Genomic DNA, 144,179 nt, shown 5'->3' with positions numbered 1-144,179 from the left:
TATAAGGTTAAAAGGTAGTTATGATTAAATTAACAATAAAGTGACTAAAATTAACCTTATGAAAATAAAAAACATAAACTTACATTTAAGGCATTCATATTTATAAAAACAATATGGTTTTAAATATGTTGGTGTAATTGAATATATGAAACTTTTATGTTCTCAACTTGTAAAATACAGCTTTTTCTTTCATAAGAAATTTTAATTCTATTGCCGGGGATTTTTTTTTTATTCTACTGCGGGGATTTTGTGCACTGCGATTTAACATCTCTGATCGCTACACAAAGCACAAGTACAGCTTCAAACACGAAAAACATAAAAATACGACAACTTTATCGCAGTACATTTGGAAACTAAAAAATAACGAAGTTAATTTTAAAATTCAGTGGGAAATATTAACAAGAACAAAAAATAAATACAGTTTAAAAAACGGATGTAAATTGTGCAATGTGGAAAAAATCGAAATTTTAAAAGTTAAAAAATCTGAATCTCTAAACAAAAGAAACGAATTACAAACTGGCTGCATACATTATCGAAAGCAATTTATCTAAAAACTCTGTTAATAATTTTGTCTAAAATCAACTATCTATTATTACGTAATACCTAATTTTGTATAATTTTATTGCTGTACTTACAAGTTTGCTTTTCATTGAATAAAACTTGGCTGAGGACGCGTATTAAACGCAGAAACAGCTGTACCAAGCAAAAGTTTATTTTGTGTATGTTATTTCTGTATATATATAGATAACTTTAGATAGGGTTTTTGTATTACAATTAATATTATTAATTTTGACACTAAAACATTTTTTAAATGTGAAGAAAGTGTCAGCTTTTTAGTTTTGGAATTCTTTACTTTTCGTTGCATTATAGTAGAATGTTGATATTTTTAATTAGCTGCTTTTTTTTGTTTGTGTATGTTTAAGTGTATTAAGAAGATTTTTATTTATTGTTTTATTAGGTCGTTGAAAATTATTTTACTTTTGAACAAAGAAGTAGGTTTTTGGTGTTTTTTTTTATGGTCATGTTTATAAAAGATCAAACATAACAAAAAATTCTACTGTAGTAGTTAACTTTTACAGAGTTTTATGTTGAAGGGGTGAAACGTGAAAGTGTCAATCGACAATTCCTTCTTGTGTTATTTTTTTCAATTTTTGATGTCATTTGTTACTTCTGAAAACAAATTAAGTGTCTTAAAATAAAAGTTACTGTTTAAAACAGTTTTTTATCAATTGCTTTAAAAGTTTTTTTACATTTTAAGTCAATTTTATATGTACAAAAAATTATTACTGATGTTTATTTTTCTCTTTATTTTCACTAAACTATAGCTACTTAAATTTTGTTTATTTTAAAATTCATTGATTTTTAAATGCTCAACTTTGATTGATTTTATTAGTTCAGTAAAACAAAACAATTTCCAACTAATTTATAGTTAATAAAATGCTTTTAAGAGCTTAGTTTTTCAATTAATTATGAAGCCGGATGGTAGTAAACTATTTGTAATAGTAACTATTTTTTATAGTGTAAAAGTTAATAGAGTATATTTTTGTAATTTTTTTTTTTCAAACAAACTCAAAAGTTTATAATATTTTACCAGTTTTTTATTATATTTTTACTGTTTCTGATTTGGTTTATTTTCTATATATTTTGATGAAAATATGTTCGTACTTTTGTTATAATTAAATACTTTTGTGCAAAAATAAAGTTTTAATTTAATAAATATTTATTTATCTGTTCTATAGTATTAATTATAAAACAAAAAATTAATAATTTATTAGTGTTTGTTTTTTACAACAAAATTGTGTGAAAATTATTGAACTAAAAGTAATATACTTTAAGATAAAATACATCTTTGATTATAGATCATAAATATTTTATTCTATAGAAATGGTAAATGAGCACATTAAAAAATGTACAACTGGCTAGCTTTGAACCCAGGTACCCTGGATCTTAAAACAAAAGGTCTGATTCATTAATCCACTACACTATGGTTCGCTTTTCTGGACTGCGGGTTTTGCATTTATATATCTTAAACCTTTTTAAACTTCACAATTTCGCATTTTTGATCGTGTTACTATGTGTTTTACAAACACATATAAATAAAAAGTTTTACTTAATATATTTTTAATCCTAAAATATAATAGCTTTGTATTTAAAAAAATTAATAGATAATTAGGCCAAAAAAAAACTGTAATTTGAAAACTTAAAAAAAAAACCTGGAATTTTGAACAAAAATCAATAAAAAAAAAGAAAAACTGCGGTTTAAAACTTTTATATGTGAAGTACTAAAATTTAAATTTGACACAAAAAATCTATTGTATAGATAAAAAAAAATTTCATCATAAAATAAAAAAAAATGTTAAACAAAAGCATTTAAAAAAGACTTAACATATCTTTTCAGTTTAATAGTACTATTTAACACATTTTTTTACCATAAACTTAATTTTAAACCAAAAATAGACCTTTGAACGTGTAGCTATTTAAAACCTGGAAGATATTTTGCTACCGACATTGTCAATTTAAAAAGTAGCTTAAAACTGTTAAAAGCTAATTACTATAACAAAATGTATTCCGGTATACAAGTTACTTTTACAAAACTCATTAACTGAAATTTTTTACAATTGTTACTACTAACTATACTAGAGCTTGTTAACATTATCCAAAAACTAGCTTTTAAAAAGGAAACTATTTATTTATCTTTACCAATGTTAATAATTTAAATACAGTTGATCTAGATGTGAAACGTTATAAAAATAACTAGTTATTCAAATATCGCGGCTAAAAAGAATTCTATTTAGTTTAATTTCTAATTTTATTAACTAATGTACAAAACTTAATAAACAGCTATCATATACCATTTACATATAAACTAATTTTGCCCTTGCAAAGTTGCGTTTGCAAACGAAAATATGCTTTGGTTGAATATATAGTGGGTGAGACCAGAGATGTTAAATCGCAGTGCACAAAATCCCCGCAGTAGAATAAAAAAAAATCCCCGGCAATAGAATTAATAATTTTTTGTACATATAAAATTGACTTAAAATGTAAAAAAACTTTTAAAGCAATTGATAAAAAACTGTTTTAAACAGTAACTTTTATTTTAAGACACTTAATTTGTTTTCAGAAGTAACAAATGACATCAAAAATTGAAAAAAATAACACAAGAAGGAATTGTCGATTGACACTTTCACGTTTCACCCCTTCAACATAAAACTCTGTAAAAGTTAACTACTACAGTAGAATTTTTTGTTATGTTTGATCTTTTATAAACATGACCATAAAAAAAAACACCAAAAACCTACTTCTTTGTTCAAAAGTAAAATAATTTTCAACGACCTAATAAAACAATAAATAAAAATCTTCTTAATACACTTAAACATACACAAACAAAAAAAAGCAGCTAATTAAAAATATCAACATTCTACTATAATGCAACGAAAAGTAAAGAATTCCAAAACTAAAAAGCTGACACTTTCTTCACATTTAAAAAATGTTTTAGTGTCAAAATTAATAATATTAATTGTAATACAAAAACCCTATCTAAAGTTATCTATATATATACAGAAATAACATACACAAAATAAACTTTTGCTTGGTACAGCTGTTTCTGCGTTTAATACGCGTCCTCAGCCAAGTTTTATTCAATGAAAAGCAAACTTGTAAGTACAGCAATAAAATTATACAAAATTAGGTATTACGTAATAATAGATAGTTGATTTTAGACAAAATTATTAACAGAGTTTTTAGATAAATTGCTTTCGATAATGTATGCAGCCAGTTTGTAATTCGTTTCTTTTGTTTAGAGATTCAGATTTTTTAACTTTTAAAATTTCGATTTTTTCCACATTGCACAATTTACATCCGTTTTTTAAACTGTATTTATTTTTTGTTCTTGTTAATATTTCCCACTGAATTTTAAAATTAACTTCGTTATTTTTTAGTTTCCAAATGTACTGCGATAAAGTTGTCGTATTTTTATGTTTTTCGTGTTTGAAGCTGTACTTGTGCTTTGTGTAGCGAAGCGATTCTTGAACGATAGTCCAGTCGAGCCTACATAAAACTTGGTCTGGTTATCAGTTATGACTGTCGCTTTATATATAATATTTTCTATTAGGCAACTTCCATTTACCGGGCATTCTTGTTTTTTGCATTACATATTCGCCTCTCTTTGTACTGCGTGTCTAACATCTTTCGATTGTGTGCCATTATAAGTTGTTTCATGTTTGGCATGCAGGAGTAGGACACTTTTAGTGTCTTCCTGTTAAAAACTTTACAATATGGATGGTTTTCAGTAAAGTTATTGTCCACAATCTCTAGGAAGCGCTTCCCAACCCGTGTTGCCACACTTTTGCAGAATGGAGCGTTGAAATATAAAATATTTCTTCTCCTTCTTTTCTTGTTGTTACCCTTCTCGTTTTTGTGGCTATAGGCTAACTCGTGATCGTATCCACTTTCTCTTATAGCTTCCTGGTATTGTTGGGTTGTTTCCTTAAAAATGCTTTGACTGCTAGAAATCTTCTGGAGGCGGTTGTTCACTGCAACCGGTATGTGTTTTAACACATGCTCTGGATGGTTTGACTTGCTATTCACATAAACCGTATGCGCATTTCGTTTTCTATACGGCTTATGGCTTTCATTTTGAAGATCTAATGTTACATCTAAGAAGTCTGTTACAAACAGATTGGCTTCGATGGTGACATCAAAACCAATGTATTTAAAGACTTTTCTTAGATGTTTGACTTTTCTCTCCATATCTGGTCCCGGTAGGATGTCCACCACTGCTAAACCATCGTCACGGTATATACCAAAATTATATCTCTAAAGATCTTTTCCTTCTTCAATTTATCTAAAATACATAGGCCAACCAGTTCGCAAATTTCTGCGCCATGAAAGCTTCCCATTGGTACATCAAAGCTGTTCTTTTTATGCTTTTTCGACCATGGTTCACCCTCGTTGAACAGTACTGATTTACAGCAATGTCTGATTAACTCTTTTTCATTTTCCGTGATTTTAGTTAGGCCTGCAGCAAAATTGAAGGAGTTTTCCAAAATTGTTGCTGAGATGGCAGGATAAAAGCTCACTATATCAAATTTGATAAACCTTGAAGTTGGTTTATTACTTAAGCTATTGAACCAGTTCAATACCTCGTAAGTGTTTTTCCATTGTATTAAATTACTTTTTGATCTTATAAAATTGTTGATTCTATCTAAATTAGATTTTGCAGGTTTGGTATATATATATCAATGTAAATAAACTATCACACTAATTAAAAAACAAGGCACTCTTGTTTACATTTTAAATAATGAAAAGCAATCTTCATTAAAAAATATCTACACTTGCCATCTGGTAGTTGCGGTGTGTTAACAACATTTTCTAAATTCCATTGTGGTAAATGGTTTTTAGTGGAGTTGAAGATGAAACTTGATTCTAAAAACTCAAACAAAAAATTTTTAAAACAAAAAATTTATAATTAACACATAAAAAAGTTAAAATATACTATTCTTGATTTAGAAATTTTTTACAAAATTTTGTTGCAGAAAATAAACACTAAAAAATCATTTATTTCATAACTAATATTGTAGTATAAATAGACATATAATGATCAAAATGAAGTTTTATTTTTTTGCACTAAAAATAACTTAAGTATCACGTGTGTTCATCAAAACATATAAATAGAATCAGAAACAGTAAAAATATAATAAAAAAACTTTAATGTAAAAAATTTAATTTTTCTAATATATATCATGTTTACACTCATTGTTCTTTATTATATAAAATTCAGAAACAGTAAAAGTATGATCACCAACTTAGATAAAAATTGTTTATATATGATTTTTCTGACTGCTACAAAAATTAATATAGCAACTTTTAGTTGTTAAAACAAAGATTAAAAAAATGGTTAAATTCGAGTTGGAAACATACCAACAATTGTATGCAAACCTATCTTGTCAATTCCTCTAACTGCTACAGAAATCTATTTCTTCCAAATCTTACATACATTGTTTGACTTGCCTACCCCTGATTCAAAGGCATAGAATTGGGGGTGCACGACTGTTCAAATTCCATCTAAAAATAAAATAGGCTCTTATATGCTTATATGAAAGCTTCAAGTATAAACTACAAGCCAGTTTTTATATATCAAAAATTTATTTAAGTTTTGAGATATTGTAATTTTTGTAGAAAGTTTCCAATACAAACGTATGTACCTAAAACTTTCTGGAAACGTTCCTTTAATAGTTTAAAAGTTTTTGAATTTTACTATTTTGAAATATTTAAAAATAAACAAAAAATTTAATTACTGCAAGGAATGTTTATACAACAATCAATAATATAGAATATTTTTTTAATATAATATAAATAGAAACTAACATAAATGTATAGTATGATGTCCTTTTTCAAAGATTGAGCACTGTCATCCTATTTCTCTCTCTTGTATGAAGCCATTATTTACTTTAATAAATTATATATAAATTTATTTAATTTGTATATAGAAAATTATAAATCTGTAAATAAACAAAAGTTAAATAATATTCTGTAGTTAATGATCTTAATAATGTTACAATTTGTGAATAATAAACTTTTAATTATTATTTATATATATTTTTAATACATACAATTATTTTTTTTGGTAGAAAAACATCAGTCTCACTCAATCTTCTACAACGATAAACGCTCATTTACAACACTAATACAAAAACAATTAATTGGTTTGTGACTAATAAAGTTTATAATTTTAAATTCTTTAGTAAAAAAAACCTGCATATAGAAGTTAGACCCACACTTGGGCTTAAACAGTATACTAAATAGTGTTATTGTATTTGGATATATACCGACTAAAACTTTTTTCTTAACAAGTTTTGTCACATATTTTTTTATCATTTAGATCAAAATATTTTTCAAATAAATATTTTTTTATTGTCTTTTTTAAATTGTGACCAGTTACAAAAATAATGAGTATGATCATAATTATTATATGTTATAATTTTTTTAATTAAATATGTCATTGTTTATAATGTCAGTAATACAAAGAAAATTTGAACAATTAAAAATTAATTCCATAGCTTTTTTAGGTTCTAGTTTGTTGGTTAATAAGCTATTTGTAAAAACTTGGTCACCTCAAGTCAACAATGTTAAAGGATTTTAAGAAGGTGAAGAATAAGAAGGTGAAGAAGAAAAAGGTGAAAAAGAAAAAGGTGAAGAAGAATAAGATGGAGAAGTAGAAGAAAGGAAAGAATTAAAAAGGATTGAACCTGAAGGATTAGAAAATTGTTCAACACAAAGGGGTTTTTGTGTTTTTTTAGATAAAATAGTTGGTGAAGTCAACAAAGTCATTTTTTTTAGAAGGTGATGAAAGGGAAGAGTTTAAAAGGATTGAACCCGAAGGTTCAGAAAATTGTTTAATACCAAGGGTTTTGGTGGGAAAATTTTTGGATGTAGAAGTTGGTTGTACGGGAACAAATAACGGATCAGAAAAATTTAATAAATTAATAGGTTGTTTTACTATTAGAAAGGGGTTTGAGGAAGTCTTATCGTTTTTATTTGTATAATTTTCCCTGGTTTTACAAAATTCCAGAAATTTATTAACTTGTGCCGCTTACGCGGTAATTGTCTCGTTTTTTATTTTCTTCTTTTCTCTCAAGCGAGTATAAATTAAGAATATCGCGCGTAATTTAGACTTTTTAGTTTCTGCTTCGTTGCAGCGGACTGAAGTCAGTGCAGCTCTTTGCTGCACTTAAGTTTTAATGGTTTCAATCTTGTTGTCGAGTTTATTTCGATTTTAGAAAACTTTTTGAGTTTGGTTTAAACGTTTAGTTTTTAGTTTCTTTGATTCGAGTATTGTCGTCTTTTAAAAGAATTGATAATTTGATTTATTAGTGTAATGTTGTGCAGTATTTTATCATCTTTTCGTTTCGCAAACTCATTGTAAATATAATCATTATCACAGATTCGAACTAAGTTTAAATTAGTATAAGTAACTGATTTATTATACCTTTAGTAAATAGTAAGTAAGTCATATTAGTTTATTTAAGTCAACTATAATTTAAGCGTTATCTTGGGGACTTCTATTATACAAGTTAAAGCGCACGTTGCGTTATAAACCAGGACAATAATAGTGTATAAGTAGAACCCTCGATAGCGACAAACTTCTAATAAGTTAGTGTTAGTTTTTTCTAACAAAAATACCTGGTCTGAAGGGCTTATACCATTTAATACAACTTCTATCTTCTCTGTTGCTTGTAGAAAACATAAGCTAAAATTATTTTACGTTTTAAAAGCCTTTCAAACATAACACTGATAATTCATTCTAACTTAAAATTTAGTCTACAAAAAATACACTTACCATTTTTTGTAAATTACAACTCATTCTAATTAAATGCTACAAAAGAATAATGATAAGAAGTACCTCAACGAATTTAAATATTATTAAACCAAAAAAAAAAAGATATATTTTTAACCTTAATACAAAACTTAATATATAAATTTTTTTAAATTTTATTAGGACATTACTAGCTAATTTATAACTATCACTATATATTCCTAGGAAAATGAATTAATTTCTTTATCTATCATAATATACATTTTTCATTGAATTCTTCTTTTATTATTTATTTTATTACTTATTTCAATAAATGGTTTTACATTTCTCAGCTTAGCATCAGTTGTTGTTAAGCTACTGTTACTACTGTTAAAACAGCCTCTGATTGGCTTTAAAAAGCTTGCTCTAATTGGCTAATCTAGTAGTGGAAATCTCAAGCGACCCCTTTATTATGGATAAAAATAGTGTTGTACAAAAATTTTAGAGACTTAAACCTTTGATGAATAAAGGATTAAACTAAATTCTAAAATATTCCTTCCTACTTAAAAATAATAATATGTCTAAACTTTAAAATTACAGTAACCTCTCGCATCTTTACGCACTCGTGACGTTACGCACTCTCGTTTAGTTACCCATTTTAGAGTTCTTAAAAAATCAAAAATAAAAATTTTAATTTTTTAATATCGCACAAAATACGTGTATTGTATATTTTTAATTTAAAATGTGTTTTTAAATACTAATTCACCTCTCTATGTATTTAGACTTTGTTAACTTATGTTCCTTGACTAAATGATAAACATTTAGTTATACCTCAGTATATTAGAAATTTTGTTAACAATAAGAGATTAAATTAAAGTTCTAAAAGTAATATATGACTGTGTTAAATATTGAAATAATAAGAGTTTAAATAAAACAAATAATGCAGCACTATTGCCCTAAATATGAATAAACAGCGTTTCTTAATTGTAAACAAATGCCTAGTTATAAATTGTATTTGCTAAGTAGAATTGAATATAAATGTTAAGTATCAAATAAGTCAAATATAAATAAAGATAAAATCTACTTATTACTAAAGTTAGTAAAATTTTTCTATTAGTATTATTATTTTATATAATTTTTAATCCTTTTTTAATATATGTATAGTTTTATCATTTGTTTTCATATTTATAAATAAAGTAAAAAAGTTGTTAAAGTTGAAAAGTCCCCAGTCTGCTTATAACTAAAGGCAATATCAAAAAACAGCCATTGTAGTAAGTATATTTGCTACCTCCCGTATCTTTACGATCTCTCGTATCTTTACGCACTTTTTCTGTGGACACAACGTGCGTAAATAAGCGAGAGGTTACTGTACCTATTTAATTATTTAGAGATACTTAAAACGACAAAATTTAGTTACCCTAAACTCTGTTAATAAAAACGTAATAAGTTATCAAGTAACAGTTGTTTTTTTTAACATAAACAATAATTCGACTAATACTGATTCGTAAATTTTTTTATAACGAAAGTAAAACTTTTAGATTAAGTAATTGAATTAAATTGATATTATTATAAGCATAACCACTATAAAAAAGTACTAAAAAAAGTATTCCCAGCAGTTTGTAAACATTTAATTTTGTAAGAAAAAATTATAGTTATTAAATATAATGTTTACAAATTTATTTTCAGGACTTTATTTTGCAAACTGATTTTCCTTCAAAGACCTCGTCAGTTCTTAAATAAAAATCTAAAAAAGATATGTAAAAGTCATGGAAAATAGTATTTAAACATTTAAATAAAAACAAATTTTTACCTAATTTTTTTTTACTTAAAAACAAAACAAATTAAATTTTTATATTAAGATTTAATTTATGGTATAGTTTAAATTTTAGTTAAATTTAAAAATCAATATTAGAACAAAATAATAATAAGAAACTATATGTAGCATTCTTTTTTCTTTTACTTAGTTTTCAAAGTTAACACTGCTTAAATAAAAATGTAGTTAATACTAGTAAGTGAGATTTAAGTTGAGATACATTTTAATGTAGCTAATTTTAATCGTGAAGTAAATATCGAAAATTTAAACAATTTTATACTTGTTATAACTTATAACTATGAAATTTTGCTTGAATGCTTTTTGTAAAAACTTTTAGTTTGAAGAAAACAGTAGCTACATAAAAACTTTTTAAGAGCATGCATTAAACCTTTATTACTAACTACTTAAGAATTAAGTTTTGAAGTGGAGGTTTTTGAAATGCGGGCAGGAATAAAAGAGTTCGTACCGTTTATTTGGGTGCACGATCATATGAATTCCGACAATTTAAATTCGCACAATTCAGATTCCGACAATTCAAACTCGACAACTCAAATTCCGACAATTCAAATTTCAACTACTCAAGTTCGGAAAATTTGCATTCCGACAACTCAAATTCAGACAATTTGAATTCCGACAACTCAAATTTGGACAATTCAAACTACAAAAATTGAATTTTTTAAATAAAACGATTGCATATATGTTACACTAAATAATAAAATGAGAATTATAGTTTTTATCAAATGTCACTTTTTATATATGAGACATTAAAGTTTTTATAGAATTATTTGTGTAGTTATCTTAAAAAAAAAAGATTTTCTAAAAAAAAAGAATTATTAGAATTAAAATTATCTTACAGAAGTAAACGCCTATTAAGATATTTTTTAAATATACTTAATCATTTTATACATAAAAATTAAGTAATATTAAAAATATTTATTATGATTTTTTAAGTATATAAATTATTATGTCGTTACCTTAAGACTTTATGTAACGATATAAACTAATTTTACTAGTTGTAAAGCGTAGTTCTATAAATTAATTTTTTTAGAATCAATATCATTAAAAATAAAACTAGTTATCACTGTTTTATATTAAGCTAGTTTTTTAAAATTATATTGAACATAATTAAGGCATTACTTAACAAAAAACTGCTTAATAAAATCTCTTTTCCATTACATATATAATATAAATAAGAAATAAACTGATAACAAATAATAATTCGATAGTCTAACTAGACTTATGCAATGTAGCCACTAACAAGAAGTTGAGGACCGAGTCACGGTTACAAGACTAAGACCTGAGTTCTAATTGCAAAAACTAAAACGAGTATTACAATACAGTATTTTGATGTCTTATAGCTGAAATTGATAAAACTTTTTTACCATATTATTATTATTTTCTGGCTAACATTATTAGAAAATAAAACTTAAATAAGTATTTTTATCAACATTATAAACTGAAAATTTTTGTATTCTTTTAATGACATAAAAATTTTCTTAAAGTCAACATTATAATATATGTTTTGATTTTAGTAAACAAATAAAGAGATCTCAACTACTAGAGGAAAAAAAAGGAGTTTATTCTTTTCAATTATCAAATTCTTTTCAATTTTAAAAATTACAACAAAACGGCATAGAAATATCGAAATACATCTGGAAGTTAAAAATAACAACATTGATTATAAAATAGACTGGGAAATAATCCATATTGGTAAAGCCAAAGACCCTCAAAGTATTTGCCGTACTTGCACACTAGAAAAGGTCGCGATCGCCAAAGCCTACAGAAGGGATAACTTAAATAACGGTACGAACTCTTTTATTCCTACCCGCACTTTAAAAAACTTCACTTCAAAACTTAAGTCTTAAGTTGTTCGAAATATACGTTTTATGCATGCTGTTAAAAAGTTTATATGTAGCTACTATTTTCTTGAAACTAAAAGTTTTTACAAAAAAATTCAAGCAAAATTTAAAATTTTTATAGTTATTACAAGTATAACATTGTTTATATTTTCGACAGTTTCACACTTAAAATTAGCTAAATTAAAAATTATCTCAACTTGAAGCTCACTTATTACTACTAACTACATATTTAGTAGTTATATTTAGCTTAATTTGTTTAAGCAGTGTTTACTTTGAAAATTAACTAGAAGAAAAAAGAAAGCTATATATAGCTTCTTCTTATTATTTTTGCTGTAATATTGATTTTGAAACTTAACTAAAATTTAAACTTTACTATAAATTCAATCTTAATATAAAAAAAAATTGTTTTGTTTCAAGTAATTTTTTTTTTTATTTAATTGTTTAACTACTATTTTCTATGACTGTTTCTTTTTAGGTTTTTGTTTAAGCACTGACGAGGTCTATGACCGAAAATTAATTTGCAAAATAAAGTCTTGAAAGAATAAATTTGTAAACATTATACTTTATATTTATAACTTTTTATTACAAAATTTAATGTTTACAAACTGCTGGGAATACTTTTTTTTAGTACTTTTTTATAGTGGTTATGCTTCTAATAATATCAATTTAATCCAATTATGCTATTAAAAAGTATTACTTTTGTTATAAAAATTATACAAATTAGTATCAGTCGAACAATTATTCTTTATATTATAAAAAAACAACAGTTACTTGATAACTTATTGCGTTTTTGTTAGCACAATTTTAGGAATATTAAATTTTGTCAAAAACCTAGTTCTATCAAAAAACTAAGTTTCTAACAATCTTTTAAACCTACTTCAGCAAATAACAATTTAAGTAAACTAACTATTACAATAAACAACAGTTTAGGTTCAATCAAGACTTATAATCTGTTAGAATAATAGTATAAGTCGTCAATCTACAAACGGTTTATGATGCTTTCACATGAAGTAACCATTTGCTGGCAATGATCAGTGACGTCAGCATTGTCGTTTGAAGTGCAACGTTTAAAACATTGTCCACTAGGCAAGACATCTGGTACGCTCATTATAGTACGATCAACAAAAAACATCGGCGAAAGTCAGCTGACCAGAAGCCTGGACTTTCGTTTGCCGTGAGACAAGCTCAAGTTTAACAAAAGGGTTGATCATGCAAATTCGTTCATCAGGTCTGATAAACATGATAAGCATGATAAACCGTTTGCAGATTGACGACTGCAAGTTTTTCGGTTGTGACTGACTGATGAGTCCTAATAAGGACGAAACCGGTCTCAGTCTACCGAAACTTGTGGTCTGATGGTGGAATTGGCATGATCAACCCTTTTGTTAAACTTAAGCTTGTCTCAAGTCAAACTCTCACAGTTTTTTTTTTGTAAAATTATGATACAAAGTTTTATAAAAATTTTGTAAAATTGATCTTAGCGTGCCGGTCATTTCACTCTGAGGCCCGGATCCGGCCCGCGTGCCGTACGTTGCCAAACCCTACTCTATAAAAAAAAGATCAAAAGCCTATACAACATCTTAAAGACTTTGGAACAAAACTTAACAAATTTAAAAACACATGGCTGAAAAACGACAAGCATGGAGATATACAATTAAAAATTACGATAAAAATAAATTGTTATTGTTAAACTTTTTATTAAACATCATTTTATTTTGATTATATTTTATATTTATTCTAAAATTATAGTTTGTTATTTAAGATAATAATAAATAAAACAATTAATGCAGTCAAAGCTTTAATAGAAAAAACTGAAAAGAGGTTACTTCCTATAAAAATAAATAACTCTTGAAATTTTATTTTATGTTGTTGGTTTTACTTATCGGAGTTTTAGTTGTAGGCATTTGTATTATCAAAAATAAAATTGTCGGGTTTGAATGTCGGAGCTTAAGTTGCTGGAATTTAAATTATTCGAATTTGAGGTGTTCGAATTTGAATTATCGAAATTGAGTATCAAATTTAAAATGTTGGAATTTGGATGGTCAGAATTCGAATTGTCGGAATTTAAAACGTCCGAATTTGAGTTGTCGTAGTTTGAATTGTCCGAATTTGAGTTGTCGGAATTTGGATTGTTGTATTTGAATTGTCCGAATTTGAAATGTCGGAATTTGAAATGTCGGAAATTGAATTGTCAGAGTTTAAACAGTCATGTAACCAATTAGTTCCGTCCCAAAAAGTAAGGAGCCCAAATATTTTTACTACACCTTTAAAAAAATATCTTGCCATTGTTTCATTAAGGTCTGGTGTTCACAATGGGCAAAACAAGGGAAACCAATAGCCATGTGGAAAACTGGTTCAGTCTAATTAAAAATTGTGCAAGGTTCTGAGTGGTTAAACGACGAGGTAATAAATACTTATTTCCAATGTTTTTCTGACAGTAGTATTTATTTTTTTGTAGATTCTCAAAATTTTCAAACACTTAAAATCTACCATAAATTAAAGGTGGTTTACAATCTTAAAAATAACAATATGTCTTTCGAAGGACTACTTAATAATTTTGTTTACCATCAACTTAAAAAAAAGGTTAAGATTTGGGCCACTGGGGCTTTGCAGTAGTACATGTTAGAGATAAGGTAATAAAATTTTACGATTCTATCAAAAACTGTGGTGTTGATTTCAATGGTCATTGCGTTTGCGATGATGTTAGGAGGTTTCTCAGGACACCTAATTTTATTTTAAATATACCAGCATGTGAATGGCAGCTAGAATATCCAGAGACACCTCAGCAATAGACTGTAACAGCTGTGGTGTCTTTGGTGTTAACTTGCCAAACAAATTTCCAGAATACAGCAGTTGAACTTAGTTACAAAAGATATTCTTTATAAGTAAAAATAAATGACCTGTGAACTTTTCTTAGGTGTTTTATTTAATTGAGGATGAAATTTACAGTTTTATTTTGTAGTTTATTTATTATTGAATATTTATTAATATTTTTTGTAGTGTTTTTTAGATAAACTTGAGAACTTAGCAGAAGTTGACGACATCGGACCATCCAGTTTAATATTTTTGTATACACTGTAAAAAAAACTGGTGGGTTTTTTTATTTTGTTAAATAAATTAAGATTAATATTAGTTGATGTTATTCAGTTGGTTTTAGAGTTATTTTTTTGTTACTGTAAGTTGGAGTTTTTATAAAAATAGAAATAAAAATAAAACATAAAAGGTATAAAACAGTTTAGAGTTATTGGTTTTGTTTTTTTAATTAGTGTGCGTTGTCAGTTGGCATTTTTTGAAAAAAATAAACTATAAAAAAAAATTTTTGTTTGAGTTAATTTTTATTGAAAAAAATGCATGTGTTTTTTGTTTCTGCATCAACAAAGTTATGTTGCTAAAACCTCTATGTTGGTGACGTTGAATAGTAGGTTGAATAATAACAATGCTATTTTTCACCTGAAGCTAATAAGCATCGCTTTTATTTCATTGTTTATACATTTGTCAACAAAGTTTGTAGCATGCCCATGACTAAGCGGTCTAACTGGTGATAAAACACCATTAGAGTCTTATTCAGGATTAAGCTAACAAAAATATCAAGCTTGACATATTTTTGTAAAAAAACTGACTAAAAAAATTTAAAATCAAATAAAAAATTACAGTAACTTCTCACTTATTTACGCACATTGTGTCCACAGAAAAAGTGCGTAAAGATACGAGAGATCGTAAAGATACGAGAGGTAGCAAATATACTTACTATAATGGCTGTTTTTTGATTTTGCCTCTAGTTCAGGGGTCGGCAAACTGCGGCACGCGGGCAAAATGCGGCCCGCAAAGGATAAATCTGCGGCCCGCAAGCACGTTTATTTTTTGAAATGGCCCGCGAGCATTTAAATATGGCCCGCTGAGCAAAAATAAATTTTAAGTAAAATTAATTTGATTAATATCATTTTAAGTCCCTGTATAACATTTTAAAGCAACTGAACGACTAAACTGCTTTAGCTTAAATATGTGAAAAAGACAGATAAGCATTCCACTAGGCCAGGGGTCGGCAAACTGCGGCCCGCGAAGGGTAAATCTGCGGCCCGCGAGCATGTAAATGTAGCCCGCTGAGCAAAATATATTTTAAATTAAATTCGTTTGATTAATTTATTTTTAATTCCCTGTATAAAATTTTAAAACAATTAAAAGATTTTACTTAGAGTTTAAAACTATGAAAAAGAAAGGTTAGCAATCCACTAGTTTTTTTTTTATCACTTTCATAATAACTTTCTTCTTACAACAGCAAATTATTTTCTAAAAAAAGAGTATAAAAAGTTCTTTAAATTAGTAAGATAGTTATATGATACCTATTTTGTAAACAAGCTAAATATAAATGTTTTTCGTTTTGTACAAAAGTAATGCACAGTAATTAACTAAAATGTCATTTCTTTACAGTTTAGTTTTTTTTACACATTTTTATACCAAAGTTTCTATTACAGAAGTTTTATTACTAAATGTTATATTTTAGTGCGCACAAAAACATTTAAAATAACATAATAATAAAAAAAAAGGTCAATTTTATTTAGGATTGGACACCTTTAATTTTTTAGAAGTTTTCTTTGCATTTTAATTTAATTCCTATGCAAACCTATGTATAAAGATGCTCACATTTTAAACCACTTTTTATTTAATACTTAACGAGATAAACTTTAGTTTATTCATAATTTTCTAACTTAATTGTTTTTACATGTAATTATCTAAGTGTGTACTGACACATTTAAAACAATATATATGACATAAATTAAAAAGGTTTTTGTTAGGTATACTTTTTGAATTTTCAAACAATGTTTTTTGGCAAAAAAAGTTAGTTTTTATGCGTTGCATACTAACATAAACATTTGCTGTTTTTTGAAACTACATATTTAATTCAAACTAGACTGAGAGATACTAATTTATTAAGTTTTAACATTTTTTATCAAAATAGTTCAAATTCGATCAAACAAACAAATAAAAATTGCCACACACTCAGACTATGACTATTTGAAGACTTCAAATCTCAGTCCAATTTAGTCATTTTTTAGTTTTTGGCTTGAATTGCTTTTTACATGTCAAAATATCAGGCTAGTTTTGATCACTCGGACAGACCTTTTTGCTTTAAAGAGTGGTAAATTAAGTTTATGATGTATGTTTTGTTCAATGCACAGTGTTTGTTTGAATTAAAATATATTTTATATTTTAATTCTTGCAGCTGATTAATTTGAATTGTTATTTATTTTAATTGTATACATATAACTGTGAACAATTAGTGTTGCTAAAAAATCCTTGAAAAGCTTGGAATCTAACAATTTATACTTAAAAAATCTGAAAATCCTTAAATTTGAGAATTATCGAAAAAACCTTGAATTTTAAACATTTTTTACATGTAAAATAATGAAAATTCTATTTGACACAAAAAATCTACCATATAATTATGTTTTATTATAAAAAAAATTAGAGCAACTTAACAGAATCTTTTAAATTTTTCTTTATTATTTAAGACAGCTTTTTTATACCTTTAATTTAATTTTATACTAAAATAGAAGCAAAAATTTGAACTTTTAAAAATGTTATATTGGTTCATTTAACCTTTGCTTTTAAATGGTTTTACCTATTTTTGTGCTTTGTTTTGAAACTAAACCTAGAAATTCTACTAAAATGTCAAAGTTAATAAAGCCACTTGAAATAAAAAATTTAGAATGAGCAATATCTGTTGTATCAGTTCCTCATCTTAACAGATTAATTTAAATCTTAATTTGGTTTATGCCGCTTTATAATCTTTACACATTTCCTAAACACGACTTCTTGTTGATATTGAAGAAATAAACAAAAATGTTTTACTAACGCCAACACAATTTATTTAAATGAGTTTTTAACTCTGAACGCTATCGTTTTTTAGTAATAAATTTTGCTACTTTATAAATTGCCTTAAAAGTTTTTTTCTTATCAGTCTGTAGTTACTATAAATAATCATGTTGAAACTGACTTAAGCGATTTTTTTTTGTTTCTCGAAATAACTCAAAAATAACGTATTATAGTTTTAATAGCTCGTCTTATAATTCACATGTGCTCTTTTTAAATGCAATATTTTTATTGCAGATAAAGAATTGCTATAATGCACAATAAAAAATACGCTTTTATTATTCGTTAATATCTTAATAAACTTCTATAAATGTGTTAAAAATGTTTAAAAACTTAGTTGTCTATTCAAGATGAATTATAATAACGTTTTTGTTATTTAATAAACTCACCATTAATAAACTTCGATATTTCTTTATTTTGTAAATTTTATTTTAAACAGGGTTGCCAAAAAAAACAGGCTAGTTCAAAAAATTTAAAAAACTCAAACTAGTTAAAGCTGTTTAAGAAGTTTTTTTTCTAAAATCAGAGTCAGGTGTATACCAAACTTTTTTTCCAAACTCTTTGAATAAATTTTCGAATTCTCAGAATAGTTTTTATGACTGTAGTGTAGTTTACTAATTGTATTTTGTTTTTGTCTATTTATATTTTGTGCATTTTTTTAATAATGATATTTTATTTATGTATATAAGCTTGATTAACAAAAACTTTTTAGCTATTTTATATTTATTAAACTTTTATCATAATTCAGACATATTTGCTTTTGAAGTGGCAACCGTGTAAAAGACTAATTAAATACAAATAAAGTATTTTATTAAAGTATTCCAGCATTAATTATGTTGAAAAAATTATTTAGCTTATCTACAGTATAAAAAGGTATTAATATTATTTAATTAACTAATTACTAAGTTTTCAAAAGAGTGCAAACTATTAAGACGCAAAAACTATTTTCAAAAGTTAAAATTATTTTAAATATGAAAATGTGGTTCATAATATATAAAAATGTATAAAAGTGACCCATAAATGTTTTTTCAAGCTTGGTTTATAGAGAATTGGGTTGTAAGTAAAGCCATAAAATAACTTATTAAGTTTAACTCATTAGGTGTTTAAGAAATGTTTAATAAAGTATATTTAACAATGTAAATTATTATCCAATAGATTTTTATATATTAAATAGGCACTCATTTTGTAGCTAAAAGTCATTTAGAGTAATAAAGTGAATAAAAGTAAAACTATCTTTAGTGTGACCAAAACTAAAGCCAAAAGATTATTCAAATATCACTAAAACTAAAACTGTGGCCCGCGAAGATTATGAAAACTTGAAACTTGGCCCGCGAGCACTAACTACCTGCCGACCCCTGCACTAGGGTTTTTTATCAATTTCATAATAACTTTCTTCTTACAACAGCAAGTTATTATCTAAAAAAGAGTGTAAAGAAAGCTTAGATTTAGTAAGTAAGTTATATAATACCTGATTAGTAAATAAACTAAATGCAAATATTTACCATTTTGTACAAAAGTAATGCACAGTAATTAACTAAAATGTCATTTCTTTACAGTTTAGCTTTCTCACATGTTTTTTATACTAGATGTGTGCACAAAAACATTTAAGCTAATATAATAATAAAAAATAAGGTTTACTTTGTTTTGGTTTTGATTTTTTAGAAGTTTCCTTTGTACTTTAAATTAATTCCTCTGCACACCAATGTATAAAGATGCTCACATTTTAAACCACTTTTTATACAATACTTGAGTTAGGTTAAGTTTAGTTTATGCATAATTTTATAAAGTTATTGTTTCTACATGTGATATCTCATTGTGTACAGACACACTTAAAACAGTATATATGACATAAATTAAGATAGTTTTTGTTAGGTATACTTTTCACTTTTCAAACAATGTTTTTTGGCAAGTTAAGTTAATTTTTATGCATAGCATACTCATATACACAGTTGCTGTTTTTTGGAACTAGCTATTTAATACAAACTAGATTACGGATGGTAAATTTATTAAGTTTGTACAAAATAGTTCAAATTCAATCAAATAATTAACTAAAAATTGCCACGAACACAGGCTATGACTATTTGAAAATTTCAAATCTCAGGTCAGTTTAGTTATTTTTTAGTTTTTGGCTTGAATTGCTTTTTATATACTAAAATATCAGGCTAGTTTTTGGTCACTCAGACTGGCTTTTTTGCTTCAAATAGTGGCAAATTAAATTAATGATGTATGTTTTGTTAAATTCACAGTGTTGGTTTGAATTATAGTATAATTTAAATTTTAAGTCTTGCAGCTGATATAATTTGAAATATTATTTATATTAATTGTATACATATAAGTGTGAACAACTAGTGTTGCCAAAAAACTTGAATCCCGGAATAGCTGGAAATTTGACAATATATGCTAAAAAACTGAAAAAGTCTTGAATTTGAGAATTATTGAAAAAACCTAGAATTTTCAACAATTTCTACATGTAAAGTAATTAAATTTGGATTTGACACAAAAAATCTACCATATAAATATTGTTTATTAAAAAACACATTTAAAGTAGCTTTTCAGAATATTTTTTATTTTTGCTATAATATTTAAAGTAGTTTTTTTACCTTTAACATAATTTTATATTAAAAATAGAAGCAAAAAGTTGTACTTTTAAAATCTTTATAATGGTGCATTGCACTGTTGCTTTTAAAACGTTTTTACCTACTGTTGTGCTTTGTATTGGAACTAAACCTAGAAATTATTCTTAAATGTTAAAACTCAGATGAGCAATATCTCATGTATCAATGCCCTCGTCCTAACCGATTTAATAAAGTCCTAATTTAATTTAAGCAGCTTTATAACCTTCAGAAATTTCATAAACACAAATTCTCGTTGTCATTGAAGAAATAAACAAAAATGTTTTACAACCGCCAACACAAATTATTTTAATAAGTTTTCAATTCTAAACGGTATCTTTTTTTGTAATTACTTTTGCTACTTTATAACTTGACTTAACAGCTTTTTTCTGATCAGTCTGTAGTTACTGAAAATAATTATGTTGAAACTAACTTAAGCAATTTTTTTTTCATTTCTCGCAATAACTCCAAACTTAAAGTTTTTTAATTCCTATAGCTCGTCTTATATTTGTATTTACTGTTTTTAATTGCAATATTTTAATGCAGATAAAAAATTGCCACAATGCTCAATAGAAAATAAGTTTTTCTATTTAATTAGAAAATTGTTTTTTTTTGTCTTCTTACATATTGTACTTTCTTATAATGAAGATATTTTAGGTAAAAACAAATTGTACAGTAATCTTCCTTTATTGCACCAACATATGTTTCTGTGTGTTAACGACCAACACACTTCAACTGGGTTCTGTAAAAATAATTACTGTAATGAAAGAATAGAAGCATAGAATAAAGTGGATGTATGCATGTTTTTCATTAAGATAAAATAATTTCTACAGATAATAGTTAATAATAGGTAAAATACTTGATATTAAATCCGACTGTTATAAAACTATATAATATTTGTAATTATTAAGTCTAAAACAAGTAAAGTAAACTAAAATACACGAAGAAACAACAAATCATAATAAAAACAAAGCACTCACGTTTAATGAGAAAGATAACTAATTTAAATTTACTGTTGTTAATCAATGAACGAAATACATTCATTACATCTAATAATTACGTCACAATATAAATGGGGCTATTTCAACTGTTTAACTTTTATTGCAAAGTTTGTTAATTTAGTTTTTATTTTTGTAATCTATGATATTTTAAGAAAGTATTTAAGCTTGATTAAAAGAAAGTTTTTAGCATTTTCAACTTTCAATAAAATGAGACCGGTTTGATATAACTCAGACGATTTTGCTTTTAAATTGGCAACAATGTAAAAGACTAATTAATTACTATTAAGGTATTCTATAAAAATATTGCAGCATTAATTGTGTTAAAAAATTTGATTTATCTTATTTACAATACAAATAGGTATTAACTTTATAAAGTTGACTAATTACTGAATTTTCTAAAGAGTGCAAACTATTTATGACGCAAAAAAAATATTTTCAAAAGTTAATATTATAAAAGTATGAAAAGGTGGTTCATAATATAAAAATATATAAAAGTGACCTATAGATGTTTTTCAAGCTCGGTTTTTATAGAGAAATAGGTTGTAAGTAAAAAAAAAATGAAGTTTTAAGCTTAACTTATTAAGTGTTTAAGAAAGTAAATATCTTATGAAGACTTAAGTATACAAGTCAATGCAAACTTTATTCCAATAAAAACTTATAATTTAAATAGGCATTCTATGTGTAGCTAAAAGTACATTAAAGTAATAAAGTAAATGAAAAGAAAAACTTTTTCTGGTATGACTAAACCTGAAACTAAAAGATTATTCGAATTTCACTAAAACTAAAACTGCGGCCTGCGAAGATTTTGGAAACTTGAAATTTGGCCCGCGAGCACCACACCAACCCGCCTGCTGACCCCTGCTCTAGAAACTAATGGTATTTTATTTATGCATAAAAATACCCCAAACTTGAAACTTTTATTTAAGCTAGTCTAGGGTATTTCATGTTTTAAAGTAAATATTTTTTTTAAAAATTTTTTTATGGTAGCAAAACATCAGACTTCCTCTTCCTTCTACAACAATAAACGTTTTTGGAAGGTTAAGTAGGCAAGTTGTCTTCACACGTAATTCTACCTGCCCCTTTAAAATTAACATTCAACTAATTAAAAAATAAAAAAGCTAACTATTTAATTGAAAAAAAAAGCTTTTGGTGACACATTATTTAGCTAAAACTCACAAGGTTAAAATCTCAACACTAAAAACTACTAAGTGTGCAAAATCATAAAGCTCAAATCTTCAAGCAAGTATCTGCCACTGCAACAAAAATATATCAAAAATCTAATTGTGTGGTCACAGCTAATTTAAGTAGACAAATGGTTAACAAAACTTTTAAGTTATATTGACCACAGTTGTTTTACTCCAGTAAGTATGGTTCATACACACTATACAAGACATTCAAAAAATAATAATTCTGTTATTGAAAGACCTAGAACACAACTTGGCCTAAACTCCTTTGAGTAAATGGGCCCTAAGTTGTGGTCTAGTGTTCCAGAAATTTTTAAAAACCCTAAAAAAGATCAGTTTAAATATAGTTACAAAAAATTCTTGTTGAGCCAGTATACTGAGTAGGTTTAGAGTGCTGTGGTTGAGTATTTTGTGTTGCATGCAGATTTTGATTAATTGCTTTTGGTTGTTATTTTTATCTGTTTCTCTTAATATATGTATGGTCAATTTTGTTTGTGTCTACTCTGGTCATGATTGGGACTGGTTTTGGTCTGTTGATGGGGAAATATATTGTTTGGTTGTGCATGATTGTTTATTTGCTACTATCCAGTTTTTATTATATTTTTGTTATATTTATTTGTTAGCTGTATATATTGATCATTATTGCATAAATATAATTTTTTTTTTCTTCTTACTTTTATTAGACTAAAATTAATTCCACCAATACAAGTTTCAGAAACTAGGTTTTTCTTAATAGTTTTTATATTTTTTTAATATTTTAATTTTATTTTCATTTTTTTTCTAATTTAGCTTAATTTTTAGATTTTTTTTCTGAGTAACATTTCAGTAAATTAGTTAGTTATCAAGCTTTAAGATAGTTATTTAATGCTAATGTATTCATTATAATACTAGTTTTATGGATTTGCTCAACAACTGATTGTGAGTTCACTATGGTGGCGGTGATCACATGATTGGATTGTTGGTGTGATTTTTTTTGTTGTAGCGCCGGGAACACTTACTTGGGGATTTGAGCTTCATTAGTTTCCCACACTTTGTGGTTTTTAGTATTAATAGGGTTTTTTTTTATTTGTTTAAAATATAGTTTTTTGTTTATTTTATTTTTGGATAGTTAAAGTTAAACATTAATGGGGCAGGTAAAATTACATATGATGTAACACACTCACTTTTAACCAGAAAACGTAAGTCAAATCTTCTCATTTTTCCTAGCTTTTCATTCTAGAGTTAAAATTTTTCATTTGGTGTTGGCTCAATGATGGATAGGTCTTTTTGTGAACCCAGATCTTTGGACCAAAGTAGTTTTTGAGCATCTTTTCTTTTTTCTTAACATAACAAATTTTCGAGATATAGCCTGTCAAAGTTGAGTACAATAGGCACTTTATTGGATGAGAAAACTAAAATGATAAACAAATAAAGATTAGTAAATGTATATTTCCTTGTGATTTTTTTAGATAAATACCTTAAAGTTTCAGGAAATGTTCCTTGCAAGATTTGGAAAAATATGCAGTAAAGTTTGAAAAAAAAAATGTTTAGAAAGTGGAAAAGAACTTTCTAGCTACTTATGAAAACAAAAAAAAATTGAAAGTTTTAGAATTTTTTACTACAGATTTTATCAAATAATGCAAGTTAATATTCTAAAGATTAGGTTATTTATTTCAAAAAATGTAGAGAAGATAGATTTTTATGTTTAGTTATTTGCCGTTTAAGCTTTCTCCTTATCTTATTATTTTAGTTATCTGATTTTAATGGTCTCTATTTCAAATATTAGTTTTAATAAAATTCTGTAAAAGCAACTTTTAGATTAGTTAAAACTCTCCAAAAAAGATCAAACTGTAAAAAAAAGATTTACCTTCCCCTTAAGTCATTTTGTTATTATTATGATATATGTTTTTTATTTTAAATACTTTTCTGTCTTCTCATAATGATCAGGATAGTTTTTAGTCTCTCACTCAGGCTGACTTTTTTGCTTCAAGTAGGTGCAACCCTGATTAAAGTTATTTTATTAAACTACTTATTTCTTTTGAATTTAGAAATTTTAATAGTACCGACATCTACAGTTTTAGTTTCTATAGCTTTGTGTAATATTAATGTAATAAAAATGTCAGATCAAAAAATTCAGAGGCGCGGAATTCGTATTGAGAAGTCAGACTTGATGTGTAAAAATGGATGTGGGTTTTATGGAAATAGAAGTTGGCAAGTAAGTCAGTTTTTTTAAAGCTGCTTACAAAAACAATTTTTTATGCTTAAAAGTTATCTAAAATGCAGAACAAGGCTATTTTGTAGTTTGAAACAAAATAGTATGTAATTAAGATATTAATTCAAAATATTAAATTAATTTTTTTTAAATAGAATAGTTTTGCCTTTTGAAACATTATAGTATCTTTGTAGGCATTAGGGGGTAGTTCTAGTCCACGATTTGTCACTTTTGCACAATATAAAGTTAGGGTTAGAGTTATGGTTAAAGTCAGCGTTAGGACTAATGTTAGAGTTTAATTTTAGAGACTTTAAGTTATTGTTTGGTTCAGGGTAACCTAAAGGATGCTAGTTTTTTTTTTATTGTTATTTTATTTTACTGTGCTACTACATAATTTTCATTTTTAAGATGCACCAGAAGCACCCTAACGCTTATTTTTAATTAAATAAAATTTCTTGAAGTTTTAAATAGAAAATAGCTATACATAAGCTTGTGCTAGAGGAACTAATTTTTTATAGTTTTTAATTAAACTCAAAATGACCAAAGCTATTTTTTAGTGACTTTAGATAGTTTTTGGTTACTCAGGATAGTTATTTGACTGATTAAGTTGCAAACCTTAAATTTACTTATACTTAGGAATTTGATTATTTATTTAAAAATAAGAATATAATAACTACAAAGTCTAAGAGCATGCAATATTTACTTATATCTATGTTTAAAGTATGATAAAATTTAAATTGATATTAAATTTTGAAATTTCTTTAAATAATTGATAACAATAAAGAATTAATTTGTAATGGAATTTATGACAATTTATTAATTTTATACAATAGTTGATGCTTTAAATTTAAGGGATTTTGCTCGAAATGTTGGAGAAAAATGTATGAAGAACAACTGCTAGTACAGCAAAAGCAAGTGCAACTTCAAATAGAAGCGGACCATGAATTAGCTATGCAATTACAAAAAGAAGTAAATAAAACGTCCATGAATACCTTTCAAACTAAAGCAGAAAAAAGAAATAGATCATCTACATCGCAAACTCGAAAAAGTATGGATGATAGGTATATATGTGTTAAATAGTGTACTGTTCTTACAATAAATTTTTTTATTATAAAGTTAATGAATATATAGAATATCATGATAACGTACTAAAAAAAAAATATAATGCACATTCTTTTTTATGGTTTGTATAACAATTTTTACAGTAAATGAAGATTATTATTTTTTGTTTAATAAAAAATGTTTGGAGTTTAAAAATTGCAAATATTTTATTGCCTTACAATGTTTTGCTGCTTTTGAAATGTGAAGTGCTCTACAAAGTTTATAAAAAGTCTATGTACATTAAAAATGTATGCAGAAAAAGCTATTGTTTTAAATACATTAGCTATAATTTTTTTTTCTGACTGAAAAACAGTCTGTAAGGTTTTATCAGGGTTGCCATACACTCAAGATAACTTAGGACAACTCAAGACATTTTGAAGTTTTTGAAAATCTCAGGATGACTCAGGATAGCTCAGGATAACTCAGAATATTTAATTATTTTTTTTAACTCAAGCTGACTAAAGATAGTTTTTTTTATAATAAAGTTTCGCTATAGTTTTATAAACATTTAAAAATATAAAAGCAGTTTTTTTCTACATTTTGAATGAGAGTTACTTGATTTAGTTATATATTGTAACTTTATAACTAACTCTGTTGAATAACTATATTTTTAACAATTAGAAAATAAAATCTTTTTTTCAAAATAAAAAAAATCAGGGTGACTTGGGCCAGTTTAAGGTGACTAAGAATAGTTTTTAGTCACTTATGAAAGTTTCTTATAGTTATAAAACTACATAAAAATTATTAACAAAAACTTATTAAATTTTATAAATAATATGTATACTTACAATTCCCACCCGAATCAATTACCACCTAAATCAATTCCCACCCCTTTAAAGTTTTATTAAAGTCTTTGTTCGCAACATCTTTGTAAGCTTATTACATATTATATATCTATTGGTATTGATAATTAATTTCAGCATGATTTAAAATGTTTTGAATGAAAAAAATATATCTTTTTATGAGTCTTGTCTAGAGTTGAGCTTTTTTTTTATATACCATAAATAGTATTGTTTAATAGTTTTTTATTATAAAGACATAATAGCCAACTGTATCAATCATTCTTAGTACTTTATTGCTTCTTTTTACATGTTTGTGGCCAAGTTAATTGTTAGTTTTCAAATAAAAGACATTTAGGTTTGAAATAAGTTTTAATCTCTTTTTATCCAGCTACAAAATTACTTTGTGAGATTTCTAATCTACTATTCCATTATAATTTTTGTATTTTACAGATTTTTTTTTGCTGTTCAATCACTGTCTGTTGTAATGGAATTGATTAATTAATCATACACATATTTTATGTTTGAACTACATGTATACAAATAATTAAAAGTTAAAATTAAATTCCGCAAATATTAGACAAAAAAATAAAAAATTTTTTTTAATACATTACTAATTATATATAACATTTTACAGGTCATTCTCTAGTTTTTCTGAGAAAAAAAAACAAGCTAAAGTTTTTCGATCGAATACTTTAAAAAAGTTTTTTTCTCCAACACAAGAAAATGACAATAGTGAAAATCATAATACAGGTGTAAAGCACAATGAAACATTTTTTGGTTTGCTAAATTTTCTCACGCCTTCTCGTTCTACTTGTTAGTAATGATTCAAAAAATTTATTTCTTTAAAGACTGGTTAGACCTAATTGTTGCATTTGTATATATATAAACCTTGCTATATTTTGTTGTTTTAATCAAATATTGAGTAGAACATACAGTAGAAAGACATATATTTATCGTAAACAAAATACTACTTAGAATTATATGTTTGATTTAAATTTTCATATCAACATATTAAAAAAACTGTTAAACGTAGATAAAAAATTACTTTGGATAAAAATTCTAGTACTTTTACTTTCAAAATATCAAACAGTAATGATAAACTTATAAAACCAACTAAGTTCTGTACTCTAAAAATAATATTATCAAATAATTCATCTAAAATACTTTTATCAAAGTACTAACATAAAATAACGGAATACTAAAATAAAAAAGAGATTAATTTATAATTAAACATGATAACCCTATCAATTTAATAGACTTTTAGATTAAGATCAGTTTCACTAAAGAAAATAGTACTAAACGAAAAACTAACATATAAAACTGTCATATTATATTTTAAATGTAAAGTTTAAAGAGTTTAGCAAGAATAATTACACTAAAAAGAAGTCAATGAGACATTTGTGGATCATCAAAGTTTTTAACAACTTGTTTAAAATCTGAAAGTATATTCGAAGTAGATATTCTCAGTAATGACTGAAGATTGGTATCAGTAAGATTTGAACGCAGCTAACTTTTGTTTATATACATGGTTGAGAATGTTTGTTCGCAAATATATGTAGACCCAAACAGAACAAGTAACTTCATTGCCATCTTTTTTAAATTAGCAAACTATGACTTGTTAAGTAGGGCATGAAATCTGTCAAACTTTTGAGGTTTGAACTTTTTTTTTAGTGTACTATCATATTGAAGTTTATCAGTTCTAACTGTATATTACTAGGTGCATTTTTGGTGTCAAACGTCAACTATATTGACACAATATCAAATTCGTCTACTAGTTCTTGAAAGTCTGCAAAACGACAACCAAGCTCATTATCAAGTAAAGCTGTTGTCACCAATTGGTCATCACTAAACTTAACCATATAATTAATCAAAAAGTCATTAAAAAAATTTATTAATAGCAGAAAAGAGTGCAAATTGTAGTCTCAACTTAAAATATTTTACTAAAATTTAATGTTGAGCAGTGTGACTTAGAATAATTGTCAATGTTTAAAAACATTTTTTTTTACTTTTCTAAACAGGTATAAAAACAACTTACTAAACATCTTGGAAAGACAGTAATTTTTAACACGTCCATTTTTTATGAAAGTCATTATGGTAGGTAAGATCATCAAAGTTAGTTCTGCAAACAATCGTTTTTGGATAATTTGAGGAGAAAGGATTACTTCAACTGACTCGAATCAGAAAAAGATACTTTAACAAAAGAGTGTTTTTATCACAACAAAAATAAAAAGCCAATTTTACAAACGTTTCAGGGTTAAAGTGTTACATTTTTGTTTTGTTAAAATAGTTCTAAAAAAGTTTTGTACAAACTTTGTAATGTTTACATTGGTTGGCCGCATTTCATGTAAATTTTGAAAATGCTTAGCGGGCCGGATCATCTACTTGCTGGCCGGATCAATTTTGTCCGCGGGCTGGATTCTATTTAAATCTCTATTTCGGTTTGGGGGCCGGTCATTTTCACTTCGCGGGCCGGATCCGGCCCGCGGGCCGTACGTTGTTCACCCCTACTTTAGACCAATAAATTGCAACAAAAAATTATTATTAAAATAACTTAATATTCAAAGAATCATACTCAGTTAATTTAATTCAAAAAAAATTACAAAAAAACAAAGCATTACTACCTTATAACCAATAAAATATCACTCTTCAACTAATATTTTACTTCGAATAGTTTTTTATTAAGATAATTCTTTTAAAAAATTTGTTACAGATTTTTTTTTATTTATGTTTCATCGATAATAGTATCCCTTTTAGACCAATAAATTACAAAAAATTTTTTTTTATTAAAATAACTTAATATTTAGAATGTTTTTATATTATTAATTTTTATTTCATCAATAAAAGTATTACTTAAAGACCAATAATGACAACAAGTAGTTTGTTATTAAGAAAATTTTCCTTTAAGTTCAGATTAAAAAAGTTTTTTATTTCATTGATAATAGTGTTATCACTTTAAGACAAATAATTCACATCAAATTGTATATTACATGGATAGTTTTTATTTTAAAGACTGTATAAAAACAAAATATTTTGACTTTTTAATTACACAAATTATATTTTCTTCTAACATTATACTTCTACTCGTTAACAATCTAATCATACAAAATTGAGTTACTGTGTAATAATATTTTTCCCTAATTTTAGTGTACTTGCAAAAAATATTTTCTTTAAAAAAACTTTGTTTGTTTTAACTTGAAGTTCATTTAATATTATTTCAAGTTAACAAAGTTTATAAAAAAATCTGGAATCCTTGAATTTAAAATTTTAGCCAAAAAAAAAAAACTGGGAAAAACCTGGAATTTGAGAAAAAAAAAAAAAAACCTGAACACTTTGAATTAAAAAAAAATACTAAAATATTGGTAAAACCTAGAATTTTTAAAAACTTTTAAATATTAAATGACAAAGTTTTGGTCAGATCAGAAAATTCTATCATATACAAAATTTTAATTTTGTGTTATTTAAAATTTTATTTATTAAAAATACATTTAAGATTAGATAGTATTGCAGTTTCTTTTCAATATTTTTATGCTAGTTAATCAAGTTTTTTACTATAAATTAACTTGTACTTTCAAAAACCTAGAAGAAATTTAGAAAACCTGGTAATTTTTCGAAGAACCTTTGGCAATCCTGTCTAAGCTTTAATGTGCAAAACAAGTTAGTAGATTTTTAAAAGTAAGAATCCTTTGATTGATTTTTTATAACATATTGTAAAATCGGCTTTCAATCAAAGAGATTATCAGTCACAAAACAATTATTATTCAATTAGAAATTCTTTTGTAACTGGTGATATTTTTGGATAAAGTAAAACCCTTTTTACAAAGAATTATGTTGCAATAAGTCTCGTACAGTATATCCTTTATTAAGTAATTTATTTTACAAAGATAGTTCTTTCCTTTTCTTTTTATAATAAATATTTTATTTAAAAAAATATTTGTTACTAAATTATATGATTTTACATACCTGAAATAAAGTAGGTTTTGATTTTTAGCTTCAAGCAATGAAAACAAATCTCATCCTCTACAAAGACAGCTAAGTTTTGAAAGTAAGCGAGCTTCAAAGAACTTCCGAGAATTTTTAGAGTCTTTAGATAGTGATTTATCAAAGTTTGTGTTCAATTTATGGAAGCCCTTTTGGACTAAAATGAAAAAAACCTCGGTAGTAATTTATTAAATTTATTTTTATAAGTTTATCTTTTCCATAAAACAACTAAATAAAAAAGTTTATTATTAGTTATTAGTATCTTTAAACTACATTATTGGTAAAAGTTATAAAATTAAAAAATAAAATACTTTTTGAATTTTTATAAATTTTATATATTTAACCATACCAAACCTCAATTATTTAAAGGGTTTAGGAAGTAAGTTATCGTATCAAACTTCCTAAATGTACGCTATTGCAGAAACCTTAAGCAGTTAAAAAAATGTTTTTTTTTTTTCAAAATTAAATAAAACTTCGCTATCTTAAAATAAAACTATAGTAACACTTAAAATTGCACATGTGAGACGTTTGTAATCGTTTCAGATTTGAGCCAAGTTTTTCTTTTGTTATGATCATAGTTTAGCATTGGTCGTCACTACTGCCACATAGCGTATATTGACTTAAGGTTAGGGTTTGAGGGTAAGGATTAAAGATTAAAATTTGAACACTTAGGTATAAAAGTTAAGTTTACGAATGTTACCTTAAAGAGTCATGGGGTAACATTTAAAAATTAGAATTCAAATATAGAGATTTTTGAACTAGAGTAAAGATTTAGGACTATAGATTTAGAGTTAGCGGATAAGTATGACAGTTATCGACGAAATATCAATTTTTTTGTTCAAAAGGTACGTACGGTCTATGTAAAACTATTTATTGTAGAAATTAAAACTTCGTGTAAAGCTGTCAACCCAACCTCAAATAAGACTGATATTTTATTAAATACTAAGCTATTACAATAAATGCATACAACATTTGAATATTAGCAGCAAGTTAGGTTCTTTACTTTTTGATAGTTAATTAAATTCAGTTTAGACTTGCTTTTATACTGTCATGCATATTTCAGAACTTATCTATTGATCAGCGTTCACTGGTCATTCAAGAATTTTACCAAACTTTAGAAACACAGCTCAGCAGCCATTCTTTGGTAAAAAGTGATTTTGAAGATAAAAATAATGAACAATCAATCTCATTTTCAAAAGAAAACAAAAATAGAAGTTATAAACAGCTATTAGATCAAATAGAAGCATTTATAATGACTATGTTATACCGACAGCTTTTTAGTAGTGACCAAACAAAAGACGAAGATGAAGATTTGAAAGTTCAAGTTAGTGTTTTATATATTGTCTTACTAAATGTTTAAGCTTGATTATTAGAACTGAAAGATACTACATTCTAACATTACAGGAGATACGAATCATAAATATTGTTCGTTTAAAATCGAAAACTAATGTTATTTTCAGTTATGTTTTCAATATTTACAAAAAAAAATTATTACATTAATAATATTTATTTAAACAAAAAAATATTTGATTGACTAGTGATCTACCAAATCCAGGGTTTTAACCCTGATGCGTAATAAAAAATACGAAAATAGTTCTTTCCTTTTATTTAGCATTACCTTTTTTTTTACGATTACAAAGTTTGCTTTATTTCTCATTAAGGTTTTTTTTCTTAGAAAATTCTTTGAGACTTTAAAATTGACAAACCTTTGTAACTAACTTTAGTGATGTTTCTTAAAAAGATTTTTTTTTACATGTGTTTACTGCTGAAAAATTTTAAGTACTTTCCCTTTATATGATATATTTAAATAGACAAAGGATGGTTTGAATTCTTTTTCATATGTGATTCTTTTGCATTTGCTTTTCTGATTAATGGCAAAGGGGGGTAAAACATTTTTTTTTCATGTTGATCTTATTTTAAAAATCTTTAACTAAGCTAGCAGTTACTTTTTACCGTTTTAAAAAAATCAAATAGGTTTTTTAGATACAAGGGGTACACATTCGAAAAGTTCAATAGGTTTTATATAGAAGGTCCAAAATAAAAAGGTTAAAACGACTATTAAATTAAAAATCTACCTTCTCCTACAGTTTTAAAGCAATCTTTGTGAAAATTTATCAGTTTAATTTTAACTGATTAATAAACATTTCTATTGTAGGATTTTTTTTATTTTGAGTAATTTTTTGTTTTGTAAAAATTTAATTATTTTTAAAATCTAGATCATAAAACTCTTAAAATTCAATTTAAAAAAATCTTACAATAGGATTTTTACTACTAATGCAAGAAACATTTCGTAGAAATTTGAAATTAATTGATTAAAAAATGAAGGGTAATATAGATTTTTAGTGAATTTTTTGAAAATTACGAGAAAATCGAAAATGAAAAATTTTACCTCCATACGTTTGTATAGGAAATTTTTTTACACAACTGACGATATCTCAAAAGTTAATAAATTTTTATTTATTCTGTGAAAAGTATCTAATAGTATATAATTATAGCTTTAACACCAGGTCTAATGTTAATTTATGTAAAAAGAAATGTTGGATTCCTCCATGCCCTAAAGTGTTATAAATTGCTTTCATATAAAATTATTAGTTTAAAAACATCTCTAAACTTTTGCTGTCTAGCTATATTTTAATTTTCTGTAGTTAGAAGAAAGAGCTCTTAGACTTTTTCTCAGCTTTTAAATTATTGTGCCTCAAAACTTTTTACTAGTTTAAAGCCAATCATCTTTGTACAAGCGAAGGGTCGACTACCTTTGGTAAGTATTAAGCCTTGCTTTGCCCCAAGGCATGTGAGCCACATTGTATAGAAAAATCTTCTGCCTGCCTCATTTATTTAGAATAATTTTTGTATTTAAAAAAGGGACAAAATATGAATTTTAAAGCACTAGTGGTATTTAATTACTAAATTAAGAGCCTAGTTGTAAGTTTTACCAACAAGAAGTTTTTTATTCTTTTAATAAAGTAAGTTTTTGGCTGAAAAGTACGTTATGAGCCGCATATTTTTGGCTTTGTAGGCCGTATTTGACCCGCGTGCCGCATTTAGTCATGTCAAACAAATCCGGTAAATTAGGTACAAAATTCTGCTACATCTGACCCATTGACAAAAGAAAGCCCGGAAGAAGCCCGCAACTGGAACAAGAATAATTTTTTTTTGAAAATTGGTATATAAAAAGCTAAGACTCTAGCGCATTTAAAGCTTTAAACCAACTAAAGAATCTTGTCTACAACAGAAAATGTTCTAGTTAGCGCGAGGCGGTTTTCTTTAAATCCAAAAATATCCTTTCGTTAAAAGTAAATGATAAAAAAAAAAAGAAAAATAAAACTGTTTAAAGTTTATTTTTAATTAAAAATATTTGGTTTTATTTTTATTATTTTAATTATTTTATTTAAAATGTTGTTTAATGAGCTTGATTAGTTTTAAGTTTAGATTAGTTTAATAAAAAAGTATTTGTGCAAAAATAAATTGCTATGTTTTTTGTCGTTAACTTAGTAAACATTTGAAGATAGTGAAAAACTCGTTAAGCTAGACAGTTGAAACATATACTTCAGAATATTTCTGTGATTTTGTTAATTGTAATAAATTTAACAGAATTCTGTCTATAATAGCAAATTTTTGTTATATAATACTAATTTTTCTTTATTATATACCGCTTTAACCCGTGTGACATCATATATACCTTTTAATTAATAATTATCAATATAGTTAAGTATATTGCAATCTTATATTTTATATATACCAGTGGCGTAGCGTGGTATTTTGGTTAGGGAGAGCGCAATTTTTTTCTCTCAAAAAATCAAACTTTTGTAATTAGCTATAAAGATCCTTTTCACTAAACAGAATATATTCGAAGTTACTGTTCTAAAAAACACTTAACTAGTTACTTTAACTTTTGAGATATTTTATTTTTTGTAAAAAGTTTTTGATACAAACGTATGGACCGCAAATTTTTCGGGATCAGTTTTATCAAAACTTTAAAATTCATTAAAATCTATCTCTATGTTTATTTTTCAAGCAATATTCTTCAAATTTTCCGGAAATGTTTTTTGTATTAAAAGAAAAAAAACCTTACTTATGAATTTTAGTAATTTAAAAATATATTAATTTTATCACAATAAATAAAATAAAAAAGTTTTTTTTTTTAACAAAAAGCAAAAAAAAAAATTTTTTTAAAGTCCAACGTAACGTTTTTTTTACAACTGTTGTTGTATAAAAATTATACTGTGAAAGTTTGAAGAAGTTTGCTTGAAAAATGTGGGTGGAGATAGATTTTAAATGAAATAATCTTTTTTCGCTGTTTTAGTTTTCACTTCCTATAGGCAACCTATTATGTGGCCCGACTTTGACCTGTCATATCTCATAATACAATTTTAATTTCAAAACGGTTAAAAAGCAACTTGAAGCTTAGTAAAAACTCTATAAAATAAGATCAACTTGTAAAAAACATGGTATATTCCTCTATGGCCTTTAAGTACTATTAATACTGATTAAATGATTACTGCAATGTAACTTAGCGTTGAAAGACCAAAAATAGGTGTACAGTTTTCTAACATTTCACATACAGCAATATTAATTTACTAGTATGCCTGACCCGCAAAAGACTTTTCAGGTATATTTTTTGAAAAGATTCACGGTTTAAAAGAATAAATAATTAAGTTCATTGTGTAATTTAACATCGAAAGTTTTTGAAATTTAATTTAATTAGATCCATTCTTGGATCCGGCTGAATATTGATTCTAAAATTAGATCCGGATCCTAAAATTGATCCAGATCCTAATATGTGGATCCGGTAGATCGCTATTTATGATTTAACTGTTCAAAATATAAATTTAAGCGTTTGTTAACAAAAGATCCTAGTGAAACAAGTTCACTGGAATATATAATAATAACAAATTATACAGTATCCTTCTTTTATTTCACTGACATATGTTTCAGTGTGTTAAACGAGTCAACACACTTCAACTGAGCTATGAACACACTTCAACTGTTCTTCCTTCTTTTGCATAGCTCAGTTAAAGTGTGTTGACTCGTTTAACACACAGAAACATATGTCAGTGTAAAAAAGAAGGATACTGTATAATTTGTTACTTATGATTTATTAAGATTTTGATTTTACATTTGTTTTATAGCGTGTTTATTTATAAGTTAATAACCCTTTACCGGATTAGATACTGGTTTAGTTTATGTTGTATTATAGATAAAAGATAAAGAAGTTTTTAAAAAGTTTAATATTTTGACATTAGTCAAAGTATTGTTTTCTTATTTGCATTAAATTAACCTTGTTCCTTTATAATTTTTTCAGAAAATTAGTTTTTACTACAAGCAAAGTATACTAATGGTCTACGTAGTAAAAATAAGTGTACATCAATGAAAGTAAATTTTTTTAGTATAACTAGCTTGTATATAAAATCTGTATAAATATAGAAACGGATACGAAGCTTTTATTGGATAACGGCTAATATGTTAGGTGCCCAGATAGACATAAATAACTTGCAAGCCCAAGAAGCAAATGACCTTGCAATTACCTGTGAGTTATTAAATTTAGCATAACCTATATATTTACATTGAGTTATTCCATCTTATAATCAAGTTTACTAAAACCATTAAATAAATTTTGAATGGAAAACGCCTAAAAAATTAATTAGTAAATTAATTTTATTTGTTTTAACGAAACCTCATCATTTGAACATTTGAAATTTTTTCAATTCTGTCAGTATTTTTAGTGTCTTTAAATGAATAAATTTATTCTAATCAGTAGTTTTTTTTTACTTATATATATATAAATTTTTTCAACATTTCTACAAAAGTTTTACTATAGCGATGACTCGAGCATTTTTATCTATTAGTTTTAAAATTTAAAAATTTTAAGGGAAATTTTCTAACATTATATATGTGTAATGTGTATTGGTTAGACGACAATTTAAGTTCGGACAATTCAAATTCTGACAGTTAAATTTCTTAAAAAATGTTTTAGAGAACATATCGCAAAAAAAAAACGAATAGGTATGTAGGTCTTATTAATATCTACAAGCAATTTTTTCTTAATTGCAAAATTTTATATACATTTTACTATATTTTCTATATTGTGATATATTTAATTAAAATAAATATTAAAAATAACTATATTTTGAAACCTATTTTAACCATATAACAAAAATTATTTAAAATTTTGCAATATCAAAAATAGCTTTTAGTTATTAATAAAATCTAAAAACTTTTTTTTCTAAATATACATTACTTTTTGAATTGTGGTTCTTTGTTTAAACATTTTTTTAAGAATTTGAATTGTCGGAATTTGAATTGTCCGAATTTGAATAGCCGTGCACCCATTAGTATTATTTGACTTAAATATATAAAAATTTCTTTGAAATTTTAGCCTTGGTTACCTTAAGCACAAAATTAAGGCAAGAGGGGAGGTTAGAAGTATTAATTTAATTACATTGGGTCTTATATGAAACCTTAAAGTATGAACTATAAGTCAGTTTTATAGAATATAGAAAAAGAAAATAGCCTTTAAATATATAGTTAGTTTCATAAAAAGTTTCTGTTACACACTGATGTACCGCAACTTTTTATAGTAAATTTTCTTGGAAATTAAAAAAAACATGTTAAAGTCTATCTTCCCATTCAATTTTAGAGCAATTGACCTCAAATTTTTAAGAAACATTCTTTAACTAGTTCAAAACATTTAAATGTTACAATTTCAAAAATATTTAAAAATTATTTCTACAATGAAATATATAAAATAAAAATATGTTTTTTTTTGACTGTAATTTTTCAATTATTCACACATTTGAAAAATTTAGATTTTAAAAATACACTTACTGTGAAAGTTTGAAAAAGAATGTATTTTAAAACGAAGGAGAATTAATATTTTTAGTGTAATAGTATGTTTCCACTAGTTTCTGTTTTTAATAATAAAACATGTTTAAGTCACCTAATTTGATTCCCTAAAACGCGAAAATTACTTTGAATTTGTATAAACGGAAAAAAAAAGTGTAATATAAAACTATACAAAATAAGATCAACTGTAAAAAAACAAGGTCAACCCCCTATGACCGTAAATCGTACTTGTATTAAGTTATTCATAACATTTTGTTAGTTATGCATAACAATTTGATGGTACTAGTAAAAAATATTCCTTGAATACTAAGTTTGAAAGATGAAATACAAAATATAAATACAAATATAGTTGTTGTTTTAGTTTTCCTTTCTGATATGAATAGTTTAGCCTTTGAATTTTTTATTCTCTCTTTTGACATTTTTTGAAATTACAACAAGAAATGATTTTTATTACTTATAAATGATTAAGTATTTTTAAATAACTTAAACAAAACACTAAAGACAAAAAAAGTTTTCATGACGAATTAGTTTTTTGTAAACTACATTTATGTTGTTTAATAAGTTTTCTTTTATATTTAAATAGATACTGATTGTATTTAAAAAGTACTTTTGAATAAATAGTTCTAGTATTTTGTTTGGTTGTTAAATTTTACTGTTTTAGAAGTTATTTATAGAAAATAAAATTAAATAGAAGAAAAGACGAACACTCGAAATTTAATTTTTCAAAATTATTTTTAACATGATAATTTGATCACATTTATTTGATCATCAGACCACAAGTATTTGGTAGGTTGAGACTATGGTTTCGGTTTTATTTAATTAGTTAAAAAATAATGAACTTTACCACGCGACCATCAACAATAGTATCTGAGAAAACCTACAACCGGTTTCGTCCTGATTCGGACTCATCAGGTAGGCATAGTCGGGAGAAAACGCTGTTGAGATTTAACCATGCAGGCAAGTACTGAAACTAAAGCTGAAAAACTAATCAGGACGAAACCAGTTGTAGGCTGTCTCGTATACTGTTGTTGATGGTCGTGTGGTAAAGTTTATTATAGGTGGCGCGAAACATCTAAAATTTGTTGGTGATGGCCGTAATAAATACTGATTGAAATTGAATAAGTTTGTCAGTCGTAACTAAGAAACTTGCAGAGATTATTATACAAACGGTTTATAATGTTTTACCACATAGCTACTGTTTCTTAGTATGATCAGTGACGTCAGCTTTGTATAATTACCGTGAAACGTTTAACACATTTTCCACTTGTTAAGACAGCTGTTTCGCTCGTTTTGACTACGATCAAAGAGAATTTTGGCGAAAGACAATCAGAGCCTAAGCATGGACTTACATATGTCATGATGCCATGAGACAACCTCATTAAGGATTTTTTTAGGAAGCTCCAATTTTATAAGATGTAATTAGTAAGATTTAATGATAAATTGTTGACTAATTTTGGAATAGATAAAGTGTAAAAAGCTTTAAATTTTAATTGAAATTGTAAATTTTGTTTTTAATAATTCATTTATTTTAAATATAAAAAAAATAATTTTACCTTTAGTTATTTTAAAAATTAATAAGATAATTAATGAAATTAATTTTAAATATAGAAGGTAGTGTTATTATTTTTGTTTATCATTCAAGTCTTGAATTTAATTTATAAAAGAAAACGAGCACTGAGAAAATACTAAAAAATATTTGAAAAGTTTTATAAAAAAATAGTTTATAGGGTTCATACTTGTCAGGCTGAATAAGGTTAAATCTTATTTTTTTGATAATTTTAGAAAATGTCAGGTTTTGTCAATTCAAATGCTTTAAAATATATGAATTATTGAATCAAATTTTTAAATATATATGTTTTTAGTTGATTATTAAATTTTAAATATTTTTCTAAACAAAAAATGATATTATAGTATTATTTTTACTAAAATTAAAGCAATATTAGCAAACTTTCAGAATTTAAGAGTTCAAATGCTAAAAAGTTTTTGAGGTTCTAAATTAAGTTTGAGAATCAAATTGATTTATTTTGAATAATTTGTTAAATTATGAATTTCTTTCTATTAGGTATTTGGTTTTTGTAGCATAGAACTAAAAAAAGCTATCATTTTGAAAGTAGAATTTTAAGTATGTCTGTAGCGGAAGCTGTTTATTGTGTTATACTTTACACAGTTCATACGCGTCAGTTTTTTTATTTGTAAAACTCTATCAGTTTTTTATTTGTGAAATTTTGTCAGCTAAAACGGTTGAAAATCTCTGAATTATTATTTTTACTGAGCTGTGAATTTCTTTCTAAGTAAATATTTGGTTTGTCAGTATTTGTAGGTAGAAATGTTTGAAAAATTTTAAAATAAAGTTTATAATTTTTTTTGTAGCATTATAGGAAAGGTTTCAAAACTTATCTGTAACAATTCTTGTTAAGTTTTGAGTTTTTAAAATAAATTTTGAAATAATAAAAAATACTAAATGGTGTTTTTGTTCTAATTAAAAAAAATAGTTTTTGTAGCCTCAAGGCAGCAAATTTAATGCAAAATCAAACTACATGATAATGTATTTAGGTGCTTTGTGTATACAGATAGCGAATAGCTGGGTTCCTACCACAACAGAAAACTCAAATGAAACCAAAAAAACACAAGATTTCATTTATATTTCAATAATTAGGCGGGCTTTTTTAAGTATAACAAAAGTATTTATTGTATATACAGGGTTGCCACTTTACCTGGAATTCTGGAAAAACCTGGAATTTGGGAAATTAAAGAAAAAAACTGGAAAAACCTGCTTTTTAGAACAAAATTCACTACAAAAACCTGGAAAAATCTAGAATTTTAACAATTTTCTCATGTTCAGTAGTAAAACTTTGATTTGACTCAAAAAATCTATTATATAAATAAATAAAAAAAATTATTAAAAAACATATTTAAAGTAGCTTTACAGTATCTTTTCAATGTTTTTATACCATTTAACATAGTTTCTTACCTTAAACATAAATTTAAACTAAAAATAGACCCAAAAATGTGTACTTTTAAAAACCTGGAAGAATTTTGGAAAACCTGGAAAATTTTTTGCCAAAACGAGTGGAACCTTGTATATATTATAGTTTAGTTCTGATTAATATCGTATACTTTAAATTTTCTTGTAAGAGGAAATGTTAATTTCTGTAAAAAATCTTACCCGTTACACTTGTTACCCTTAAGTTTAAAAAATATTACTGTTAAATTGTATTTTTTTAACCAGTATTTGATTCGGTCATCATCATTGATGCTGAGATGTATCACGTCAAAAATAATAAATAATGAACTTCACTACACGATGATCAAAAACAGCATCCGAAACAGGCTACTACCGGTTTCGTCCTTTAAGACTCTTCAGGCAGGCATATCCGCAGAGTACAACTGTTCAGATCTAACCAACTGGGAAAGGGTCAGAAAAGCACGGCGTCACTTTAGCACAGATCCCTATAAATTTGCAATATTCTGAATAACTCCTATAAATCTCTAGAAAAAATTGAAAAATATAGGAAAGTCCCGAGAAATCCCTAGAAATTATGTTTATATAAACGTTTAAATAATTTTGAAATTTGAAAGCCAAAACAGCAACACCGCGTTGTGCAAAAACCTATAAAAAAGAAATTTAATTATCATTTTGTAATCAAAGTCTTTGAAATCTCAGTACAAAAATATATTTCTACTGGGACACGTAGCGGATGAAATTTATTCTTATTCACATTAAAACTATTAATCTATAGTTTACTTATTTAACAAAAATTAGAGCTCAAAAACCTTCGAACTTTCCTAAGTTTATTATAAAGACTGTGGTTATAAACGGTAAATGACATATTTTACTTTCTGTACCTTAAAAATATGTTCTTAATGTTTAAAATTCTTTTTTTTGACAATTTCCTATAAATTTGCTAACTTTAATGGATTTCCCTATAATTGTTTTTGAAATGTTAGTAGGAACCTTGACTTTAGCACGAACTGACACTTTAGCACGGAATTTATTTACATTTTTTTATTATGGTTAAGTTGTAACCCTAGGCCTGTCTTAAGGGTTTACTTTTATATAAAAAAGCTATGTTAATCTTTATATAATTAAATACAAGTATTTCAGAATGACAAATAGTTTATTCTCTTTTATTTTTAATTAATAACAACAATGATAGAACAATTTATAAGAATATGTACAAAATTAGTCCAAATTACGTCAAAAACACTTATATACAATAAAAACACATAACAAAAATGGTCGAAAACTAATATACAATCAATAACAAAGGGCAAATTTGTTACAAATAACGTTTTTAAATGCTTAAATATCTAAAAAGAACTATGCAACATGTAAACTAAAATATAAAAAGCTTTAAATGTGTTACAAGTTTAAGATTTAATTAAAATTAAAATAAAAGTAAATTTACAAACTTTATTAACTTATTTTACTATATAATTCTCAACAAAAATATTTTTTTTTTTTACTTTTATATTTCTGATATAAGAATATTTTATAAACCTAGCAATATTTACTAGAACTTTCTTAAAACTTTTTTAAAAAGCTGAAATTTATTTTAGTAATTTTAACTTTAAGCATAATTTTTAAATAAAAGGTGAGGTATATAAAACTCAATAAATATCGATAAACAACTTACCTTTCTTTTTCACGAGCCCTGATAACTTTATAGCCTATTAACATTTTATTTTAAAAATACATTAAGCTCTAAATATCATAACACAAAAGTAAGTTAAATTCCTCTTATTTCTACGTTCATGTGTCTCTTATCTTTTTTAATACTGATCTAGGTGTTATAAAAACTATATATAGAATATTACTACAACGGTTAATAAAGTTATTTCACCAATTTTTATACCCGTTTTAGATTTTTTATTTATTTCATTGTTTTGAATCTAAAAGAAACAGCTTAATTTAAAGTGCTACTAATAAAAACAAAACTTTATTTATATATATTTTTTAAGACGATAGTTTCAAAATTGTTAAAACTAGTTTTTGCATTAATTTGTTAGTTAACTTAATACGTATTAAATAAATGGACGTTTCAAAAGTTCTAAAGTTATTCCGTGCTAAAGTGACGCCATGCTAAAGTTATACTGTGCTTTTCTGACACCTACCTACCAACTGGGCTAATATACATAAAACTGAAGCGACCGTTTGTGGGCAAAGTTGATAAAAACTGATGCAGCTAAATCATTCACAACTCAACGTATAAGACAGTTTTTTTAAACGAGCGTAGCCTATAATTTCGCATTAACCTGACAACTTATTAGATGTTGAGCTATGAATGATTATTTTGCGTCAACTTCTTTAAAACTTTACCCACAAACGGTTGCTTATGTACTTTAGGTTGTTTTGTAAGATTACAGCAGCGGTTTCTCGCGACTCTGCCTGCCTGATGAGTCTTGAAAGTACAAAATGCTTTCTGCTAGGTGACTGTGGTTGCTAATCTTGTGGATAAGTTCATTGTTCAATAATTTAATTTATGATAGACAAGTTAACAAATGCTAAAAAATAAAACTGAAGATTATATGAACTAACTTTTAAAAACAATTACCTTTTTTTATTCTTAATAAAGTAAATAAGTTTAAAAAAATATACATCACAGCAATTATAGAAATGGACTCGAAACGATGTCCACAAGAGAAGTTGATGTGTATAACAAAATGTAGTAAACATATTTTTGAAGCAATCAAATATTCCAAAGTAAGAATTAAGTACATTAAAAAACTTAACTACTTAGCTTGTTTTACAGTTTAGTTAGTTTGATTACATTATCTAGTTTATTTAAACGCTGGCTAACTAAATCAAAGCTGTTTTTAACTTTTTTATTTAAAATTTTTCCGGACTTTTTTTTATAGAAAATTTCATAATTATGATGTGAAACTTTCCTTGTTATCGTTATAGAAGTATTTTAACTTTATTTATGTCATTTAGTTAAAAAATTTTTATTCTGTAAGCATGGTACTTAATTCTTTTAATGTAAAAACTATATTTTTAAAGCTATTATTTTAAAAAAAATACCAAACAAATAAAAAAATAAGTTTTTAAACTGTGTACTATACTTTAAAAACAAAAGTGTTACATTTTTTGAAACTAATACATTAATAATAAATATCGACAAATATATTGCATTTTTGTGGAAGTAGAAAAATTTTCGATACACGCTTTTCAACTACTATTGTGTATAACTAAGCTATAGAATATAATATTAATATTTACTAAAACTTGATAATAGATACGTCATAATAAGTTTAGATAAAAAATGTTAAACAAATATTGTATAGATATAAAATTGGTAAAATTAAGTAAACAAGACTTTTTAAGCATAAGTAAGTAAATAGAAACTTAATATGGTTTAAGGATATTACAATAAAGTAAATACATAATAGTTTCAAAATTATACAAACGTATATAATAATAATAATAAAAAGGCTACATTTGAAGTACAATTTAATTATCGGAATTTAGTTAATGTACTTAATTTAAAGGAATAGGGCTACTGTATTAAAAAGTTAAAATTATAGAACAACTACACTAAACTGTACTTACGCAGTTAAAAAAAATTTTTTAAAGTAAAAAAGATTAAAAAAAACATATATCAGTTTGTACATCTTAGGCTTATAATAGGCCTTTATAAAAAGAGATTCTAAAACACTTAAATGATATATGTTACGTCCTTTAGTTAAAATTGTATTATGGAATAAATTTGTTGTCATTATAATGTTTGGAGCATTGCTGGTAGTTTAGTAAATGATCTCCATTTGCCAAAAGACTTTTTATAGGTTTATTTCCTATATTGGCCATCAAATTTTTGAGGGATTTTAATACATGCTGATCCCTTCTCAGATGGAGTCTCTGAGAAGTTCTCCCAATGTTTACATTGTACAGTGACGCTTAAATTGATAGATAACATTATTCTTTTCAGAATCGGAAGTAGCATCTTTAAATATTTATTTAAAGGTTTTACAGTGAAAAGACTAATTCAAAGATTAAGTACTCCAGATGTATTATTGATTGTATGTTTTACTTTATTTTCTGAAAATTTGCTTCATTACCTAAATAGGGAAGTACACTGGGCTCTTTTTTGGGCCTTGTTTTGTAGGACTAGTAAAACTTATGATGGTTTTGTCAATTGTTTCTTGTTAATATCTGTTGGGTAACTTAATGATCTGAATTTACTACTAATATTTTCAGTTTTTTCATTTAAGTAGACTTTTGAGCAGACTTTATACGCTCAAAAAACTTAATATGCAATAAGGTTTACTTTATGTGAAGTAGGACAGAAGGACTTCCATGGGATGTATTGGCCAACAAATGTTGGCTTCCTATATATGAATGTAATAAAAGCAGTTGATGTACGTTGTAATGATACATCTAGAATGGGTAAACAACCGTCGACTTCATTTTCACGAGTGAATTTAAGTTAGGGATGTAGGTTAGATATTTTGTTAAATAGATATTCTACGTTGTAGCCTTTATCGTTTAAGATAAAAATATCGTCTACATATCTTAAGTAGTTTAACGGCCTATATATATTCTAAAATAAAATAAATTCAAAATAACCAACAAAAATATTCTCTAACACAGGACCTTAAGGACTCCCAATGGCGACACCATCAATTTGCCTATAAATAAAGTTGTTAAATTTTATTTCAACATTCTTCACAGCCATATATTTATCATATTTCGTGGTTAGTTTTTTGAGCGTATAAAGTCTGCTCAAAAGTCCAATTAAATTAAAAAATTGAAAATATTAGTAGTAAATTCAGATCATTAAGTTACCCAACAGATATTAACAAGAAACAATTGACAAAACCATCATAAGTTTCACTAGTCCTACAAAACAAGGCCCAAAAAAGAGCCCAGTGTACTTCCCTATTTAGGTAATGAAGCAAAATTTTCAGAAAATAAAGTAAAACATACAATCAATAATACATCTGGAGTACTTAATCTTTGAATTAGTCTTTTCACTGTAAAACCTTTAAATAAATATTTAAAGATGCTACTTCCGATTCTGAAAAGAATAATGTTATCTATCAATTTAAGCGTCACTGTGACAATGTAAACATTGGGAGAACTTCTCAGAGACTCCATCTGAGAAGGGATCAGCATGTATTAAAATCCCTCAAAAATTTGATGGCCAATATAGGAAATAAACCTATAAAAAGTCCTTTGGCAAATGGAGATCATTTACTAAACTACCAGCAATGCTCCAAACATTATAATGACAACAAATTTATTCCATAATACAATTTTAACTAAAGGACGTAACATATATCATTTAAGTGTTTTAGAATCTCTTTTTATAAAAGCCTATAAGCCTAAGCTTTGTAAAAAAAGTTTTTTACAATACTAACTTGTATAAACTGATATATATATTTTTTTATTTTAATATTTTATTTTACTTTAAAAACTGATTTTTAATTGCGTAAGTACATTTTAGTGTAGTTGTTCTGTAATTTCAACTTTTTAATACAGTAGCTTTATTCCTTTAAATTAAGTACATTAACTAAATTCCGATAATTAAATTGTACTTTAAACGTAGCCTTTTTATTATTACTGAATACATTTGTATAATTGTTAAACTTGTATCTATTTACTTTACTATAATATCCTTTTACCATATTAAGTTTCTATTTACTTACCTATGCTTAAAAAGTCTTGTTTATTTAATTTTACCAATTTTATATCTATACAATATTTGTTTAACATTTTTTATCTAAACTTATTATGACGTATCTATTATCAAGTTTTAGTTAATCTTAATATTATATTCTATAGCTTAGTTATACACAATAGTAGTTGAAAAGCGTGTATCGAAAAATTTTCTACTTCCATAAAAATGCAATGTATTTGTCGATATTTTTTATTTAGTATGTTTTTAACTTAGTGATTTTGAATAGTTTTTATTAATATATATTATAACAACAAATTAGTAATTTAAGCAGTGTTAACTCAGGATAGTTTAAAATTTTTGAAATCTCAGAATGACTCAGGATGACTTAGGCTAGTTTGAATTTTTTAAAACTCAGAATGACTCCGGACAGTTTAGTTTTCTTATAAATAGCATAAGATAGTTTTAAGATTATTTGAAAATCTCATTCCAGTTTTTTCCTGGATCTTGCATGCGATTTCTTTTTTATAGTTTTAATATTTTGATATTTTATTAACAATTTTGTTCAAAAACTCGATTTATATTTATTTCGAAAATAATATTTTAATTAAAAGATAAAAAAAGATTAAAAAAACTCAGTCTAAGATCACTCACGAGTCTATGAATGACTATAAAAACTTTGTATTTTGTCTTCTGTTTCAATATTAATTTGTTAGAAAGAAGATATTTTTAATAAAACATTCAAAATTTACAAGCTTCATTTTCAGGTGAGTGTAAAATACGATTAAACAAGAAACTCTTTTTTTTAATATCTAAATAATGCACTTATAAAAAGTTATCTTCTAATATTTATTATTTTTCCTACCTTAAATCAATGTAAAAAATCTGTTTTTTTTTGACATTATAGTCCATTTAAAGTTTGCACAATTTTCGTTCTAAAACTCAATAACGAAACTAAAATTTACTCCTATACCCCCCAGTGTCTTTGATTAATTAAATTTTTAGTTTTCTATAGTAATATGTCGTAATTAAAATAAGAATAGTTATGTAACTCAGTTAAAGTATACAAGCTTAAGGCAGGGGTCATATTATTACTTATTTTTTTGTCTGTTTTGCAACTTTGAACTCAAGAATCAAAACCCAAACCATTTAAACATAAGAAAGTTGTTGATTATGAAAAAAGACATCTAATTTATAAGATTAGAGTAAGAAACATAAAACTTCAAAAAAAAGGAATTATTCACTAAACATAGTTTACTATTGCATTTAGAAAAAAAACAAAAATTAGTATACATAAAAGAGCAAAAGAGTTTTAAGATAAATAAATAATAAAAATGATTCTAAAACACATAGCACACTTATTCAAACAATCTCCTTAGTTAGAAAGTTGAAAATATTTAGAAGTATTAAATTTAAAATATTAATTATTATTAATTTGTTAAAACTACTAACTATTTTTAGGTTGAGGCGTATAAAAAAAATAATGATTAATACTGTATAAACGTTAGAATTTAATTTGAGTTAATTTTATTTTTATTATTTTATTATTGTTATAATATATATTTTAAGGTTCTTATCGAATTTTAATAAGAATTATTCTATGTAGATTATTATAATTATTTATTTTATTAAACTGTTTAAAGTTATTTTTTCTTCATAGGGAAATGGTCAACCGGGAGGGGCTGATGATTTTCTTCCAGCATTAATATTTGTCATTTTGCAAGCAAATCCACCGTTACTTAAATCTAATATACATTTCATTACAAGATTTTCTTCTCCAAATCGACTTAGCACTGGAGAAGATGCCTATTTTTTTACAAACCTGGTTCGTGAATGTTTTATACATTTATTTTTTATTTTTTTAGATAACAGATGGTTTGCCTTTTCTTTTAAGATAAACTAGAAGTTTGAATATTACGTTTATATTAATTGTGAAAAAACTAATCACGTATCTATCTAGATATAGTATACAGTGTTGCTCAAACATCTTGTTTGATTCACCACTTCAAAAAAAGATTTAAGCTTATAGAATTAAAAAAAAAGTTTCGTGAGTATATAAGTTTTTCTAATAAGTAAAGCCTAAAATAATACTCAAGTCTATCTAAATGTATAAAAACTAGGAAGTGATGCTTCTGTAATACTTTAAAACATGTTATAAATTGGGTTTTAGAAACATCAATATTCAACAATAAATACTGATTTAATAATTAGTTTTAAGTGATAAGATTAAGTTTAAGATAACATGTACAACTTAGTTTTAACTTAAACACGTTCTATTAAGTTTTTTCAAAAACTTTGTTCTTAAATCAAATATTAGCAAACAAAAAGTCGACTTGAGTTTTATATAACTAATGTAGTAGATTATAATACTGGTAGGGAGTACTTGGGTGATGTTCGCTAAACTTATTAGGAAATATGGTTCGGATATTTTTTTGCTTAATTAAGAAGAATCTAAACAAAAGAAAAAAATTACAAAAAAAAATTGCTTTCTTACAAAAACTAATTTCAACCCCAAAAATCACATATTTTTCGATTTTTACTTAAATAGTAATAAAATCATAAATACATGTCATAGACTTATATTTTATACCTTAAATGAAAGCTTATATTTATAGGCATAAATTAAAGACACTTCAACAGCTTTTGATGTATCATGATGTCATTTATTACAAAAAATATGCAAGTTTTGTCTGTAAAACTGTATTTTTTTTCTAGTATATAAAGCAAATTCTTCTGCTGTTTTTACTTTTAGTTATTTTTGATTTTGAATGTAAAATTTGTGGAGTCAATTAGCCAGAAAGATATTACTAATGTAATGTCATTTCAGTTGCATGTTGGTATAGGCATAAAATACATTTTAAACCACTTTCCATTATTAGAAATTATGATTGAATTCGCCTGTCTAAGAACTAGACCTATATATTATAAACACTGCATGTAAATTTATTAAAATTAGTGTAATATTATTGTTTATACTAGTTTATCACAAAAATTTGAAAGTTGAATATCGTTAATTTAAAAAATAATGATGCAATAGAAATAAAAAATAGTTTGATAATAATAATATAGTTTGAATTAGTTACTTTCAACCTACTGAAGTGATAAAGCATACACGTTATGAAAAAATATTAGAATAAGCTGATAGCAAAAGTAACTAAACAATATTTATAAATTAGTATTTATAAGTAAAAAATAATACAGTGCTGTGCTGTATCCTTCATTGAAAATGAGGAAGATGGCTTGAATTCAAGTAATTTACAACTTTCACAAAATGAATTCGATTCTTATATGCGCGGTGCAACTCCTAAACAACAACCCATAGCTCAACAGAAATGTGTATCAGAATCTTTAGAACGGTTTGATGAAATTAGGCAACGGTTTGTTAATTATTTCAATCAATAATTCTCTAAAATCAAAACTTAATACTAAATTCAGCTGCAGACTTTGAAACTTAAACAAAATCGAAATTGGTAAATCAGACATAACTATAAAACTAAACAAGAAAAAGGAAAGACAAAATATATGCATTCATAACCAAATATTCTTTTTTAGAAAAATTAAACGTAATTAAACTCAAATCAAAGTAAAATTAAGCCGCGCACACGAGCAGTTAAAAACATATTAATATAACCTTTCTTTTCCATACTTTACAAAATTTTTAAAAGCAATTACTAAAACTTTTTCAAAATGCAGAAATTCTTAAACCAATAACAAATTTAAAGTCAGCGTATTTTTCAAACTTAACTTACTGCACAAAAACCTTCATTCTTACTACGTCATAATATTTGTAAACATTTATAATTTTAAATGGATAAAAATATTTCATATATGAAAGACTGTATTAAACTGTTGATTGTTATATTATTAAAAAAAAAAATACATAAAATAAGGTTATTATTCAAAGTTGAACACCTTCTACAGAGCCCACTTGAAGGGCTTTTTAATAGTTTACTAAAAAAATACGATTATAAAAATATTAGTACATATGTTTCATAAAGCTAAGTGCTTTAATGATCAGCTAAATCAATTTAAAAATTATATATTGAACTAGCTGATGATTAAAGCATTTAGCTTTATGAAACATATGTACTTGTATTTTTAAATTCGTATTTTTATAATAAACTATATATATACCACAGATGTTTTTGTGTTAAAACTTTATTCCGACTAACGGCGTTTCACTGCTCTCAAATAAATTTAAGAACATATCTACGGAGTCTATAAAATATTAACACACATTAGAAAAAAAGCATGTATAATTATGTATAGTGTTTATGTGGAATAAAAACATAAAATTATAAAGTTGTCTACAAAAAATACAAATTTAATATAAGCAAACACTAATCTCAAAAAGCTCTAAGAATATCAAGTTTTTAAAAATAAAAATTAAATTGAGTTGTGCAGAAATGTTACGTCATAATAAATTTAACAAATTGGTCAATAAATCATGCAGCTTAAAAACATGAAGTATTAAATTTGCAAGTGTTTGTGATTGTAAATGTGAGTGTTGTGAAATAAATAAGTGCATAAGTAGACAGAGTTATTTAAAGTAGAATCGTCGGTTGTGGGGACAAATATTCGATAAATCTTGCCGCTTATTCAGAAGTAGGTCTTTATCTTCTGCTGCAATTACTGCTCTTTCTGTATTGCAAGTTGGGCATTACTACTTACTCCGTTGGATGCATGTTTGATCTTTAAAAAATACTCCACTCTATGTTTGGCCTTTTACCGTACCTGTGAAAAAAGCTCCAGACATAATCCGATAAACGCGTGCTTTGTTTTTTATTTATATTTTTAAAAGTATGTTTATGGTTAGCATATCTATCCTTGAAACTACCTGCTGTACTTCCGATATAAATTTTATCTGGGCCCTTACTTTCAACTTTAACTTTATAAATTACATTTTTAATAAAACAGTTACCTTTTACTGGGCAGTTATCTTTATTTATTTTACTGCAATTACATGTTTTAGGCATATTACTTAACTTATCACTATTAGGCTTAGTTGGTTTTGAATATTTATTTATAGCTTTATTGTTATGCATTTTACTTATACTTTTAGCGCTATTATCACTTACTTGTTCTAGGTTTTCTTTTATCATTTTAGAAATACTTCTAGTTATACGTTGATTATTATAATCTACACTATTATTAGTAATATTTATATGAATATTTTCATTATCATTAATATTTAAATTATCATTACAGCTTATATCTTTAATGTTTATAGTTTTAATATGTTTTACATTATTGTTACAATAATTAAAATTACCACTATTAGGATTATCATCATTACTACTGTTATTATCACTACTATTAAAATTATTATTTTTATTATTACTGTTATTATTAATATGATTAGTATAATTAGAAATATATGCATATCTACGTCATTACTAACTTTATTACTAGAATTATTATTTGTATTAGCTTCAATATGTCTATTTTTAAAGTTTGAAATTACTGTTTTGTTGTGCGATTGTATTAAAGTTTTAACATTACTCATGCAACTATAAGAAATTTTAACTGTATTTCTATTAAAAATTTTATTATAAAAGTGGCTATCGGGGAAGTGTTTATCGACTAGCTTTAAAAATTCTTTATATAAGTTTATATTAACTGAAGAGCAATATGGAGGATTATACCACATTATATTTCGGTTACGCTGTTTTTTACGTTTTTTATCTACATCTAATTTTTCATACTTTAATTTACATTTAAAACCTCGATTTTTTAATTCAGTTTCGTACGGTGCTTTTATTTCGTTAAATATCCTTTCATTCGAAGAGAGCGTACTTAAACGTTTTTGTGTCATTACCGGGAGGCATTTTTTTACATGATAAGGGTGGTCAGAATTCATATTATTAAAGTTTAATAAAGAATTCGGTTTACGGTACGGACGGTAAGTATTATTAGATAAATTTAAAGTAAAATCTAAAAAAATCGTTGTTTGTGCTCCTATTTTTAAAGTTATTTTAAAACCGATATCAGACATCAATCTAAACGTTAACTTTTTAATCTTTTCGTAAACAAGAGGTTTTGAAAGATCAATGATACCGATTCCATCATCTCTATACAATCCACAATTATCAAAAATACTTTTGAGTTTATTTAGAATGTATAACCCTACAAGATCGCATACCTCCGTTCCATGAAAACTACCCATTGGTATATCAAAAAAACTATCGGTATCATTTTTCTTCCATACATCTTCACCCGAAAAAAGTAAAGCACATCTGTGGTATATATTCCGATAAGCTTAGCTTATCAGGATCTCCAGGATTTAACGCCTTTTAACGTTACATCTTATATATATATATATATATATATATACCACAGATGTTTTTGTGTCAAAACTTTTTTCCGAATCAGGATCTCCAGGACTTAACGTCTTTTAACGTTACATCTTATATATATATATACATATAACTTATTAGAAAAATAAGATTTTAAAAATACTGGTACATATGTTTTATAAGACTAGACGCCTTAATCATCAGCCAGTTAAATTTAAAATAAAAATAATTTTGCTAAACATAGATACAAAAGTTATACAAAAAAAACAAAAAACAGTATGACGTACTATTGTGCATTACAAAAATTCAGTACAAAAATCGATCTACCATCCACATTTCAAACAACTAAAATTAACAAAACCAACAGTTAAGTGACTATAAAGTACTTCAAAATTTATTGTATTTTAAGAGGAACTTTTTCATATGTCGACAAGACGATATGAGTTCTCCCCTCTTATTTAAACGATCGTTTCAAAAATGAGCTTTCGAAAATTGTGCGGGACATAAGTAAGTGCAAAAAACTTGAATGTACCTTCTGATTAAACTTCTAATTTTTACGAAATTTCAGTAAGTGACTATAAAAAATTATTAAATGACAATATTACTAGAGATTACGAAAACTGTACTGATAAAACTTTAAATGATATTAATGTAGAGACTAAAAATTTAACTAAAAGCTTAGAAATAAATGATTGGATTAAAAAACTTCCATTAAAAAATGCATACATAACGGTCAAAGACCATAAAGAAAATTTCTTGATACATCCCAAGTGTAGATTAATCAATACTTCAAAGACCGATGTAGGTCGCATAGTTTAGGTTAAGATTGACTGTATTAATAAGGCTGTGCGTTTAAAATCTAAATTTATGCAGTGGACTGATACAGACCGATTCTTAAATTGATTTACTGGTTTGGAAAAGTAAACGTACAGCTTTTTTAAGTTTGATGTAGTTGATTTTTATCCTTCTATCAGCGAAGAATTGGTAATAAAATCACTAAAATTTGCTGGTAATTATACTAGCGTACCTACTGAAGACTTAAGTCTAATAAAAAACGCATGTAAACCAGTACTTTATAAACAAGGAAACCCGTGGCGAAAGAAGAGAGAAAATAACACCAGCTCTCTTTTTGATGTAGCGCAGGGATCGTTCATGGGTGCAGAGTTATGTGAATTAGTAGGACTTTTTTTGTTAGACGGGTTGAAAAATATATTTTCTTTGAAATGAGTTGGTTGTACAGGGACGATGGTCTAGCTGAAGTGCCTAGTTCTTCTGGCTTTAAAGTTGAAAGGCTAAAAAAACAAACGCACGCCTTCTTCAAGTCTATGGGGTTACGTTTCACTGTTGAATCACCAATGTTGACGACTGACTACCTGGATGTGAAGCTCAACTTGTATGATTTCTCCTATATGCCTTATAAAAAGAAAAACGCAAAAATTATGTATATAAATAAATGTTCTAGCCACCCAAAAAATAATATAAACCAGATAACAAAAATAATTAATCAACGTTTAGATAAAAGATCAAGCAACGAAGAACATTTTTTAAAGACAAAGCAAGATTACGAATTAATAATGAAAAAATGCGGTTACAAGGATAAACTTAATTTTGAAAAAACGGAGCAAAAAACCAAAACGATCAATAAAAATAAAAGAAAGCGAAATATAATTTGGTATAATCCCCCATTCTGTACTTCAGTCAAAACAAATATCGGCAGAGAATTTATAAAACTAGTAAAAAAACATTTCAACAAAACAACCCATTATTAAAGATCTTTAACAAACATAATATGCGAATCAGTTATTTATGTATGGCGAATTTGGAGAGATTAATTAAGTCACACAATCAAAGGATTTTAAACAAAAGTAATTTGATCAAAAATCAGTGTAACTGCGCTGTTGGCTGTAAATATGATTTGAAGGGGGGCAATTGCCGTTCAGATAACATTATTTACTAGGCAACAGTTAACTCTGACCTTGAAAAGAAGTTCTACATCGGCTTATGCTCCACTCAGTTCAGATTTCGGTATGCTAACCATAAAAAATCTTTTAAAGTTGGTGTATACGAAAATGAAACTGAGCTTTTGAAGTATGTTTGGGGCCTAAAGCGCAATACATTGAATTTAAATTAACTTGAGAGGTGATAAAAAGAGCGCAGACGATAGCAGATGGTAATAACCCTGTTTGTAGGCTGTGCTTAAAAGAATCAACAGCCGTTATGTATGCGTTAAAAAAGGAAGGTTGTTTCGTCTTGTCGACATATGAAAAAGCTCTTCTTAAAATACAATAAATTTTGAAGTACTTTATAGTCACTTAACTGTTGTTTTTGTTAATTTTAGTTGTTTGAAATGTGGATGGTAGATCGATTTTTGTACTGAATTTTTGTAATGCACAATAGTGCGTCATACTGTTTTTTGTTTTTTTGTATAACTTTTGCATCTATGTTTAGCAAAATGAGTTTTATTTTAAATTTAACTGGCTGACGATTAAGGCGACTAGTCTTATGAAACATATGTACCAGTATTTTTAAACTCTTATTTTTCTAATAAATTATTTAAAAACCCTTCAAGTGGGCGCAGTAAAAGGTGATCAAGTTTAAATAATAACCTTATTATATATATATATATATATAATATACATAAAGGTTTATTTCAAGATGTAAAACTTAAAGGACTCGAGTTTCGTGCTTATGCACTAATCAGCTTCAAAACAAGTTTAAAATAAAGCACAAAACAAAACACACAAATGAAAGTTAAAAAATTTAGTATAAATAGATTATGACGTAATTTTGAAACTATTAAAAATACGTCATAAGTTTATTTAAAATACGTCATACTCGAGTCCTTTAAATTTTACATCTTGAAATAAACCTTTTTATTAATAATGCCCTTAAGGTGGGCTCAGGGTGAAAGATTTGATTTATCTAGTTAGATAACTTAATTGTATATATATAAAATATATATGTATTGTATATACCACAGATGTTCTTGTGCTAAAACTTTATTTCAACTAACGGCGTTTCACTGCTCTCAAATAAATTTAAGAACAGACCTACGGAGTCTATAAAATATTAACACACATTAGAAAAAAAGCATGTATAATTTTGTATAGTGTTTATGTAGGTAGTAACTACCCGTATCCGGATCCGGATCCAAACCTAATCAAGATCCGGTCGGAACCGGATCTTTTTTTTTTAAATCGAGATCCGGCCGGAACCGGATCCGGATCTTTTTTTCATATCAAGATCCGGCCGGATCCGGATATCAGACAAAAATGTCAATATCCGGCCGGATCCGGACCCGGATAGTGAGTCCGGTACATCACTAATTTCAAACAACATTTTACCCAGTTATCAAACCATTTTTTTAAATAAATTGTTTTCGGTCATGCATACAGCCAGTTTGTAATTCATTTCTTTTGTTAAAAGGTTTTGATTTTTTTACGTTAAAAAATTCTTTTTTTTTCGCGTTATATAGTTTACATCCATTTTTAAAACTGTATTTATTTTTCGTTCTTGTTAATATTTCCCAATGAATTTTTTAGTTGAATTTATAATTTTTTAGTTTCCAAATGTATTGCGATAATGTTGTAGCGTTGCAATGTCTTTCATTTCTAAAGCTGTACGTATGTTTTGTTTAGCGATCTTTGAACGATAGTCCAAAGTTTGAATGATAGTCTTTTTAGTGTCCTCTTGTTAAAAATTTTGCTGTATGGATGGTATTTACTTAAGTTTTTGTTTACAATTTCTAAGAAGCGTCTCCCAACCCGCGTTGCCACGCTTTTTCAGAATGGAGCATTGAGATGTAGTATATTTATTCTCTTTCTTTTCTTGTTCTTACCTTTCTCGTGATTGTGAATATAGGCTAACTCGTCATCGTACTTTGCTCGTATAGCTTCCTGATAGTGTTGGGTTGTTTCCTTAAATATGCTTGACTTTTAGAAATATTTTAGAGGCGGTTATTCACTGCGACTGGGATATGTTTTAACACATACTCTGGATGGTTTAACTGTTCACATAAACCGTATGCGCATTTGGTTTTCTATACGGTTTGTAGCTTTCGTTTTACCGGCCTAAGTTATATCTAGAAAGTATGTTACATTACAAACAAACTGGCTTCAACAGTAATTTCAAAGTCAATGTTTTTAAAGGCTTTTAATTGTTTTTAGTTGTTTAACTTTCTTCTCCATACTTGATCCCGCAAGAGTATTTACCGCTGCCAAACCATCGTCGTATATGCCAAAGTTACCATCACTAAAGATCTTCTCCTTCTTCAATTTGTCTAAGATACCAATTAGTTCGCAAATTTCTTCCCCATTAAAGCTTCCCATTGGCACACAAAGCTGTTCTTGTTATGCTTTTTGACCATAGTTCACCTTCGTGGAACAGTACTGTTTTGCAATGTCTGATTAGCTCTTTTTCATATTCCGTGATTTCACTTAGACTTGTAGAAAATTTAAAGGAGTTTCTATAACTTTCATATCTCTGTTGAAGTGTGTTAACATGTTAACAGACAGAGACATGTGTTAGTTTAATAAATAATTATTAATTATTATTGATGGCGCGAAACATCTCAACTCGGTTGATGATGGCCGTAATAACTACTGGTTAGTTTAACAAAGAAAGAGTACTGTTTAAATTTGTTATTATTATGTATATACATTTGTTTATTTATACTTGTTGTGAAGTCTGTGGATGGATTTAGAGGCTCTCCACTTTATGTAGATGCTAATTATAAAATTAAGATACACAAAAATTAACTCTTGCTTGGAATAACTGTTTCTGCGTCAAACACCTCTTCTGCCAATTAATAAAAAGCAAACACATAAGAACAATATAAAATTATATAAAATTAGATATTGTTACGTAAAAATAGAATAAATAGTACATTTTAAACAACATTTAACACAGTTAAAAAGAAATAATATTTTAATTGTTAACATTTCCCAATAAATCATATAGCTAATTTTATAGTTTTTGAGTTTTCCATATGACACTGAAACAGTTGTTCCAAGCAAAAGTCTGTTATTCTACTTCTTAATTTTATATAAAAAAATTTATCAAGATAATTCAATTAAAAAAAAAACAGAACATACGTTTTATAAAAACAATGAAATTGTTTTTAATCATCAGCTGTAGGTTTGAAATAAATAGCACTTTGCTAAACAGTGATACAAAAATTGTACAAAAAAACAAAAAACATTATGACATAATGATAAAATATTGTACAGTACAAATATTCAGTGCAAAAATTAATCTTCCATCTAAACAAACAACTAAAATTCACATAACTACAATTAAGTGACTATGAAATACTTCAAAATTTATTGTAATATAAGAGGAGCTTTTTCATATGTTGACAAGACGATATGAATTCACTCCTCTTATTTAAGCAACCCTCTTTTTCCAACGCATACACAACGGCCGTTGATTCTTTTAAGCACAGCCTAAAAACTGGGTTATTACCATCTGCTATTGACTGTGCTTTTTTTATTATCTCCCAAGTTATTCTAAAATCAATGTTTTGCGCTTTAGGCCGCAAGCATACTTTGAAAGCTCAGTCTCATTTTCATATACACCTTAAAAAAAAAAAAACACTGAGTTGAGCATAAGCCGATGTAGAACTTTTTCTCAAGGTCAGAGTTAACTGTTGCCTTGTAAATTATGTTCTTTAAACGGCAATTGCCGCCTTTCAAATTATATTTGCAGCCATCAGCGCAATTACTTTGACTCGGGTTAGATTACTTTTATTCAATATCCTTTGGTTATGTGACTAAATTAATCTATTTAAATTCGCCGTACATAATAACTAATTCGCATATTATGTCTGTTGAAGGTTTTTGATAATGAATTATTTTTCTTGAAACGTTTTTTTACTACATTTGTAAATTCTTTGCCAATATTTGTTTTAACTGAACTACTGAATTGGGGACTTACCAAATTATATTTCGTTTTCTTTTATTTTCATTGTTTGTTTTAGTTTTTTGCTTCGTTTTTTCAAAATTAAGTTTATCGTTGTAACCGCATTTTTTCATTCTTAATTCGTAATCGTGTTTTGTATTTAAAAGTTTTCTTTGTTATTTGATCTTTTATTTAAACGTTGGTTAATTATTTTGGTATTTGTATTAAAGTTTTTTTGGGTGGCTAGAAGATTTGTTAATATACATAATTTTTGCGTTTTGCTTTTTATAAGTCATATAGGAGAGATAATACAAGTTGAGCTTCACATCCAGGTAGTCAATTGACATCATTGGTGATTCAACAGTGAAACGTAACTCCAAAGACTTGTAGAAGGCATGCGTTTGTTTTTTAGCCTTTCAACTTTAAAGCAAGACGAACTAGGCACTTCAGCTAGACCATCGTCCCTGTACAACTTAACTCTTTTCAAAGAAAATATATTTTCAACCCGTCTAACAACCAAATTCCTACTAATTTGCATAATTCTGCACCCATAAACGATCCCTGTGCTACATCAAAAACAGAGCTGGTGTTATTTGCTCTCTTCTTTCGCCACGGGTTTCCTTGTTTATAAAGTACTGGTTTACATGCGTTTTTTATTAGACTTAAGTCTTCAGTAGGTACGCTAGAATAATTACCAGCGAACTTAGTGATTTTAATACTAATTCTTCGTTGATAGAAGGATAAAAATCAACTACATCAAACATAGAAAATACTTAATCAAACTTATTCTATATATATAGAAAAGTGCTATTTTTTTTCAAACCGTACCACCTGAAGATTAAAAGCAATCTTTGTTTTTATAAAACGTATGTTCTTGTTTTTCTGAAATCGACTTTTCTAAATAGATTATTCAAAAGCCCTTCTAGTGGGCTCTATAAAAAGTGTTTAAGTTAATTAAACCACATTGTTTTCTATAAAAAATATGTATATTAATAGTTTAAAAAAAAGTTCTGGTCGATAACACTCGACAAGTTAAATCGGAGCTAAATATTTATTTGATTTAGGTTGAAAATTTCAAACTGTACTAGCTGAAGATTTATTGAGCAGCATGAAGCATTTAGTTTTTGTTTTTAAGAAACGTATGTTCAGATTTTTCTAAAACCGACTTTAAAAAAAAATATTTAAAATTCATTCAAGTGGGCTCTGTGGAAAGTGATTGAATTAAAATAATCACATTATTTTCTTATATATACTAATACAACACTACGTTTTACTAACACAAATGTGTCACTATTCTGTTAGATAGAACATATCTTCAGTAAGCAAGAGTAAGCATTATAATTCGCTGAAAACTTTCACCCAATAACAGACAAAGATACGAGTCTAATAATACACTCTTGTAAGACAATTTTAACACATAATAATCAAATCTGGGAAAAAATTACTTAAAACCAGTCATTTAACGTTAGCATGGGATCATTTAACAAAGGAGAAATCTGCGATTTAATAGGGTTATTTTAACTAAATAAAATTAGAAAAAGTAATATTTTTACAGATAATGAGTTCGGATTATATAGAGATGGGCTAGAGATAATAAAAAGCAAATCACCGAGATCAAATGAAAACACTTCTAATTACTTAATTAAGTTATTTAAACAAAACAGCTTTTAAATAACAGTAGAGTCCGGACTATTCCAAACATATTTTTTAAATGTATCCTTTAACATATTAAATTCAATTTACCTACTTTACAACAAACCAAACTCACCAATTTTATAAGTAAACAAAATCTCAATCACCCCCGACAAGTACTGAAATAATTACCTTAAACAATAAACATAAGACTCATAAAACTTTCTAGCAATGAAGAATCTTTTAACACATAAAAAGTAAGTATCAAAAAGCATTAAGTTTAGCCAATTACAAAGATATTTTAAAATACGACAAGACAATTCTATCAAAAAGAAATGAGAGACAAAAAAATAGAGGTATTATTTTTTAACCCATCATTTAGTTTAACTGTAAGTTCTAAAATAGGTAAACAATTTTTAAATGTAATTAGTACCTTTAATAAAAACCATCCATATAAAAAAATCAATCACAACACAAATTAAAATATCATACAGTTGTACAAGTGATTTTAAAAGCAACATAATAGCACACAACAATAAAGTTTTAAACAAAAACAATATAAACGATAAAACACAAAAGATAAATTTTGCAATTGCCGGACAGAACCTTGCCCTTTAAACAACCAATGCCTCATTTCTAACTTAATATACAGAGCAACAGTAACATCCAATAAAGCAACCAAACAGTATGTGGGATCTACGGGAAACAGTTTTAAACAAAAATATAGGAATCACAAATCTTCATTTAACAACTTAACAAAAGACATACAACAGAGCTGACAAACTATATTTGGAATTTCAAGATAACAACACAGACTATAAATAAAATAAAATGGGAAATATTAAACAAGAAGAAATCAAAGTTTGATACTTTTTTTTTTATGTTTAATATTTTTTCTTATATACATTTGTATATTTTATTTGACTTATCAGCGAACACAAACAGTTTATTTGATGATTCTGTTTTGTTTAAATCGTTTTTTATCTCAGTTTGGAATTTGTTATAATGTTTTTTGAATTTAGTGTTACTTATAATTTCGTACAGCGTATTTTCAAACTCAACTAACCGTTTATCTTGTGGTGCTGATCTTCTTGTAAGGAAGGTTCCTTTAGTTGGTTTTGCTGTTCTTCTTTCGCAGTCTTGGTTGAAGGAGAACGCTTTCCTTCTCATTCTATCTATCAATTGATAAACCTTTTGGTACATTAAAACTATGTATTCAGATTTGTTTGTTGGTATGTTTTTAAGAGAGTAGTTAAATTTTACCTTTTGAAAATTTTCTGTATTTTTGACCATTTCTTATGGTTTAGATTTGGGGTGGGCAACATTTTTCAATCAACGGGCCGGATCCGGAAAAATTATTCGTTTGCGGGCCGGAGCATCTCGAATTAGTGATTTACCGGATCTAGCCGGATAATGACTTTTTAGATCCGAATCCGACTAGATACTAATTTTAAATCGAGATCTCGATCCTGTCGGATTCTAGTTTAAATAAAAGTTTTTGGATCCGAACGGAATTTAATTTTGTAGATACCATTGATCACTTTTTGAATCCTCCAAATTCACAAAACTTTTTCAAGTCTGACAGCTTAAGATGTAGATTGAGACATGTCACATGTTCAAATAATAACTATTAATATAATTGACATTGTAATTGACAAAGGTACATACATGAAATATCCTACTTAAAAAACACTTTGCTTGAGGTAATGTGACAAAAAGATATTCCAACTAAGTTAGAACAACACAAAATATAAGGACAAAATGGTATAATTATTAGTACACATTAAATTATTAAGTCATTTTTTAGCATGTTTTTAAAGTCAAATTCTTACAGTTTTGTTTTGTAAAAATATGATACAAAGTTTTATAAAAATTTTATAATATTTACCCTTTACGGGCCTTTCACTTCGCTCGCGGACTGGTCATTTTCATTTGCGGGCCGGATCTTATTAAAATTTAAAAAACGGTCGGGGGCCGGATCCGGCCTGCGGGCCGTACGTTGCCGAGCCCTAGTTTAGATGCTTCGTCTTGCAAATTGAAAGGAGCAATTATTAATAGTTTTTTTAAAGCTTTGGTCGATAGCGCTTGACAATTTGAATTGGAGCTAAATATTTATATGATTATATAAAAAACAATAGGTTTATACGAACGTTTCATATTACCTCATATACTCATCAGTAAAGTTAAAGTTTATTAACAATGTTGAACAGAAATTTTAAATTTAAAATTGTTATAAGTATTATGACGTAGTAATCATGAAGATTTTTGTACAGCAAGTTAAGTTTGAAAAATGAGCTGATCTTGTTTGTTTAAGAATTTATGCATTTGAAAAGTTTGGAAAGGTTCTATTAGAAAAATTTTTCAAACTATATTAGATAAATGTTTTAATTTGTTCGTGTTCGCGGCTTAAATTTACTTTGATTTAATATTTAATTAGTTTTAATTTTGCTAAAAAACTATTTTTGGTAACGGATGCATATATTTTGTTTTTCGCTTTTCTTGTTTAGTATTATGCTCTTGCCTGATTTATCAATTTATATATTTTGTATATATGTTTATAAGATACTTTTTATCGAACAAAAAAATGTCGATTAATTTTTAAGTTATAACCTGTTTGTTACAAAAAAATCCGATACAACCATATGGAATCAAAAGTTTTCAAAGCCAATTTTCTCAGAATTTAAAAAAATTTACTAAAGATGTATCTCCTGCTTCATTTTTAAAGATTGACTTAAAATTTTTGGAACAGCTCCTTGCATTGTAAGTTAAAATCCTATTGTAACAAATAAATAAACAATATGATCATAAGAAGAAAAAAATCAATAATTTTTACTTATTAGAAAAAAAATTTTTTTACAATATTTTTAAAATTCTTAATATAGGATTGTTTATTATTAAGCTAAAATTAAACTGATAAATTAAAAAACTGTAGGAGAAGGTAGATTTTTAATGAAATAAACTTTTGTTTTTTTTGTTAACTTCGCCTTTCTATAAGGATCCTATTGAACTTTCCGACTTTGTCCCCTCATACCTTAAAAACTGATTTTCTTTATATAAAACTTATAAAATATTTTATTTTCAATTTATTTAAATTTTTGTATATTTTCAAACTGTTTTATACTATTCCTAGCAATATAATAACTAGTTATTTTAAGTTGTATCAAATTATCAATATACAGTTTTCCGTAGCATTATAGTTTAAGAATTTAAAATTGTATTCAATAATCAACATATAATTTTTGTAGCAGTATCTTTAAATGCTTAATAATAATTTCTAATGCTTAATAGTTTACTTACATTTACCCAACTTTATACTGTGAAAGATTAATTTCTATTGTAATTGATAACATAATTATGGCTTATACATAGTATAAATACACATATCAATTTTCTTTTTCTTATATTCTTTTTAGCAGTGCTTATTTTTTAAACTCCGTGGAACTGTGTTAATTGTTTTACACTTGAAAATTTAAATTTCCGAGTAAACTGACAGTGAAAAATAGCTTTCCATACGTTTGTATCGGAAACTTTTTACAAAAATGACTATATCTCAAAACAAATAAAAACAAATTATACAATACTCTTTCTTTATTGTACCAACATATGTTTCTGTGTGTTAACAAATCAACACACTTCAACTGGGTTCTGTAAAAAATAATTACCGTAATGTAAGAATAGAAGTATATAATAAAGTAGGTGTATACATGTTTTCATTAAAATTAAAATAAAATAATTTCTACAGATTTTTACAGGTTAATAGTTAGTAATAGGTAAAATACTTAAAGTTAAACCCGATTGTTATAAAACTATACAATATCCGCAATCATTAAGTCTAAACTAAGAAAAGCAAACTAAAATACACAATAAAACAACAAATCATAATATATACAAACAATTTACTTTAATGGAAAGAAATACTGATTCAAATTTATTTTACTGTTGTCAACGATTTAACAAAATATATCCAATAATTACCTCACAATTTATATGAAGATTAAGACAGCTATTTAATTCGGGAACGGGTCACTTTTGCACGGTTGTCTTTCTTGCACGCAGGGTAATTTTTGTGCGGCGTCACTTTTGCACGGCGACATTTTTACACGTCTAAACTTTTGCACGACGTTACATTTGCGTAGTGACATTTTTCAAAGCGTCACTTTCGCACGGCGTTATATTTTCACGGATATACTTATGAACTGCGAAATTTTTGAACAATCAGTCAATTTTGAACGAAACTTTGCACGCTTCTAATTTTTATTTTATCAAAATTTAATTAATTTTTTTTTCAATTTGAATAATATTCGCTTTTAAACGAAAGTTGTTTTAATGAATAAATGTGGTAGTTTTTCAATGAAGTTTAAATGTAAAGTTTTTAAGAATTAATTCTTTCAAGAATTTATTTTCAAACTAAGTTTCAGTCAAAGACCTCGTCAGTGCTTAAATAAAGTTTTTAAACAAAAGTTTTTATTTTAAGTTTACGTAGAACAATATAATAAAGTACCACAATTCATTAATTCATGTTTATTATCTTAATTTAAATAAATTAGATGAATACACATTTTTCAGTTTTAAATAAAAACAAATTTGAATACTTTAAATAAAAATAATCTGAATATCTCGTTAATTTTTAAACAAAAAGATAGCATAATTTAGTAAGGTTTTAGAACACGAATCTTGAGTTTAGTTGTTTACCTAATTCTCTTGATGATAAAATTAGCATTATATTGTTATTAAACAAATATTTTAAATTTATTTTAATTTTAAACACTTGCTAAATTAAAAATAAAGAATTAGTTAATTTATGAAGTGTAAAGGTATTTCATATTTTACTTGATGTTTATTTTTTAGTTTATTTTTTAATTTAGCCTGAGAATAAAAAGAGCAATAAAATAGCGCATTTTTCATAATTTAAACTTGGATTATTTTATTACTATAATGTTGCATGATCATGATAAGCCAATGAGATAGTAACATTTGGAAGTTTGAACTTATGTTCAAAGAAAATATAGCATATTAGTTTTCAACCGCTGCAATATTTTTATAATGAGGCTTGGTAGAATTCTTTTTTTTATTGATCAGTTGAAGTATGGAACAAGCTTCCAAATGAATTAGTTACTTGCAAAAATTTTAAAGATTTTCGATTCAAGTTTAAAAGTTTTATCTGAATTATATTTGTGTTAGTAAAATTAATAAGTACTTTTTATCAACCGTTTATTTAATTTTAAGATTTAGCTTAGTTTATAGTTCAATTTTATTAGCAGCAACTTTACTCTATTAGTAAGAAGTAATTTTTCAATGTATTTAATGGAACTAGATATAACGTGTGTTTAATATATTAAATGTTTGTAATGATTCAATCTAAAATTATAACAAAATCAAAGTTATATACAATGTATAGCAGATTTAGTTTAAATTTAAAAATGTAAAAAATTAAAATTTAAGAAAACAAAGCATAAAAAAAACAAACTTGTTATAAGCTTACAAAGCGCAGGCTGATAATTAAGTTACAGCGAAAAACGTAAAATCACAATGACTTAAAGTACATATATATTGTATATAATAGTTATTAAAATAAATGATTGTTGTTATATAAGGTAGCAGTCGGGTGTTTAAATTAAAGATCTCATACAGATATTTTAAGTATTTAATAATTAAACTGTGTTATATATGAAAATTAAAAGGTAGAACATAAAACAACAAGGTGGTCATATGCTAAGTATAAACCTGCAGTAAAAAGACCTCTAGCTCTATTGGGCGTAGTAGGTAAAAAAGCACGGTTTATCTGTGATTTGAATACAGGCTTCCAATTAAACTTGGAACTTAACACATAAAAATGTAAGAATTATAGTCGGAGCGTAAAGTGAATATATGACATGTCGGAGAATAGTGTCTTTCTTGCTGTGCGGCTACTTGGCCTGTAGTACCCTGTTTGTGCGATGAAGAGTAATTCGGGTCAATAGGACGTTTGGATACGCCCGCTTTTTCTAACCTCTTGCTCTTACGAGCCTTGATTTCTTTGGTCTCGCTAAAAGCGGCTTGCATGTTCTCTTTGGAGAACATGCCGTCATTATCACTAACCTTAGGCTTACTGCGATTACCTGTACTCATAGTGCTATTCTGAGGGAGTTGCTAATATATCTATTGTATTTTATTAACTAGCCAGAGGAACGTGTCTAACTATGGCCAACAACAAATTTAGTAAGTTACGTTAGTTTAGGATTACTTTAAGTATGTTAAGAGATAATGAAGCTGGTAGCGATCTTTATTTAGTCTAAACAACTATACTTAAGTTATTAAATCTTATGTGAAACTAAGTGTACAACTGAGTTTAATAAAATGTTAGCAATCTTTAAAGCAACTTGTTTTATTCAAAATTATGTAAACAAATACAATATTTTACACTAAACAAATTCAAATGTACAGTTTATATTAGAGAAACAGAAATAACATGCAAAAGATAAAACAATACTCACGATTACAAACGATCTTTCACGAAAGGCTGCTGCAACTGACTGAACGTCATGCAAAAGCAGTTCGAGAAGTAAACAAGCGATAAAAAAGTCCCTAATTTGAGAAAACTCTCTAGCGCCCTTTTTTATTTAAACGCGATGTCGTTACAATAGAAATTGTCATGTGTGAAGTAAATATATAAATAATAAATAAATAAAACTATATTTTACTTAGGGTATATAATTAAATTAGTATATATTAAGTGAATGTGTGTGTTTATGTGAAAGGTGAATGAAAAATATGGAAGGTGAGAAAGCGTCGGTTGTGTACACAGTTGTTTGAAATATCACGTCTTTTATTTAGTAATTGTTTACTATCTTCTGCTAAAATTGCCATTCGTTCAAAGTTGCATATTTGGCAGATCTTGCTCGCGCTACTGATGTTATTGTTGGCGTGGTGAAGGATGCTCCATTCCATTTCTGGTTTGGTTCCATACCTTTCAAAATACTGCCAAACGAAATCTGACAATCTTGTGCTATTCTTTTTATTTACATGCTTAAAAGTATACTTATACCCGGTGTACCTATCTTTAAAATGATCTCCTGTCGAACCAATATACACTTTATCCTTATTATTATCATTATTATTAATTTTGTTATTATTTTCACTAAGCTTACATTTAACACGCACCTTATACACGACATTTTTAATTAAGAAGTAACCATGTAACGGACAATTTAGTTTATTCGATTTACATCAGTTACAATTTTTACTTACATTGTTCTTGAATTTAAAACCACGTTTAATTACTTCATTATTACTTATATTACTGATATTGATATTATTCTGGTTACTACAGCTTTAATTAATATTATTATTACTGTTACTATTACAGGTTATGCTGCTGTTATTAATATTATCAATATGGTTACTACAACATGGTTAAAGAATAATGTATCTGGCAAACGCATCCGTAAGTTAACTAATTCTAAATCGTATATTACTATAAAAGATCATGAGGATAACTTCCCAGCAACTATAAAATGTAGATTAATTAAAACAAGTAAAACAGACATCTAAAGTTATTTTAGCAAGCATAATTAATGATGTAAGAACCGCCACCGGTTCGATCCAATGGAAAAATACCGGTGAGTTGTTAAAATGGTTTTCGTCACTGGATGACAAAAGCAATAAGCGTTTTGTCAGTTTTGATATAGTCGAATTCTATCCTTCTATCACCAAACAACGGCTTTTAAATTATTTAAATTATGCTTCTATGTATTCAAAATTCGTCGATTCCGATAAAGAAATTATTTTACATGCATGCGATTCCTTACTTCTTTCAGACAACAATGTTTGGAAAAAGAAAACATAACGACACTTTTTTTGATGTACCTATAGGAAGCTTTCATGGTGTAGAGATTTGTGACTTGTCGGATTATATATCCTCAGTAAACTGGGAAATGTTTTCAGTAACTGTGGTTTGTATAGAGACGATGGGTTAGGTGTCATAGATCTAGCAAAACCTTTCGTATACGACAGAACAAGGAGACAAGTGTCTAAGGTAATGTCAGATATAGGTTTCAAAATTACTTTAGATCTAGATAATCAAGTGACTGATTTTTTAGATATCATCTTAAACTTATCTGATGGTACTTTTCGCCCGTACCGAAAACCAAATTTTTTAATCAATTTTATCAATTCAAATTCCGACCATGTAACTTAACATACGTGAAAATAAACAATAATACTAATAATAACAATGATAATGATATTTTTAACGGTAATAACGATAATAAACATAGTAATGATAATAATAAAAGTGATAACAGCATCATTAATAATAGTAATAACAATAATAATAACTATAATTATGATAACGATAATAATAAAAGTTTTAAAAGATAAAATATGGAGATAGCCTCCAACTCTACGAGATCAAATACACTATTGCAATGATGGATTATTCTAAATCTGGATATGTCATATTTCCTAGCACAATCTCTACTATTTATTAGATGTTCTGCAACTGAAGATATTTTTGTTACCGTTGTCTTAATTTCAGGTTCTTTTTCAATGAATTTCAGAACACAAGCAGGTAGATGTTCTTTTATCCTGGTTTTAAAGTGCCTTGTAGTCTGACCGATATAGCTCTTTTCGCAAGAGCAATTAAACTTGTTCACTATACAACTTTTGTCTTGGTCTGGTATCGGATCCTTCAACTGCACTTTTAATAAAGGTTTTGAAAGAAATACAACTCTTGGACACACCTGATTGTAAGATGTTTTTGTTAAGTTTTTTACTTTGCTCTCAAATACATGTGATTTTTCTCCAATATAAGATAGTTTTAAAATTGCTGGGTACTTCTCCGGTCCGTATATCCTAGGTTGATTTATGTTATTGTGGTGTGATTTTATCACCCCCTTAATCAAATCTGGTGGGTAGCCATTTTTTATTAATTTTTTTTTTATTTCTTAACCTCTTAACGAAGTAATTCTCTCGAACAGATTTTGTATTTTGTATGGTAAAGTGTTTTGATTAGGTTTACTTTTCGTTTCTTACTACAAAATGATTAGTAGTGTAAGTATTGCCCAGTGAAAGTTGTTTTTCTACAGACATTCGTTAAGAAGCTTGTTTTATCTTTTATTATCAATATATTTAAAAATGGCAGCTGGTTGTTCTCTTCTACTTCTCTAGTGAAAGAAATCTTTCCATGTAAGGAGTTTAATTTTTGAAAAATAGCTTCATTTTCACTTTCTGTTTTGGATATGACCAAACAATCGTCAACCTATCTTATGTAGACAACCTGTGAAACAAATCGTCAGCAATTTTAGGTTCTAAGATTCTAGGGTTCGACAGGAGGTCATTTTAAAGATAGGTACATCGGGTATAAGTATACTTTTAAGCATGTAAATAAAAAGAATAGCACAAGATTGTCAGATTTCGTTTGGCAGTATTTTGAAAGGTATGGAACCAAACCAGAAATGGAATGGAGCATCCTTCACCACGCCAACAATAACATCAGTAGCGCGAGCAAGATCTGCCAAATATGCAACCTTGAACGAATGGCAATTTTAGCAGAAGATAGTAAACAACTACTAAATAAAAGACGTGATATTTCAAACAACTGTGTACACAACCGACGCTTTCTCACCTTCCATATTTTTCATTCACCTTTCACATAAACACACACATTCACTTAATATATACTAATTTAATTATATACCCTAAGTAAAATATAGTTTTATTTATTATTTATATATTTACTTCACACATGACACTTTCTATTCTCCGACATTTCATATATTCACTCTACGCTCCGACTATAATTCTTACATTTTTATGTGTTAAGTTCCAAGTTTAGTTGGAAGCCTGTATTCAAATCACAGATAAACCGTGCTTTTTTACCTACTACGCCCAATAGAGCTAGAGGTCTTTTTACTGCAGGTTTATACTTAGCATATGACCACCTTGTTGTTTTATGTTTTACCTTTTAATTTTCATATATAACACAGTTTAATTATTAAATACTTAAAATATCTGTATGAGATCTTTAATTTAAACACCCGACTGCTACCTTATAAAACAACAATCAATTATTTTAGTAACTATTATATACAATATATATGTACTTTTAGTCATTGTGATTTTACGTTTTTCGCTGTAACTTAATTATCGGCCTGCGCTTTGTAAGCTTATAACAAGTTTTTTTTTTTTTGCTTTGTTTTCTTAAATTTCAATTTTTTACATTTTTAAATTTAAACAAAATCTGTTTCCTAGTTGTATATAACTTTGATTTTGTTATAATTTTAGATTTAATCATTACAACCATTTAATATATAAAACACACGTTATACCAAGTTCCTGTGACTTTTATTGTCTTTACCGTTGTTAAATTTTATTGATTCCCTAACTAATAGTTGTTGTTTCATTTTTATTAAAAATAGATTACACACTACTTATCATACTAGTTAACTAACTTTATTGTATAAATTAAACAGCTGTCTTAATCTTCATATATACTGTGACGTAATTATTGGATATATTTTGTTAAATCGTTGACAACAGTAGAATAAATTTGAATCAGTATTTCTCTCCATTAAAGTAAGTAGTTTGTTTATGTTTTGATTTGTTGTTTTATTGTGTATTTTAGTGTGCTTTTCTTAGTTTAGACTTGATGATTGCGGATATTGTATAGTTTTATAACAGTCGGGTTTAACTTTAAGTATTTTACCTATTATTAACTATTAACCTGTAAAGATTTGTAGAAATTATTTTATTTTAATTTTAATGAAAACATGTATACACCTACTTTATTCTATGCTTCTATTCTTACATTACGGTAACTATTTTTTACAGAACCCAGTTGAAGTGTGTTGATTCGTTAACACACAGAAACATATGTTGGTACAATAAAGGAAGAGTACTGTATAATTTGTTTTTATTTATACTCCAGTGAACTTGTTTTACTAGGATCTTTTGTTAGCAAACGATTAAATCTATATTTTGAACAGTTATATCTCAAAACTTAATAACTTTTTTAGTTTTGTTTAAAAACTGAATTATGAGTTTATACCTTAAACTTTAATATAAGCGTCTATATCAATTTTTTTTCAAGTTATTACCCTTCTATGCCCTTAAATATTCCCTAATTAAATAAAGTAATAATATTTTTAGTTTTATTTAAAAAGATAAAAAATGTGATTTCAAAATCCTAAGTTACTATTAGTTGTAAAGTTAAAATTTTGTACAAATAATAGTTGTGCTCATTTAATTTTTACTAATTACTGGAACAAAAAAAATTAGTAACAATATTTTTGATTAATGTGTACTGGTGCTAAGCGGTATACTATCAAAATCCACCCGCGTTCAAAGTCTACCCGATTTTTTTTCTTTGTTCATTAATTTATTTTATATTTTTTATTTATATTTCACTATCACTGTTACCCCTAACCCTTACCCTCGATCGGTAAGCGGTTCTCGAATTCGACTGGGTGGATTTTGATCGGGTGGATTTCGAACGCGGGTGAATTTTGATCGCAGATGGATTTTAAACGTGTCCCGTGCTAAGCTAGTCTAAAATTAAGAAGTTAAATTGTTAATAATATTTTTTACTGTATGTATTGATGTCTTATAATTTGAATAAAAGTCTTAAAAAACCAATAAAAATATGTTTTTTCCTATTCAGGACATTAAAGTTGGCTCATGATGCAGAACAAATGAAAAAGGATATTGATAATCATTCGTTATTAATAAAAGAACAGCTAACATTTTCTCTTGCTGAATCGCACAAACTTATGACTGAAACGTGTCAATCAACTCACAATAAAGCTAAATCAAGTATTGAGTTTGAAAACAAAATGGTCTTTGGTTCAGTAATCGATTCAGAACTTATAGCTGCCGAGAAATTACCAGAACCTCTCATCCCCTCAACATCAAACACTTAATAACAACTTAACTGCTTACTAGGAAAAATTTTACCATACAACGATAACAATAAGAATACTAAAAGCGCGCTTTTTATATAGTTTAAAACGTTATAAGTCTCGTTGTATACAAATTTTTGGCTCGCGAGTTCTTATGAACACTTTTACCATCTTCATTAGAACCCGCGAACCAAAAATGTGTAAACAACGAGACTTACAGCTTAAAACTATACATTTAGCGTGTTTTTAGTGTTTTTATTGTTGTCGTTTTTGTAATGGTTTACTGTTTAATTTAGTTTCAAGTCAAGGTTCTACAGTCTTAAATGTTTTCATTCTAATGAGTTTATCTTAATAACAAGTTTAAATCAGTGTAGTATGACTTAATTGTAATTTTAACCTTTGTACAGGTTTTTACATTTGACTATTTATGATGTAACTGTTTTTAGCTAGGTATTTAAAAGTTATTATACATAACTAAAATTTATACTATACTTTTATCAATTTTTAGCAACTTTATTCTGTCGATTTGCTAAACGAAATTAATAGATAAACCTTGGAACTTTAAATGAGTGATTTGTATATAACTTTGTAATTAAAATCAGTACTAAAGCAAAACGTTTAAAAATAATCTTTCGAAAAAAAAAAGCACAATGTATTGCATTAAAGAAAAAATATCATTAGAATAAATTATTTATGTTTCAATGGTACACTTACAATTCCTATCCGCACAACTCACACCCGCGCACAATTCCAACCCAATTTTTTTTCTTAATTTTTCTACTTATTTTAATTTTTGTTTATTTGATTTTTACTATCATTCTGACCCTTGGTCGGTAAGCAGTCGGATTTTATTGGGTGAGAATTGATCGCGGGTTGAAACTGATCGGTTCCCGTTTTATACATTTGTTTTATAATTTGAAACTGTTGAATTACTTTCTCCTTCAAAAGACATTTTTAAGTAACACTGCTTAAATAAATACAATTGCAGTATACTAAGCAATGTTTTAGTTAGACTCATCGGGTTATAAATTTAAATTGAATTAAATTTACACGAAAAAGAAGTTGGAGTAACAAATTATATTAATTTTACTGTAACAAAAACATACTTATTTTTGTTTTTAAAGAACTTAATACTTTGTTTTATTTTCTGACTTTATTTTACTATGTAGTTATTACGGCCATCATCAACAGAGTTGAGATGTTTCGTGCCATCAATAATAATTAGTGAATTTTACCGCAAGATTTACAACAACAGCAACCGAGACAACCTACGACCGGTTTCGTCCCAGTTGGGACTCTTTAGGCAGACATAGTCGCGTGAAACCACTGTTGAGATCTAACCAAATGTGCTTAAGTACGAAATAATGAAGCGACCGTTTGTGGGTAAAGTTGAAAAATTGACACAGCTAAATAGTTCACAGCCCAACGTCTCAGACATTGTCAGCTTATTGTGAGATTATAGTATGTGCTCGTTTGGTCAGTTTTAGCTATGGATCCGAATCCGAGTCTTAATTTCAAATTAGGATTCAGCCGGATCCGAATCTCAATTTTGAAACTTGGACTCAGCCGAATCCAAATATATTAAATAATTGGAATCCTAAAGATTTAAGCTGCATGTAATAAAATTACAATAAAAGTTTATAAATAATAAATACTTATTATATTATTACTTGTTTAGTAAATTAAATTTGAACAATATTTTTAACGTTTTAATAATTAAATACATTTTTATTTAAGAATAACTTATTTTTAAAGCCAACGAACAAAAAGGTCTAAAAAATAATAGGAGTTACAGTTGTAATAAAAAAATTTTAAGTTCCATTTAGAATTAAACTTCTACCATTACAAAAAAGAAATCTAAATTAACCTTAACTGTTTAAAAATATAAAACGAACTATGATTGCAAAAGATGTCTTTTTTATACTACAAAAAATATGCTTGTTTTTTCAAGCTGTGGTAGATATAAAGCTTTTCGCCGGTCTTTAGAAGCAATCAATTACGCTTTTGCTCGTACCATTTACCATCTTCAGATCTTTCAGAATACACATAAGATGATAGTGCAGCAAAAATTTTTTTGCAAAGCTGGCAAGATGTGGGTATTTTGTCTTGTTCAAGTTCCACCAGTTTAAGACTTTATCCTCTTCAGTTTACGCATTCAAATTCTCTGTAGCAAAAAAGCCCTTTATTTCTGCTTCAATTTCGTCATCAATAGAATTATGTTGCTCGTACTCCTGTGTAGCTGTGTTTGATTCTATTTTAAACAAAGAATAGTAAGTTAAAAACTTCTTCGGATCAAAATTTACAGAGGATTGTGGCTTTGGTTTTTCTGGTGGCAATATAGGAGAATCTTATTGATTAGCCTCGAAAGAGATATGCTTTTTAACATTAAATATTAACTGTTCTTTAACATTATTTTTGAGGTAAGAAGGGAAAACGGAAAGTCGATATCGTGGATCAAAAGCTGTTGTGACTAGTAGTAATTTGGGTGATATACTATCAAAATCCACCCGCGTTCAAAATCCATCCGCGTTCAAAATCCATCCGCGTTCAAAATACACCTGGTTTTTTTGAATATTTTCTTTGTTTATTAATTTATTTTATACATTTTTTTTTTACTTTTCTCTATCACTGTTACCCTTACTCTCGATCGGTTAGCTGTTCTCGAATTTGGCTTGGTGGATTTTGAACGTGTGCCTTTGGGGTGCATTAAATTTCGGACAATTCAAATTCCGACAGTTTAAATTTTTTAAAAAAGTTGAAAGGGCCACAACTAAAAAAAGTAATATATATTTGTCAAATATAAAAATCACATATGTAGGTTCTTTTAATACCTAAAAGTAATTTTTTTTGCAAAATATTAAATATTTTTTGAGATATGGCTTAAATAAAGTACAACACATAGTTATTTTTAGTAATTTTAAAACATCTGAAATTATACTTTAGATATTGCAAAAAAAGTGGGCTTGTAGATATTAAGAAGATCTACATACATTTTTTTTTTCAAATATTTACAAATTTTTGGGATATAGTCTTTTAAATACTTTTTTAGGAATTTGAATTGTCGGAATTTGAGTTGTACGAATGTGAATTTTCATGTAAACAGTAAATTGTTGTCATTCATGTTTAAGTTGTTGTTATTGGTATAGAATAGGGGTGGGCAATGTACGGCCCACGGAGTTAAAATGATCGGTACCCGACCGTTTTTTGAGTTACAATGAAATCCGGCCTGCAGATAAAAATGACCGGCCCGCGGTACAAGTTTCCGGCCCGCAAAGTATAATATTACAAACTTTAATAAAACTTTGTTTCAAATTTTTACATAACAAAACTGTAAGATTTTTACATAAAACCATGTTTAAAAATGGCTTTTCAAATTAATGTCTACTGATAAAAAACATTTTGTCTTATTATTTTGTGTTGTTCTAACTTAGTTAGTGTATCTTTTTGTCAAATTACCCAAAGCAAAGTGTTTGTTTAAATCTGATATTTTACATACCAAAATTTGTCAATTACCATGTCAATTCTACTTGTAGACATTACACAAACATCCGACATGTCTCAATCTTCATCTTAAGTTGTCACGTTTGAGAACTTTTTGTGAATTAGAAGGATTCAGAAAAGTGATCAACCCTATCTATAAAATTAGGTTCCGGCCAATTCCAAAACTTTTATTTAAGTTAGAATGCGACCGGATCCGGATCCCGATTTAAAATTAGTATCCAATCAGATCCGAATAATATTTTCAAATTAGGATTCGGCCAGATCCGGATTTGAAAAGGAATTATCCGGATACAGGATCTGGTAAATCACTGATTCTAAATGCTCCGGCCTGCTAAAGACAAAAAAAATCCGGATCCGGCCCGATTAAAAACGTTGCCAAGCCTTAGTATAGAACCTTCTTTTGCAAGCCTCTCCTATATTTTTGGCTAAATTTTTACAAACATTTGATAGTTCTTCTAAGTTTTCATTAGTGTTTACAAACTTTGTCAGTGATCTTACATGCGGGATCACGCTTGAAAGCAAAGTAATGTTTTTACTACACTCCTTGTTACAAAAAAAGGTTCGAGCAGTAGAATAATGTGATTAACCAGTTGCTATTCTTTAGCTGTAATAGAGAACAAGCGTCACTTTTGCACGAAAGAGACTTTTGCACGCAGGGTCATTTTTTCACGAGAGTAAAAAAAAACAAAGTTACCGACCGAGGGTAACGATTAGTGGTAACAGTGATAGTAAAAATAAAATTAGAAAAATTACAAAAAAAAAACAGTAGAAAAAAATGTTAGATAAACTAAAAAAACAAAAATGAAAAAAAAAAACCGACTGAAGGTAAGGATTAGGGGTAACAGTGATAGAAAAAAAAAACCTAATAAAAATTACTAATCAAAAAAGAAACAGAAAAAAAAAATAGCTAACAAAAATAAATAAATTTAAAAATTTGTTGGACGATGGTAAGGGTTAGTAGTAAGTAGTGATGGCAAAAAAAAAAGTTAATAAAAAAAATTAAAAATTTCTTCAACTTGTGCAAAAGTGTCTCTGTCCAAAAGTGTCCCCTCGTGCAAAAGAGTCGCGGTACAAAATTGTCCATTCGTGCAAAAGTGACCCTGCGTGCGAAAATGACGCAGTGCAAAAGTTTCCCCTCGAGCTAAAGTGACACTCGTGCAAAAGAGTCGCCGTTCAAAAGTGTTCCCTCGTGCAAAAATGACATTCACCTCTGTAATAATCGAATCTTGATCGTTTTAATAGTTAGCCACAAAGTACTAGACACCTGATTTTAGCTTTTTCAGTCTCTCTAGCATAAGATATGTTGAGTTCCACCTTGTATCCACATCTTGAACAAGAAGCAAGGCTTTTTGTTTGTGCTTTTTAATGTTTCTTGCATTGTCTCTCAAAAAAACTTGAACATGATCCAAGGTAATATTTCAATTACTAAGCATATCCTGAATGTAATTACAAGTGTTTTGGCTAGTGTGCTCACCCTCTATTTCCCGGGAATGCCAAACATGATGTTTGCACTCAAAATTGTTATTCCACTAATGCGCGGATAAAGAAATATATGATTTTAAGATTAATAAAAATTAAAGGTCTCCACTAATTGCTAAAGAGAATGATATAACTTTAATTAGTTTAAGATTTAGTTTTCATAACAATCTTTCAAACCAAAAAATAAAACATCAAACAAAATATAAAATTATTAAAAATAAATTAAGATTAGATTATTAACAGATTTGTTTTCTTTAGAACATTGTTTTGAAAATAAAATATTAAAATGTTTGAACTTATAACATATATGTTATAAATCAAAATTAATAATTAAATATATAAGAAATATTAACATAAAAGTATGTAGCTAAAAGTGTGCAAGCATCTGCTTCAATTTACATATTTCAGTTGGATTTTTAATTCATGTGCATAAATAATTGACCTTACTGAAATAATAAAAACCTTTAAAAAAAAACCTTATTACAACTGAGTTTTTTTTATTATAATTAATAGGCTCTCCAAAAAGACACAATAAAATGATAATTTTTTTAAAAATTAGGAAAAAAGTAAAATAAACTATATAAGTCCTACAATCCTTGTCACAAGTCATTTATGACACAACCAAATCAATAACATCTAAGTGGAGACTGAAAATCATATTAACCAAACAAAAGATCTTTAAATAATTACATTGTTTTTGTAAACTAGACCTCCCTACTAAAAACTCCATAAATTTATCCATAAAATATATGTCATAAGTTTTCAAAATAACCTTAATAGAGATGTTTGGAAACAAATTCCTTGTAAGGCCTTATTACCTGTATCGGTATCCATCTGTTTTTGTCTGTCGTCTTTGTCCTTATTGTTAGATCGTGTCAGAATGCGTTGAACCGAAAGCTTCTTCGACTTTGAGGCCTTAGTACGTGCGGCATGGTTCGGCAATTAATTAGAGTTTTAAATTATGTACTTTCCTGGTTGATAAATACAAACTTTAAATGCCAATAAGTTAAACAATGTTTTTAAAACTACAATAAGTTAGAGTGACACACAATTACACAATAAACTGATTACTAACAGTTCACGATAGAAATATCCTTTTAAACCTTGCTTTACAACGTGTTGAAGCTTCGATCGTTAATTTTCTTCGTCGCGGCGTTAAAGTGAATTTCGCGACGCTTGATTAATAGAAAAGCCTTTCCAACTTTGCGTACGAGTGGAATAGAGTCAAACTCAGTAAAAGCCGTATAAACCAAAGATATTAAAAAGTAACGCCATTTTTTAAACAACCGCTTATATATGCATTAAAAAAACACATAATTTCTCTCAAATAAATAATATTGTTTTGAAAAATTAATAATATTGTTTTGCGAAAGCTTATCAAATGTTTTTATTTTTACAAAATATTCACACTCCTTAAAGTTTTAAAACATTTATTAATTATGATTTCCGTTTTAAATAGATTATTTCTAAGAATTTTATGCTATCGGCACATCCTGAGCTATGCAGATAAGGTTTCACTTAACTAAGGTGACCTAAGGAATCCTTACTAAAATTAAATAAATTAAATTAACTACAAAAATTTTTAACTTTCATATTGTCGTAAGAGAAAAGCTAAAAAGTTATTTGAACCGAAGTAGGTTCATGAGCAAACATAAAAAACTAAACATATGATGAATAAGTAAGAGTGGTTATCTAAAAAGCTGAGATAATATGCCTTAACTATGTACTTAATTTTATTTGAGAGTCTAACAAAATAATTTATCGTAGCTTATATACTGTGTGCAAAACTCTAAATCAAAGTTGAGAAGGCTTTTATAAGGGTGAAAAAGCACTGTTTTATCAACTCAAGCGTGAAATCATTAATTAGTTTTAAATTTCTTTAATATTTTGACAAACAATTGAGTAAAATTCAAAAAGTTTAAAGTGGTCTACCGGATCCGAATCTTATTTTGAAATTAGGATTCGACTGGATCCGAGTATTATTTTGAAATTTAATATTTGGCCGGGAAATTAGAGTTCGGCCGAACCCGATTCCAAATCTTGGATTCGGTAGATCACTAGTTTTAACCAGTAGTTATTACGGCCATCATCAACAGAGTTGAGAAGTTTCGAGTCATTAATAATAGTTAGTGATTAGGGTTGCAACAAGGTCAGGAAATCAGAAAAAGTCAGGAATAACTAAAAAAATAATGACAAAAGTCAGGAAAAGTCAGAAATTTTAACAAAATTTAAGAAAAGGTAAAATATTTGCAGATAAAATTTACAAAATTCCTTATTCTTCAAAGCCTTCAAATGGTAAAAATCAATTAAAAATTCTTATGTCAGACTAAAATTGCAAAATTTTCCTATAAGTTTACAAAACTACTTTATTTCCAATGCCTTCATCAGGTATAAATTAATAAAATATCTTGAACAAAACTGCAAAATTTTTCTATTAACGTACTGAACAACTACCCTACTTGAATAAGCAGTTTTTGTATGCTTTTTGGTATTGATTATCATTGCAGGGTTGCTAAAAAACCTTAAAACCTGGAAAAACCTCTAATTTTCAACAATTTTGACATGTGTTAAGTAGTAAAATTTTGATTTGACTCAAAAAATCTATCATAAAGAAATAAAAAAAATTGTCATCATCACTATTTTTTTTATATTAAAAAACACATTTAAAGAATCTTTAAAATATCTTTACCATGTTGTGATACTATTTAACACATTTTTTAGCTTAAACTTAATTTTAAACTAAAAATAGATCCTAAAACGTGTAATTTTAAAAACCTGGATGAAATTTGACAAAAATATTTGGCAACCCTGTCTGTGACAAAGAAAATTCCGTAGTATAACTTTGATAAATACACGAAAGTTTATATTGCAGAGTTTAAGAATTAAAGTGTTTTTTGTTTCTGTAAATATTTAAGTTCTTTTTAATTAAGCATTAAGTTTAGTATTTTATGTAACAAATTTATGTATATACTATACCTCTTCAAATTTTTTTTAAGTTGTTTAAACTTAAATAATAATTTAAAAGAGAGGTATATTCCATTGTATATTTTTTGTAGAATATCTAAAGTTTTTAAAATAAATAAGAGTAGATTTATTTGTTTCAAATTTTGTACTAAATGATAAGAGGAAATATTTTATATAACATAATTTTATATTTTATATATAGTTGACAGTTACTCAAGTATATTTTTTTCTAATTGATATTTAAATTAAGGATTTTATATTACATTGTTCAGGTAGTATTTTATTAAACTAAGTGAACAGTTTATATAAGTATTACATGTTTTAGATAAATATTTTTATTAATAGATATAACTATTATCTTTAGGTTATTTTACAACTTTTATGCTAAGTGTGACTATATTTTGCTGATAGAGCTGTTTATTGAAAATATATTAATCATACACAGATGGTTTAAGTGATGTTGTGGAAGTTAGGTAATTGAATATAGCAAAAAGCTGTTGTTTTAACCTAGGGGTGGGCAACGTACGGCCCGCGGGCCGGATCCGGCCCTCAAGCAAAGTGACAAGGGCCGCGAAGGGTCAGTATAACAAAGTTTTTATAAAACTTTTCAGCATTTTTTTACAAATCAAAACTGTAAGAATTTGACCTTAAAAACATGCTAAAAAATGACTTTGAAAACTAATGTTTAATTATAATTATACTCTTTTGTCCTAATGTTTTGTGTTAATCTATTTTAGTTGGAATATCGTTTTGTTAAATTACCCTAAGCAAAGTGTTTTTTTAAGTACGATATTTTACATACGTACCTTTGTCAATTACAATGTCAAGCATACTTATAGACATTGTTTAAACATCTGACGTGATTCAATATATATCTTAAGTTGTCAGAATTGAGAAAAATTTGTCAACTTTAAGGATTCAAAAATGTAATCCACTGTATCAATACAAATAGATTCCGGCCGGATCCGAAACTTATATTTTAATTAGAATACGACCGGATCCGGATCTCGACTTAAAACTAGTATGCAGTCGGATTCAGATCTAAAAAGCCATTATTCGACTAGATCCGGACACTGGATTCGGTAAATAACTAATTCAAAATGCTCTGGCCCGCAAAAGACTAAATATTACTTGATCCGGCCCGTTGATTGAAAAACGTTGCACACCCCTATTTTAACTTGTATAAAAAAATTAAAAGCTTTAGATAGTTTCAAATGTTTAATTATGTATTTTAGAATAAGTTTAAATTATGAGTTTGTTTTAGAATAGTCAGGAAATTTTTCTCAGCTTGATCTGTGGCAACCCTGAAAGAACTTTACCGCAAGATCAACAACAACAGCATCCGATACAATTTACGACCGGTTTCGTCCCAAATAGGATATATTAGGCAGACATACTAGCGTGAAACCGCTGTTGAGATTTAACCAAGCGGGGTTAAATACGAAATAATGAAGCGACCGTTTGTGTCTAAAGCTGAAAGAATTGATACAGCTAAATCATTCACAGCCCAACGTCTCAGACATTGTCAGCTTATTGTGAGATTATAGTATGTGCTCGTTTGATCAGTTTTAACCAGTAGTTATTACGGCCATCATCAACAGAGTTTAGATGTTTCGCGCCATCAATATTAATTAATAAAGTTTACCGCAAGATCAACAACAACAGCATCCGAGACAACCTACGCTTAATGAAATTCGGAGCTTAAATAGTTTTTGTATTAAAGGAATGATGTCTTTTTGTATACAGAATTTATAAGTAAAAAAATTGCTAAATAACAAGTTTTGTAAAAATTACAAAGTAATATAGATTTAAGGTTTCAATTGTAGGTCTACAAAGCATAAACAATTGTTTGGTATATTTTTTAATTGACTTTAAACTAAAAAAAAATTATAAAACGAGCATAAATTAATACAGTGTTTACTCAATCAGTACATAAAATTTTTAGGGTGGCTTTGTAGGGTGCATGTAAAAAATTCAACCTTTAAATTTTTAGTTCTACAAAACTTTTTAAAGTCAAAATACTTCAAAAAACAACTCTTTTAAAATTTTAGTTTATTAAAAAAAACTTTTACGTATACATTTTTATTTTGTTTGAAAAATTTTCGAACACTTTAAGCATGATGTATGATAAGAAATTCAATAATACTTTTAAAAATTAGCAGACTTATGTTTAAGGAAATTTTGGAAGGATCAACTGTCATTAACTTTTGTTATACATAGTGTTAAACTAGATTATTATAAGATTTTAAACTTTAACCAAGTTGTGTACGACTTGATAGCTGAAAGGTTTTTTGTTCATTAGGTCCAAGGACCAACTATTTTGAGCAATTTTATTGTTCAACAAACATATCAAGAGTCAGCAAACTGCGGCCAGAAAGGTACTTTTTAGCCAGAAACTTTTTTATAAAAAAAAAAGGTTTTTGTGTCAAAACCATTCAATTAGGCTTTAAGCTTAATTATTACTCTTTACTAATGTCCTTTTATTGCTTACTTCATTTTTGCATTAATATAGTATTTTTTAACTTATCACTACAATTTTAAAGCCATTTGTTATTTAATATAACTAACTTTTTATTTTACTAGTTTTCTTCACTTTGAGCTTTTCGAATTGTATCTTCGATTCTTTTTCAAAAGTAAATGCAATGTAAAACAGTTTTGATTTTAAATAAATTAAGACGTTATTATAAAAGGTTTTTATACTAAGGTTGTTTAAACTAAAATTAATAACTGAAAGAAGTAAATATATTATTAATAGGGATATCTTTCCATTTGCTGACACCAGTGTGTTTATTTTTTGATGATAATTTATTGCAAACTATAAAGCTAACCTCGAGCACACCTCTCAAGGACTTTGAAATTGTTATCGAAGTTGGAGTTTTGACTCTGTATACAAGGAAGCAAGTAGTTTAAAATACCACTGCGTTTGCCTTTTCCTTTGTGATTATCAATTCTTTTAAACATTTGACGCGATGCCTTCCGAATATGAAGGGTGTGCTCTAGAGTCTAGTCTACAGAATCAGGTACAGTTGTAAAGGACATTTGCTTTAAATATTTTTGAACACTTTTATTTGATTTTAAAACATTTAGGTACTGTTTTGTTAGTATATGTTCTTATTATTTTTAGATTGTGCTTTTCAAACATAATTCTTATTCATTTTTTGAACCATAACGAGAATGTTCTTAATTAGATTACTACAATTGTTCTAAAACACATCGGCACTCGGAGACTATTTTCTACACAATGTGGTCCGCGAGCAACTTTTTTTTAGGAATACTTGCCAGTAGATCATCAAAAACTGCCGACCTCGAAATGTATGCTTATACTTTTTTTACTTATGACGTCATAGGAACAGAAAGTAGCTGAAATTCAAACCAAAACTTCCTAAGTAATTTTAGGTAAAATAGTAAATTTGCTTAGAAGTTAACAAAATTAGCATTTCAAAAATAATCTGCTCTGATATAGCTGGATATTTTGGTATTTTTTTATTATTTATAGGAATTAGTTGCATGCTCTAAAACCTTCCTAAATTTGTTCTTCTGAAATACTCTGATCGGGTGCACGACTATTCTGATTTGAAAATTAATTTTCTTAAAAAAAATTTAAAAAGTCACAAGTCAAGAAGAAATATATATTTAAAAATGTTTATATAACTCTATTTAATACAGTAGACTACCGCTTAAGTACGCACTTTTTTTGGTACGCACCCCGCCTTAAGTACGCACTTATCCAGAAAAACAAAATTGAGAATCCATTGTCATTTCAGCATTGAAAATCCTAAGAAGTTCCCTCATATTATCACAGGATATATATGTTGGCTTTGGTGGTGCAACTTTACCTAAATTCCAGTTTTTTGCCTAAATTTTCAATCATCAAGTTTTTCCAGATTATTTTGTTTTTCCAGGTAGAATGGCCAACCTGCTGATTAGCCTGAGACTTTCACAACTTTTAAACTAAGGTGAGTAATCCTGAGTAGTCTAAGTGGCCTGAGATTGCGACAGTCCTGTTATTAAATGTTAATAAACTAAATACTTATGTAGTTGTTGCAGAAAAGTGAAAAGAATAATGACATTTGAGCTGTAATGCTATAAGATAAACAAATCTAGATGACAAAATTAAAAAAAAACCTACAAATACAACATAGTTAAGTCATAATTTAATTTAATTGTACACACATTGATGTTTTGAAAATGTTTGGTAAACACAATGTAGTTTGGTACTTTCTCTCTAACAAAACAAAATATGGAAAATATGGCTTAATATTCTTTTTTATATCATTGACTGACATTGACTTTCTATATTAAATGTATTTATTATTATTATGTAGAAACTTTTTATAAAAAAAAATAAATTATTTTAAAATCTATTAAAAAATTTTGCAGACCAGAATTATGTATTAAGTATTATTTAAAATAAAAATACTTGTTTATTTGTCTTAATTATTTGGTGGCTAGTTGTAAGAAAGAAGACAAACAACTAAATTTCATATTATACTATGGCGTCAAAAAGTACGCACTACCCGTGCTAAGTAGGCACTTTTTGGTCGGGTTCAATTTGCGTACTTAAGAGGTAGTCTACTGTACCTACAAACATTGTTTTTTTTGAATCTGAAATAATTTGAGATATGGAAAAAAAGTTTTCAATAGTTGTAATTGTGAAAATTATTTTCAATAAATATTTTTCTTTTAATCATTTTTTTATTTATTTTATTTACATAAGCTTTTTTTTCAAATATTTATTAGTTTTTGCGTTTTGGCCCTTTAAACATTTTTTTTAAAGAATTTAAACTGTCATGTAACCAATCTTAACACATGTAAAAGCAAAGACTAAGTAATTTTTTTTTTTAGCTTATTTTTTCAAAGAGGTTTTAAATTTAAATTTTATTACAAATGTTTTGTTCTGTCTATTACTTTATTGTTTTTGTACTGTATAATAAGCATTAATATACTTTAAAGTTTTTCTTTGATGCATTCAAGTTCGTTGAAAGTTTTTTATATACTCACTTATACTAAAAAACATATAATTGTGAATATTAAGTTCATGATATAGTAAAATTATAAACTATAGAGCGTACTTAAACTGAACAACTTTTTTATATTAATGTCATTACAGGGTGACTGTTTCAACTGAAAAAACCAGAATTATCATATTTATAAATAAAACCTGACTAGCGACTAAAACATCTTAGCTTTGCTCAGGATAGCCTAAATTTTGATACTAGTTTTTAACCAAATGAGCGTCAACTATAACCTCAAATTAAACTGACAATGTTTTACAAGTTGAAATGTGAACGTTGAAACAGTTGTGTCTACTTTTTTGACTGTAACTGCACACAAACGCTACAGTACTAATATTTTTAACTTCACATTTGTTTTGACTGATACAGAGAATAGTGGTTATTATATTTACTTGATAAATTATACTGAGAACGAAGCTAGGTCGCAGAATGTCACATGGACTGTTGTTGATAGTCTTGGGGTTCAGTCTATTGTTCATTAGTTGATATTTTTATGAACTGATATATTTTTAACGTGCTCAAGACGATTCAAATTCCAACATTGTTATTGACAACATTTTCGATGCTTCTTTTGCGGTACTAGCTGCATCTAATTGTGTAGAAAATGTATCACATAATAACAGAATGTTTGCAAAATTGTAAGTTTTATTTTCTAAGAAGATGTTGGTTTCCATTGTTAAGGTCATAAAACAACAGTATATCGTTTAAAAGCACTTAAAAAATATAAAAAAAGTTTAGTCAAAAAAATATTTTAAATTGTAACTGTTTGCTCCGTATCGTGTGGGAATTGATCCGGATGGAAATAGGTTCAGGTTGGAATTTGATTGGGTCGGAACTAATTCGGGTGGTAATTGTTTGGGTGGAATTTGATCTGGTGGGTTTTGATTCGGGTGGGAATCGATGGGTGGAATTTGGTTGGCTGGGTTTTGATTCGGGTGAGAAATGATTCAGGTGGGATTTGATCGGGTGGGATTTGGTCGGGTGGAAAATGATCGAATGATCAAGTTGGAATTGTGCGCGGGTTGGAACTGAACGGTTCCCGTTTTTTGCATATGGTTGGTTTTCAATCTCTTGGTCTAAAAAGTTTAATAATGTTTAATTTTAAATTAACTAACTAAACTTATTAAGTTATGTAAAAAGCATCATCTATAAAATATATAAAAAAGCATATACGTAATTTTTTGAGATGTTATTAAAATTAAAAATTACTTTAAGGGCAGTAGTCATATTACTGTCCTGGACAAGATGTAAGACTGTATTTAAATTGTATACGACTCGATTACCAAAAGGTTTTTTTCGTACACCAGGTCCTTGGACTTAATTTTTTGAGCGTTTTTTTTTGTCGTTGTTCAATAAACATTATATTACTTATGAGCGTATCGCAGCACAAATTCTTGAGCATATAAAAAGTAAAACAAAAAAAAAGTTTATGTGCTTGTTATGATTGTTTAACATGTGAAAATTATTAAACTATAGCAACTCTGCTTTGAAGTAAATATTCATATAAACTAAATTTTTATTTAACTTGAAAATATGTTTCGTATAATGTAAGTGTATAAAGTATCTAGTTTACCTACCTACTGTGTACAGATTTTTAGGAACAACTGACTTAGAAAAGTAACGGATTGTTTATATTTATTAACTTTTTTTTGAAGATTTTTGGCAAAACTATAACATGACTAAGTTTGAAAACCAGTCACACATACCTAATAGCTGCATATACTTAATTTAAGAATAAAATATGTAGTAATCATCATGGTAAGTATATACATATTATAAGAAATACATAGTTATAAAACTATAAGTAAATTTAAACTTATAAAGTTTATTATGTAAATTTATACTAAAATATAAGTTTTGAAGTATAGTAAACTAAAAGCTCATTAAAAAAAGTATTGAAAAAAATCTCTTAAAATGGTTATTAAATAATAAAATTAAAGAATACTTTTACCTTAACTCTGATTAGATTTTTTTAATATAATGGATATTCGTTTTATTGGCTTTTGTCAAAGCAAACTATAGTTTTATTTGAAATGTAAAAAGAGTTTACATGTTATTAAGTCATAAAAACTTTATTTAATCGAAATAAGCAGTAATAAAACATACCTTCTTAGTTATTATTTTTAAATAAATACATTGTTGCAAATCTAAAGACTATCTATTTAACTATACTTTTGTAGGAATTTTAAATTGGATAATTATTGAAATTAAAAATCTAATCAAGTACGAAGTTATTTGATAGTAACTTTAAAAGCTGTTTACTAATTACTTCATTATAAATGAAAATTAACTGAAAAAATATTTTACTGCTTATCTTATAAATTTATTATGTCTAAAAATTTTGAACTTCAAATACACAAAATTTGTTTTTTTAACAATATTTTTGTAATTTTTCTGTGTAAGTAATAAACTATTCTCTAACTTAGGGATCGATAAATTTTTTAATTTGCATACCAGATTAACAAAAAAAAATTTTTGGGCTATAGAAATAAAAAAACTCTTTAAAAGTAAAATTCCAATTAAATATCAATATAATAAAAAGTGCTACTGTATTTTAAAATATAGCTTAAAGTATTTTATAAGTATCTGTAATTAAGTAACTAAAGTTTATTTGATTTGCACAAGATGTTTCCAATACTAAAATGTATGTCGAACTGCAAAATTGCTAACTTTTAGCTTTTTTATAACAAATTTGCTCTTCAAAAAACAACGCTATTGATTTGGTCGTCTGAACTAGTTCTAGTTACACTAAAACGATAATACTTAAACGCAGTTTTGTGTCTCAAGATTAAAAAAATTACATTTTTTCAAAACTATACGGCCCGAGGAGGCTTATTTATAATTAGTCCGAAATGTTAAAGGCTTTTCTAGTAAATCAGTCCCATCGACTAGAAAAAAAAATCCATGCTTACAAAACATATATACCGAATAAAGAAATATTTTTGAGATGTTATTTAACACTAAAAATATAAAATACTGAAATTAACTAGATCCTGATCTTTTTTGAAAATGAGATCCGTATTCAGTTGATCACTAACATTTTGTACTGCGTACCTTAGTTTATGCATCTTAGTTTTTAGAAGTTATTTGAGAAAAAAATTAATTAATACTAAATTTTTTTATTAACTTAGATATTTTCGGTATTTTTATGATGAAATAAACAAAACAGATCATATTAATCAATGTTTTTGAAAGAAAAGTTACGAGTATAGCTTTTCGAACTATAATCATGTTTAGACATATTAAAAAAATATTAAAAACGTTAACTAAGATTTAAATAAAGATACTAAAACTTTTCTGCTTTTTGACATTAGAGTTTATGACTAAAACAACTTTCAGACACAAGTTTATTAAAAAAAAAATAAAAATTTAAAAAGAATTGAATAATAATAGCATTTTCAAAGTGTATCAAAAACAAAAGTGCTTTAAAATAAAGTTAAAGTAGCAAGCTTAATTATTTATAACAACTAAAAACTTACTTTTACTTTAATTTTGAAAACATTTGGATTAATTAAATATTTTTCTCAAACTTAAAATGTTAAACACTTTCTACAAAAAAAAAGGTATAAGCTTAAATAGTTTAATAGTGTATATTCAGAAAGCTATAATACTATATCAATCTAAAAGTGTTATATTAATCAATAAAATTTTAATCATTACGGATATTTATTTATCTAAGTTTTAAACAATTGAAAAAAAGTTCTTATTTATTAACAAAAAAAAAACGTTACTTTAACTTACTTTAAGCTCTATAATGTAATACCTTGTAAATAGAGCATTATAATGTTAGTTTTATAGCAAGTTTAAACAAATAAGTACAAAATTTAAATGTAATTTAAAAGTTTTATGTAAAAAACTAAGAAATTTCTACATAAGTAAATAAAACACTATTATTGCAAATGCAGTAGTAAAAGGTTCATCCATATATAAATTACCATACACCGCATTGAATTGATTTGAGATCATTAAAGATTATAATGGTTTGTGAAAATCACTTATCATATTAACACTTTCCTAAAACTTAAATTTAAACTTTAAAAAAATAACTACTTGCACATAGTAAATTTCTTGTGATTTACTTTAGCTAAAATATTTACTTAGACATTTGCATTATTTTTATTTATTTAAATTTTAGTAGAAATCTAAAAATGTTTACTGTTGAAAACTTCAAAAAAAATTTATATAATATAAAATGATTATGAACAAACTTTAAAAAAAGTCTAGTTTTTGACAAAAATTTAATAAACAACTGGCTTGTAAACGAAAATTGTAAAGTATGTAATTAATATCGCTTTAATCTTTAAATACTAAGGATGAAACAGTTATTGATCTTTTTAACACAATTAATGCTGAGTAATACACTAAATGTAAGCAATCCATAAAAAACTATCCAAAACTTTATTGTAAATTATTAAGTATTTTGGAGTGATTTTTAAAACAGCCATCACTAAAAGTATTATAAAACAATAATTTTTAAAATGTTTTGAGTTGGTTAAAACATGTATAATATCTAATTTGAAACCAATTACAATTCAATAAAAAGAAGAGTATAAAGAGTTGAAAGTAAAGTGTTCAAAGTATAAATAGTTTAAAGTTTTTATATGCAAATATAACTTAAATTTAAAAAGTAGCTACATGTTTTATAAACTAAAATATTAAAAATTAAGTTGGTATCCTATATTTGATTAGAATTAAACTTTTGCTGTAAACCAAAAGCGGTTACTTATTGTCAAAACAAACTATGGTAAAAGAAATATTTACGAAAACATTTTTATCTTAAATATTAAACTTTAAAACATCTTTGTTTTCTTTGCTTGATAAATAATCAATTTTAGATAAAAAAAACCTTTTGTTTTAATACTAGTCTTTTTTTTGGCTTTGTGTAAAATTGTTAAAAAGCTAGTAAAAAAAGCCAAACGCTGTAGTTAAAAAACTGAAGTAGTAGTATTTTTTGCCGCAAGGCAATAAAAACCTTGATATCTAAACAAAGTGTTTTGGTTTATAAGTATTATATAAAAAGATATATTGTGTAAAAATAACCTCGAAAATTCGAGTCTTGATTTTAATTTTTAAATTTAACAAAAACATACTAAGACAGAAAACTATAGAAAATAATAACGAATTGTATATTAACATTATAGTTTAAGTTTTTTTTAGTTTATTTAACATTATAAATCTATATAAATTTTCATAGAGCTTTTGTAAAAACAACATATTTTTAATGAAGCAAAAATATGGTACTTATAAAGCAAAAACCTTTGTTGTAATAATAGAAAAAGTAAAAAATTGTCCAAATATAATTAAAGTAAAAATGTAAAAAATAATTTAACTTTTTAGAGTACTAATTTTTTCTTTTGAATTTATTCAAATAAATTGTTAAAATACAACTAAGTTAAAAAAAACAATAATTATGTTATGTGATTTTAACAGGTTATACTGCAGTTAGTTTCTTTAATTTCAACAAATAGAAATAGCTATAGTATAATCTAATCATAAACTTTTATACTCAGCTGGTTGTATTAATTGAAAATACTAAGCTACTTTTAATTGCTACAGTTATTTATGTTACGGTGTGTTGAATAAATTTACCAAGCCTGTATAAAAGTTATTATAAAAAGTATCATAATATTACTTTTTCTAGATATGAAGTTTTCAATTTGTAATAATTTAAAAATTAGACTAAAGCTTTACTTAAACAATCACATAATAATCAACGAGAATTAAGGTTTATTTTCGATGTATTTAATTAGGGTACAGCAGAAACGCCGATAAGGTGCACATCTTGAACCCAGGCAAAAGTGTGTACCTTACGTGAATTACATAACTTGCAGTTTTAAGACAAGTTCAACCCTTTTCACACCATAAAATGGCTAATATCAAGCTATTTTTAGTAAAGATCTAAAGAGACTTTGATTGGTTTTGTTTCCTTAAAGCTTTTTAAACTTAGTGCTTTTTATAAATACCATATAACTATTTATTTCATTTAGATCCCATTCTTTTTCGAGATTTAGTGCGTACGTTATAAAGTTAGTATATTCATTTATTCAAGATATAAGTTGATAACATTAAAATAATAAGAACTTGATTATATTTTTAATTTTTTTTTTATGTTAATCATATATGTTAATTGATACAATTGGTTTAAAATATTCTAAAATATTCCAGTAAAAGCACATTATTCTTCCCAAACTTCATACAAAAGAGGAGTCATTTCTTGTCGCTGTTTCCAGTTAGTTATGATGTTTGAGTGCGAAAAGTACATATCCTGCATGATCACCATTGTACTTAGTATTTTTGCTAACATACAAGGACGCCATTTTCGACGCTCTTCACTGTAGCGAGTTAATGCAGACAAATATTTATCTCGGTGAACGTCCACTTTAAGTTTATCTTGAACATTCTTATGATCTTCAAATACACATATATATATAATTAATTTTGTTTAACAAAAATCTTAAATGTCTATTATATACTTTCAACATTGGTGTAATGTTTGTAAACTGTAACTTAAGTTGTGTCAAAAAATGTCTTTGTTAAATTTAGTATTTTATATATGATCTTTTGAATATGGTAGTAAGTAGCTTAATGATGTTTATGTTTTAAGATGAAGTAAAATTTACTTAAATAGAAGGTTATCACCAAAATTGCCTTCAAGACATTTTTTATGATAACATCTGTTGCATTAGTTACATCCTGTTTAGCAGAATACCTAAACTCAAACTGTTAATAACAAAGCCTTTTCGTTTTTATTTCTTCCCAAACTGTGCTTAAAATTAAGTTCTGCTTGTACTTTTGGATCTTGCAAAAAAAATTCTCGATGAAACAAAACATAGCTCGATTGATATTGGTTCTGTTATTTTTGTGATTTTAGTTTTTTAGTGATATTTTGTGGGTTGCTGGAATAGAATACCTCGTTAAAAAGTTTACTGACATAAAAACATTCGGAATGTAGACAGATACGGCGACCGTTGCTGATTAAACCAGTAGCTAATTATCTTTTAACAAAACTTGTTTATAACCATACTTATTATTTGAGGTGTGGGGTTCGCAACACCCTGCTTAAAGTGTTGGATTTACGTGATTAACTATATGTCAAATATACTGTACAGAAATTGCAAAAACATTGACATATAATTTAGTGTTAGTTGTAAAACATTTTTCATTACCGTCATCGACTCATAGTTGTCTAGTTTACCGTGCTAGGAGAAGAAACCAAAACGTTTACTTCACAGAGTGTAATTGCCTTTGCAATAAATTATCATGAAATGCACTTTACAGAAGTTGTTGTTTGTAAATTAACTTATCAAAAATGTGCTTTTACTTTAAAAAATTTAGCTCTTGTAGCTCATAAAAACTTAAGTGTAAAATCTGGTAGACTCTTATAACAATAACACTTATAAATAAATTTAAAAAACTAAGATAATTGATCAGTAACTTTAAACGTTATTCAATTTTACATGATGACCATTTTTTAAACTAAAATAAGTAACAAGTAGGTTAACAAGGATAGATTAACAATAGTTAAAAAAGTACTGTGCTCTAGTTTTGTGATATACAACATTTTTTAAAGATGCGAATAAAAACTTGATGTAAAAAGAATATGTGTACACTAGAATATTTAGTAACTTTTATTATATAAAATAACCTTTATTACAGTTTAATTCTTGGATATAAATATTTATGCTAAAACATTTTTTATAATCAAATGAATATTTATCTACATATAGTTTAATTGTTTTAAGTATATTTTTATTTATTATCAAAATTTCTTAGCTTAGTAATTAATTTCGATTTTTAAGATATTGGGACAGGTGCTAACGTTTTCAAAACATTATTTTAAATACTTGAATTTTTGATTTAGCATGCTTTTGTTAGATTATGTAATGGACTTTGTTTGTTATCAATGTTCAAATAAAACTACCGCTTTTAAGTTGCTTCTAAGCAAATTTTCTATAAAGTTAAAAAAAATAAAATAACAAGGTTTTGGTTTTATTTTTTCTAATTTTTAATTTTTAATCCTTTAATTTTTTTTTAAATAAAATTTTTCAAAAAGATTTGAAAGATGATACCACAATGGGATAGAAAGGATATAATATTTGATATGCTATCATACGTTTTGTATGCGACTGTTTACTGAATCGTATTGTAAAAGTAATTAAATGGTAACATATTTAGTGTAGTTTAAAGAATAATCTTTTGATAAGTGTACAAATTTTAAATAAATCCTGCCATCTATTTAGAAGTAGCTCTTCCTAATTTATATTAGATGTGATTGTTAGCGAGACGCTTTTTATTTGTAAGTTAATCTTAATTTTCTGTAAACACTTGAAGACTTAAATTAAGAAGCCAATGTTTTAAATATCCTTTTAAAATTTGTGACATAATTTTTACCAAAGTCTTAATAACATAACTTAATTTAAAATTTCGCATACTTTGATACTTTTGGTAATCTGAATTTATAAATACAAGTTCATTGTTTAAATTACATATACGTAAAAGAACATATGTTGTATCTAACTTTGCATGCTTTAAATTCTAGTGTAAGTTGATCTTCACAGACTCTATCGAGCTGTAAATATTTCATAGGTAGCGAACTACTAAAATCTAATAACATGTTTATGTAAAAAAATATTTTAAACTCTATTTAAAAATATTTGAACTTGTAAAGTCAAACAACTTTAATCGTGTAATTTGTGTTTTAAAGTTATAAAAAAATATTAAAGGACTTTTCATTGGCTAAGCTAAACTTTTCTAAGCACAAGTCATGTAATGAAATTTTTTTGCTAAGTATCTTTACATTAAAAGTTAATAATTATTAGTTTAACTGTCAGCTTTTATCTGTTTTGAAATATCTAGATATAACGATATACTGTAAACTATTGTTTAAACGTGTATAGCTTACTCTATTAACTATTTGGTTAAACAAAATAAACATTTTTAACAGAGAAAATAATTTAAGATTGAAGATTATAATCTAAAAAAGTATTTGTTACAGGTACTGGCAGACAGTTACCAGGTTACACCGTTGAGCGGATAACTAATTTTAATTATTTTCCAGCAATATTACACAAACCTTCAAGTTATAAGTTGGTGATAACGCTATTAAGGCAATACAATTTTATATTAGGACAATGAAATTTTAAATAAATGACTGGCTATATTTATTTGCTAATATACTTTTATTATTCAATAAAGGTTTATTTTGTATAAATTTGAACTTAAATAAAAGTTAAACCATAAAACTAGGTATGCATATTACCTTAGTATTAAGCTAACGTAGCAAACTAAATATTTTTTCTGAAACAATTATCTTTAATTATTCAAGTTTGAAAAATCTAAACCTGAGTCAAAAGCAATGATGGCAACGAGCAGCCCATATTCAGTTTCATCTATTCCTATCTTTTTAGTTTTTGAAAAAAAATCCAATAGTAACTTTACGTGGTTAGGCTCAATACCTTTTTAAAGTTATAAACAGACTAACTTGTGTTTTAGAAAAATGAAAGAATACATATTTATAGAATAAAAATGCTTTAATAACATCTTTTTAATATCAAACTAAAAGCAACAAAAGTGACTAAGGTTTTTTTGTTTGAACCACAATTTAAAAAAAAAATAATTTTTAACTTTCTGTTGATTCAAAATTTAATTTAAATCATAAAATACATGTTTAAAATTTTTTTTTTGTTAATTTTTTGACAAAAAACCTCCATATTTTGCTACGTGTTCAGGCTCTAATTGAACTCTTCTCAAGTTGTAATTGCATGAATTTCTTAGCAACATTATTGGCACAACACTTCCTTTTATCAAAGAAATTTGGTCATCACAAGATAAGTTTGTAAAACCTTTTAAAATTGTGATTTTGTAATAATGTAGTTTGTTTTTACATTTATGAGGTGTTCTAGTTTTGCTGTTTATAGACTGTACTTAAAAAAAATATATTTGTATTTTAAAACACCAAAAAAAAATCAAAGTTTAATTAAACCAAAAAAAAACAACAAAAACAGTTACTTAAATATTTTATTTGACTTTATTTGACATATATTTTTGATTAATAAAGTATTGTATTAAAGTTTAAAAGCAACTTTTTTAATGTTTGACTAAGCAAACACAGTTTTATAATATGAAAATAAAATAGGTTATTTTATAATACTTTAACAAATAGAAGTGGTTGAAATTTGTTAAAAATCTGTCTCAGTTCATTAAAAAAATCACTTAACAAGATATCAATTGTTTGAAAAATCCTTTTTAAGTTAGAGATTTTAGTAAGATATAAAAAAAAAGAACTAAATATTTTCTTGGCAAAAATAGTTGTTATTAAAAGTTTTTTGCTAAATCATGCTTTTTTAATACGTAAGAAACGAATAAGATTACTTTTGAAGTCTAAAAATTTGAAAAACAAAATGTTATTAACTGAATGATTATCTAGAGTTTATGACTAGTGAAGTAATTATCTCAGATACGAAAATTCAGTACGTTATTTAAGTTTTGTTTTAGTATATACTTCTGTCAAATCGATTGTAAATTTCAATATACAGAAATTTATTCCAAAATATAAATTATCTTTAGACTTACTTTTGTTAAAGTTGTAGCTATAAAAACTTTTTCAATAAAGTACTAACTAAATTAATGCAAGATGTAGTGTAACATTTAAATTAAAGTATAACATGTATTGTAAATTTTGCTTATTAGTTTATATCAAAAGCTTTAATTTAATCCGCAAATTTTCAATACATGTGATAAATTAAACAAAAAATTTAGAGTAAACTGAAAAAAACATACTTAACCTTTTTAATATGTACTATACAGAACTAATTATTTAAGTAAGAATTAATCCAATAAAATTTAGATTTAGTAACCGGCCCGCTAATTTTTATAAAACTGAAATTGAATCCGGCTCGCGAAAGCTATAAAACTGCTTCTTATGAGCATGTAATTTTGGCCTGCGAAACTAAATCTTGGAAACTTCACTAAATATTCTGGGATTAAAAATTAGAGCGAAAAAAAAAAGGTCCTTAGGTACAATTTGCGGCAGATTGGAAGTTTGTACTAAATAAAGTAAAATAAAAAAATAACACAGAACTATTTTTGTCCAAACTAATTAGATATTTAAATAATATTTGTGAAATTGACGAAATTGAAATGCTACGATAGACTAAAAACGTTGCCCACCCCTAGGTTAGGTAGCATCAACAATAACTAAGTTAAATTTGTTTTATTTTTAGTAGAATAATTCAAATCGTATTTTCCCATACTACATTTCAACAAACAAATGTTCTAAAAAATGACCTTTTTTTCACGTATGATTTAAATAAAAAGCAATTTTATAGTTTATATAGATTTAAGACTGTAAATAGTTAGTGATCAACAAAGCATGAACTTCTAATATTGTTACACTTATTATATGTTTTGGTTTTAAGAAAACAAATAGAGAGATCTCAACTACTGAAGGAGAAATAATGAATTTATTCTTTCAATAATTTATTTTACAAACTAAGTTTCGGTCAACGATCTCGTCAGTGCTTGAATAAATCTAAAAATGTATGTGACAGTCATGGAAAATAGCATTCAAACAATTAAATTAAAAACAAATTTTTACTCAAAATTTTACTTAAAAAACTAAATTTTAATATTAAGATTGAGTTTAAGGTAAAGTTTAAATTTTAGTTAAGTTTTGAAATCAATATAACAACAATAATAATAATAAAAGCTGTATGTAGCTTTCTTTTTTCTTCTACTTAATTTTCAAAGTAAACATTGCTTAAGCAAAAATGTAGTTAATAAAGTAAGTTAAAAATTGAGGTGCATTTTAACGTAGCTTATTTCAATGGTGACGTAACTATTTAAAGTTTAAACAATCTTGTGCTTGTAATAGCTATGAAAATTTAAAACCCCGTCCAAATGCTTTATATAAAAACTTATAGTTAAAACAAGTTTTTATCTAATAACAAAACAAGTTAAATTATATAATAAAGATTGAATTTGTGGCAAAGTTTAAATTTTCTTTAGTTAAGTTTCAAAATCAAAGAACAACACAAATGATAATAAAAAAATCTGTATGTAGCTTTCTATCTTCTTCTAGTTGACTTTCAAAGTAAACATTGCTTAAAAAATGTAGTTAATAGTAATAAGTGGGCTTAAGTTAAGATGCATTTTAATCAAGCTAATTTTTATTGTGACTTTATTATTGAAAACTTAAGTAATTTTGTGCTTGTAATAGTTACGAAAGTTTGAAATTTTTCTTGAATGAATAAAAAAAAAAATTTTAGTTCTAAGAAAATATTAGCTACACAAAAATTTATTAAAAGCATGCATAAAACCTGTATTACGGGCAACTTAAGTTTTGAAGTGGAGTTTTCGGAAGTGCGGGCAGGAATAAAAGAGCTCGTACCGTTTATTTTTGTTGTCCCTTCTGTCTTCTTTGGCGATCGGGACCTTTTCTAATATGCAAGTACTGCAAATGCTTTGTGGGTTTTTGGCTTTTCCAATATGCTGGATAATTTCCCAATCTATTTTGTAGTCAATGTTTTTATTTTTAAGCTTCCATATATACTTCGATATTTCTGTTCCGTTCGTTTTATAGTTTTTAAAGTCACTAATGTGGTTGTACCATCTTTTTTTGAAAGTGCCACCCGTTGAGCCCAAATAGTTTTTTGTTTCGTTTTCCAATTTGATTGTCGCTTTATATATCAGATTTTCAACTAAGCATTTATTCTTAAGGGAAAATTTGTTTTTTGTTCGACAGTTGCAAAGTGTTTCGTTTGTTTATCGTTTTTTGTTTTTAAGTATTTTCGATTATGTTTTTGGATTAATTACTTAATATTGCTCATGCAACTATATGAAATTTTACAATTATTTCTGTTTAAAATTTTGTTTAACTTGTGGTCTTCTTTAAAATGTTTATCTATTAGTTGCAGAAACGCTTTACCTATATTAGTTCTTACTGCTGACTGACAGTAGGGTGGGTTGAAGTAGATTTTTTTTCTAGCTCTTGGTTACTTTTTCTGCTTACTATTGCGAGACCGTCATCCCTATAAAGTCCGATATCTCTATAGTTGTATAAGTGCCTAAGTTTGTTTAAGGCATACAGTCCTACCAAGTCGTCTTTATAGTTGTATAAGTGCCTAAGTTTGCTTAAGACATACAGCTCTTGGTTACTTTTTCTGCTTATTATTGCGAGACCATCATCCCTATAGAGTCCGATATCTTTATAGTTGTATAAGTGCCTAAGTTTGCTTAAGTCATACAGGCCTACCAAGTCGTACGCCTTAAAGTCGACTTAGTAGGCCTGTGTTCAAGCTATTACAACTAATTTTAGCTTTTAGTTTTTGTAATTTTTCAAGAAACTTTTACAATTAAGTATTAAAATAATTTCTTTGTGAGATAAAATGTAGTACTGAAAAACAGTTTTGCATCAACTAGTCACTAGTGTTTTTTAGTGCATTTAAAAGTTACTTAACACTTTATAAGGCTCTTTAAATATTTTTAACTTTTACTTTTTTAATTATACGGCATCCTTGTAGTAACAAAAATATTTTCTGCTTTCAGAAAAATATAGAAGCTTTAAAACCATACCGGCTGACGTACACTTAAATACATGTAAATACAAATGTAAGAATCTTACATAGGTATAAAGGTAAATGTTTTATGGTATAAGTAAAATGGTTAACGTATTTTTTTTTTGTATTCTGCACATATATCTTTCTTAGACTCAAAACAAAAGATTAAATAAAAAAATAACACACGTTTTGTTTTATGTTTTTATCAGTAAACGTAAACTTTTTACGAGTCTTAATCCAAAAGATTTAAAATACATCTGACACTGAAACTTTTGTGGATTACTCTCCTCCATGCATTATCAGTCGTTGGTTTGTTCAGTGGGGCTAAACACCTTGACAAAAGGAATTGTATAAAAATGTCAGAACTATAAAAAGATTCCATTACTTATATTTTAGTTAAGTATTAAATGAGCAGGAAAACTTATTTCAAATAAAATTCTTAAATGTATTATTCAAAATCAACTCTACAAGAACTGCACTTACTAAGTTTAATAACACAAGCATAAAGTACACAAGGAAATTATTTAATATATTTAAGTAATTTAATGACCAAAAACTTACACAAACTGAAAAAACCTATAATTAAAAAAATGTTATATCAAGTTTTATTTATAGTAGAAAGTATTTTAGTCAAAAATTTATCTAAAATACAAACAACTGCAATAAAAAAATTAATATAATAAAAATATGTTACTTAAAGTACAAATGATCTGGTTAAGTAAAATGATCCTCAACTAATCTGTTCTAAATCAAAAACGATACTAAAACTAGCAGAGACTGCAATTAACTTAGCTCAAGTAACTAATTGTAAATAAGTTTGGTTCAGAGCAATAGATAAAACTAGCACAGATGCAAACAGGTTAGTAAGAGTACTGATTCTTGATTAACTAGTCTCATAACAATACTGAAACTGGTATAGTAGTAAATGCTGTTTTAAATAAACTACTTTAAAATAAATATCCGAGAAGACAAATGTCTAATAGACAATTTACAACAGACAAAAAATTTTACTAGTTTTTACTTTTTTTTCGAAAAATACAAAAACTCATTACAATTCGTATCTACAAAAACAATCACTATGTTTAGAAATTTTAACTAAAGTATTGAAACTCTAACTTTTACATGGGACAAACAGTGATATGATTACATTATGCCACATTACATTATAATATAGTCAAATATCATCTTATCACTAAAGTAAAAAGTCATTAATCTTTTTTTTATTAGTTAAAATATATACAAAGAAAATTTCAAAGTTTATTTAAACTTCATTCTTATAAAAACCTAACGACTAAAATACCAAAACGAGTTTGTCTTCACAAACTCATTGCTAAAAGCAATGTTGTATTCACAATGGTAGTGTGTTCCTTCTACAGTTGTTTGGTTTCTTCAAGTACTGTTCATGAGTTTCCTTAGTTAACGATATCCAATGACCATATAATTGTATTAGAAAGGCTTTGCTGACTCTTGAATAACTATTTATACTCTGGTCACCTGTCTGTGGCATGCTTGGTTTCCTGAACTGGTTTACCGTTGGGACTTATAACGTTTGCGGCAGCGGCCTCTGGAATGTTTTTTCTATCTATTACAACATAAACTCAATAATATCACCATATGCAACCACCCTTAAGAGTAGGGGACAACGTTTTTCAATCAACGGGCCGGATCCGGAAATATTTAGTCTTTTGCGTGCCGGAGCATTTTGAATTAGTTATTTACCGGATCCAGTCGAATAATAACTTTTTAGATCCGAATCCGACTAGATACTAATTTTAAGTCGAGATCTGGATCCGGTCGGATTCTAATTAAAATATAAGCTTCGGATCCGGCCGGAATCTAGTTATACTGATACAGTGGATCAGTTTTTTGAATCCTTAAAATTCACAAATCTTTCTGAAGTCTGACAACTTAAGATATACATTGAGACATGTCAGATCTTAAAACGATGTCTATAAATATAATTGACATTGTAATTGACAAAGGTACGTATGTAAAGCATCGTACTTTAAAAAACAATTTGCTCGGGGTAATTTGACAAAACGATATTCCAACTAAGTTAGAACAACACAAAGTATTAGGACAAAATGGTATATTTATTAGAACACAGTAATTAACAAATTTATTTTTAGCATGTTTTTGAAGTCAAATTCTTACAGTTTTGATTTGTAAAAATATGATACAAAGTTTTATAAAAAAATTGTAATATTGACCCTTCGCGGGTCTGTCACTTCGCTTGCGGGCCAGTCATTTTCATTTGCGGGCCGGATCCGGCCCGCGGGCCGTACGTTGCCCACCCCTACTTTAGAGCTTATTAGGTTTTTTTTTTTAATAATATAAGTTTGATGGGCAAATATATCAATGTACTAATCATCGCGATAGATAAAGATATAGCTATTGCGAACATTGTACAACTTCTTATGATTAAAGCTTTGTTTGGCTGTATGCGAACTTTTTATGGTGCCTTGTGTTTTCCAATATGAAATTTCATTACATCTAAACACACCTCTTTCTTTTTTGGTTAAACTAGTGGTTATATTTTTTTGCGTGTTCATGTTTTTCTTTAGATTCAGCAGTATTTTGAAAGAGGTTTTCTAATGTAATCCTCTTTTTTCTTACTGTGTAGAGGACAGTAGATATTTTTTGACTAATATGGCTCTACGATGCCACTCGGATACATTAGGCCAGTCACATGTGTAAGCTATTTCTTTTTACACTTAGCACCTTGAATAAATCTGATTGGTAGGCCTAAACTGTTTTTTGATTCCTAGTAATTCACATTTTTCGCCTCATCTCTTCTTTGTTGTTCTTTGATGTCAAACAGCAAACAGCTTAACTTAAGCAAGTAATTCTCAAATAATCATGTTTTAAACAATACTGAGCTTAAGAGTGACTGAAAACGGTTTAGTATATGTGCACGACTATTCAAATTCTGACAGTTTAAACTTTAATAATTTTGAGTTACTGTTATTTATCTCTTTTAAAAAATATCTTACGACTAAAATCTTATTAATTAGACCTTCATGAGCTTTTTTTATTAAAATAAAAACAAAACTATGTTTTTGGATATGGCTTTATATCTTTTAAGATTTACCAAAAAAGTTGTAATTTTTTGTGGTTATTAATTTTCTGCTTGTATAAATACTTTTTCAGACCATTTTTTATTATCACAATTTTATCATTTAGAACTACATGTACAGTTTTTGTTTTTTAAATCATTTATTACTATTTAAGATGTGGCCTCTTAAACATAAGTTTAAGAACTGTAACTATCAGATTTTGAGTTACCATGTAAATGAATAAGTCAATCCTAATACAGTTAGAAATTCTGAATAATAAGTTTAGTATTATAACAAAGTTATATTTTATCTGTGTCTTAATGAGTTAAACATTATGAAATGCCAAAAACTATTTTTTTTTACTTTCAAAAAGTGTTGAAAATTTCAAAGATAAAAAGAATTTTCTATAATAGACCAAAAAACATGCTACTCTAACATACATGGGAACAGGTCAAAATTGTACGAAGACAAAATTGCACGAGGGAACTAAATTGCACGAATACAATTATGCACGGAGGGTCAATTTCGCATGTATGTAAAAAAAAAAGTTTTAAAAAAACAGGGAAAAAAAAAAATTATAAAACAAGGAGAAAAAAAGTTACCAACCGAAGGTTAGGGGTAACAGTGATAGTAAAAATTTAAAAAATAATAATAATAACTAATATAAAAATAAAAAATCAATTAATAAAAAATAAAAAAGAAAAAAATAAGTTACCGACCGAGGGTATGGGTTAGTGGTAATAGTGATAGTAAAAACTAAAAAAAAAATGTTTAAAAAAGACTTTAAAAAATTTTCAGCCGGTGCATAAATGTCTTCGTGCAATTTTGTCCTCTCGTGCAATTTTGTACGCTCGTGCAAATTTGACACCTACCCAACATACATATAATTATGAGCAGATCTACGGAGTCTATAAAATATTAACACACATTAGAAAAAAAACATGTATAATTATGTATAATATTTATGTCAGTAGTAACTATCAACGAACTTTATGGTTTAAAAAAAAAGTTTGGAATAAAAACATAAAACTATAAAATTGTCTACAAAAACTAAAAAATTAATAAAAGCAGGTACAAACCTCAAAACAGCTCTAGGATAGGCAAATTTTTTAAAAAGAAACATAAATTAAGTTGTGCAGAAATGTTACGTCAAAATAAATTTAATAAATTAATCAATAAGTTTTTCAGCTTAAAAACAAACTATGCAGCAAAATGTTTACTAAAAATTTAAACTAAATTTAAAATATTTATACAGTACAATATACACGGTATATAATAAATAGAGGAAACATGTAGTATTAAACATAATGTTTGTGACTGTATATTAAAAAGTTGTGAAACAAATAAGTGCATAAGTAGACAGAGTTATTTAAAGTAGCATTGTCGGTTGTGAGGACAAACATTCGATAAATCTTGTCGCTTGTTCAGAAGTAGGTCTTTGTCTTCTGCTGCAATTACTGCTCTTTCTGTATTGCAAGTCAGGCTAATTCTACTTACTCCGTTGGATGTATGTTTAATCTTTGAAACAATAATCCACTCTAAGTTGCAATGCAGAAAGAGCAGTAATTGCAGCAGAAGATAAAGACCTACTTCTGAACAAGCGACAAGATTTATCGAATATTTGTCCTCACAACCGACAATTCTACTTTAAATAACTCTGACTGCTTATGCACGTATTTATTTCACAACATTTTCATGAAAAATCACAAACATTAAGTTTATTACTACATGTTTCCTCCATTTTATTATATACCGTGTATATTGTACTGTATAAATATTTTAAATTTAGTTTAAATTTTTAGTAAACATTTTGCTGCATAGTTTGTTTTTAAGCTGAAAAACTTATTGATTAATTTATTAAATTTATTATGACGTAACATTTCTGCACAACTTAATTTATGTTTCTTTTTAAAAAATTTGCCTATACTTAGAGCTTTTTTGAGGTTAGTACCTGCTTTTATTAAATTTTTAGTTTTTGTAGACAATTTTATATTTTTATGTTTTTATTCCAAACTTTTTTTTTTAAACCATAGAGTTCGTTGATAGTTACTACAGTGCTTCCTCGCTAATCCGGCCAAGTTGGGTAAGATTTTTTTGAAAATACGGCCGGATTTGCCTTTGGCCGGATAAGAACAAAATATCGCTTTTTTTACAAATTATCTACCTTAGTTATATTATGAATGTATATAACAAAACGTACTATAAAACTTCTGTCAATTTAATTTATTTTACTTTTTAAACTTTTCTTCGCCTCTTAAAATGTCATTTAAAGTTGACTTACTAATGTTAAACTGGCTCATTATAACAGCTTTAGGCACATTATTGTTTGCCATTTCGCAAACTTTTAACTTGTTTTCAATTGCTAGTTGAACGCGTTTTCGTTTCTTTGCTGTCTTATCCATTTTTTAACCAGATATGTTGATTGTAGTATATTAAAGTGTAACTTGCTTAGCAAAGACAAAAAAATTGCAAATGAATAATAAACAAGTTTGTTACAACTGAGCGGGAAAAGTATGAAAAAAAACTTAAGATTATATAAATGATACTTTATTATGACGTAACAATATATTGCTTGCATACTTATAAAACGTAGATTGAATACTTTTTCGAAGTAAAATGAAATTAAACGCTAAAAACGCTAAAGTAAATAAGTCGACTTCTCGACTAAAACCGGCCGGATTAGCGAGGAACCGGATTAGCGAGGACCGGATTAGCGAGGAAGCACTGTACTGACATAAATATTATACATAATTATACGTGTTTTTTTTTTCTAATGTGTGTTAATATTTTATAAACTCCGTAGATCTGTTCTTGGATTTATTTGAGAGCAGTGAAACGCCGTTAATCGGAAAAAAGTTTTAACACAAAAACATCTGTGGTATATATTCTGATAAGCTTAGCTTATCAGGATCTCTAGAATTTAACGCCTTTTAGTGTTACATCTTATAATTAAGAGCATTATGTTATAATTCTTAATTTCAATCAACTATTCGTGTTGTTACTCAACTATAATAGAAATTAAATTTATAGATTTTTATGTAATAATTAAACAATGTTGACTTATTTGTATTAAACTAAATATTTTGATTGTGTACAAAATTATTTTTAATCGTAAGGTTTTTTAAATAAACAAATTTTGTGTTGAATATTAATGAACTAACAACTCTTTATACTTTACTTTATCAACGTTTAATTCAATTTAAATAGGTTTGAAAACATTTGAATTTATTATTTTTGTTATTACTCAAAAATATTTTAATGAAAATCTTCAAAACATTTGTATTTGGAATATAAAATTTTTCTTTGAAGTAGCGAAAAAAGCCAGAACTCAAGCAGAATTTTCAACACAGTCTTTATACAGATTTGTTTTCCAAGCTATCACTACATAAGTTTATGAACTTTTAAGCGTTGTAAAAATATTTTAAAATTGAATAATATAGTCTATAATTTACTTAACAATATTTAAATATAAAAGAATACTTAATTTTATGAGAATAAGATTAATTTTAATCTATCTATTTTTCATTAGTTGTAACATATTTTTTACAAAGTAACCTGTGCAAATTTTTACTATTTAGAAACGCTTTAAAATGTCTGAAAACAAACCAGGTAGTTTTTTTATAAAGGTTACAAGAACTTGAACGTGTTTCGTTGCTAAATTACAGATTGAAGGTTTTTCTATGTTATGATAATCTTTTTCAACATAGTATTTCTGCAAGTATATGTTATTGAAAGTTTTTAATAGAATGAAAAAACAATATTGTCGACCTCAACATTAGGTTAATTTACAAAATAATACTTTTTTTCTTTTTTATTCAATATAATTATTATGATTATTATAAAACTTTAAAGCAATTAAAATTTACATCATTTATTAGATATATAAAAATAATTTAAGTGAAAAAAAAAAGTTATAATACGAGTGAAATATAAATTATGTCTGGTATTGGTCCTTATTAAAAAAATACAAAAAAAAATATTAACAGCTAGTTAATAAATAAGTTAATGTACTAATTTACAACAACAAAATGATTTGAACTATTTATAATGGACTACTGTTTCGGTTTTTAAATAAATATTCTAGCTGAAAAAATTAAAGTAAACATACTAAATATTTTTTCATGTTATGTTAATATGACTTTAGTTTAAGCAGAATAGCACAACACGTTTAAAAATTTGTAAAAACATAATTTAAAAAATAGAGTAAAAAAATAACTACACCAGGTGTCGGCAGGCTTAAAGTTTAGATAGTTTATTAGTTTTTAATTAAATTATTGGTAATAAATTTTATTAGCGATATTCAAAAAATTATCATAATAAAATATAACTTTAAATAAAAGTTGACAAAAAAACAACACTGCCGACCAATGTTTTACGTAGTTATGTATATATATATATATATATAAAGGTTAATGTTCAAAGTTGAACACCTTCTACTGAGCCCACTTGAAGGGCTTTTAAATAATTTATTGAAATGACGATTTTAAAAATGATTGAACATATGTTTCATAAAGACAAAAAAGATTCTCTCTAATCTTCAGCTAGTTCAAATTTAAAATAAAAAGCATTTATTTTATATATATATATAATAAGGTTATTGTTCAAACTTGAATACCTTCTACAGAGCCCACTTGAAGGACTTTTAGATAATTTATTAGAAAACTACGATTTTAAAAATACTGGTACGTATGTTTAATAAAGCTTTAATTTTTCATAAAGCTTTAATCATCAGCCAGGTAAATTCAAAATAAAAAGCACTGTACTAAACAAAGATGCAAAAGTTATGCAAAAAAACAAAAAACATTATGACGCAATACTGTGCATTACAAAAATTCAGTACAAAAATCGATCTTCCATCAAGCTAATCAAACAACTAAAATTCACAAGACAACAGTTAAATAACTATAAAATACTTCAAAATTTGTTATATTTTAAGAGGAGCTTTTTCGTATGTCGACAAGACGATATGAATTCGCTCCTCTTATTTAAACAACCTTCCTTTTTTAACGCATACATAACAGCTGTTGATTCTTTTAAGCACAGCCTACAAACAGGGTTATTACCATTTGCTATTGGCTGCGCTCTTTTTATCACCTCCCAAGTTAATTTAAAATCAATGTTTTTGCGCTTTAGACCGCAAACATACTTCGAAAGCTCAGTCTCATTTTCGTATACACCACCTTTAAAAGATTTTTTTATGGTTAGCATACCGAAATCTGAACTGAGTGGAGCATAAGCCGATGTAAACTTCTTTATAAGCCGAGGTCAAAGTTAACTGTTGCCTTGTAAATAATGTTCTCTGAACGGCAATTGCCCCTTTCAAATCATATTTACAGACATTGATTGTTTAAATAATATCAAATAAAACAATAAAATAGTACCTGGGATCTACAGGAAATGTTTTCAAACAAAGATATAGAAACCATAAATCATCACTCAATAACATTAACAAAAGACATACAACAGAACTGGCAAACTGTATTGGAATTTAAAACCTAACAATACAGACTACAAAATTAAATGGGAAATATTAAACAAGACAAAATAAAAATTCAATACTAAATTCGGCTGCAAATTTTGCAACTTATAAAAAATAGAAGTTGATAAATCAAACAAGAACATAACACTAAACAAGAAAAGCGAAAGACAAAATATATGCATTCATTACCAAAAATATTTTTTTTAGCAAAATCAAAACTAACTAAATATTAAATCAAAATAAAGCTAAGCCGCGAACAGGAATAGTTAAAAAAAAAAATTCTGATATAGTTTAAAACCTTTTTCTAATACAGTTTAAAACGTTTTTCTAAAACAACCTTTCCAAACTTTTCAAAACGCATAGGTTCTTAAACTAACAAGATCAACGTATTTTCAAACTAAACCTTTTGAAAAAAACCTTTATTATTACTATGTCATAATAGTTATAAAATTTTCAAATTCTAAATTTAAGTTTAACATTGTAAATAAACTTTAGCTTACTGATGAGTATATAAGGTTATATGTCTCATATACGAAACGGTCGTATAAACCTATTGTTTTCTATATAGTAAAACAAATATTTAGCTCCAATTCAATTTGACGAGCACTATCGACCAGAACTTTTTCAAATCTTTAAATAAATAAAAATATATATATATAAGTTATTAAACTTTATAAATTAAATCTTTCACACCGAACCCACCTTAAAGGCTTAAAAAAAAAGGTTAATTTCAAGATGTAAAACTTGAATGACTCGAGTTTCGTGCTTATGCACTCATCAACTTCAAAACAAGTTCAAAATAAAGCACAAAACAAAACAAACAAATGAAAGTTAAAAAACTATATAACTAAAGTTTAAAAATTATATATAACTATTCATAATATAAATTTAAGCGTTTGTTAACAAAAGATCCTAGCGAAACAGGTTCACTAGAATATATAATAATAATAAATTACACAGTATCCTTCTTTTATTTCACTGACATATGTTTCAGTGTGTTAAACGAGTCAACACACTTTGACTGAGCTCTGTAAAAAATAAATACTGTAAGGAAAGAAAAAAAGCTAAAGTAGGTATATAAATGTGTCCATTAAAAATAAAAATAATTGCTATATATTTTTATAGGTTAATAATAGGTAAAATACTTAATGTTTATTACAAATGTTATAAAATTATATAATATTTGTAATTATTAAGTCTAAATTAAATAAGTTAAAGTAAAACCACAAAACAAGATAACAAATCAAAATATAAACTACCTATATGAATTTGAAGGAAGTACTAATTCTAAATATTTACTGGTTACTAATCATTAAAGAAAAAAACTAATAATTATTAGATACATTTTTTTAATGATTAGTTCCCAGTAAATATTTAAAATAAGTACTTCCTTCAAATTCATGTAGGTAGTTTTTATTATGATTTGTTATCTTGTTTCTTTTACTCTAACTTATTTAATTTACACTTAATAATTACAAATATCATAAATATACCATTTGTAACTTAATGTCAATGGATTATTCATTTGTTTTATATTTTATTGCACAAAGCTTTTCAAAACTATACGAGTTTAATTCTCAAGTGATAAATTTCATTTAAACGTTCAAAATATAATTTTAAACGTTTAAATTATTACGTTCAAAAACTTTCCTATTATAGTAAATATCATGTAGTTTTATAACATTTGTATTTAAAATTAAGCATTTTATCTAATAATAACCTATAAAAATCTATAGAAATTACTTTTATTTTTAATGGACATATGTATATACCTACTTTAGCTTCTATTCTTTCCTTACGGTGTTTATTTTTTTACAGAGCTTAGTTGAAGTGCGTTGACTCGTTTAACACACAGAAACATGTGTCAGTGTAATAAAAGAAGGATACTGTATAATTATTTTTTATTATATATATATATTACAAAACACTTAAATCAGTAACAAAAAATAGCAACAAAATAAAACCAAAAACAAAAACACACAAAGCAAAACAAAACACAACTTAACTTGTACATAAACTGTTTTTAAGATAAGCTAACTAAACTTATTCAATTTTATTTGAAACTACATAATATGTTTTTTTTTGTGATTCTTTATAGAATTTTGCTATGTGCTATGTATTGTTCTGACGAAACAAGTTAAACGTTGAAACTAAGTAAACAATAAGAAAATAAGTTGTTTTTTGTATTATAAATAAATAAATATATATATAACTTGTTAGTAAAATGCGATTTCAAAAACTCTAGAACATATATTTCAAAAAGGCAAAAAAGATTGTCTTTAATCTTCAGCTAGTTCAAATTTAAAGTAAAAAGCACTTTGGTAAACAGAGATGCAAAAGTTATACAAAAATCAAAAAACAATATGACGTAAGAATTAAATATTGTACATTAAAAATATTTGGTGCAAAATTTGATCTTCCATCTAACTAAACAAACATCTTGTATAACTTTTTCATCTCTGTTTACCAAAATGCTTTTTATTTTAAATTTGAACTAGCTGAAGATTAAAGACAATCTATTTGTATTTATGAAACATATGTTCTAGAATTTTTAAAATCGCATTTTACTAATAAATTATTTAAAACCCCTTTAAGTGGGCTCTGTAGAAAGTAAAAAAGTTAAAAAAAATCACTTTATTTTCTATACATATATATATATATATATATAATTTATTGAAATGGCGATTTTAAAAATTCTGGTACATATGTTTCAAAAATATAATTTATTAATATTTTTTAATAATATTTCATAAATATAAATTATGAATAATTTATGAAACATATGTACCAGAATTTTTAAAATCGCCATTTCAATAAATTATTTAAAAGCCCTTCAAGTGGGCTCAGTAAAAGGTGTTTAAGTTTGAACATTAACCTTATTTTATATATATATATATTTATACCACAGATGTTCTTGTGCTAAAACTTTATTTCAACTTACGGCGTTTCACTGCCTTCAAATAAATATAAGAACAGATCTACGGAGTCTCAAAAAGCTCTAAGAATATATTTATATATATTTATATTAAAAAGGTTTATTTAAAGATGCAAAACTCAAAGGACTCGAGTTTTGTGAATATTCACTCATCAGCTTCAAAACAAGTTTAAAATAAAGCACAAAACAAAATCACTAATGAAAGTTAAAAATTTTTTGCATAAATAGATTATGACGTAATTTTGAAACTATCAAAAATCATGCAAAACGGCTTGTGCAAAAATTAATTTACCAATCGACAATAAACTAGCAAAAATTCATATAACTTCAGTGAGTAACTATATGTTAGGACAGATAATTGAAAGAGATAAAGATAAAATTAAGATGCAAATTGAAATTTAGGTTATTTTAAGATGAAATTAAAACTTGTTAAACTTTAAAAGCGATTTTTTTATATGTCTACAAGACGATACAAACTCGCTTCTTTTGTTTAGGCATCTCTTGTCTATAAGTGCATATACAACGGCTGATGCTTCTTTTAGACACAGCTTACATATTGGGCTATTGCCGTCGGCTATAGGCTGTGCTCTTTTTATAACTTCCCAGAATATTTCGAAGTCAATGCCGCTGCGCTTTAAGCCACAAACATACTTCGAAGGTTCAGTGTCATTTTCATATATGCCGCCTTTAAAAGATTTTTTATGATTGGCATACTTGAATCTAAACTGAGTCAAGCACAAGCCGACATAGAACCTCGTCTCAACGCTAGAGTTAACTGTGGCCTTGTAGACGATGTTCTCTGAACGGCAATTACCCCCTTTCAAATTATATTTACAGCTACCAGCGCAGCGACATTCACTTTGAATTCCTGATTTTTGATTTAAAATTTTTTGGTTGTGTGCCTTAATGATATTCTCTAAATTTGCCGTACACGAATAACTTATTCGCATATTATGTTTGTTGAAAATTTTTGTTAGCGGATTTTGTTTATTGAAGTGTTTTTTGACTAGATTTATAAATTTTCTTTCAATATTAGTTTTTACAGAATTGCTAAAAAAAGGGTTGTACCAGATTACATTTCTTTTTCTTTTGTGTTTTTGACTATTAGGTTGTTGCTCAGGTTTTTCAAATTTAAGTTTGTTGTCGTATCCGCATTTTTTCATTATTTTTTTCATATTCATCTTTAGAAAATTTTCTTCTTTGCTTGATCGTTTATTTAGGCGTTGATTTATTATGTTAGGAATTTGTTTTATAATGTTTTTAGGGTGGCTTGATTGTTTGTTGACATACATAATTTTAGCGTTTTGTTTCCTGTAAGGCATAAAAGAAATATCATTCAAGTTGAGCTTCACATCTAGGAAGTCAGTTATCAATAGTGGAGATTCGCATAGTTGCATAGTTCCGCGCCCATGTAAGAAATACATGGGCGCGGAACTATGCGAACTTGTTGGACTTTTCTTGTTAGACGGGTTAAAAGATATCTTTGGTTTAAATAGAGTTGGGTTATACAGAGACGATGGTCTAGCTGTATTGCCCAACTCTTCTGGCTTTAAAGTTGAGAAGCTAAAAAAACAAAGTCATGCTTTCTTCAAATCTATGGGGTTGAGAGTCACTGTGGAATCTCCACTAGTGATAACTGACTTCCTAGATGTGAAGCTCAACTTGAATGAGATCACTTTTATGCCTTACAGGAAACAAAACGCTAAAATTATGTATGTCAACAAACAATCAAGCCACCCTAAAAACATTATAAAACAAATTCCTAACATAATAAATCAACGCCTAAATAAACGATCAAGCAAAGAAGAAAATTTTCTAAAGACTAAAGATGAATATGAAAAAATAATGAAAAAATGCGGATACGACAACAAACTTAAATTTGAAAAACCTGAGCAACAACCTAATAGTCAAAAACACAAAAGAAAAAGAAATGTAATCTGGTACAACCCTTTTTTTAGCAATTCTGTAAAAACTAATATTGAAAGAAAATTTATAAATCTAGTCAAAAAACACTTCAATAAACAAAATCCGCTAACAAAAATTTTCAACAAACATAATATGCGAATAAGTTATTCGTGTACGGCAAATTTAGAGAATATCATTAAGGCACACAACCAAAAAATTTTAAATCAAAAATCAGGAACTCAAAGTGAATGTGGCTGCGCTGGTAGCTGTAAATATAATTTGAAAGGGGGTAATTGCCGTTCAGAGAACATCGTCTACAAGGCCACAGTTAACTCTGGCGTTGAGACGAGGTTCTATGTCGGTTTGTGCTTGACTCAGTTTAGATTCAGGTATGCCAATCATAAAAAATCTTTTAAAGGCGGCATATATGAAAATGACACTGAACTTTCGAAGTATGTTTGTGGCTTAAAGCGCAGCGGCATTGACTTCAAAATATCCTGGGAAGTTATAAAAAGAGCACAGCCTATAGCCGACGGCAATAGCCCAATATGTAAGCTGTGTCTCAAAGAAGCATCAGCCGTTGTATATGCACTGAAAGACAAGAGATGCCTAAACAAAAGAAGCGAGTTTGTATCGTCTTGTAGACATATAAAAAAGTCGCTTTTAAAGTTTAACAAGTTTTAATTTCATCTTAAAATAACCTAAATTTCAATTTGCATCTTAATTTTATCTTTATCTCTTTCAATTATCTGTCCTAATATATAGTTACTCACTGAAGTTATATGAATTTTTGCTAGTTTATTGTCGATTGGTAAATTAATTTTTGCACAAGCCGTTTTGCATGATTTTTGATAGTTTCAAAATTACGTCATAATCTATTTATGCAAAAAATTTTTAACTTTCATTAGTGATTTTGTTTTGTGCTTTATTTTAAACTTGTTTTGGAGCTGATGAGTGAATATTCACGAAACTCGAGTCCTTTGAGTTTTGCATCTTTAAATAAACCTTTTTAATAATAAAGCTCTCAAGGTGGGCTCAGTGTGAAAAATTTAATTTATTAAGTCAAATAACTTAATTTCTTTCAATTATCTGTCCTAATATATAGTTACTCACTGAAGTTATATGAATTTTTGCTAGTTTATTGTCGATTGGTATATTAATTTTTGCACAAGCCGTTTTGCATGATTTTTGATAGTTTCAAAATTACGTCATAATCTATTTATGCAAAAAAATTTTAACTTTCATTAGTGATTTTGTTTTGTGCTTTATTTTAAACTTGTTTTAAAGCTGATGAGTGAATAGTCACGAAACTCGAGTCCTTCGAGTTTTGCATCTTTAAATAAACCTTTTATATATATATATATATGTATTAATAAAACACTAAGTTTTCAAATACAATTGCTTCACTGTTCTGTTTAGAACAGATCCTCAGTTTGTTTATTGTAATAATATCTTAGAACATAAGTCAAAGTGTACATAAAAATAAGCAAAAACTTTAAGGATCGTTACGTCACTCAATAAATCATCAAAAGATATAAGACACACTAAGTTTGCATAAGCGTTCAAAGTTATTTAAAATATAAGCTTGAAAAATGTTTACAATTACTAAAATTTGATTTCGTTTATTTAAAGCTAGATTTGAGTTTAATTTGAGATCTCGTCTTTTTTCCATATTGCAGAAAGTACAGAAAGTACAGAAAGTTTTGAATTGAATGTGTTTTATGTTCGTGCTAAAATTTCTAGGTTGATGCAAAAATTTTTATTTCCATCTTTTAAACCTCATATATATTTCAAAAGCGTAGTTTTTAGTCTGTACTTACTGTTGTTAAAAAAATATTTATGTCGTGTGTACCTACTTTTAAACGATAAACCTGATGAGACAACATACTGCTTATATTTCTCTGGTGTTATTGCCGTCGCTCTATAGATAACATATGTTGATAAATAATTGCCATCCACCATGCATTTATCTCTGCAGTTGCTTTGATTTCGTTTCCCTGCCTTATCTTCTAATATTTTGCAATTATGAGACATTATCTGGATCTTCATGTTTGGCATGCACGAATACAAAGTTTTCAATAATTTGCTATTGAAAATTTTAAGGTACAGGTGCGTTGAGTCAAAGTTTCGGCTAGAAATTTCTAGAAAACTTTTGCCAATTTTAGTCTCTACCGACAAACAAAATGGTCGCGTGAAATACAGGGTATTTTTCCTTTTCCTTTTGGTCATTTTATCGTTACCAGCGTTATATTTCAAATCGTGCTTGTGACCTCCTTTAATTAACGCTTCCTGATAGTGCTCTTTCGCTCTGATAAAGGAGCTCTCAATCTTTGATATAGTTGTCAACCTTTTGTTCATGGAATTATGTACTTGGTTGAATCGAGTGTAGTTTGAATGAATTTACAATATGTAGTGTAGTTGTTTAAAAAGCTCTGGTCGATAGCGCTCGACAACTTAAATTGGAGTTAAGTATTTATAAGATTATACAAAAAACAAAAAGATTTAGACGACCATTTTGTATACGAGATATAACGGTCCACATACTCTTCAGTAAAACTAAATTTTAATAAAAAAGGTTAACAAAAATTTAGAACTAGAAAACTTTATAAGTATTATGACGTAGTAATAATATAGGTTTTAATGCAGCAAGTTAAGTTTAAAAAATACGCTGTTTTTAGTTTTGTTACTGATTTAAGAGTTTGTGCATTTTGAAAAGTTCGGAAAGGATGTATTAGAAAAATGTTCTAAACTGGTCATGTTTGCGGCTTAATTTTAGTTTAATTTAATATTTAGTTGGCTTTAATTTTTCTAAAAAAGTATTATTGGTTATTAATGCATATATTTTGTCTTTCACTTTTCTTGTTTAGTGTTATGTTCTTGCCTGATTTATCAATTTCGATTTTTTTTTTAGTTACAAAGTTTGAGCCAAATTTATTATTAAATTTTAATTTTGTTCTATTTAGTATTTCCAACTTAAATTAATATACTAGACAGAACAAAATCAAAATTTAATACTAAAATTGGCTGCATGCAGACTTTACAACTAAGTTACAAATCAAAATGTAATTAAGCATAGAAACAACTAATGTTCGTAGTGTTTACTAAAATTTTAACGTTTAACTTTCTTTTCGTTTGTTTAATGACAATTTTTTTATTTTTTTTCGATTTCGTACTTTTTTAGGCTACATAAATGGCATGTTTTGTTGTTTTTTGGTTTTGTTTTAGTTCTGCAGAGTATTTATTATTTTAAATTATAGTGTTTGTTTGCGTCTTTTTAACTCCCATATTTAGTTCGATAATTCGGTATTGTGTCCTTTTAATTTGTTATTAAAGCTTGCCTTATGGTTGCTATATCTGAATTAAATGTTATGCTTGTTGTTCCAACGTAAGATTTTGTAAAGTTGTTTATTTTTATAGTAGCTCGGTAGATTATATAGCGTAACTAATATGTACATATATTTGTTTATATTTGTTCCAAGAGAAGTTTATTTTTGTGCAACTTTATATATGTACATATATATGTATAGAAAATAGTATGATTCTATAAACTTAATCACTTTCCATAGAGCCCACTTGAAGGGGTTTTAAATGATTTATAATGAAAATTCGATTAAAAAAACGGAACATACGTTTCATAAAAGCAGTAAAATTAAATTAAACAAACCGTACTAGCTGAAGATTAAATTTTTTTTTTGATTTTATGAAACGTTCTGGTTTTTTCAAATCGAATTCTTTTAATAAATTATATATATATGTATAAACAATAGACGATAAATAATTAGGTCCCAGGGGGGGACGAGCACAATAAACTACTTTTAATAAATTATCTCATATAGTTTAATATTTAGTTTTAAATCTTTTAAAATCTTTAATATAAACTTTAAAAAATCTGAACTTAAAATAATAATAATAACTAATAAGGTTATAGTAAGTAATTGTATAAAGTCTACTTATTTGTATATAAAGCCAAAACTCGGTATGTTAACTTTTAAATACAGTAAACTTTCTTTTAGTACGCATTTTTGGACTGTGTTTAAAAAGCGTAAGTAATATGTACTAGTATAAATTTTAAACATAAAGCTTTGGCTCGAAAGTTCGTACTTAATATTATATTGTTCTGGACATGACGTTAAAATGTATTTAAGTGGTTTACGACTCGATAACCGAAAGGTTTTTTCGTGCACCAAGTCCTAGGACCAAATATTTTGAGTGATTTTTTTTGTCGTTCAATAAAAAATATATATGCGTACTTTAGGAGTACATATCCAAAAGAAAGATTACTGTATTTTTCAAACATAATCTCACATTATTAAAAAATTTAAAAGCATGTAAATAGTTTCTTTTGATAAACTAATAATAACGTATGAAAAATTTATACCTTAAAATTTTTTCTTTAAATTTTATATGACATACCACTGCTGTAAATGTTGCCTTTAAGTCCATATAAAAGTTGTTAATGTTTACACTAAAAAAAAATCATAAAAAAGTTATAAATTATATTCATAAACAAACCCATCCATTAACGATTGCTGGGTTTTCTCTATAGTCTTGAAAAGCTTTCCGTACATAGTTTGTCAAGTATTTTTCTTCTTGAAAAGTTAAAGCAATTCTCTGTTTTATGTTTTTTAATAATTTATTAGAAAAGCTGTGTCGATTTGTAAACTACCTTGGTTAGTGCTCTATTTGAATGTTGTTCAAAACTTTTATGCTTATACTTTTTTCTTTTCGATTGCATTTGAATTGGAGATAGCAGACCTTGAATAATATTTTTATTTATAGCTAAGCTAAAGGTTTTTATACATCAAAAAGCAAACTTCTTGCTATAAGAATGTTACTACACAGTAAACCTATTAGCAAAACTTTTATTTATTTAGGTTTAAAATTTTTAAATGGTAATTTTTTTTAATAAATTCATCTCTTGCGAATCTACGCATATTGTGTCCACAGCAAAAGTGCGTAGCTAAACGAGACATCGTAAATAAATGAGAGGTAGCAAATATACCCGCTATATTGCCTGTTTTCTTATAATACATTTGATTAGATACAGTTTGAGAACTTTCCCACTTTTGTTATTTACAAAAATTGTTTAAAATCAAGTGGTATATAAATTTGAAAAGTGTTTTAATAAAAAATATTTATGTGTATATAATGTATTAATTGTTGTTTTTTCCTTGCCCATTTAAGATTAAACTTGTTTAATACCATGCAGGACAAGTTTTATCATAGGTGGGAAAGGAACAAATTAACTAAAAATAAGAGATTTCTTGAGTTGTAATGTAACTTAATTCCATAAATATTGTGAGGAATTGAAATTTTTACCTTGTTTAATTTAAAGGTATAACAAGGGGTTACGACACTTAACATATAAAGAGCGTTGCCATATAGTTTATTCAACTGTCATACAAACATAATTTTGCAAAGTCTAAACAATTATAGAAAGAGTTTACCATTTAAAGTCATGTACAATAAGTTAAATATATTGTTAACTCAAAGTAAAAAAAAAACAATATTTAAGTTTTATTTTGTTTTTTTTATTATAAAAGCGTAACTAAATGAGAGTTCGTAACCAAACGAGTGCGTAGATTCGCCAAAGGTAAATGTAAGTATTGTTTCTATAAAGTTTTTATATTTACAAAAAAAGTTATATCTGAAAGAGTTTATAAGGCTGACGATTAGAAAGTAGAGCTTATAATTTAGAATACTTTAAATAAAAGTGATGTTCATGAAATCATCTCAGTATTGTATAATTTCTTTAAAATTACATACACATGTCAACACTAAATATGTTGCCTGTTTAATTTATTTCATTTAGTAAATTTGAATTACAGAGGCTTGTCACAGTGTTTATATGTGATAGTATAGGGGTGGGCAACGTACGGCTAGCAGACGGGATTCGGTCTAGCGGAAGGAAATCGACCGGCCCGCCATGTTTATATAATTTAAGCGGAATTCAGCCCGCGAAAAGTAACACTGCTGCCCGCGAGCATGTATATCTGGCCCGCTAAATCAAATGTTTAGTCTTACATCATATATTCTGGGATTTGAAATAAAGAGAAACAAGGTAATAGTTAGAATTTACGGGAGATTGGAAACTTACACTAAAATTCAATTAGTATTAGTATTTGGTCATAATAAATTGAATAATTGAAAAATTTTTGTGATTTATGTGAAATTAAAATGCTTGAAGCATGAAATTTTATTTTTATACTGATTTTAAATTACTAAATTTAAATAAATTAGTGTTTATAGTTTTAAAGTCAAGGACAATTTAACTTTATTAAAACTTTCTTGTAATTTTTATCAAGCATATTTTTATATTATAAATTAATTTTACTTTATCGGTTTTTCATCAAGCAGATATTTTTTAAAATAGTTTTGTTGAAAGAGCCAAGATATATGTTTAACGACTTAGTATTTCTTCTTTAAACTTTAGTTAAAGTTTAAAAAGTGTAATCTTTTTTTGTTCTTTTCATTTTCTGAAGTTTATAACATTTTGAGCAAAATACAATTGAATTAGAAAAGTAATTTATTTTTTAATTTCAACTTTAGAGTTTTTTGTGTACAGTATTTAATATTATTAATGTCATAGAAAATAGTGAGTTTCAAAAAAATCGAAGTTTATTATTGTACTAATAAAGTTTAAGTGTAATTTGATTTTTACAGTAATTTTTTGCAATTTCAAAAGCCATAGCTAGACAAGAAACAAAAAACTTATAACATTTATACATATGTAATAACATTGTTTATTGAACGACAAAAAAGCGTTCAGAAAGTTTGGTCGAAGAACCTTGTGTACCACAAAACCTTTCAGTAATCGAGTTCTATACTACGGACACAGTCTAGTGTCTTGTCCAGGAACAAATCGCAGTCAAATTTTTTTTAATAAGTTTTATTTAAAGTTTATTTATTTTCAAACCTAATAATTACAGTTTTTTCGACCGTCATCAACAAAGTTGAGATGTTTCGCGCCATTAGAAATAAATAATGAACTTCACCACACAACCAACAACAACTTTAGTGCATATGTACTTAAGCCCGCTTGCTTATATATCAACAACGGTTTCTTGCGACTATGCCTGCCCGATGAGTCCTAACAAGGACAAAACCGATCGTAGGTTGTCTCGGATGCCGTTATTTTTGGTCGTGTGGTGAAGTTCACTATTTAAACAAACATGATACTCAATAGAACTTTTTTTTGGTAGGCTTTGCATACATAAGTCAAATTTTATTTATTTTGCATTAACCGCAAACAACAATCCATTAAGCTTTTTCTTCTGTATACTGTTACAAAATAGGGGTCGGCAAACTGCGGCCAATAAAGGATAAAAAAGCGGTCCGTGAGTATGTTTTTATTTTAAATGGGATGCAACCCATTCAACAAACGCTGTTTGCGAAAGAAAAAAAAAAACTAGATATTCTGAGGTTTGAAGTGAAGAGCAACAAATAGGTATTAGGTAATAATTTAAGTGAAACAAAAACATTTACACTAAATATTTTGGAAAAGTAAAAATTGAAACTACAACTGCGGCCAACGAATATTTTTGTTTTCTAAATTTGGCCCACAACCGCCAAACGCCCTAGTTGTTTTTTCTCATTAAAAATTATAATTTTCAAAGCTAATACTTTTTTATATAAAACGCATAAAACTATGGGGTTTGAGAACACGTATATAGACAAAGTTTTTCAATCAAATTTACCAGAACCTTTTAGGATGCCTTTATCAAGGCCATATCTCAGGGTATGTTTTTATTTAAAATGGTTTGACCAAAAATACGCTTGTTTAAGTTTAACAAAAGTAAGTACCTGAAAAAATAAAATAGAGTGCCGGTAAAATGATAACTGAAATTTTAAAATTATTTGATTAAAATTTTTGTATAAATTTTACCAAGACTTTTCAAAAATCGCATCTACTGATGTGTGTTACCCCATAGTTGTACAAGATATTTACTTGAAGCTTTTTGAATATAAAGTAACAGCTATACTTACCATGTATACATAATTAAAAAATTAAAAAAGTAAACTTAACAAAAAGCGAGATTTTTGTTTCCTAAAAGTTTTGATTATTACGTAATAAAATGATGCCCCAAGACATAAGCCTTTTTATTTTGTAGACAAATTTTCGAAGCCAAATTTTTTTTTATTCTATGTTTGCAACAATTTTAAGTTTATTTTTGGGTAACTACTTTTTTCGGCTGTAACAAGCGTATTTTTAGTCTAATCATTTTGAGTAAAATATCGCCTCAAGATATGGCCTTAATAAAGACATCCTAAAAAATTCTGGTCAAATTGAGTGAATAAATTTGTCTGTAAACGTTTTCTCAATGCCCATAGTTTTATGTGTTTTCATATAAAAAAGTGTTAATATATAAAAATTTAATATAATTAATATATTATAAAAACTAATATAAAAAGTGTTCATATAAAATGTAAATTGTAATGTGAAAAAACAACTATTCAAATGTCTGCTGACCCCTGTTATAAAGATAACTCATAAGTTTAGTAATAAAACTGCCCATTTTGAAAAATTGCAAAAATTATGTCGCATAAAACAAAAATTGAACAATTTTAGAGTAAATTATATGTTTAAAAAGACCTTACCAAAAAATCATACACAAGATTTGTACAAAAACTCTTAAATCAGTCCAGGACACAATCAATTTTTTGTTTGTGATTTTTCTACGGCATCAATAATTAGAAAAAATCAAATGACAGTTTTGAAAAATCTACAAATTTTTATTGCACATTACACAAATTTAAAACGTTTTCAGATTTACAATCCGTCCTCATAAACTTTCAAAAAATTATACAAAAAAGTTAGAAAAAATAATCAAATTGAAATAAAATTCTAAAATTTTATAAAAAGTTTACAATAAAAATACCTACTCCCAGAAGATCTTTGTATGGATAACTTTTTACTGCAGTAAAGATACCCTTAAAGTTACCAACCTGTTTTAAGCAGACAGACACACCGAAATGGATAGAAAGCTTTAAATGTAGTTTAAAATTGTTATGTTAAATTTTATTAGGTTTATATTTTTTTTACATAACAGAACTTACTGTAGTTATACATACAGCCAAAATGATTTTTGAGCAAAAGTTTTCAAGGGCTACATGACAATTTAAATTCCGACAATTCAAATTCTCAAAAGAATGTTTAAATGATCACAACTCAAAAAGTTATACATATAAAAAAAAAAACATAAACTAAAGAGTTATAGGTTTAATTATTAAGACTATGATAGTATTTAAAAAAAAATTAAAAGATAACTTTTAGAAATACTTACTAATTTAGAAATACTAAAAATTACTATTATTTAAAATTAACTAACGAAATATAAATTTAATCGTTTGTTAACAGATATCCTAGCGAAGCAAGTTTACTTAAATATATAATAACAAAGTTTCATAGTACTCTTTTTAATTAAACTAACATATGTTTCTGTGTATTAACAAGTTAACACATGTCAAGTGAGCTCTGTAAAAAAAATAAATACTGTATTTAAAGAATAGAAGCTAAAGTAATTGTATCTGTGTATTTACTAAAGATAAGTACAATTACTATAAATTAATAGTTAAATATAGATACAATATATACTGTTTAAATTCGACTGCTAAAAAATTTAATAATATTATAATACTTGTAATGATTAAATCTAAATTATAATAAAAGTGAAATAAAATAAAAACTAAAATAACAAATCAAAATATCAGCTACTTACATGAATTTTGCAGTATTTTGACAGGTATTGTACCAAACCAGAAATGGAATGGAGCATCCTTTACCAAACCAACAGCAACATCGGTGGTGCAAGTAAGATCTGCCATTAGTAACCTTGAACGAATGGCGATTGCAGCAGAAAATAGTAAACAGTTACTAAACAAAAGACATGATGTTTTATACAACTGTGGACACAACCGACGGTTCTTTTTCAAATAACATCTTGGCGCTTTTTCACCTTTCTTTTTTGGTTTACTTAACACATACACACTCACTTTAAATATATTGATATAATTGCATGTATATCCTAAATCTATACATATCTATATAAAAACAAATTGTACAGTAATCTTCGTTTATTGTACCAACATATGTTTCTGTGTGTTAACGAATCAACACACTTCAACTGGGTTCTGTAAAAAAAATAATTACTGTAATGAAAGAGTAGAAGCATAGAATAAAGTAAGTGTATACATGTTTTTTATTAAAATTATTACTACAGATAATAGTTAATACTAGGTAAAATACTTAATATTAAATCCGACTGTTATAAAACTATATAATATTTGTAATTATTAAGTCTAAAACACTTAAAGTAAACTAAAATACACAACAAAATAACAAATTATAATATAAACAAAGCACTCACGTTAATGGAAAAATAAACTGATTCAAATTTACTGTTGTTAATGAATGAACGAAATACATTCATTACATCTAATAATTACATCACGATATAAATGAGGTTATTTCAACTGTTTTATTTGTATTGCAAAGTTTGTTAATTTAGCTTTTATGCTTGTAATCTATTTTGGACAAAAATAAAACATCAAACATTAGTTAGTGAATCAATAAAATTTAATAAGACTTAACAACGGCGAAACAACAAAAGTCACAGAAACTCAATGTAACATGTATATTGTATATTAAATGCTCGTAAAGATTAAATCAAAGTTATATACAATTAGGAAGCAGATTTAGTTCAAATGTAAAAATAAAAACTGAAAAAAATTACAATTTTAGAAACCAAAACCCAAAAAAAACCAAACTTGTTATTGAGCTTACAAAGTACTGACCGATAATTAAGTTGCAGCGACATAAATAAAATCACAATGACTTAATTAAACAGTTGAAATAACCTCATTTATATTGTAATGTAATTATTAGATGTAATGAATGTATTTCGTTCATTCATTAACAACAGTAAATTTGAATCAGTTTATTTTTCCATTAACGTGAGTGCTTTGTTTATATTATAATTTGTTATTTTGTTGTGTATTTTAGTTTACTTTAAGTGTTTTAGACTTAATAATTACAAATATTATATAGTTTTATAACAGTCGGATTTAATATTAAGTATTTTACCTAGTATTAACTATTATCTGTAGTAATTATTTTAATAAAAAACATGTATACAACTACTTTATTCTATGCTTCTATTCTTTCATTACAGTAATTATTTTTTTTTACAGAACCCAGTTGAAGTGTATTGATTCGTTAACACACATAAACACATGTTGGTACAATAAAGGAAGATTACTGTACAATTTGTTTTTATTTATATTCTAGTGAAGTTATTACACTAGGATCTTTTGTTAGCAAACGATTGAACCAATATTTTTAACAGTTACATATCTATATATTCTTTTTACACATTTATTTTTATGCATGTCATCTTTAATTCTCCTATTTGTTTTTTGTCTCTTACTCAAGTTTATTTTTCGAGTTTATTCATGTGTTAATTTCCAAATTTAATCGGAAGCCTGTATTCAAATCACAAATAAACCATGTTTTTTTACCTACTAAGCACAATAGATCGGCGAGAGGTTTTTAATGCAGGTTTATACTAAGCACATAACCACCTTGTTACTTTACATTGATATTATTCATAAATTCGTATTTTCGTATTATTATTATTATGTTGTTTATTGTGCAATGTTGGACTCAGGCATCAAAACATGAGCCACTTAAACAGGACACACAAAAAGAGAAAAAGAAAATAAACTTATATTCAAAACTTTAAGATAAATTATATATATATATATATATATATAAACATAATTTAAATGAAAACACAAAGTTAAACACAATATGATATACAAATGAACTAAATTAAAAATTCAATTCAAAAAATTCAAACTTATATGTTACTTAGTACACACAACAAAGAAGTTTGTCTAAAATAATCGCTTATAAAACAAAATTCATAATTACAAAATAAATAAGTAAACTAATAGTTTGTAGGGGGGAGGCGTAGGGAAACGAATATTTTTTCTTTTGTTTATAGTGGAAAATTAGTGAATTTTGCTGGTATTTATTGTAATTTAATCAAATCTTTTTAGCTTTAAACGAAATTGTTCAACCCCCTCACAAGATACTATATCCTGAGGTAGTCTGTTCCACATAGCTTTTGATCTGTGAAAAAATGCGCCGTGCCACTGACTGTTTTGAAAATCATGTTTACATTTTATTTTCAAATTATTTCCTCTTAGTTGATATTTATTTCGGGAAAAATTAAAAAACTGGTTAAAAAAACTTTTATATTTGCCATTGATAATTTTGTAAAGAGTTAAAAGATCAAATTCCCACCTTCTATATTTCAGTGATTCTAAGCCAAATTTAATCATTCTATCATTATATGATGTGTAAGATATGTTGCAACGACTACAAATATGACGGGTAAAACTCCTTTTCAAAGATTCAATTTTATTAATATCTTTTTTTAAATGGGGTGACCGAATTTGGGTACTAAACTCAAGTTTAGGGCGAACGTAAGTTTTAAATAGTTTTGTCAGAATAGAAGCAGAATTAGTTTTAAAACTTTTTAATATTTGAAAACATGTAGTTTTTGCAATCTTATATAAATAGTTGATATGTTCATTCCAATAAGTATATATTCAAAATAAGTGTAAAATAATTATTATGTTATACCAATGTTTTTTTTTTCTAAATACTAACTATCTTACTTATTATTCAATGTATTATAAAGGTAATTTACACGACGCATTAAAAAATAGACCAATATCTCTAACAAGTTGCTTTTCAAGAATTTATGAACATATTGTATCTGTAAAAATTCTCAATCACCTCTTTAATAACAAATTATTAACTAACAAACAGTTTGGTTTTGTCCCAAACCGCTCATCAACCATTCAACTGTTAACATTCTTACATTCTTGGTTAGTTCCTTATCTAAAAAAGAATTTACTAAAGTAGTTTATACGGATATTCAAAAAGCCTTTGATTCAGTGTCACACAAAAGATTATTAAAATTTTTAATCAGTATGGGCTACATGAAAACTTAATTAATTAGTTTGATAACTTTTTAAATAATAGATCACAAAGAGTACTCATCAATAACACGCTTTCTGACTCTTTAACAATCTACAGTGGAGTACCACAAAGTGGTGTAGTTGGTCCCCTTCTTTTTTTAATTTATAATAATGATATTCGTTCAAACATTGATAATAAAAGTAAGTTAAGCTTATTTGCAGATGATGCCAAAATTTTAGTCAGTCAAATACTTCATTAAAACTATCTTTAGATAATATATACATATAGTTAAAAAAAAAGAAAGCTAAACTTAAATCCTAGCAAATGTAAAATTCTAACCATTAACAAAAAAAATCTTCTCCAACTGACCTCTTAATCAATAACACCAAGTTACCATAAGTTAAAGTTTTTAAAGATTTAGGAATTTATATTTCCAAAAATTTAAAATGGAATGAACATATCAACTATTTATATAAGGTTGCACAAACTTCATGTTATCAAATATTAAAAAGTTTTAAAACTAATTCTGCCTGAATTCTGACAAAACTATTTAAAACATACGTTCGCCCTAAACTTGAGTTTAATACCCAAATTTGGTCCCTCATTTTAAAAATGACATTAATAAAATTGAATCTGTGCAAAGGAGTTTTACCCGTCATATTTGCAATTGTTGCAACATATCTTACACATCATACAATGATAGAATGATTAAATTTGGCTTAGAATCACTGAAATATAGAAGGTGGGAATTTGATCTATTAACTCTTTACAAAATTATCAATGGCAAATATAAAAGTTTTTTTAACCAGTTTTTTAGTTTTTCCCAAAATAAATATCAACTAAGAGGATTTAATTTGAAAATAAAATGTAAACATGATTTTCAAAACAGTCAGTGGCAAGGCGCATTTTTCACAGAGCAAAAGCTATGTGGAACAGACTACCTCAGGATATAGTATCTTGTGAGGGGGTTGAACAATTTCGTTTAAAGCTAAAAAGATTTGATTAAATTACAATAAATACCAGTAAAATTTACTAATTTTCCACTATAAACAAAAGAAAAAAAAAATCTTTTCCCTACGCCTCCCCCCTAAAAACTGTTAGTTTACTTTTATTTATTTTGTAATTATGAATTTTGTTTTATAAGCGATTATTTTAGACAAACTTCTTTATTGTGTGTACTAAGTAATATATAAGTTTGAATTTTTTGAATTGAATTTTTTTTAATTAGTTCATTTGTATATCATATTGTGTTTAACTTGTGTTTTCATTTAAATTACGTTTTTGTTTATATATAATTTATCTTAAAGTGTTGAATATATGTTTATTTTCTTTTTCTCTTTTAGTGTTTCCTGTTTAAGTGGCTCAGGTTTTGATGCCTGAGTTCAACATTGCACAATAAACAATATAATAATAATATGCAATTTAAATTGTGATGTTTTGTGTTGTGACTTAACTATAAGTCAAACTTTTTAATACTTAATAACATATTTTATTTGTTGTGCTTTGGCGTTTTTTGATCTGTATGTAAATAGTGTACATTTTAATTTGTTATTTTAATTTATATTTTACTTTACTTACGACTTTTGTTATAATCTAGATTTAAACGTTATCAATATTATGTCCTGGACAAGATGTTAAAAGGTATCCAAGTGGTTCGCGACTCGATAATCGAAAAGTTTTTTTGTGCACCAGGTCCTAGGACCAAATATTTTGAGCGATTTTAAATTTGTCGTTCAATAAACAATATATATTAAAAAGATTTTTAACACCCTAAGTTTCTATAGCTTTAAATATCTTAAACTAAAAGTAAATGATTAGTATACGTAAGTGATTTGTAGTATGTAAATTTAAATAAACAAATTAATTATCAATTCATTAGTTAGTGTTTGTTCTACCTCTTTTCATTTATAGCAGATAGATTTAATAACATAATTTTTTAACTTTTTATGTATTAAATTATTATTTAATAAGTTCTTTCAAGGCTTTTTAATGCAAACTAAGTTTCGGTCAAAGACCTCGTCAAAGGTAAACATATAATAATATTAAAATAATTGTGAAAGCTCTGTTTAATTAAAGTACCGGTTTTTCTTTTTGGACATAAAAATGGACTATCTGACTATATATGCAATGTGAGGGCATTTTAAATTGTTAATACTTTTTGTACATAATACTTTCACGTAATTATTAACTATTTTATTTAGGCTTAACAACTGTTTAGTTTTATGCGTAAGTATCTCTTGGTCCTGACTGTAAATAGTTTATATTTTGATTTGGTGTTCAAACTAAATTTTACTTTACTTTTATTATAGTTTAAACTTAATTATTACAATTAAAACATAGTTTTATAAAGTTGAATTTTTACATCATTATAATGAAACTAATCTATAGTAATTATGCTATAGTAAACTCGCATGAATATATAGTTTAGTTTATATTTTTTTACAAAGCTCTGTTATCATGTGTTAAGTTTTTAACACACAGAAACATATATTAGTTTAGTAAAGAAAATGTACTGTTAAGATTGTTATTATATTTTACAGTAACAACACTATAATATTCAAAATTTTCAAATCGTCCTTAGATATGTCAATTGTTGTTTGTGATTATTTTTACTTTATTTTAATACTTTATATAAGAACTAATATACTTCAAAAAAAAAACGAATTTTGTTTTATTTTTTACTGATTATATTGCTTGGAGTACTTTCAAAATTATCGTCAGCAAGGAAGTTGAATATAAATTTGAATTTATGCAGTTGGAAATTTAGTCTTGCAGTACGACAGTTTTGAAAGTACTCCAAGCAATACAATAGTTATTATATTTTATACGGATTTTTGCCATATATAAATAAAAATTTAAAATTTTTCAAAAAAAAAAAGCAACTGTAGGTAATCTATAAAGTTTGAATGATAAAGCCTCTTAAATTTTTTTAAAAATAATTTGGATTATCGGAGTTTGAATTGTCCTAACTTTAAAATACTTCAAAAGAGTAACTTAAAGTTTTGGAATAAAGACATATACCTCGTATATATGCTTTTAAACAGTAAAATCACCTGATAACCTAGCATTTTGCTTTATATTCTCCGCTTTTCTCTAAAACAATGATAATTTCTGAAGAAAGTTAATTTTGTTATCAAATATTTCGAGTTACTTAGAGCTAATGTTACAAAGTTTCAGATTTTATGGTCCAAAACTGCCAAATAACAAAATTTGATCATTGTTACACAGCACATGAAATTTCAGGCTTAAGTCTGAAGACCTTTGCCGTATTTTACTTTAAGTTTCATAGCCAACGAGCAATTAAGCTGCTTAGCTAGTAGACAATGTAAAAAAAATTGCATCACAAATAGACAAAGCCTTATGTTTCTGCCGATATCAGTATAAAACAGCTCTATACTTAAACATGAGTGCTGTTTTAAGTTTGACGAATAGAGTTTTTTTTTTTTTTGGTTGCAACTTACTATTCTTTTTTGTTTATTCTATCTTGAGCTTTTTGTTTAATAATCAAAGTGGTATAAACAATTTTTTAACGTTATTATTTAATGAAGAATTAGCCTAATAAAAATTTATGAAAACGTTGATACCATTGTATGACATCATAATAAAAACTAATCAAAATAAACTAGCTTAAGTCATCCTGAATAGCCTAAAAAGATAGTTATTAAAATTATAACATATATCAAAAATGTTGTTACATCGTTAAAGTTTTATATCTCTAAATTGTTTCTGTTAAATATAAACTCAAATAATGGTAAATAATAATTTTAGATTTAAAACAAAAAGTACAATTTCGTTTATAAGAATATTGAAGAGCTGGTTGCAAGGCTAAAAAAAATTAAAATAAGCATTTTAAGATCAGTAAAAATCATGCTCTTGAACAAAACTGGGTATAAAAAAAAATATTGAAATTTGATCAACTAGATGTCTTTTTAGACCTAGAAAAAAAAAGTTGCCCTGGATTTCTAAAAAAATGCTAAAATTATCCTGAGACTTTTATGAAAAATAAAATTTGTCCTGAGTTCAAAAAATGATTCAAAATATCCTGAGTTTCCCTGAGTATCCTGAGTGTGTGGCAACCCTGGATATTGTTCATAGTTTATTATTTCAATTTTTTTTCATTATTTCCTTATAAAGATTTGTGATTTTATGTATCTTAAAGTAATATAAATTAGCAGTTTTTCTTATTTTATCTATAATGTAGTTATTTAACTAAAACTATGTTAAGCAATATTTTAGAAAATGTATAAAAATGTTTTTTTATTTTTTTAAATAAGAATACCACCAACTTTCATTCATTTGTTTACATACTTATTTTCATAACTTAGTTCTCAGTGTATTTTTAACTAAGTAGCTCGATCTTTTTTATCAAGTAACTAGGTTAGTTATAGATAAGAAAAATCGTCATAGACTCAAGCAGTCTTAATAGAAAAGATAATTAAATCTTACGACGTTGGAAAAAACGTTAAAGAAGTAGCATAAAGTACAAAAAAAATTAAGCAGATAATTATCTCAGCAATATTGCATAAGTAGTAGGTTAAATTACAGAATGAAAATGCGTTAACACTATGCAAAAAATTAGTAGGAATTAAAAAACGTCACAGGACAAATTAATTAAATACTACAAGGTATAAACCTTTTGAACCAGTATTTTAATAAAAAACCTCCTTAAATAAGCATACAGTTTGGTCAAAAATCTAAACTAGTAACCGTATCTTTAATTTAGTTGCATGATTTAGTTTTAACCTTAATATTTTTGATCGGAAGCTCCTGATAGTTCTTAAAAGTATAACAATTTTTACATACTTTGTTCTCTAAAGTTTTTCCTTATTGTTTAGAAAAAAAAAATCTTGTATGTGCGGTATTGTTGACCTAATTATTTTTCTCATCATTGCATTTTTTTGCAAAAAACTAGTATAAGTATACATTTTAACGTACAAAAACTGACACTGTAATAATTACATTAAGTAAAACAAACAAAAACCAACACTCTTCAAGCATACCAACTGCTTTGCACTTTTTCATCCTACATTCAGGACATTTTCTTCTTGTGTACGTGTCCATCTCGCAATTTCCTCCTAATTTACACCTAAAAGTTTGACAGTTTTTTTTTGTATATTTGTCGACTAGTGAATATTGATATTGTAGTATACACTATTAAACTTATAAATTCCGCCGTTGGCACCTCTATGCCACCGGGCTAGGTGTTAAGATTAATAAATTTTAAGCTAATTGTTTGTCAGACGTACCAAAACATTAGTTGTGTTTATACAAGGTTGTTTAAATACCTTAACATATAATTAAACTGTTTAAAACTTTTAGCATACGTTATAAGTAATTTTATCTTTTCGAAAACACAAAAAAAACATAATTAAAAAATACTTTATAAAACAATTAATTAATTAATGCTGTTCACAGGTGCAAATCGTGAAAACCACTGCGCTAGATTAAAAGAAGTTTAAAAAAAAAAAATTTTTTTAATTAAAATTAAAGCGTTTTAAACATTTTTAGCTAGTTTAATTAATAAAAGGAAATTTGTACTACTTCTTTTAATCGGTTTATTTTTCTACTATTTTTAGCTTTTTTATTAATTTAATTTTTTTGTATAGTGAAATTTTGTTTCTAATTCTATTTCTGAAAAAAGCTCGTTGCAATATTTTCTCTAGACTAGCTTTCGCATACATTCTTGTAGTGTATATCTTTACAAAGCTAGAAAACATTGAAAATATATTTTTCAACTGCATTAATCTTTCGTACACTTGAAAGTTTGTATCTTGTTTTTATATTAACTTTTACGATTACTCAAAGTCAGTTTATGATAGACAAAATGCACGAAAACTAAAACAATAAACTAAAAAGGTGTAAAAATCGTTACTAATTACAAATTTAGACTTTATAAATGTATACACGAAACATTATACTTCTTATCAAAATTTAATGATACTTCTTATCGAAAGATTCTTCGTGCACCAGGTCCTAGGACTAAATAGACTCAATAAACTATATAAAAAATGCGGTTAATAACTTTACTGTTGCGGTAGAGTGAATATAATAAAATCTACTTTACTTTAAAAAATTTGTTGATACGTTTAGTAAAAGTTGAATACACCTTGATGTTATTTTTTATTCCTATGAGAAATTCCTAAAAGTTATTTCCTATAAAAAATACGTTTTTATAAAAAATAAACAGTTTTATATGACTTAAAAAACCACATAAAGAACTTTTCTTAAAAATCAAAAAAGAAATACAACATTAAGATTAAATGTTTCTTAACATCTAAAATCGCAACTATCTTTAATAAATTCTAAATTTTAAGCTGTTGTTTAACTCTTAAACTAAATTACTAATATTCTTTAAACTAGAAATCAAAAAACTATCGTTTTTTTATCAACTGAAGAGCATATATTTACTTTTACTAGTAATTCAAGAACTCAGACGGGTTTTCAAGGACTTGGTGAGTTGCTACTTTTCCTACTAATTATTTTTGCTTGTTTACTAAGTATGAAAATCCCAAAGCATAACAATTAGCTTGAATTTAAACAAAAACATAAACAAATAAAAACTGTTTTAATTCTAGGGGCAATTTGTCTAAAATTCTCAAAACTCGCTATCTAGCTTGAAATTTAAAGTATATAAACAAAACACTATTTTTGACTACCTAAGAAAATTTCAATAAAAGCTTATCACCTAGCTTAAAATCAAAATAATTGAGTTGAAAATTATACTTTTGAAGAAAACACTTAATAATAAATTTAAATAAAATTTAACTAGCTTAATATAAAAACTATCAAAAATAGAACTATTTAACTTAGTAAAGATTTGGCTTGATAAGATTATAAAGATAACTAATCAAAGACATTAGAACAAAACAATACTTTTTTTATTTAATAAAAGTCATAACTAATAATATACCGGATCAGACCGGACTCGTTTTTTTGCTAAGATCTAGATCCGGTGAGATCTCAATTTTTCGACCAGATCTCAATTACTAACAATAAGAATGCCAGACCTCAACTAGAAAAACATTACTTGGGTCTGGACGCAGGTCTGGACGAAAATAGTTTGAAAAATATTCAGATCCAATATTTTTGGATCGGTTACATGACAATTCAAATTCGGACAACTGAAATTCCGACAATTCAAATTATTAAAAAAAAATATTTAAAAGACTATATATCAACAAGTAATATAAATTTGAATGAAAATACATATGTAGTTCTTGTTAATATCTACAAGCCACTTTTTTTGCAAATATTAAATGTTTTTCAAGATGTTTTAAAAATACTAAAAATAACTATGTTTTATACTTTATTTAAGCCATATCTAAAAAAATATTAATTGTTTTGCAAAAAGAAAAAATAGTTCCGTTGAAGTGTGTTAACTCGTTTAACACACAAAAACACATGTCAGTGTAATAAAAGAAGGATACTGTATAATTTGTTATTATTATGACCTACATAAATATTTTTTATATACATAATAAAATATACATTACTTTTTTGTTTGTGGCCCTTTCAATTTTTTTTTTAAAGAGTTTGAGTTGTCGGAATCTGAATTGTCAAAATTTGAATAGTTGTGCACCCTTGGGGATCAGGTAGATCACTAGGTAAAATAAATTATTAAAAACGTACATTTTAATAATTAATAAACACAAATTTAGTGTTCCATTTGGAAATAACTTCTCATTACTTATTTATAAACTTGATAACATTTTAAAGCTTGTAAAAGACAAAAATAAAATACGATAGTTAATTTTAGAATCTAGAGTTCTACAAAATACTTTATAGACATAAAAGTACTGTACAAAATAATTCTGATACATAATTACAAATATTTTTGTATGTCCTATAAGTTTTTTGACAAGAAACATAAATTACTATGTTTTAACCTTTTTAAACTTGCTTTGTATTTTTAATAACAGGCAAAAAAAATTGAAGAGATTATAAGTTTTTTTTTTAAGTAAAGTAACTATTAGTATTAAAAGTTTATGTTGAATTAACTCACATTGACTATAAATTTGGCAATCATGCGTAACTAATTTTGTCAGTGTTTATACTAATGTTTTTCATTAAGGCACCAGTATTCGAGAAATTTTATAAACTAGTTTTAGGAACTTTTTGTCGATATTAGTTGTTAGTTCAACAAAAGAAAATTAATGTAAATGATTAGAAATAACATTTGCTCCAATCTAACATTGACTTTTTTCATATTAAAGCTAATCAGAAAATACAGAAATTTAGCGTATTTAAAAAATTGTATTCACAGTATGTTACCATGTTGATGTTTAATTTTAAGCATAATGCTATTTCTTATGCAATTTATAAATATTTTTTTTACATTTTTGTGTTAAATCTTTAAATTCGTTTTTTTTTTTAATATAATTTTCTTTTTATTAAAGAGCAACAACATAAGTAAAAACAATCAAAAGTCATAGTTTAATAATTATCATGATTAAATTTTTGTACAAAGTTGTAGTATATATAGCTTATTGAACGACAAAAAACGTTAAAAATATTTGGTCATAGGACCTGGTGCACTAACAATCTTTCGGTTATTGCGTCGTGCACAAAAAGTAGTAAGTTTTTTTGATTGTTTTTTATTAGTAGAAACAGTTCTGTTTAATGTGATTTGTATATTTTATTATTCAAAAATTTACGTTGTTTTAAAACAGTGTGTTTATATTTATAACAATCGGTGTAAAATTATACTTTGTTATCTATTCTAAACTATACGGAAACAAAGTTCTTAATTTGACTCTCACAAAAGTATAACAATGAAACTATTAGTAAATTTTGTTTTCAATTTAACTTATACTATAATTTAGAACTTGTGTTCGAACATTTTTTCATATCTTTGTTTTGTACAAATTGCTAACTTTAAAACTATAGTTGCAAGCCAGAATATAAATTAGGATTAGGCAAGTTGAACTAATAATTTAAACATTTTTGTGTTATAGCATTGTGTAAAAGTTTAGTAAATGTTTAATGTAAATTTATTTAAAAAAAAACACTCTCTAGTTAATTTATAAAACAAACATTTAAACTAAAATTCTACATGATGCTTTTGGAGAATATTGTGTATATGAAATAGAAAACATAAAGTAACTTATTTAAAACATAATCTCACACGTGAACCATTTCTGTAAGTATTATAAGAATTTGTAATACTTAAAGTTTTTAAAGATGCAAACATTATTATAATCTACAGTGCGATCATTTTTATAAAACCAATTTAAGGGCAATTAAAAGTGATTTTTTTTCAAAATACATTAATAAATTACCAACTAAAATTTAAAAACATAACTCTAAATTTTTTTTTTAATTATGATAACATAAATTAGATAATTAGTTTATCTTTCTCGGATAGTATTGTACCTTAAGATGTATATTTGATTATAACAAAACTATTCAAAACGTCTGGCGCCAACTGACATAACTTCTGTTGTAGACCAATACTTTTTAATTCCTTGAAAATTATAAATTTAAGAGGTGTTATGACTAATAAAATTCACAGAAGATTTTTAAATTGATTTGTTTCTGTTTTTGCATGCCCTTTGTGAAAGAGGACCATAAATTTATTTGCTTTAGAATTCAATAATCTGTACATAATATAACAAAAGGGTTCATCATACCATTTTGGTCATCAGAACACGAGCCCTCGGTAGACTGAGATCGGTTTCGTCCAGATTAGGACTTATTAGTTAGCCTCAACCGAAGAATTTATAGTCGTCAATCTACAAACGATATATACATGCGAGCATGAAGCAACCATTTGCTGGTAATGATCAGTGGCGTCAGCATTGTCTTTTGCCGTGCAACGTTCAATACATTGTCCACTAGGAAAGACATCTGGTACGCTCGTACTGTATACAATCAACAAAAACATCGGCGAAAGTCTGCAGAGCAGAAGCCTGGACTCTCGTATGCCGTGAGACAAAGCTCAAGTTTAACAAAACCGTACATAATAGTGATAACTAGGATACAAAGTAGATTTAAATAAAATATACTATTTACCCTTTTTTTGTGATGTTAAAAAAAATTACTAGCTTGTTTTACAGTTAAAAACACACTTGTCTAGTAAGTGAATTCTATTGATAGACCTTCTAAAAAATCCTTTACACCCTTCGCAAGTAAGAGCATTGTAGTGATACCCCGATGCATAATCACCACAAACTTGGCACAAATCGTTTTCTCCTTTTCGCTTTCTTCCCTGTAAAAATGGTTATAATATAATATTATAGCTAAAGAATTTATGTTAAAATACCAATCAAGTTTATTTTAAAGTAGTATACTAAATAAGTAGTCTATGTGGCATTAAAATAACAAAATAAATTTTGAAAGATGTATCTATAACTTAAAGAAAGAGAATCTAAAACATTATGATGAAAATTAAAGTAGTTAAGAAAAAAAACTAAACTACTAAGAAAAAGAAAATAAAAAAATTTACGTAAACCAACGAACGTGCAAAACCAGTCAAATAAAAATATTGGTAAGTTTATACTAAATTATACAAATGAAAGATTAAAAACTGTTAATAAGTTTAAATTAAATGAAAAAACAAAAAAAGAGTTTTTAAAAGCACATCAACTCGGTAAATTACTTTATTTTAATTTAAACTTTTAGAAAACGTTTATACTTGTTAAGAAATTTCTACATTTATCACTATGAATAACATAAAAGTAATAAAATGTATAAAGTGAACTGTAATATGTTATTAGATCTGCTCTGTGTATGTTTAGAATTAAAAAAAATTAGTGAATTACAATTTTAGTATTCGAAAAATAGCAAATAAAAGTATGTTTTCTTGTACTATTTTTTAATTAAGCTATATATTTTTTTTCAATAAAACAGTTTGTTTTGTTTTTTGATAATTGTTGTAGATATTTAGTAAAATGTTGTCCTTAAGTATTTAGAAATACTGTTATCGTCATTTGTATAAAGTTAAAACAATTTTTTATTTTTGACAAGCTTTAATAGCATTGGTATGTTATAATAACAATTATATATACAATTCGTAAGTTTACTAAGATAAATTTGATAAAACAAGTTTGTTTTATCATATCAAAACGTAATTGAAAATTAAATATAGAAGTATTGTTTGTTAAATTTAACTATTTTCTTAAGTTTTGAAATATTGTTTATAAGTAATATTTTTTGAAAGAAAATTTTTTCGATTTATAAAGCATAACTAACGTTTGGTGAAGTTGCAACATGGAAATAAAATGTCAGATGATAAAATAATAGAAACTAATTTTATATAATTGAGGAAAAAATTACATTTTAACAAATACAGTAACCTGCCACTTAGGTACAACTTCTTAGGTACGCACTTTTTAGAAAACGCTGTGTTCTAAATGCTTTGTTTTCTACTTTGAAATTAAAAGAACAGCCTAAAGTTAGTAATAAAAAAGTGTTATACTTTTAAATAAATTATACTGTATTAAGTTTAATTTAATTAAAACTAAAAAAATCTAGAAAAAAGTTTTGAATTCACAGTTTGTAAATAAAATCCAATAGTTAAAACAAAAACATTATAGTTTATTTATTTAGTAAAAATTACGAACTGTGAAATTTAAATGTGCATACCCCATAATTAAAACACAAGATTAAATTATATAAAGGAAATATAAGAATTTATAAACAAAAGTAATGAACAGTGCAATTAACATTAACATACCCAATGATTAAAATATAAATGTAAAAGGCATATCAACATATAAATTTTAATTTAGATAATCGAAAAAAATACACAATTTTTATGACATTTTCCCATGATTGAAACGTAAGTATAAAATCGTTAAAAAACGATACTAACTAAAATAAAGAGCATAGCAATTTACATTTACACACTCAATGATCGAAACAAAAATATAAAAAGCGTATAAATAAGCAATTTTAATAAAAAAGAACAAATACTAGGCTTATTTTAGATTATTTGAAACCAAAGTTTCTTATATACGCAATGCCTGTTGCGTAGCGTTGTTGCACTCAAAGTGTTTACTAAATCGGCGAGTTGCTTGCAAAACGTCAATTTCGAGAGCTTTTCCATGTTTACATTGATTAATTGCCATAAAAAAATCTGATAAGCAAAACAGTGTAAACTTTTACTTTAAAACTTTCAATCACTAATTTTTTGCAGTATAATATACTAAGATACATTTTAAACCATTTAATCTTTTTTACTTTTGTAACGAGTTAGTAAAAGACTTATTGAAACGAAACAAAAACGAAAATGTACACAAAATTAGATTTAAGGAACTGATGTACAAAAAGACCTTTCTCTTATCAAGTAGTACACCATATGCTAATTCAAATCTATAACGAGATAAAAAAAATTACAATCAAAAACTAAACCGTAAAAAAAAAACTCACATTAAGGACTTCGAAAAAAAAAACTTAATACGACAATTAACTTGTGAATAAACTTACAGGAGTAAAACGGTTCTAATTAAAATCTGATCGAAAGATATAAAATTTGTCATTTTAACTATTAGTAATTTATCAACAAAAAAAACAGTTAAAATATAGATTGTAAAACATTCATTAAAAAACAGATAAATAAAAATATTTACACATATAACCGACATTGTAAATTTTGCGACTGTAAATTAATGTAATATAAGTTAAAATTTTATTTATAGCGATATAAAGCATTATAACAGAGTTCGAAATATTGAGTAATTCTTTGTAATAGTAAAAATTGAAAAAACAGACTAAAAATATTTGAAATTTTGTTTTTATAAGCAATTACAGTTACTCAATTAATAAATAGTTTTACATGACTAAAAAATAGAATTTAATTCAATTAGTAAACACAACATGTCCAAAAATAGAACCTCAAACATACAAAACTTGCTTCATTTTGAAAAAAAGGTAAAATTTTAGTATTTAAGATTTTAAGTTACGACACGATTATAAATTAACACTATAATTATACGATTAATAATTATATCTTCTATAAACTATAATATTTAACAGTTTTAAACAAAAATTATTATTAAAAGTATATACAATAGTAGTATGTTTTTCAATAACTGATAATTTTACTTATAATAAGATAAGTAAAATTATCTGACATTAGAGACACATAAAACATGTTATAAATTCTAAATTAAAAAGTACAACTATAATCTTTAAGAAACTTTAAAAATTAAATTCTGTTAATAATTTCAGCAAGTATTTAATTTTTAATCAATTTATATGAAAAATTAAGTAGTTTACAAAAATAAGGGATTTATTTAACAATTTAAACTCTACTATACACTTAATTTAACTTTTAAATCAATAAAAAAAGCTTTATAAATAAAAACAAATTGAACAGTAATCTTCCTTTATTGTACGTGTACAATTAGTACTGGTACAATTTGAAGGAAGATTACTGTACCATTTGTTTTTATTTATATTCCAGTGAAGTTACTTCACTAGGATCTTTTGTTAGCAAACAATTAAACCTATATTTTGAACAGCTAAAAAAAGCTTTCACATTTAAAAACTATGCTTACCATAAAGAAAGAAGATAAGTAAATTTACCCACAAACCTATCAGTTCTTACGACTTTGAAAATATATTTAATTATAATATTTTAGTTATAATCAAAACAACAGTGTAAACAGGCACAAAGAGCACTAAGAATAATATAGTAATTTTTTTTTGTGAAAAAAGAAACATTAGTAGAAATAAAATAAATTAAATCTATATCAACTTTACATTTTATCAGTAATTTTAGCTTATCATTTATCATTTTTATTAAAGTAAATAAATTAGTATATATAGAGTTTAGTTGTGACAAAATTATTTTTGTTATTTTTGTAATTGTTTCTGCCAGTTGCGGTAGAGAGCTATTTAACTGTTTTTAGTAAGTACAGTAAACTGCTGTCTAGGACTCAGTGGTCTTCAAAGTGTGCACCAGCGCACACTAAACTTATTTTGTGGTGCTCGAAACTTTTTGGAAGCATAAATCGTAATTTAGAAAATTTTCGTAAATGTTTAAACTTACACTAGATATTCTAGAGTTGGTAAATAAAAGCAAAAAAAAAGGTTGTTTTCAGGTGTATTTAAAGCTAATTTAAAAACTTGCACTAGATATTACGACAAATTTTTGAAAGAAACAATAGACCAAGGTTTCCTAAACTGGGCCAAGTAGCCCCCTTGTGGCCATTAAAAAAACTTAGGGGCCCAAAGGGAAAGCAATGAGGTCATAAATTGAAACTTACAATATATATTTAGGAGTTGATGATGAAGAGAAAAAAAGGTCTTAGGTGTTTTTAATGGTAGTTTTGAAACTTGCGAAAATAATTAGAAAATTTAGGGGACCACAAGGATATAATTTGAAACTTACACTAGATATTCTGGAGTTGATGATGAAAAGCAAAAAAAAAGTCTCAGGCAGTTTTTTAAGAAATCTTGTTTGAGGGGCTATAGCTTTTGGGGGCCTTTTGAAAAAAAGTTTGGGAAACCCTGCACTAGATATATCGGAGAATTTAATATTTATACTAGGTAATCACACATTGTGGTACACAGAATTTTAATTTTGCAATTTAGGGTGCACAGATTTTGATTAGCTTGAAGACCACTGGTCTATGTAACATCGCAAAGCTCATTACCAACTAGCAGAGCGTTCCTAAAAATTTTTTTTCTTTATTTAACTACTTAGGCCTAATACAAACAAGAAAAAGCCACTAAAGTTTACAGATGACTTTTTGACCATCTTAATAATAATATTATTATCTGTTGATATTATAACATTTAATTGTTATATATTTTTATATAACTATAATAAAACTAAAAATCATCGTGATTATAACATAGATTTTTATACGCTTTTTACACTTATGTTTCAATCATAGGGTATCTAAATAATATTTAAACTGTTTATTATTTTTGTTTATCTAAACTTTGTATGACCTTTTAAATATATTTTTTCCATTTTTTAATTATCGATAATACAAGTTTAAGTTACATTGTCCTTTGTTTCCGTTAAATAGATAAGCTGTAATATAACTATTTTAATATTGATAAACAATTTGTAAGTACTTTTTTTCAATTTCCTTTAGTTTTTGCTTTATTTGAAATCAATACACTACAAATTATTATAAAGTACAGTATATTGTAAGTACTACTTTTAGATTCTTTAATTTTCAAAGTAAAAATAATTGTATTTTAAACATAGCGTTTTTCGGCTAAAAAGTTTGTTTCCAACCGGAAGTGCACACCTAAGAATACTTACCTATGCTGTTTTAAGGTGACTGTATTATGTTTTTCAGATGTTGCTAGTTTTTTCCTGTTGGAAGTTCTTTTAATAAAATGCTTTTATTATGGGTTTACTTGTTTTCATAGTCCACAAATTATTTAAATATACAAAGTGATAAAATATTCATGTTTAAAACAACAACGAGTCGAGAAAATTCAAATGTGGCCTAAAAAAATAAACGCTAAATAACTTTAAAGGTAGCATTCCTAAATCAGGATTAGCTACATAGTAACCTTATTTAGATAGATGAAATGCTTGCTAATTAATGAAGTTCTTTACTGATGCACTAATTAAAAACAGTACAAGCATATTACAACTTTCTACAATCTAGACTGAATAATGCAATTAAAACCTAATTAATACACTCAAAAATTACAATACTTTGATAATAAATAACTATCAATATACTCCTTATACATACATGTAAAAAATATATGACTATTCATCTTATGTTAACTTTAACTAATTTTTGATCATTTAATTAATTTTCCTTCGGTTAAACCTGAAACCTTCTAAGATGGCTTTGATCTTTTGAATTAATAAGTAACTTAATAAACTAATAAGTTTAGTTCATGAACTTTAGTTTTATTAATTCTGCCCTAACACAACAAAATGGACCTTACAATCACTTACAAAAAATGTTTTGAAAATTAAGTATATAGACTTCTCATTTAAAAAGTAACTTGTTTTATAAATATTATGGATTTCGTATTTATTGCTTATTATTTCAGTGTTTAGACCAGTTTAAATTAGTTTCCATTATTATTTCTAAATACTTATAACTTTTTACCTGTTCTACAACTGTTTTGTCGTTTTTACGTCAAAACTAACATTTTTTCAAAAAATGTTCTAGTTTGATGAAGTATTATACTTATAGTCTTATCTTTGTTTAATGTCAGTATTTTTTTTTTAAACTTTTTTAGAATCTTTGAAGTTCATAACTAAGGTTACCACTGTCTGGTAAATATAAGCTTTTAATGTTCTCAACAGCAAAGTATCATTTGCGAAATTTAAAACTTTTAAGCTAGTATTATTTTCAATGTCATAATTGAGTATTAAAAAAAGGGGTCCTAACACGAATCTTGTGGTACTCCTACGTCAATTTATTCACATGTAGAATCCTAACCACTAAAATTAACAAACTGTTTCTTTCAGCTATATGATTTTATTTACAATTGCATTTTAACTCTTATGTCATAGAATTTTAATTTGTTTGGCCAAATTCTTCTATCAACACTGTCAAAAACTTTACTGAAATTAAGCAATAACGCACATACTGACTCCCCTAATCAAATTTGTCTAGAACCCTATCCTACAAACTAAGACGAAGTGGTCGAGTGGCTTCTCTGAAACCACATTTTTAATATGTTATTTTCATTAAAAATACACTTTTCGAGTTATTTTATTTAAGTTAGATAATATTAAGAGTTTTCTGGCAATGTTTTTAAACCTAACTTAAATATTGGTATAAGTTTTCCCAACTTTGAACTGTATGGATATACCTTCATAATATGGTTTATTAATTGACTCACTTACTACTTTATAAATAAGGCAATTAGTTTATAATTTTTTTACTGAGATACCATCATTACCGTTGGATTCGTTTGAATAAAAGTTTTTTATCATATAAAAAGTTTTAATTTTTGTTGCTGATATTTTTATTTTTTATTTGTTGATTTTAGAAGGCTACTTTTTTAAAGGTCTGTTTTCCTATTCTAACTTTGTGAACATTTAGTTTACTAACTATTTTGATTAGTATAGTAGGTATTATTCCTTTATATCTACCTAGAATGGATTTTTTTTTTAATTTTCCTATTAATTATGTTATTTATTATGTATACTTTTATAAGTGGTTTCATGCATGATTTCGTAGTGTGTATTGCTTTGAATTTTGTAAATTTGTTTCTATATTTTTTGTGTTCCGGAACTAAAATCTAGAACTTTAACAGTATTAATAAAAATATTTTTGCAAAGATTTTTGTAAAAACTGTTTTTTTGTTTGAGTGATTTAAATATGTTTTTAGTTATCAAAGGTTTTGATTTAAAAATTAATTAAACTTTATATAATTATATGCTTTGGAATTTTTCCTTAGAAATCTTTTTTAATTTCTCTTTTGAAATATAATACTTTGTATCAACAGGGTTTTTATATTCAATTAAAATATTAGTTTCATGTTTCTTAAAAATAAGTGAAGCACTTGCTTTTTGGTGCTAATTTTTGAAAATTCTTGAGAGTAATAGATTTTAAATTTTTATATATTGTTTGTTGAACGAAAAAAAAGCACTCAAATATTTAGTCCAAGGACCTGGTGTACGAAAAAACCTATCGGTCATCGAGTCATACACCAGGATACAGTTTAAAGTCATGTCCAGGATATTTATATTTACATTTTGCAGTTCTAAATGTTTAATACAAAGTAGAAAGTGATCTGATATATTTAACAAAACTACAAGGGAATGAATAAACTTTTCTGGTCTTGAGCAAAAAGTTATTTATCAATGTCCCTCCAGAGTTTTTACTCTAGTTTGACTTTGATAAGACTTGTAGGACCAAAGCCATTGACTTAATTGAAGTAATTTTCTATCGAAGTAACTTTATCATTTAAATAGTTTATATAAATATCCCAAAGTATACATCTTCCCTTATAATCGTTTATATTTTTAACATAAATCTGAGAACTGTTTACTGAATTAATGAATTAAGGTTCTAGGATGACAAGGTTTAATTATCCCTAAAATTTATATTGATATACTATTTTTATTGATATTTATAACCATTTTGATTCATAACTTAATTGGAAATTTTTGCAATTTATATTTTTAATTTGTAAACAAAAGCTGTCATCGAATACTTAGTGTTTTATCGTAAAAAGTTGAAGTATAAACCTTTAAAGTTTTTTCTTCGTTTTACTTGAGCTAAAGTGTAGAATAAAAGTTTAATGGTTATAATAACATTTTTTAGCAAACTTAATCAAAGTATAAAAATTTTTCTACTGAAAAAGATTTACATGTCCAGTTGTTAGATATATAAAAACATTGTTTAATAAAAACTATGAGTTTAAAATAATCAATAATCTTTAAAGGGACTAAATCAAGAATAAATAAAACAGTTTTAATAAATTAATTTTTTTCAAATTAATAAAGTAAAAAGTTATTTTTTTTAAATGTATTTGAAAAAACTCTATGCAATGTTTCTATTGATTTTTCGACTTGCTCTGTTTGTCTTGATGTTTAAAATTTTAAAGCATTATCTTTGTAATAGTATAAATTCAAGAATTGTAATTCATAATTTTTTTAGCAGAGCATAAGCTTAGACTAGACATTTTATATTTTTAATCAGCTAAACTTTTTAAGATTCGATTACTTTAATCTAAAAAAAAACCTTAAAATTGTGCCCGCATACTTGTTTAGTAATACGATATTTTGCATAACTTTAAACTTAATTGTCAGGTTAAATACTTTTTATACTTGAAAACATAGATTTAATCTTAATCTTAAACTAAATCTTAAGGTAGAATAGAACTTATTTATAAATAAATATTTCGAACTATATGTTAAATTTTAATCTTTAAAAGCTAGGAATAGTCTAAAAGACGTTATTTTTTAAGATTTAATAAGCACTAGAGGGCACTTTACGACCATCACCAACGGTTTTTTCTAACAACTGAACGAAAAAATTAATGCTTCTGAACGGCGAAAATATTTAACTAAAACAGCGTTTTTCCACAGTCATTTATGCCTTAAAAGTTAAAATAAAATCGAAACAGGTCATATAATGTCTCTGAAACAAGTACTGATGGTCATGCGGTTCACTCTAGTGCTTATTGTATAATGACGGAAACATCTTACTTAAGCAAAAAGTAGTGAAAAATTTCTAATATCTAATAATATTTTTAAGCATTGGATTTTTAAAACTTACAAACTATTTAATATTTTGGATTATTTATTTTACATTGACTCTAAATGTAATACTTATTTCCTAAAGAAACAATTAATGTTTAAAATGCTTCAGAAGCTTCTTTACTGAATGTAAAAATACTTAATTTAAAACCTTTTTATTTAATCGTTACTTCATAAAGCTTTTTAGAAAGCAATATAACAAGAATTCGTTGAATTTTCAAAAAAAAGATAAGCAATGTAAACAAACTGTTATATTTTGGAAACAACTCTTTTAACAATGTTAGTATTTGTAAAAAAAAACTTACA

The 144,179-nt window shown here is 26.4% G+C and overlaps 2 protein-coding genes across 3 annotated transcripts; one reads left to right on the top strand and one right to left on the bottom strand.

Moving 5' to 3' along the window:
- Nucleotides 1-24,698: 24,698 nt before the first annotated feature.
- On the top strand, nucleotides 24,699-72,459 carry LOC145831262 (rab5 GDP/GTP exchange factor-like). 2 transcript variants are annotated; one of them, XM_082938440.1, is made up of 10 exons: nucleotides 24,699-24,827; nucleotides 25,677-25,885; nucleotides 27,342-27,520; nucleotides 30,696-30,862; nucleotides 31,749-32,009; nucleotides 36,110-36,212; nucleotides 43,135-43,232; nucleotides 47,804-47,968; nucleotides 49,345-49,520; nucleotides 71,608-72,459. In XM_082938440.1, exons 1-10 carry the CDS (start codon nucleotides 24,729-24,731, stop codon nucleotides 71,864-71,866), a joined length of 1,716 nt encoding a protein of 571 aa, XP_082794566.1. In that variant the 5' UTR covers nucleotides 24,699-24,728; the 3' UTR covers nucleotides 71,867-72,459. The 2 variants fall into 2 exon arrangements, with proteins under 2 accessions (XP_082794566.1, XP_082794567.1); XM_082938441.1 differs by lacking the exon at nucleotides 71,608-72,459 and adding an exon at nucleotides 70,421-70,497.
- Nucleotides 72,460-90,979: 18,520 nt separating this feature from the next.
- Nucleotides 90,980-134,906, bottom strand: LOC145832316 (bile acid receptor-like). The gene is made up of 7 exons (XM_082939636.1): nucleotides 134,794-134,906; nucleotides 129,712-129,812; nucleotides 116,402-116,490; nucleotides 105,023-105,128; nucleotides 94,509-94,646; nucleotides 94,146-94,259; nucleotides 90,980-91,212 (listed from the first exon to the last, which is right to left on the bottom strand). Exons 2-7 carry the CDS (start codon nucleotides 129,785-129,787, stop codon nucleotides 90,980-90,982), a joined length of 756 nt encoding a protein of 251 aa, XP_082795762.1. The 5' UTR covers nucleotides 129,788-129,812; nucleotides 134,794-134,906.
- Between the last annotated feature and the right edge of the window lie 9,273 nt (nucleotides 134,907-144,179).

The sequence above is a fragment of the Thalia democratica genome, chromosome 3 (assembly GCF_965202585.1).
Source record: "Thalia democratica chromosome 3, ktThaDemo2.hap1.1, whole genome shotgun sequence".
NCBI classification, from domain to species: domain Eukaryota; kingdom Metazoa; phylum Chordata; class Thaliacea; order Salpida; family Salpidae; genus Thalia; species Thalia democratica.
This window is presented reverse-complemented; position numbering and strand designations above follow the sequence as displayed.

Excerpts from the sequence above, each read along its gene's own strand:
- LOC145832316 (XM_082939636.1), bottom strand. The coding sequence starts at position 129,787 with ATGGACACGTACACAAGAAGAAAATGTCCTGAATGTAGGATGAAAAAG. Across the intron at positions 105,129-116,401 it reads CAAATAGAGCACTAACCAAG|AAATACTATGTTGAAAAAGA; the intron begins GTAGTTTACAAA and ends ATATACTTGCAG. Across the intron at positions 94,260-94,508 it reads ACACGTAGCAAAATATGGAG|GTATTGAGCCTAACCACGTA; the intron begins GTTTTTTGTCAA and ends AACTTTAAAAAG.
- LOC145831262 (XM_082938440.1), top strand. The coding sequence starts at position 24,729 with ATGTCAGATCAAAAAATTCAGAGGCGCGGAATTCGTATTGAGAAGTCA. Across the intron at positions 27,521-30,695 it reads CACGCCTTCTCGTTCTACTT|CTTCAAGCAATGAAAACAAA; the intron begins GTTAGTAATGAT and ends TTTGATTTTTAG. Across the intron at positions 49,521-71,607 it reads TTTGATGAAATTAGGCAACG|GACATTAAAGTTGGCTCATG; the intron begins GTTTGTTAATTA and ends TTTCCTATTCAG.